At 46.6% G+C, this 144,179-nt stretch overlaps 3 protein-coding genes and 1 long non-coding RNA gene across 10 annotated transcripts in view; 1 reads left to right on the top strand and 3 right to left on the bottom strand.

Moving 5' to 3' along the window:
- Positions 1-478: 478 nt before the first annotated feature.
- LOC135916119 (transmembrane protein 135-like) lies at positions 479-72,120 on the bottom strand. Its single transcript, XM_065449363.1, has 11 exons — positions 71,644-72,120; positions 23,125-23,252; positions 21,872-21,964; positions 19,970-20,003; positions 19,133-19,198; positions 14,442-14,834; positions 13,662-13,829; positions 9,163-9,303; positions 6,643-6,741; positions 4,349-4,416; positions 479-3,069 (listed from the first exon to the last, which is right to left on the bottom strand). The coding sequence occupies exons 1-11, from the start codon at positions 71,803-71,805 to the stop codon at positions 2,928-2,930; spliced, it is 1,494 nt and encodes a 497-aa protein (XP_065305435.1). The 5' UTR covers positions 71,806-72,120; the 3' UTR covers positions 479-2,927.
- On the bottom strand, positions 59,081-60,597 carry LOC135916120 (uncharacterized). Its single transcript, XR_010568856.2, has 2 exons — positions 60,451-60,597; positions 59,081-60,386 (listed from the first exon to the last, which is right to left on the bottom strand). It is a non-coding gene; the product is annotated as an uncharacterized lncRNA (long non-coding RNA).
- Positions 72,121-72,394: 274 nt separating the features above from the next.
- Ate1 (arginyltransferase 1) lies at positions 72,395-89,633 on the top strand. Of its 3 annotated transcripts, XM_065449359.1 has the most exons (14): positions 72,395-72,737; positions 72,864-72,927; positions 73,021-73,083; positions 73,169-73,268; positions 73,338-73,464; positions 75,111-75,254; positions 77,536-77,651; positions 77,881-77,976; positions 79,756-79,917; positions 81,308-81,469; positions 82,412-82,584; positions 87,247-87,346; positions 88,401-88,521; positions 89,336-89,633. In XM_065449359.1, the coding sequence occupies exons 1-14, from the start codon at positions 72,644-72,646 to the stop codon at positions 89,512-89,514; spliced, it is 1,701 nt and encodes a 566-aa protein (XP_065305431.1). In that variant the 5' UTR covers positions 72,395-72,643; the 3' UTR covers positions 89,515-89,633. The 3 variants fall into 3 exon arrangements, with proteins under 3 accessions (XP_065305431.1, XP_065305432.1, XP_065305433.1); XM_065449360.1 differs by lacking the exon at positions 81,308-81,469; XM_065449361.1 differs by lacking the exon at positions 79,756-79,917.
- A 3,758-nt stretch (positions 89,634-93,391) lies between these two features.
- The window catches only part of LOC135916121 (membrane-associated guanylate kinase, WW and PDZ domain-containing protein 1-like), a 63,114-nt gene continuing 12,326 nt past the window's right edge, over positions 93,392-144,179 (bottom strand). Inside the window, exons 8-26 of one of the 5 annotated variants that reach the window (XM_065449366.1) lie at positions 143,611-143,898; positions 143,191-143,496; positions 139,324-139,533; positions 135,025-135,257; positions 134,121-134,408; positions 133,409-133,627; positions 131,442-131,520; positions 130,002-130,268; positions 127,936-128,158; positions 125,572-125,857; positions 124,926-125,108; positions 122,745-122,961; positions 120,324-120,452; positions 119,539-119,706; positions 111,255-111,289; positions 104,640-104,861; positions 103,428-103,569; positions 101,615-101,835; positions 93,392-98,773 (exon numbers count right to left, since the gene is read on the bottom strand). In XM_065449366.1, coding sequence (XP_065305438.1) covers positions 101,693-101,835; positions 103,428-103,569; positions 104,640-104,861; positions 111,255-111,289; positions 119,539-119,706; positions 120,324-120,452; positions 122,745-122,961; positions 124,926-125,108; positions 125,572-125,857; positions 127,936-128,158; positions 130,002-130,268; positions 131,442-131,520; positions 133,409-133,627; positions 134,121-134,408; positions 135,025-135,257; positions 139,324-139,533; positions 143,191-143,496; positions 143,611-143,898 — 3,638 coding nt within the window. In that variant the 3' untranslated portion in view covers positions 93,392-98,773; positions 101,615-101,692. Of the gene's footprint in view, positions 98,774-101,614; positions 101,836-103,427; positions 103,570-104,639; positions 104,862-109,242; positions 109,344-111,254; positions 111,290-119,538; positions 119,707-120,323; positions 120,453-122,744; positions 122,962-124,925; positions 125,109-125,571; positions 125,858-127,935; positions 128,159-130,001; positions 130,269-131,441; positions 131,521-133,408; positions 133,628-134,120; positions 134,409-135,024; positions 135,258-139,323; positions 139,534-143,190; positions 143,899-144,179 lie in introns of those variants that run through there. The other 4 variants (XM_065449364.1, XM_065449368.1, XM_065449365.1 and 1 more) reach the window with 4 other exon arrangements.

Here is a 144,179-nt window from a genome sequence, read left to right on the forward strand (position 1 = left end):
TATAAAGTTTTTCGTTTCTTCTTCGTCTACAGAACGAGTCCGTCTTTCGTCCTCCACCCCGAAGTCACAACACTACAGTGGCTAGCATGGCGACGGGACGTTTCCATTCCTCAGTGATATCTTTTTGAATAACGAACTAACCTGAAAAATTCTTGCGGTAAAGCGCTCCATAAATGGCGCTCTACAACTTCCAGTGCGTAACCAGAATTTTCGATAGGGTCTGGTCAGGGTTAATGTGCAACTTCATTGTTCAGGTTCAGTCTGACGGCGGCTGTACATACGTTGCGGAACCAGGATCAATTCCCTGATGGGGACAGAAAGTTCCTTTCCGGTGACGTCTTATGCCAAGGAAACGTGAAGACATTGATATCAGCAGGAGATATTACCAAATCTGGTCGCACTTGCCCTTCGACTTGTGAAGTAAATACGCATAAGAACCGCAATATAACATTCAGCAAGGCATTGAAACTCGCAGAAATGGGTTATGTACAATTTTATTTTCTTTCACGTATGTATATACAAAACGACATATTTTGCTCAGTGCATAAAATAATCTGAAAGCTGCGTTTATCGCCATGCAGAACGTAGTAAAATTCACAAACAAACAAACAAACAAAACTAAAATTGTGCTCACATTTCTACAGAGCGCTTCGTTAAATTGGCACCCTGTAAAACTACGCGCAGTTTGAAGCGCGGCCTTTACCCCGTGTCGCCGTTTGCTCACTGAAAGTGAGCAAAGCTGTGTAGTTGCATTTGCGTAGTCTGTGGATACACCTCTTTCTGCGCCAGGTTTATCTACAAAAGCACGAGGCAGATGCACGCGCAAATGAACTATCTGGTGCATATGCTGTCGCGTTTAATATATACGCCTTGTGGTAACAAACGCAGCAGTGGACCAATAGAAAGCCTGTGTGTACACGTGTTAGTACTATGAGAGCAGCACCGTTTACGGTATGCCGTGACGCGTGATACAAAAGCAGCACTGCTGGCGGCAGCAACATCTTGTGAACATCTTGAGCGGTATAGCAACATCCACTATACGTTATATGCAGCTTCCGACGAGATTATGGCAGCGGTTAAATGAACATAAAGTGATCACGACAACAGTTCTGTGGGCCCTGGTTTGAACTTAGCTTCACGAGGCTGTAGCTACTAAGACTTTGCTTACGACTAAACTACCCGCAATTTACACACTGGCCCCGCACTTTGCACACTGGCCAGCATTTATGGTCCACTCCAAGGCCTATAGTCCGGTATGATTCGAAACTTGGCACGATTCTTTTTTTTTTTTTGACCGTTTACAGTCGCTAGCGGCGCTGAAGCTGCGCCAAATCGTGGCCTCCGAGAGCTTGCGCGCAGCGTACGTGCGGGCGGCCACGATCTCGGAGGACATGACAGAACTTGGGGAGGCGGGGCTTCACACGCGCGTTCAAGCGCTGCCTGCGCATGATGCTAACCCAACCGAACAAAGGGGACGCTGCACACATGTACAGCCCTTGAGTGATGTACGTGGAACGCAGCAACGCAGATGCGTATGCGTAGGTACGTGTTGCAGTTTGGAAAATATACATAAGAAAAAAAGAAGTAGAAAAGAATGAACCACCGCGGTTTCCTACGAAACGAAATAAAAAACAGCAGCAGGCAACTTTTCTTTTTTATTTAGGCACGGGAAGTCTCGTAATCTGATTATTAAAGGAGCCCGCATACATATTCCACATCTTTTCTTTTCTGATGTGCAAAAAGTTTACTTGTGCGAAAAAACAACAAAAAGGACATTAATGTTAATTGTCACGCTCCACATAAAAATGTAGCTGGGTACTACGGTAGGTCTTGCGTCTGCGAGTAGGCCTATACGTAGCTGCGCTCTGAAAGTAAATCATTCCTTGCGACACCGCTTTCGCGCATTGCAGCTTCGAGTGGTAGGTTTTTGCGCAATACTTACTTCAAAATAGGGCTTCGTCATAAGTATATTGCCACATTCCTTAAACATTTCTTAAATCGTAACAATAGCCCAGCATCGTTATATCAGACCCGTTAGTCTTTCCTTTCTCTCGATAATGTTAGGTGACATGGGTAGTCGACATGCCTACATCAGATCGAAGGTGATCGAAGATTGCACGACGCCTGAAGATATCGGGTTGCATCGGATATATTGATTGGGGGGTTCGATGCACGAGAATAAAAGGAGCCCAGGGTGCAGAACAAGTTCGGTAAGCATGACTTAAGACAGAAGACCCTATGCTGTCCTTCTCGTTTAAAGCTATCCGCTTTTAAGCAACCCAGTTAATGCGTGGCTAATCGTCCAGACCTAGAACTTGTAGCAATGAACAACAGGTGCTGATATGGCAGCGTTTGACGAACAATGTCCAAGCTCCTATAAAACGAAGAAGAAAAAAAACGAGGAAGCGTATTTTCTTATAGGAACGTGCGTCTCTGAGGAAGCGGATCATTTCGAGAAGCTCGTGAAATAGCCTTTCCGAAATGCATCAGTGCACGATGTATGTACGAGCCAACATATTGTTAAAAAAATTTTTTTTTCAGTTGTATACAGCTTGTCAGTAGTTCTTGCTTTCGTTCATTACCCGTTCGTCATCTGCAACACAAAAGAACACTGCGAGCTGCTGCAGTTCAACGATGTTCAGGCCGCCATTTTTTGTGGAGAGGGTGGCATTGATACGTCACGGAAAAGTCAACAGAACAGTCCTCAAAAATGGTCCAGTGAGGAAAAAGTCTGTAAAACCTTTCACATACGCGGAAAGCGCGTTTTGCACTTCCAGGCACGGGAAGAGCTGCAACTTGCGGTGGAGGCTTAGCGCCTTGCTATGCGAAGAAAAGAACAAAAAAATAAACGGCTGAAAAAAAAGAACAGTTCCTGCCGTATCACACTTCTTTTTTTTTTCATCTCCGGCGCCACACTGTACTGGATGTCAGAAGGGCACCCAGACGAGGACCGACTCTTGGAACTTGCGCGTGGTGAACTTCAGGTCCAGCTTGGGCCAAAAGTCCTCGAACAGCTTGGACGAGTGCACACCGAACATGTCGTACACGTGACGGTTCAGCAGCGAAAACCTGAAATCAATCAGTCAATCAATCAATCAATCAATCAATCAACGCTTATTAGTGATAAAATATGAGTGGTACACAGTGGAGTGTGCGGAAGGCGGTCCCAAAGTTACAAAGCGCAGGCGGGACCTCCTATTTTAATACATTAAATGTTATAGCGAAAATATAAAAGCAAATTGAAGATTTCATAGACAAGCACATCAATAATTTCAGTTCTTGACACGGAAATCGCAATGAAACACGCCCAGCGCCAGTACGTCAGCGTGACGTCAGGGATTCCAAAGTATGTTTTCGCATTTGGGCCGTGTTGGATAAATAAAAGTTCCCAAAACTTGCCATGGTTAATATTTCGTTCCTTTAGAACACACTGTAGTCAATCGGTACCGCTATATATAATTAGTAGGCCCTAGAAGATACCATCAAAATCCAAGACGTCACAGCCCCCAGACGCGGGAACTTAAGTAGGCGTCGCCACCCGTATTTGGTTCTTGCGCTTTTTCTGGCTTACGAAACGTCTTATCGTGTTAAGAGTGGTGTTTTTGGTGTTGTCGAACGGTAATTTACTGATGCAGAAGAAATCATTTTTCACTTTAGTGTCCCTTTGACGCGCAATGCCGAGAGCTGGTGCAAAGAAATTTATAAAAAGGGGACGAGCATAGATCAGTCCCGGAGTCAGTGCCATATCAATCGAATCGCGGTGGCGTTGGTTGCTTAATTATGTTGCTTAAGAATGTTTTGCGCTGTTGCACATACTATACCGCTTCGCAATGCTTTAAAATGAGTTGTCATTGTTCGTGGTTTCCTTCTGTGTGTGTGTGTGCTTATTCCTGAGACCACCTCCTTATGGTCAGCAGTGGTCGAACAAGCAAATGTCGCTGGAGCCAACGTTTCCACAAGATGGACTTATCTCCGTCGGGAGCTAATACAAGTCCCATTTGTCGAAACGCTGGATCCAGCGACATTTCCTTGTTCGACCACCAGTTCCAGGCCTCCGCCTTCCTGCGGACGTCTTGTCTCGTTTGACTCTTTTGTAAGGCGCAGGAGACCAGTCCCGGAAGTCCGTGCAGATCGTATTACGCGCCGACTTGCATCGCGATCTTCCCATGAACGTCATCGACTAGTAACGTATTGGATCCGCCGATAGGAAGCGATAGAAATTCACAACAACATGGCGTGCAACTTAAAACACGCGTGTATAGATTGACAGATTCACTGGAAACGTCATGCGACGTCAGACGAACAACCTGAAACACAAAAAAGCTCCTTGCATTACGCGCGGACGTACCTGTCGGATGACAGCCTGTTGAGGAAAGCCCAATATGTCGGCCTGAGATTGTGTGGTTCGAAGACAGCCTGGGAAACAAGAAGTAAAAAATATAAACGTCTGTGAGGTGGTGAAACGTGCCGTTCTTGGACAATTCCTTCAGTGACTATGCGCCGCAACATCTGTGGCCATAATTGTCAACGAAACGAAACACCGACCAGTCTACATGACCAGGAAACAAAACACGCACAACACCGAAAATGTAGTGGCACGATTAGAGGATATGTTGGCGACTTGAAACGCCTCCGCCTATCCCGCGTCCCTCGAACAAAAAAAAAAGTGAAATAACAGCACATTTTGTGTTTCTATACTCAACTACACGCGATATTTTCCCGAAGGGTTGGATAAGTCACACAACGTGTGCAGAGGCAATTCTCATGCATGGCTACAATATACACAAACAACATAGAAGCGCACATATGAATCGTGGACAGAACACAGTCACACTTCCATCAGACACACACGTGATTTATATGTACGCATTGACTATATAGAGCTTTCCTCAAACAATGGCGGTTGAGAATGCACTGTCTGCAGATCGACGAAAAATGCCGCTCGCGCCTGATAAACAACTCATACTTGCGCTTCATGCTTTCTGATTATGAATAGGATTCCCTCGTAAACAGTCAGTAACGATTGACAAAGCCAGCACTAGCTTTATTTTTTAATTTCGCAGGAATTCCGTTGCGTGTTTATGGCAAAGAATGACCGCGCTGGCGCTAGAGGTATTCAGTTGGCGCCGAACATTCCCGCAGGGGGCGCGCGCGTAGGTGTGTAGTGGTCGGTTGTTTTAGAAGGATAGACAAGTAAGGAAATTACTGCTAACCACATTGCAACTGTCTAGCTACATCTGCTGACAACCTGAAATTCGGTCAGAGTGACATTACAGGCAGTGGCTAACGCAAGAGAGAGAGAGAGAGAAATAACAATTTGTAGCAAAGGAACTAAAGCCCCAGTGCAGGCCTCCTGGTGGGCTCATGCCTCCTCCTGGACTAGCACGTTCTTGAACTGCTGCACCAGAAGCGGTCAATATAGTTTTTTCATGAAAACAGAGCTGGGCGAGTTGGTGTGGTTCCATCTTGACGAAAAAGCGCGCGAAAAGAACGTAGACGAGAAAGAGGGAAACGACGAACACGGGCGCTTTGTTTGTTGTTTGTCTCTCTCTTTCTCGTGTACGTCTTTTTCGAGCCCTTTTTTGTTAAAGATTGTTTTTTTCAGACTTTCGAGGGGGAGTGGTGCGCTCCTCCCAGCTGCCGGGACTCTGGCTGTGTGGTAGTTTAGAAAGCATTGTCTTTCTAAAGGTGGTGTTGGCAGGGGACTCCCACAAGCTGTATTTATTCGACGGATAGGCCCCGCACTGTTTGCAACGGAGGAACCTGGGGCCCTGTTGATATGATGCGCATAGTGTGGTGTGAGTAACGTGTGTGTTTGTGCTTTTCGTATGCCCGAGGCGTCCTCTCTCGGATGTTTGTAGGTTGGTGTGTTGAGAAGTGTCGATGCCCCCGTGCGAGACAAAAAAAAAAAAGTAGCCTTTCGTTCCGCTGCATCTTCGGGTCTTTTTAACGCAAGAGGAACTAAGCTGGCACAGCAGGTCCTCGCCGAGGCGAGGGCCTCGATCGGCGGTGATCGAGGTGCGTGCTAGGCACACGTTGTAAAATAATTTACGCCCTTAAGGGTCAAAAGGGGTGTAAATGTGCCTAACTCAACCCTTAGGGTGTTATTCATGCAAGTGACACCTTAAGGGTGTGAGTTAGCGAATTAACACCCCCTTTCACTTTAAGGGTGTAAACTATTTTACAGTGCAGTGGAAGATGCGTTGAAAGATCGGGTCGTCGCAAAGAAACTAACGCTCAACATATTTCTATCCGCATTGCTTCAGCTGCACGACCATGACCACGGCACAAACTACTAAGCTATGCAAGGCAGAACCTTATGCAGCTACAAAGTGACTCCGCAAAAGAAAGTAGATGCTGTTAAACGTTTTACGGTATGTGTTTGCCGATATGGAAAAAATGATATTACCGTGCATCAAAGCTCAATGAAAAATAGAAATACTATTTTTTTCATATTCCTGCAAAGCCGGTTCTAACAAATGCGAGCTTTCGTGCATGATTTCACCGCGCGATTTTCTAATTTCTTTTTTATAATGACATACGCGAGCCGCAAAGCGTTCTTTGGCCGGGTGTTCTCAGCGAATTCTGAACTGTCATCACGTGCAGTTACCTTCACAAATGGGTATAACTCGCACAACTTACCGCGTAGAACAGCACCGCGCAAGAGACGGAGTAGAGAAGGACGGGCGAGTTGGGCACGCAAGGAAGAACGCCTTTGTCCATCCCTGCCATGTAGACGTTCTGCAACACACGGGAGACAGGAAAGGAAAAAAAAATGTATAAGTGGTTAGTTTTTAGGAACACTAAAGAAAGCAACAGATACAGTCGAACCCGAATATATAGAATTATTCTCTATATCGAACACGCGAAACTTACAGGTCGATACTTCTGTAAAAAGGGGCTCCCTCCTAACGAACTGAACGGTGAATACACCGAACTCGGGGCGTATACGATGCCAACGCCATAAAATGGCTTGAACTGCCGAGATCGCGGGGTTCAGGGATAGTGGGCTGGAGAAGGTGTGAACAATCCCATGCACCGAGAACACCGTTAGAGAGTTTTAGATTAGGGAGACGCAAGCGTTCGGGTCCATCCCTTAATCTAAAACTCTATTCTTAGTGACGCTGAGAAACAGTTCAAGGCACGGGCAAAGCTTACCGCCGTGCTACGAGTAGTTTTGAACAAATGGATTACTTCCTTGCTTGTGTTCTCCACTGGAGGTAACAAATTCCTGAATTTCGCATCACAATATGTCAGTTTAAGCTGATAGTTTGTGCATATCAGACTACTGGTATATCGAACTATTTTTAGCTCATAATCCTATTCGCTATAACCGGGTTCGACTGTATAAATCAGCTTATAAGGGTCGGCAAAATATACTCTCAAAAGAATAGTGTCATATACTTGGCGGAAACAAAATGTTTTGTTGCTCGAGAAAATGAAGGCCTCAGTAGTCATCTGAATTTCGCGCCGAAAGCTCAGCACCATTGTGACGTCAATGATTTTAAAGTATTTATACATGCTTTTCATTCTAGCATTTTTGCATACATCTCCATAATATTTTTTTTCTCTTCCTTAAAACTTCTCTATCTCCCTTGTACCGCTACCTATGCCTATAACGGATCCAGTCGTATCGATCCCTTCCCTGTTTTTTTTTTTCCATCAATGCACTAAACGTCTTTTGCTTATCATCATCATCAAACTGGTTATGCCTACTGCAGGGCAAAGGCCTCCCCCATACTTCAATTAACTGCCCCGGTCATATCGCTTATATCGCTCATATAGCTTTTGCTTATATCGACGGCTGACCGATTGATGCTTTTGTTGACTTTAAATCCAAGCACTTCTGGAAGGTGTGCGTTGCCTACAGGTCTCACTGGGTGAACTTCTTCGCATTCCATTGGGATGTGCTGAGTGGGCTTCGGAATTTTGGCTGCAGCATACGCATGCCTCACCTTGTTGAGAGTATTTGCTCCGGTATGTTTTTGTCCTTAGGCAACCAGTCTAAGCCTCAAGTAGCAAGGCATTTCCCTTCGTGTTATCGTACAGATTTTCTTTTCTAATTTCTTTCTTCCCGTTCCTGTAAATCTCCATGGCCTTTATTGATTCCATTATTTGCATTCAATTCACTGTGTTTCTCTCAGGTTTTTTTTTTGTTTTTGGTGACTCCTGGTTGTCTATTTGCACTTTCTATTACCCTGTACTTGGTTTCCAACTTTTCTTTTGCCTCTTCCTCTAATCTGCGTCCACGCTTTTAAGGTATACAGATACGTGTTCACTTTAACTTCCCATTTATTTTGATCCATGTCACTGAGTCTTTTTTTTCAAAACTAATTTCTCTCTGTGCTACCCAGTCTTCGAAAGAGGCGAAACCTATGTCACCCTGTACTACCTCAATTGTGGTTTTTATGTGGGCTCCCAAAGGCAACCACCTACCGATATTTGGTTAACTTTCAACCCCAACAAGACATATCCGATTTGAAGCAAAGCATTGCATTTGGGAACGTTAGCGCTGCCACTATTACTCCTTTCCAGATTTCATGCACCACTTCATATTTATTGCGGCCACAGAGAGCTGTGTTTCATTATTGCTGCATTCCGCTTCCTTCTTTTTTTTCCCAGTTTATCTTGGTCGGTGCTAGAGTCAGCTTTTTATCCGTTTATGTTTACGCCGAGGTATCTATATCGCTTGACTATGGTGAAGACTTGCTGTTTAATTGATGCCACGTAATTACTCGTCTGTTCATAAAAGATCACGCCACCCGGCGTCATGAATTTCTGCAGCCTCTGCTAATGGTTGCTTAACTGTTTACTGATAAACGATTATTACATTGCATTTTAAAGGAGCCGAATACTAACTCTAGCAAGGTTCGACAGGCGATACCGAGCCAAAATTGTCCGAAATACGCAAGAATATTTCGAAATCTGTGACGTTATACTGACGTGTTCACGCTGCGGTGTGGGCGCAAAATTAAAAGAAATAATGCTTGCCCTCTGTTTTCTCCGCTAACGATCAACCTCTTCCCGCAAAAAAAAAAAAGAAAGACTTCAGATCATTGGAAGTATGATTAAACGACAGTCATAGTAAGTGGGCAGCAGCTATGTGCGGCGAGGTGTCACAAAACACGGAGCAGCCTGGCATGCGTAGGAGCCATGCCTTACCTCGACGAGTTTCCAGACTAGGTAGAGTGCAATGCTGGGGCTGGGGTACCAGAACATGGAGAGTCCTGCCAGAAGACCAGCCGGCAGGGCGTGCCAGTCGCTGCGACCGTCGCCGCTCCACCGCAGCAGGCAGCTTACCAGCTGGAACACAAAGCACCGGGTTTTCACGTTCACTCTGCCTTGAAACAACTTGGCAACAAAGGAAATAACAGAATAGTGCGAACATACAGAAAAAATGGCATTTATTGCTTCTATGCAAGGGCACCAGACAACCGAAGTGTATGCAAGGAACGGTTCCACCTCGATGGAATACGTTGACAAATCAATGAAGTTCGACTCACCGCGGAAGGTCAAGTACCAAGCGAGTGGTTCACCCATGCCCGAAAACAACGCCTTCATTCATTCACAAAACTTTATTAGAGTCCTGAAGCCCGGTCTTTTCAGACCGAGGCGGACCGCGTCCACGTCGGCACCGCCAGGCCGAGCCTTATGGCGTCATCGTGGACCCTCTGGACAGCCCGTAGTCGATCTTGATAAGAAGAGCTTGATATCATCTTGTGCCAGTAAAGCCATTTTTCATCGGGGTCGGCGAGAGTCGCGGGACAGCCCGCCAGCATGGGCTCTATTCTGGACACGCATGGCGGCTGGACGGCCGCCATTATCCGCCATGTTTACTCTCTGATTGGCTGTCGAAAGGTCACGTGTTTTGAAATTTGTGCCGGGAAGCGGAAGTATAGCAAAATGCAATTTTGCGTTTTCATCAAGATGACGAAACGTGACGTGGAGCTGAAAATGTTATGGACTAATACATTTTTTGGGTCCTTGGCAGATATATTGTGATGTTAGCGCTTCAAAAAGAATGTGAGCGGTAGCGTGCAGAAGCCAGTGCAATGCATCTGCAATTGCGCGAATATGTGGTGGCGATTCAAGATATGCGCCATGCAAGCTTGCTGATTGGCTGAAGGAATATCTCATGAGGAGCGTCACAGGAAGGGCTGTTTCGTAAACGTCATTTTGATGATGCGTGACGTTGCGCTGGGCCGCCATTGCTGAGATTTTCCGCCATAATTGTTGCTGCGACGAGCCGCGCGAATTATGCTAATGGGCAGCCATATGCAATGGCAGCTGAGAGGAATGCGTATCGCCACATTTTCCCCGTCGTTTGGCACCACGAAAATCTTTTGTTCATAACGCGTGCTCATAGTATTTGCATCGCTCTCGGGTGGTGTTGGCATTTGTGTTTGGGGCCATCATTTTTTAAAAGAACGCGTTTATACGAAATAATATTGGTTGAACATAGCAAACTTTCGGCAATGTTGTCCACTTTTCACTGCTGCATTTGTATTGTAATCAAGATTAATGCCTTTTCGCACAATCAAAAGTTATGACAACGGCCTCTTTCTAATTTACAAAAAGAAATGTACGCAAGGCGGCGCCTTGAAGTTTCCACCGTCGGTGCGAGTAACTAGCGAAATGAACAAGAGATGGCAGCGCCGGCGCTTGTGTCGCTCTAGTGGATATCTCTGGCGCGCGCAACGCTATCGATGATATTCGGCCGTTTCTCAACCAGCCGAGTCGGGCTGAGTCACTTGCGTTTCACGAGATAGCGATAACGTCGCCTAGAACGTGCGCGCATCACCACTGGTAGGTCGCGTATGTTGTCTTAAGCAAGAAAACAAGCGCGTTGGCGCCAACATGCCATGACTCATTCCGTTTTCCGGGGACACGCATCCTAGCTATTGAAGCAGACGATGGCTTGTACGCAGCAGACGACGGAAGCGAGAAGCGGTTTCGACGGAATAATCATACGCTTTGAGATAGCTGCTTTATTTTTACTGCGGAGGAAAACTGTTTTGCTTTACCGATAACGCTATATTCAGTGCCTTCATTTCAGTTTCTTAGGCAAAACGTCAAGTTAGCGTCACGTTACGTAAGCAAAACTGGGCCACCAGCGCCATTTTGTTTGCGTCGCGCCTACGTCACGCACCGAAGAAAATGGCGGAATGTCTAGAATAGCGCCCCATGTGTCTGATGTCAATGATGCCATCGCACACGTTACATTCTTTCCTAATTTCTCTTTCAGGGTGAATTTTATTTATGAAATACGGAGTGGGGGTACGTCCCGGTTTGCAGTAAACGTAGCGTGACTGCCTGAGCTCTGTTCTGCCAAGAATTATGCGTATGCAATCATCAGTGTGTTTGACTGACTGTCGCGCTGGTGATTGCACACGCATAATTATTGAAGCTGCTGTGATAGCATGGGAAGGTAGCGTACGTGGTGACTGCGATCATGTGGCTTTGAAAGCAATACCTTTCTTTGCCGGTTTCGCCCGTTTTCGTGGTTGGTAAGCGAACGGTGAAAGATGGTCGGACTCGGCAAGAAAAGCGTTCGTTCGTTCGTTTGTAGGCACAAATACATATAGATGCAGTAAATGTATTTTAGATATGTGTCGTATTTCTCTGCGCCATACACACCTCTCAAACAATCTTTCCTGGAAAAGCGCCATACGTCGCCTTTGTCCTCGTAACACAGACTCCTCGTGTCACCCACGCTATAGCTTGCCGACTCAAACAAGCTCCGTGTCATTTAGATTCCAACATTACGTTACACTGGTGTTTGTTTTCTTTGTTTGCAGAAAAAGGAAGTCATATCTGTCGCGCGTAACAATCTCTACCGCCCATATATATTATGGCTCATGTCAGCCTATGTCTACTTCTGCGCGCAGCCACGTCGCGTCATCAAATCTCAGTGCGTATCTTACTTATAGTCGATTTAGTCCATTCGTTTGTCCCGTCTTTGCCCTGACTAGCAGTGTGTGTTTGCGTGGGGTATTCTGTAAGTGTCCATCTGGTGGACATTTCCATTTCGCCTGCAGCTGAAATGCTGATTGGCTGGGGGAGCCTGTCTTCTTATGAAGCATACCTCAGCCCAGCCAATCAGAACTTCAGCAGACGAAATGGACGTGTCCACCAGGTGGATCCACAGTTACCGAAAACCCCCTCCCACCACCACCACCACCTCTGTCTCTCGGATTGCCAATGCACCGAACTGTCTTCCACGTGCATCACTACGAGCAGGCGTGGGCAGCGTCGAAAACGAGGAAATTAAACACGACGCAGTGTGTACCTGTGCAGAGAGTCGTCGGTTGCGGAGTCCGGAAACGAGGTCACTGAGAAGCACTGGTGCAGAACCTTGGCTGCGTGCAGCTGCCAAGACAAATGTTTAGTGTACAAACACGCTTGCTCCTAGCGAAGAGCCAACGTTAGGCGCGAATGCCACGAAGTGACGAAATGTACACAAAGCAGATCCTTTGTGGGCAGGTCGATCATGTGATCGGTGGCCGCGCTTTCGCGAATTAAGCGCGCTCGAGCGCTATTTTTGTCCGGAGAGACAGGAACGTCACCATGCCGTTCGCGGCGCTTCACTAACTGCGCACGACGTATACATTCGGCCACAAAATTATACGGAACACGAAATCTGAAAAAAGAAAGGAAAATCTGATTATCAGCACAGCCTCACAATGGAGCCTAGTATTCGCATTTGCAGCTTCTACCAGTAAACCTGAAAAATGAACATTGTGATGTTCGGTTTTACTGATTACTGTTAAAGGCTGTTCGAAAATTGAAGGTTTTCTGAGATCCTGTAGTCCGTAAACGTTTTTTCTTTTTTGCTCACTCTGTGCGTGTTCGAGATCAATGGACGAGCACATATATATTGTGCACATTGTGATGTGAACCTGGCCGCTGTCAACTTTAACAGGGGTCCTCGTGCCACGAAATAACATTCATACACAATGCGCCCCCCCCCCCCCTTTCCTCCCTCCCGATAATCTGCCATTTTACCAGACTTTTTATTGAAGAAACCTTATAAAAATGAATTCAGACATTCGGTCGGCTGTACGTAGGCTTCTTGTAGGATATCTCACCTGCCACAAACTAGCCTTTTTGTCAATATCATATGATGACCGCTGACGAAAGTCCTTAATATGTGATTCCTCTGGTCTGTATGGAGATTCATCCGAATGAATTCATTGCGAAAGCCTGCAGACATTAGTGTAAAAAGTGTAAGGCCATAGGTTTACAGATCGTCTGTATATAGAAATAGCTTGTTGACCTACGGCCTTTCACTTTTTATGTATATGCACGCTTGGATGAGTTGCTTATAGTAGCTCCATTCAAGTGGAATGTTGCGGGCAAAGCTAGTCAAATGACGTGGAAGGACATACACTTAATTGCCAGCGCAAGCATTACTCCGGCGTTGTGCGCTACCATATACAGTAATATCTACAAACAACCTACAGATTTGACAGAAAAACTCTACAGAGAAAATAATATAGAGAAAATATAGAGAAAATCTCAATATTTATAATATATTAAAATCTAATATAGAGAAAAACTCTATATTAAAAAAATGCGTTTTTTTTGGGGGGGGGGGGGGAATAAGTGCGACTCTTCGCACATTCGCCTTCAACAGCTCCAAACTAGTCCCCCTCGATTACCCTGTAGATGCCAGCGAAGGAGCCAAGGAATGCGCCCAGCCAGAGGTTACTCCGCCGGAAGAGCACAGGGTAGATGCAGCTCGCGTCCTGCATCAGGCGACGCCTCGCGGCCACCAGCCGAAACAGCAGCCGCAAGCCACAGCCCAGCATGAAGGGGCGCAGGAAACCCTGCATTTGAGTAGACGCACAGTGTAAGCACGTCTATACCACACAACCCGACACGTATACAGTACCGAGAAAGTCAGTGATCGGTGCATCGCCTATAATCACGCATGGCGCGAGAACAGATTCTTACACTCTGAAAACAGTTGCACAGTTTGAGGTGTATATTTGGCACACAACAATAATCGTGATCTGTCTTGTCCGCATTTCCTTTCTTTCCCTTCTAGCCTGCCGACGAGCACGTATATAATCTGCGACCCACTCGTAAATGAGTGGAACAGCGGCAACCGAGGTTATCGTAAATGAGTGGAACAGCGGCAACCGAGGTTAATCTAACCTATAGCAAGCTATACATAAACTAAAGAAAAAACGTGGCTCGGTGCTTTCTCAGGTGGTTGCTAGGCAACGCGAGGCGGCGCACAACTGGGCTGAGTTTTCTGGTAACGCTCCACGGCGGAACTAAAAGCTTAAACAGCTCCGCTGTTGAAAGAACAATATATCCAAATGCCGTCGCGGTGCATAGCTCTGCAGCGTTCATAGCAACCTGCGCTCATAGCAAGGGCACGCGCCTTTAACAATCCCTGCCCTTCGCGCGAGCAACCAGAACACGTGGCCCACCTGAAAGACGTGCGCCACGCACCCGCGCTTGTGACCGCAGGACCAGTGCCTGGCGTTCAGGCCCAGCGCGGCGAGCCTCTTCTGCATGGCCGGCCCCTGGTCGTCGAGCAGCCGGGACGCGTAGTCGACGAGCTGCCTGGCCTTCTCCTCGGCCTCGCCTCGGCCGGCCAGGTCCCCGGGCGGGCTGTCCACCCCCGCGCGCAGGAGGGGAGGGGTGGGCGAGCCGCCCGACGAGCTGGGCGTGTGGGAGGAGCACGAACTGCCGCCGCCGGACGCCAGCACCTCCTCGCGACCCACGATGAACTGGAAGGCCCGGCTCACGGGGTCGTTGGAGAAGCCGCTGCGCCGGATCACGTACAGGAACAGCGCGGACGCGACGCTGAACAGGATGACCTGGGCGCGCGACGCGGTCGGCGAGATGCAATAGATATAATTTCGTAATAGTTTTCTTTTGTAAAAATTTTGTATAACTTTTGTGTACTTCAGTTGTTTTTTTCCGTAACGCGGAAAGCTCACATCTTTTTCATGTATCTGTACCCCCTATGTAATACCCCTTCGGGGGCCTTTTGGGGTATTATGAAATAAATAAATAAATAAATATGGACATGCGCAAGGGCCGCAAGAGTGCGTCTCTACGCAAAAGGATAGACAGTTGGGCGAGTTGGAACGGCAACATGATTTTGGCTTCTAGCGCGATGTGAAACACGGACACGGAAGCGCTCGTCCTGTCTGCTCCTTTCTGTGTCCGTGTTTCACTTCGAGCTAGAAGCCAAAATTGCGTCTCTCTACGCCTGGAAAGATCAGCCAAATAGACATGCCCCTCGCCCCCACACCCACCCATCCACCATGATTAGGTCACCTGTCTGTTTAAGAACACCGCAGGGACGAAGAGCTCTCCTAGCGATCTCTGCCCTGAGTCATCCGAAGCCCTCCTGTCTGCAATCTTCCTGATCTCATCATACCGCCTATTCCTCTGCTGCATAATTCCAGTGCGTTTCGTTGCCCTTGCTACCCTTTCTGTTGCTTTAAAGACAACACATTATCTGCTGTCATTCGTAAAAACAAAACATCGTTTATTGAAGGGCTCCTCTAAATAGCAACATCGCACATTGTGTCACAGGCTGACTTTTGACTATATATTTTCGTACTTCTCTGCCTGTGGCGTCGGTGTTAAATTTGGGGCAGCGATAGCCAGCGATCTGTACGAAAATGACCTAAGGTGAACTTGCGTCGCAGTGATCTTTCGACTTCGAAGGTTGGCAGCCGGGAAAAAAGGGAGTCGGGGTGGGTAACGTCTACTGGACGGCTCGGGCATGACGAACGAAAGCTTGATCAGGCTCGGCGCTGGCTACACTGCTGAATAAACACGACCTTCATTTAGGTTAAATATACGCGCAGATTACAAAACTGCACTTCCTTTTCTTGTTGCCCCCCCCCCCCTTCCTGTCTTCTGCAGCACACAACCTTCCGAAAGTTCCGATAACACCCCATAAGGCAGTGTTCATGAATAGTTATGCTGAACTAAAAAAAAAAAAAGAAGGATCCTGGTTTATCTATTCGAATTCGTGGGGTTCATTTGCCCGAAAAAAATTATTCTAAATGTAACACTTTTGATGTGCAGATTAAAGGCGCACGCAACAAAACCAAAGCGTCTTCCACGCAATGCAAATGAGGTTCTGGTGCAACAAACACGCACCGGAACGCCGGGAGCAAGAAAAAAAATGAAGAAAGAGCTCTTCCAATGGGTGATATATCGTTTCTAACGGACTGTAGCACGCCCCGATAGAAAACACTGTGTAATCCTGTCCAAAAGTAGCCACGCTTCTGGGCTCTTCAGTCCAGAAGAGCGCAACAACGTCGTAATGACGCGCCGCTAAGCTGCTTCCTCCGCTGCCTCCGTAGTGGTCGCCAGAAGGGAAGTTACGAAACGGTGCCGGCATCACGCGATCTTTTCCTCGCCATACCCTCTTATTTCTCTTTCCTATGTACCGACACATGTAAGAGGGCAACGAAAAAACCAGAAAGGCTGTTTTTTGTTGTTTTTTGTTACGATTGGCCTGCCCACAGTCGTGGATCGTTATACACGTAGGCTATATATGCCCATCGCTTCAATCTCGAGTGGGCATCGCACGTCGGGTAAGTGACCGGGAAAGCGCATGTGACGCAAGAAAACTGGTCGCCGACGCGATCAGTTTGAAAGAGGGAAAGGAAACCGCGGACAAACGTCGAAACAAAGCGAGATAAAAAAAAGATAGACACGTGTTCAATGCAATTCCTCATACACTTCGGTAGTTAAGAGAGAGAGAGTTGCGTTTCTTTCACCCTTGCTCACGAGTTCACCCAACGATCAGGTCGCATCACTGACGACATTCAGTCGTCTCGAGACGACTGAATGGTCATATAATGGATTTTGCTGGGCGGTGTTCGCGTGTTTTGACAGATATGCGCTCGTTGAGTGAAAACTTCGGAAAAGTGCGTCGCTCTTACGCACGCAAGTGAGGTCGACGTCGAATGATCAGCTAATGGTCTTAGCTAATGGGTTCACGTGCACAACAAGCATTTGCGAGGCGTGTGAACGGGCTTATATTTCCATACACCAAAGGTCGGACTCGACGCGAGATCGGGGCATTCGCAGCGAGGTGAGAAAGCGAACAGAAAGGCAACCGAGAGACAAAACGCAATGTTGAGTTTGAATCAAATGGACCCTGTAGCCCTGACCTAAGAGTTTCTTGAGCAAATTTTCATCTACGCCGTCCAGCCGTCGTGGATGTGTTCCAGCTATATATGCGTAAGAGAGGGATATGCTTGGACGTAACTTATGAAAGCGAGGGATTTCACTGACAGGTTCATAGGGTTTAACATCCCGAAGCCACACTAGGAGGGGCGCTTGTGGGGTTATGAGGAAAGGTACATAGGAGGTAGGGGAAAGGAGAGGAAGGAGTGCAACAGCGATAGCTTTTTAACGCGATAGCGTTAAGGAGCTCGTGTCGCAGAAAAGCCGGTGTCGGCGTCGGCGTTTGCGGCGTTGACCGTGAGCGATAAATCACGGCAGGCGCTTCATAAATAAAAAGCAACTTCCAAGATTGGCCCGGTGGGAATCGAACCAGGGTCTCCGGAGTGTGAGACGGAGACGCTACCACTCAGCCACGAGTTCGATGCTTCCAAGCGGTGCAAACGCGCCTCTAGTGAATGCGGTGTTGCCTTCGAAACGAGCCGTGGAAAGTTATACTGCGGTGTATATCGGTAATTATGAACATGTAACGTACAGAAGTCACAATTACACGAGTTGCGAAGTGCGTTTCCGCTGCATTTCTTCTGCGCTTTCCGCACACGCAGAGCCATCTTGCGGCAAACACAGAAGACCCCCTCCTCTCAATGTACGGCGCTGCCCCGACAGGAGGCGCGCCGCGCGCGCATTGGGACCGCTGCCAGGCGCGTCGCGGGACTCCCTCTCCCCTGACGACGCTTCGCCGTGCTCCCGGTTTAGATTACTATCTATCTCTCTGCCCGTGCCGATCACGCCGTTTGGCTGGCGTAGATCGTTTCCCCTCCGAGACACCGAGTTCTTTGGTTCGTTCCGTTCGCTCAGGCGCATGTTTCGTTGCCGCGCCGAACGCTGCGTTGCTCGACGCTCACCGCGTGATAGGTGGGCGCTAAGTCCGATGCGGGGCGCATCGTAAGTGATCGCTGTGCCGTAGCGCATTGTCTTATACCCCTTGGCGGGTCGACGGGAACGCTATCGCGTCCCACTCTTGAAGGCGAAGCTTAAGCGTCCTCCAATTTTTTCCCCATCGCTGACCGACGTAGATTCAAGGATGTACATTCAAAGGAAATTCTGCTAAACTTCCTCGACAATGTGGCCTTTGATGGTTCCATTATTCATCTCCATGTAACATACGGTTTCATTGTCATCCGCTTTTATACACATGGCACAAGGCTTAGGGGCGCCGCAATGACGCCACCCTGCGAGCTAACGCCGCTTGCGAACTCGCTCACTGCACACTGTGTGGCGTAGTATTGAACGGTGACACTGCGTAACACTAGGAACGCCTTCGCAGACTGCGTGACAGTGCCCAGACAAACAGTTCTGTATCGTGTGTATGTATGTATGTATGTATGCACGTGTATGTATGTATGTACGTGTATGTATGTATGTATGTATGTACGTGTACGTATGCATGTATGTACGTGTGTGTATGTATGTACTTGTATGTATGTATGTATGTATGTATGGCTTTTTTAAATTTTTTTTCTCTCGCACCTGTCGCATCCCTTTGCCCTTTCCCCAGTACAGCTAGGGTAGCCAACCGGAGATAATCTCTGGTTAACCCTTCCCTGTCTTTCCTGTGCCCCCCCCCTCTCTCTCTCTCTCTCTCTCTCTCTCTCTCAACAATAAGTGCTATACAGAAACACTACACGATAGCTTTCGCGCAGCCCTCCGAACGCCCCCGGCGGTATGCCCGCCGTTGACCCGCGTCGCTCCAAATCCGCGTCCATCGCAATCGCGCGTTGCCGCAAGGCGCCGAAATATTAAGCCTCCCTCATTTCCTCCTTCCTCGTGTTGCGCAACACACGTTTGTTGCCTAATCCGACCTCTCGAAAATTACGGTGACACATATACACACGTACACACAAACGCCAGCATGCGGAGGAAATAAAGAGGCCCGACGCAGGCGACGATTCACACTCACCTCGCCATGCTTGATCGGCCGGATCTCGTTGCGGGAGACCCTCATGCGGAAAATGGTCTCCGAGGCCTGCGTGTAACACCGGCAGAGGCGTGAGAACGGGTCGCTCTCTAAGCTTCAAGGAGGCACCACTGGCCTCCTTGAAGCCCTTGGGTTCAGAGGAAGCAGTGGTAAAGCAAACATGTCCGCAATAGACATTAGTAAGAGGCGACTGGAGGATTGGTGGAAGAAAAGTAGGGAAACGACAAAAGACGGAGACGTACAAAAGCACAGTTCGCAATAGGGGATCAGAAAATTTGGGCGTGGTAGTTCATAGCGTTTTGTTTTGTCTTTTTTCATTGTTTAACCTAGGTAGAATATTAGGCAGTAGAGTAGCAAGAGCTTGGTGGCGCAACCCACCGCCCCGTTCCAAAGGGGACGCTCATAACATCCATCCATCCTCTAAGCTCGCCGCAGCAAGAAACCTTGCATAGCCGTTGAGAAGGCTCCAGGAGCGGAATGTGCGAGATTTAACTGAATAATAACCATGCGCAAGTATAAGCGCCGGAAGCAGAATACTTCCAGTTGCGTGCCTCTATGGCATACACCGGTAAAAAAACAGATGGGAGAAGTATGCGCGTAAAAAACACACCCTGACGCACACAAGTGATGGTGGAATATGGAACTAGCGCTCAAACACGAAAACATTTAAGTAAAAAAAATATTTGAGGATGTTTGTTTAACTGACTGGCAAACAACCTTGCCGAAGTTATACGCATCTTTCTGTCGCAAAATAAATTTAGTTGAATAAAAGTGAATATAATCAAAAGAAGCTTGTTTCCAAGAAGCTGCTATACTCACGATGTTGCAGACGTATATTGCCAGCGCTTGCCTCCTGAAATGGAAAAGAGGAGAGAGTTTAGTTATTATTTTTTTTTGAAAGGCAATTAGGCCGTTCTGTGCTTGTGCATGATATAGCCTGCTACTCTACACTGGGGAAGAGAAGAGGGAAGGGGAAGATAAAGTAATGTGACGAATGAACATGAGGAGAAAGAACAGAGTGGATGTGTGTTAAAGTTACACAACGACCCTATTAATGTCTTGCTATATTTTAATTTCTGGTATTTTTTTCTTGCGCGCTAGAACACGAGAAGAAGACACGGAGCGCTTAACGCATGTGGCGTCGCCAGAATTTTTTTCCGGGAAAAAGGGGGGGGAGGGGAGTTAGGGTCTACTTGACCGCGGATTGAGAAGGGGAGAAAGGGGGATGGGGAAGGCCGCATACTAGCACACAAAGTTGGGGAGGGAGGGGCCGGGACACGTGACCTGTGTGCCACCCCGTGGCTACACCACTGCTTCACGTGTCTTGTACCCCTCTTTCACTTTGTCCGAGTCTTCTAGCCCAAAAGGCATTTCGCAATGCATAACCAACACGCCCAGATGACCACTTTGCCCGCTAAAGTCACTCATCCAATCCGGCGGCACGCAGGAACTCCAAAGTTTTCGTTGTTTTTAGTATTAGGCCGAGAACAGTACCATCGATCCAACGGTAGCTGCAGCTGCTGACGCTGGCCATGGGGAACTGTCCGGCCGCTGAAGAAGAAAAAGTAAACTGTGCCCTGGGGTCTATGTTGCTTAGAGCAGCGCGACCAGCTCGGACACTCGCGAGCCCTGATGGCCGCGTGTCAGTCGAAAAAGAAAGTTAACACAAATAAAGAACCCAGCCATACAGCGATAAACACTTCCATGCACAACATCGTATAATAAAGAAGTCGTTGAATTCGCAGTATACCTGTCCTTAATTAATGCTTCACACTGACCGTACGCGCCTGAGCTTGACGCCACAGACACCGGTAAAGAGAAGCACGAGCAGACGAAGAGAAAAATGCACCGACACACCTACTAAACGTATATGCATGACGACAGGCAGACAAAATGGCCGACGCGATACAGAAATACGTGCAAATGCGCAAAAAAAAAAAATCCGTATCAAAGTTGTGGACAGTGACGGTCATCGAAGCGGGCCGCTGTATTCCGGACTCTATATATACGCTGTTAGATATGGAGCTGTTTCCTGCGATTACTTCGAGTTCCCCAGACCACATCGGATTGCAGCACAGCTAATTGAGGAATGCAGAAGCAGGAAAGCGCATTCCAGAGGAGACACGTGCAAACAAGTTTGCGGCCACCACGTGCGCCGCCGGGATTAGCAGGTGGGCATCCGACAATGGAGCATGAGCAGCCCTCCCCTTCTCCTCGTTAGAAGTGCATTGCCAGTCTGCGAGGCAAGACCGCAGAAAGCCGCCAGGTGTGACACCGCGACACGGGCGGCTACCATTGGCTGAAAGTGGCGTCATCGGAGCGGACTCTCCCATTGGTCAAACATGACGTGACTTACAGTGCTCGAAGGGTTTATAAGAAGCCTTCCAGAGAGACCTGAGGATTCTGGGAGAGACCCTGATTCCCTGTTTCACCTCTCTCGAACTTCTTGCCGCGGGCCGCAGCGTCCGAGTTGCTGCCGGCCCGTAATGTCTGTACAACTGATACTTGACGCTCACCTCCTTGTACATAATGTAGAATAAATCCTCCCAAGTTTTGGGTTTTCATCCGCGAAGCCCGTCCTCCAACCCCTACAACGCCTAAGGGGCACGTCATCATACAAGCCCAGAAGTGTTTGAGCGTCGTATCACATACGTATAAGCCCTTTTTTTTTCACACAGCGTGGTGCTCAACTGTCGAGAAGTGCATACGCCCAAGTCTCACCTGCTCTTGCGCTCGAGCAGGATGGCCATGAGGCTCGCCAAGAAACCAGGCAGGTAGGACGCATTCAGGAAATTGAACCGGCCCACCAGCCTCCTGCGTTGGACAAGCGTGAAAACAACAAAGACAGACCACAATATGTATACATGAGGAGTCTCACAGGTGAACGCGCTGCCGCACTCAATATACAGTAACCGCAGCTTAGACACTGTGCTCGCATTTAGGCAAGAATCCGCGCAGAATGGAACAATGAGGATGATTCATTCATTCATTCATTCAAGCGTTCCAAACCAACAATGGGGCAATGTGAGGAAGCATCGTGGAGGGCTGCAGAATCATTTTAACGCTGTCTAAGTCTACTTAATTGACATGAACCCGAAGCTGCACTAGCCAGTTGATTCCTTGACTCACTTGATGCACTAGACCCGCTTACTGGGAAGTCCCATCGCGATTTCAGAAATGAGTTGATTGGTGAAGTAGTGCTAGGGGATGCGTCTCGAAAGGGGGCGGGGGTGGAGCATAAATAAGATAAGTTATGGGCGCATATTTTGACAGAGCATACATACAGGTGTGCATATGTTCTGTGAACTCAGTTGCGAAGGCGCGCCTGTGTTGGAGTTTGCGTTTGAGCACTATTCGTAAGCGTAAACGACATGACTTAAAAAAAGATAGCCGTAGTTGTTCTTTAAGACGTCGCTAAAAGTAGGTCGTTAAAGTAACCTGAGGGGGGTGGGGGGACCAAATTAACAGAGCTTCTTGTTCCGTCTGTTTGTCATCGGTCGCCCTAATCGGGAATAATTTGTTTAAAACGCCAAGATTCGCTGACAGTTGCTTTTCTGTGCTATATTGCTATTCTTTCTATAGTACAAACATAAAAGTATTTCACAGCTACCAGCTGAATATTCTCTCAACACACAAAGAAACCGATATTATTTCGCATTTTCGTTAAAAATCCTTACTTTGAATTTTTGCGTTAGTTTCCCTTAGTGGTTGAGTGCAATTGTATAAGGAACAGGCAAGCAAGCAAGAACAAAGTAGCGGAGTTCAGTGCATAGGAGAATGTCGCAGTGAATGCGTTCGGAACAGAACGAATTGCTCAAGTATGCCTCTTTCTCTCTTTCTTTTTCTGTATATGAGGGTCCCCAAAGCCTCCGGTAAAAGTAGCATGAGATCCACTGGCCCGATCGAGGATGGGCAGAAAGCGGGCGAGCATTTGTCTTTCGGGAGCTTCGCAGCCCCGATCCGCGTTCACACACCTGAGCGAGCAGAAGACGGCGATGAAGGCGAACGCGTTGAAGCTCAGGAAGAAGGAGGAGATGAGGACGGCCCGGAGAGTGCGTTTGATGGAGTCGCTATCGTAGCGCTTGCTGTACACAAGGGACGCCTGCAAGGACAGAGAGGGTACACGAAAATGTCAAAAAACAAATAAAGGAGGAAACAACGAGACACGTGAAAGACGTACGTCGATGCATCTATAGGCAGTCTCATTAAAAAAAAATTTAATGTGAGAGCATTACATGTCCCGTGAGGCAGAAAGCCGGCATTGTCCGTAACGAATGGCAGGAAAGATCATCATCAGCGTGGATTAAGGTGAACTAAAGTAAGTGGATTAAGGTTTGTACATATTAGAGCAAGGCGGATTAAGATGGATTAAGGTAGAGTTTGAATTTAAGGTGATAACTTGGAGAAGTCGTAATGCTCCCGCATTAAAATCACGTAAGGATACTCAAGTGACCCAATTTTTTTTTTCGGGAGGATTTGCCACGAGACGTCATATATCAAATGAGACTAAAAATAATCAAATGAGACTTTGTAACACCGTGGCGACTTGGCCTATAGTCGGTACATACTCTACAGGGGAACGGCGGGAAAAGACGAAGGGCAAGGGGAACACACACATACCAGCGCTGTTTTGTGTTCCCTTTCATGTCCTTCGTCTTTTCGCGCTGTTCCCCTGTAGAGACTAATTCTGCATCGTGCAAGAACTGCGGCGACCGAATTGAATTCTGGGGTTTTCTACGTGTCAAAACCACGATTTGATTAAGAGGTGCACGCCGTAGTGTGGTACACTCCGGATTAATTAACACGGGCGCTTTTGCACTTCGACCCCCATCGAAATGCGGCGGCCGCCGCGGCCACCGCATGTCTGGCCGACGCCGACGCAGAACTCTGGCCGACGCAGAACTTATGTAACTGAGATCAAATTTAGCATACATTCATTGGAGGAAAGGTAAGACCATGTTATTTACGGGAAATATTGTAAAATTTGCGTGAATTGCAATAATTTCTTAACGAGTGCTAGAAAGCGTTTTAAACTGAGTTGCCATGTATACGGAAACTTTTTTTTTAAAGTCTACTTTAATCACAGGCAACCGTTTCTTGTTGCAACTGCTCGGACGCTTGAATTTCCGTTGCGATTGTGCAAGGTCGCAAAAGTCTGCTGCCGCTCTTCAACACGTATAATTTCACCTTTACACAGCCCCCTGCGCTCAATAGCAGTGCTGAAAATTTAATTTCTAACTCGCAATAATCCACCCATTTCTTGGCCAATCCCCCATAGTGGGTATTGGAAAAAACAGAACCAAAGAAACAGTTGTCAGTCCACTAGCTCTATATTTAGAGTACAGGAACTATGAGAGAGGGCTCTGGATTAACTTGACAGCCTCTTCTTTTTTTTCTTTACTTACACCAAAGCACGGTATACTCGAGCGTTCTCGCGTTCCAAACCCGCCGGAATGCTGCCGTCGCGGCGAACACTCGCACCCGCGACCTTGTGTGCCGCAGCAGAACGGGACAGCCACTGAACCGCCAAAGTCGGTCAAGTTTAGTATACGGCCAACTATAGGATTCCTAATAAGGATTTTGCGAAATCTATGACTATAGAGACCCAGTTGTGAATTTCAGCGACAGTATAAAGCTAAATTTAGGGTTACGGAAGTACACGGGCGGGCTCCCGAATTGACAGGGAGTTCTAGCCCCCCCCCCCCCCTCCTATATTGTAGGTAAATCTCTCCGAATAATTAAGAGTACAAGTAACAGCAGGCGCAACATCTAAAGTTACACGAATTTTCGAAAACAGGCTGATCCCATATTTACACTATATGATTTCCTAATAGGGAGTTATATGCAATATCCACGTGTCTACTGCGTTTCCGAAGCTCGCACTCTGGATCTGCCGTTAGTAGCCAACAGGGAGCATCCCTGCTCCCTAATAAGGAGACAGTTTCTGTCCACACTATTACGACTCCCTAATAGTCCGCACAAACCGAAGTTCACAGTAATATGGAGGCTTAAAATGATGAGCAGAAGTCAAACAAGTATGTCGCTGAAGCAATTAACCGTTTCGACAAGGGGTCTTAAATTCCTTCGCCAGGGCAGCAGATGGTTTTCTTAGTAGCGTTTTTTTATGTACGCTTAGCTCACTGTTTCCCGCACCTTCAACGGGCACTTTTGAATACTTCCGTTTCAGTTACTCAACACTACGCACAGGCTTATTCTCTTCTCTTCCGGTGAGGGCGCACGGAGGGGTAGTGAGCTACGCCTACGTAATAACGCCGCTAAGAAAAGCGGTCGCCACCCTGACGAAGACGAGTCCCTTTGTCGAAACGATGGCTCCAGCGACATTCCTTGTTCGACTACTGCTCACAACTCCCCTAATAGGGAACTTCGGTAGTATCAAATCATGTTGCCCTTCACAAAAAGTCTCCAATGAGGAGTTTCGTTACTCCCCAATGAGGAGAATACGTCCTTATACTGATGTTACAACTCCTTAACAAGGAGCTTTAGTAATATTTAATCACGCTGTCCGTTAGAAAAGGAAAAAAAGGAAGGAACGAAAACGTATGAGGGAAGGAGGAAGAAGTAAAAAAAACCTGCAACCAAAGGTGTGATGTAGATCCGGGGAACAGTTCGAACGACTACCCTCTGGTGGTGGTGGTGGTGGTGGTGGAAAGCATTTATTAAGAAAGAGAGGTGCGGACTCGAGCAGGAGCCTTACATACTAGGTGGTTTCCCTAGTCCGGGACCCCATTGGTCGAAGCCGCCAGCCTGGCCCTCTTGACCAAGGCCTGTTGGGCCTGAAGGTCTGAGCAACCAAGCAGTGCCGCCTCCCAGTCCTCTCGGGTAGGGTTGGGGTGGGGGGTGAGAGCCGAATTTTGCTGGCAGGGCCACACCATGTGATAAGTGTCAGCCACCTCACCACAGTGTTGGCACCTGCCAGTGATCGCTGGATCAAAATGTTTCATTACTGCCGGGCACAGCATTGTGTTGGTGTATAAGCGAAGGAGAACGGACGCAGTGACAGCGCGCGCCTTGCGAAAGCGTCGTCGACCGTTCACTCAACGTGCAATGCAATTTTTAGCACGAGCGAAGCCCGGCTCCTTCGCTCGAGTGCGCGCGCGCGCGCGGCGAAGGTGTCTTCGTGCACGCCACACTTCCTCCTCGGACGCTTCCTCGCGGAAGGGGAAAGCAAAACAAGTAAAAGATAAGGCGAACGTAGGAAAAGGGGGCCTGCATCGTCGCTGTCGTCGCCAGCGGCCCGTGCAAATGTTCACGAGCAAGCCAGCATGAAAGGCGCTGGGGTGCGGCGCACATCGAGCTTCTTTGGCGTGATTCGTGCCGCGTTCTGGCTTCCGGGAGTCACCCCCTTCCTTTTTTTTTTTCCTTGAGCCGAGCTGATTGAAACGTTAGAAAGTAAGCGGCGACGGAAGGAAAAGGACACGCAAGACGAGATTTCGAGTAGTTTATATGCAGCTCGGCATAGGCCACTGCGGCGCGGGGATTAAGGCCATTTAACTCCCAAGTTATTTCGCAACGAATTGAGCGCGCAAAGCATCGTAGCTTGCTGGTGAAGCAGCGCACTGACACGGACACAGTGAAGACGCAAAGGACTACACTCGCTGCACTCGCAACAATGTTACTTCATAACACATACTCCATATTAATATACCTGCGCACCCTCAGACGTCAAAGATAATCAAGACAAGAATAAAGGCACTTCTAAAAAAAAAATCATTTGCCCGCGCATACTCCGGCGTCAAAGATATGGCACCTATCTATCATGGTGTGCAATCCTAACTTAATTGTTGCACCCATAACAAACATTTTTTTATTACAATTTTTTCTTCCTTTGGTGTTCTTCCAAAAAGGCTACCTCACCATGGCTTAGGTGTACAGATGGCTGACTGATACAACCCTCTCCTCTCTTGTGAATGTGAAAGGCTGAACGTTGTGTGAAATAATCTGAACTTGAGATGGCGTATTCTAACTCGTGTTCTGAGCTTGCTTCGGCGTGTTGTGGCCTTTTTAAGGCAAGAGCATGCTTTAATATTCTAGTGCTGAAACTTATTTTTCTCAGTCTTCACTGTAACCTTACATATTGCTGTGAGTCGTTGCCTTGTACCCTCAATACTTTAGATCCAATAATCAGGGTGCAGAACGCAGCATTGCGTGCAATTACATTATGAAATCATTTTCTAATTTTTCCCAACCGTCATGCACTTCCATTTCCATTAGTATTAGAAATGAAAGTGGCTGCTTAAGTTAATATCACATGGCGAAATCACTGATTACTTACAGATACGTCTATCACGAAAGGTAAAATTAATATAGATTTATTACGCCAACTCGTAACACCAGGACTGCAACTAACGAAACTTTGAATTTACCATTTATTATAAGCACTTATGGCAAGTGACTCATTCGTTTTTCTAGGACAAGAACTTTGAATACTGCTGGAAGTGAAGACGGCCAGAAACTGTTTTCCATTAAACGATATTAAAGGAGCGTATGTTTTGTTAATTACACACTGCTGTATTATGTTATTTCAATTTGTATTCGACAATCTTTTCTTGTACTCTATGCTGAAATCGCTTCTGCACACTTGTATTCTTCAGTGCAAATGAGATGGTTATAAATCCGTAGTAAAGCTTCTACGTGTGTTGTAAGGCTTATGCGAATGGGCATATTTCATTCAATGGCATCCACTATATAGTGCACGGAGCTTCTGCTATTGGCCCAACAGTCGTCGCGCAAAAAAACGTGTACGCCAACTCTGCAGCTCCGAAGAGGAGGCTTTTCCTCGGCACACACGACACATAGGTTAGCTCGATTATCTAAGCAGACGACGAAAGAAAAAAAAAATTACGACATTAAATTCTAGGGGGTTTTACGTGTCGAAACCACGATCTGAGCATGAGGCACGCCGCGTATCGGGGTGGCTCTGGATGAATTTTTGACCTCCTGAGGTTCTTTAAACGTGCATCTCCATTACTTACTCTCTTTCATGTTTCCTTATATATGATTTTAATGTGGTGCTCCTTGTCGCTTTAGAAAAAGCATATTTATAAATAACAGGATGTCCCGATACAGTCATTGGCTATGGGACCTCCTTCTGTATATTATTGTTTTTTTATAACCTGTAATCTATAATGAATAAATCAATTTCAATCAAATGACACGGTACACGGGCGTCTTCGCATTCCGTCTCCTTAGGAATCGAACCTTCGAGCTCAGCTACCTCAGCAGCGCAACCGCCATCACAGCCTTTGGGCTAACTGCTGAGGCGGGTTGACCAGACGATAACGACAGGAACATAAAACAGTGGCGAACATGTTCAAGTATACCGAAACTCGAATGCGCGGACTGGGTTGCGGCGAAAGCAGATAGCCTGCACCAAGCAAGACGCCCCCGCCCCGTAAGACCAGTGGTTCCCAACTTCTTGGTATCCGAACTCCTTAGACGCCTTAGTCTTAAGCAAGAAGGCACCCACGAGCACAGACATCAAGCACGCATATGGGTGTGTATAAGGAATCAAAACACGGGTAAGCCAGCGGTAAATTAACAAAGAAGGCACGGTGTGCAAGACAGCGGGGAAAGTGGACGGGGAAGGAAAACACGGATCGAGCGCTGACAACGAACTGTCAGGTTTATTGCGCCGCAACATACGTATACAGGAGAAAACACACACACACACACACACACACACACACACACACACACACACACACACACACACACACACACACACACACACACACACACACACACACAAAGAAAAAGAACAGGGAACTAACCTTACCGAGAACGGCAGCTGTCAATCCTGAAAGATGCGTCACTTTCCTTGTCATACAGCGCACGTGAGGGGCACCTCCCTCGCAAACGACATTTTGTGTGCGTAGCAAAGGCCTCACTAATCATCCGTTCTTGGAAAGAGGAAGCTTTAGCTCGGGCCCAACTCCAGATGCCGCCTATTCAAATACACGTAAAACGAAGAAATGTCTTTCTGGGATAATCTCTGGACCGGTTTTAAGACTTGATGTACTTGAGAGAGAAAGTGAAATTCTGGTGACTGCTAGAAGCGGTACTTTGATTGAACTGGCATACGACGTTTGTTTCGCATACCGCATCCAGCCTCGTCAGCAACTACGGAACTGGCAGCTATCGATGTTGCAAGCACGTATGCACTTCAGGGCAATTCATCTTGCAAGTGCAAGATGAGTTAACCACATCGAAGGTTGTCATCCATTCAGGGCCCCGCGCTGCTCCTATAGCAGACGACAGAGAAGTGAAGCTGACCGCCCAGTTGTGTGCTTCGTCGTCTGTCAGTAGAATCACAACTCGTGGAGCATCGCTCATTGGCATGTGGATACCTTCGCACGTATAAGTATACCGCCGGAAACGAAGAGGCCGACCGACTCGCTTCCTATGTGAGATCACAACGAATGTGAATGTTGGGAAATTTTGTTTATGGGCTTGACGATGCTCGTCTGTTGATTCAAGGTTGCCTGCTCAAGCAGCGCCCAGACTAGAGTGATATATACGAAAGGATCCTTTCCTCTCCGTGTTCGTGGTTTTCCTCGTTGCGCTAGAGCTCTATCGCTCATGTGAAGGGTTGGCTCTGTCCTTGTCCTAGTGTCTGAACGTTTATACCGGCAAGGACGTGTAGACAGTCTGCCGCGTGCTTGTTGCAGTTCCCGAGAGACGCTTGAGCGTGCACCTTATATTAGGGTGTCCCTGCTTTCCTTGCGCAGCGCACGTCGCTATACTAAGGGACTATAGCCTATTTCAATAGGTGAAACGCCAATAGTGACGGCACACAAGAAGGAATACAGACATGCGCTTCCCCTATTGAAAGATATGCACCAACTAGCCCCACAACGTGTTTTACTACTATGGCCTACTTGGCCTGCAGTGTACGACCTTTGATCATTGCCCATATCCGAGTGGTTGTGCTTCTCGACGCGACCAGGCTCCCATCGCGCTCTGCTTACATTAAAAAAAAAGGAAAAAAAAAACTTGCTTGGTTTCTCGTTTGTGAGTGAATTTGTGAGGGACGAAACTTTTTTTGCTCGTCTTGTTTTTTTTGTATGTTTTACGTTCTTCCTTAATTTGTACGACCCGCGTGTTTTCTTTTTCCCGCGCGTACGTTCCGTTCCTAACTTGCGTCCTCTATGCCTTGCTTTACTTTCGTCTTTGTGGCCTGTCATCTTGCTTATTTCTTTCTTCTTTACCTCCTTTCTTATCTTCGACTTCCCTCGACTTCCCTTTTTATCCCCTCCTTCCTAAAGAGTAGGAAGGCTTTCTGCCCCTCTCGGTGGCAATTGCCTGCCTGCCCCTTCCCTATTTCCCTAAGGATCTGTGCACTGTATGTGTTTTCATACCAAATAATAATAATAATAATAATAATAATAAATGTACAAACTGATTATTTGTAATAAAGATTATTATTATTATCGCTTACATTGACAATCATGGTCGATGGTACCTGCATTTTCCCCCCAATTAACAAGATTGGCAAGGTTTCGTCTCGAAGTCTTCTCACCGTGTTCTAACACTTCGCAGAGGCGACACGGCGCGACACGGCACTTGAGACAACTGCACTGCACGCAACTGCTGGTGCACAGCAGGTAAGCAGTGCCCAGGCAGGCGCGTCACAACACAGGCTAGGCTATGAGGAACGCGCAGACAGCGACCCGCATCGCTCTTCTGGTGGGCGAGGCGATCACACCGACGGGAAACCGTGTGATTTGCCAGCGCCCACTTAAAGGATTGCACGGATAGGTTCAGCTCGGAACACGTCGACCACATGTGACACCGAAGATGACACACACGGGGGAAACTGTTCGAACGACTCACATGCTCTCCGATGCGGAAACATGCGACACCCCGCGCCCAGCGAAGCGTGGTCGACCTTTCACTCGACACCATGTTCCATGCGGAACATGTTCCATGCGGAACATGTTCCATGCATGTTCCGTGCGGAACATGTTCCACCGCCGCGCTGAACGCAAGCACTGTACTCGCGATGCCGGTGCGACCCGAGACTGTCGAGCGCGTGGCCTGGCCCCGGCAGAGTTGATTGAGCCGGGCCAACACCACCTATAGATAGAACAAGGCCTTTTCACTCCGACCCATGACGTCATGTCACCTGGCCCGACTTCAATAGAAATCTAATGGAGATGCTCCCGAATAGGCAACAGTGATTTTGACGTCACCGCTTTCATCACGCCAGCCTTGTCAATGGAAATTTCGGGCCAGGTATCGTGACGTCACGGATCGGAGTGAACAGGCCGGGCGTGACGGCATGCATACGACGACGGTGCGTGAGGCGCTCGACTTCGTCGCTTTTGCAGCGAAACGCACAGTGCGTGAGCTACATACGCTGTGCGTCTGCTGAGCACAGCTTAAGGTATATTTTCGCCTTGCGTTCGTAGACGTTAGCTTAAAGGACACGAATGAAGCTTAAAGAATTTTAACTTCGGACAATTTTGTTGCGGTTACCCGCAATGGTAATTAGATATGCAGACGAAATCCGAAAGTTAACCAGAGCATTGATGGAGGCTTTTCAAGATAGCTATGTTAGCAGTACAGTCGTGCATTAGGCTCTAACCATCTCTAACATAGAGAAAGGAATATTGAATTGTATATTCCTTTCTCTATGGCTCTAATATCACTGGTGGTCCGTCGTTGCTTCTAGTGAATGGGATGTGTCTACAGTCGTCTCAATGTAATTGATGAACTACGCACGGGTTCGCAAGTTTCCTGGCCTTACGGCTACCACTCCATGCTCCGTTTCACACATCAGGTGCGACGTCGTGGATGCTAGAGACTTTTATGCGAAGCATACTAGCCGCACAACCACGCTCTTCCTTGATGCGCCGCGCACGGCCGCGTAGCTACCATATAACGTCATAACAGCTGCAAAAGCGGAGGCTCAACTCGTGCGCTCGCTTGCGGCCGCTAGCTACATAGCAGGGTCTCAGCTCGTGCGCTCGCCGGAAGGTGACCATCTGTCACGGTCACGCGCTCGCCGGCGCGTGACCGTGACGTCACACGCCGGCGCAGCGCCCCTAGCGGGAGGAGCGGGAGTCAGGTGGTGGCTGCGGCCGCGCGCGACCGCGCGAGTTGGGGCCCAGCTTTTCCTCCGGCTGTCGTGACGTCACGTCACGTGGTTAAATGGTGGCTGCCCGGCCGCGCCCAAAGGCTGAACTGAGTGATCGCAATATGCAACGCATAACAACTAAAATAAAGGCTAGTATGCTTCGCATCCTGGGCTTAACCTTAGCTAAGCCACAGCCATTTTTTTAAAGCGAAGCTTTCTTTACCTCTTCCTTCGACTTTCCCACTGCTGCTGCTGCTCTGGCTGCTGCTATCGCGCACACCGCATCGGAGAGGGAGGGGGAGTTTGACGGAGCTCTCGTCAAGAGAGAGAGAGAGAGCAAAAACTACTGAATTCAAATAAAATAAGGCACGATGGTTGGAGCCCCTATTCCAGGACCCCACTGGTACGAGCGGCTCACTGGGCTTGGTCCAGAAGTGCCAACTGGCTCGCCCGACCCTCGTCCGCAAGCCATGCCTCCCACTGCCTATTCCTCATTAGTGGATGTTGGTGTAATATGGGGCTGTCCATGTGCGGAGGCCTCCTGGGGCACTCCCATGTGATGTGCTTTTGTGTAGGTGTGTCTGTGCACCACGGGCACTCGTCAGTGAACCTCGTGGGGTGTATTCCGTGCAGGTGGTACAGGTTGGGGTATGTATTCGTGTGAATACGACGCCAGTCCCTCTCCTGTTAGCTGTTTAAACACCTGTAGGGTTGATATTAAGACGATTAAGAATGTAACGACCGTGTTCGGCGCGAGAAAGACGGTGTACCTGTGCAGTCTTGTGTGCCTCTATCAGCTCTGTGAGGGTGTTGTATACTCCAAGCTGAAGGAGACGCTGTGTGCTGGCGGACTGGGGCAGTCCCATTGCCGCCTTGTACGCCGAGCGGATGATGCTATTTACTGCCTCTTCGTCTTTGCGGCGGAGGTGGTAATAAGGGTATGTGTAGACAATCCTACTAATGAGGTAGGCTTGTGTGAGGCGGCAGAGGTCGGTCTCCCGCATTCCCCTGCGGCGAGTGGCAATGCGGCGGATTAGGCCGTTGATTTGGTGGGCTGTGGTTCGGAGGCGTTGTATGGCTTCCGAGTTCTGCGTGTTGTTCTGAACCAGCATGCCTAACACGCGGATGGTCTGTACGGGGTCTATGGGGTGGGTGGCAATGTGAAGCGTGATTGGCTCTTGAGGGTCGGGGACGGGTCGGCGAACACGTCTGTCTCGTATAACTAACAGTTCAGACTTGGTGGGCGAACAAACGAGACCGTTTGCCTGTACGTAAGTGTGGACGGTGTCGATTGCCTGTTGAAGTGAATCTTGTATCTCCCCGTCCGAGCCAGTGTTTGTCCAGAGGGTAATATCGTCGGCGTATATTGAGTGCTTAATGTGGGGTATGGTGTCGAGAAGTGTGGGAAGACCCCGCATAGTAATGTTGAATAGGAACGGGGACAAAACAGCTCCCTGTGGTGTTCCCCGGGTGCCCATGGTGACTTTGTCACTGCAGAGGTCTCCAATGTGGAGTTCAGCAGTGCGGTTGTAAAGAAAGTTGGCAATGTAGTTGTAGGTGCGAGTGCCTACATTCATCTGTGAGAGGTTGGTCAGTATAGAAGCGTGCGACACGTTGTCGAACGCTTTACTGACGTCGAGGCCGAGAATGGTGCGTGTCGCCCGGATGGGACCCGGGTCGAGTATGTCGTGTTGTATCTGCCACATGATGTCTTGGGCAGAGAGTCCAGCCCGGAACCCAAACATCGTGGGGGGGAGGAGATTCTCCTTGTCTGCGTGAGTGTGGAGTCTGTTCAGAACTACGTGCTCCATAACCTTCCCCAGGCAAGACGTGAGCGAGATGGGCCGCAGATTGCCCATATCGAGTCGTTTGCCTGGTTTGGGTATGAAGATTACCTTGGCATGCTTCCAGGAGTCTGGAAGGCGACCTTCATGCCAATGGTGGTTGAAAAGGTCCGCAAGTGCTGCGACCGACTGGTCGTCCAGGTTGCGGAGCATTTTGTTGGTAATATGGTCATCGCCGGCGGCCGCAGTGGTCTTGATGCGGTTGAGAGCGGCGCGGACTTCCGACGCCGTGATGTCTCTGTCCATGTCTGGGTTCTGGGAGCCTTTGTAATTTAAGGGGGTGGGAATGTCGGTGGAGGTGTTTATGTATTTGTCTTTCAAGGTAGCGAGGAGTTCCTGGTTCGTGCCTGGAAACGCGTGTATGACGCGGTTGAGATTCTTTTGTGATGCTGACTTGGTGTGGGTCGGATCAAGCAAGTGCTTGAGCAGAAACCATGTGTTCTTGCATCCCAACTGCCCATCGAGTCGGTCGCAAGTCTGATACCACTGTTCCTGACTAAGTTTGGTGGAGTAGGCTTCGATCTCTCGTTCTAGGCGAGCGAGGCGAAGCTTGAGAGGGCGGTTGTGTTTGCGTCGGAGCCAGCGAGCGTGGAGGCTGCGCTGGGCCTCCCACATATGCATGAGTTTAGCATCTGGGGTGGGGCCACCCTCCTCCTGCGTGACTGTGGAGGTGGCGTTGGCTGCGTCGCGGAGCAGAGTATCTGTCCATGTGTTGAGGTCGTCTATGGGGCTTTGCGGACGCTGAGTTCGTACGTACCGGAAAGCATCCCAGTTGGTGTGTTTGAATGTGCGGCGAGGGCCCTTGCTGTGTGTGGCTGTGAACGTAGTGCTGAGAACATAGTGATCGCTACCTATGTTCATACCGAGATTGTCCCAGCGCGCATCTGGGATGTTGCGGGCGAAAGTGAGGTCGGGGCAGCTGTCTTTCGTGATGCTGTTACCGATACGGGTGGGCCGTTCGGGGTCGAGGAGGAGCGTCAGAGCCAGTGTCTGGGCAGTGTCCCAAACCTTGGCTCCTTTACGACCGCAGGCTCTGCTGGGGTAGCCCCACTCGGCGTGTGGTGCGTTAAAGTCACCCACTATAAGTAGCATCTCGTTCCGCGCGATCGCACACGCCTTGCGGAGGAGAGTGGCTACATTAGTGCTCTTGTCACTTGGGGGGCTGTACACGTTTAAGATGTTGAGTGGGGATTCGGTTCGGCTGTTTGGAAGGACCTGCACGAAAGTGTGTGGGACTTCGGGGTAGTCAAGATCGAGTTGATTGGCGGTGAGGTTGCGGTGTACAAGGATGGCGGTGCTCGGGCGGAGATCCGGCGCCACCGATTGGTTGTAAGCAGTATAGCTGGCTAGTTTTGTGTCGGTGTATGTTTCCTGGAGGGCTATAATGTGGGGTGTAAATGGCTGGGCCTGCAGGGTATACTCCAAGGCTCTCCGCTTTGCCTTGAAGCCCCTGCAGTTCCACTGCCATACTGTGATGGGCGCGCTAGCCATCGCGTTTCCTGTAGGGTTCGGGACGCTGCGGAAACGCTACGTCGGTTTTGATAATACCGCCAGCAGACGCACGCGCGGCTGCACTCTCGGTAGAGGGAAGCGCACCAGGCGACTGAGTGGGCTTTGATGTCGTGAGGGCGTCAGTTTGCGGAGGGCCCGCGAGGTGGTCGAGGCGTGCGGTTAGGGTTTGAATATTGGTTGCCATTTTAGTGCAGCCTTCAATGAGCTGGTCGATAGTGGGGGTCAGCCGTTTTAGGACGTCCTCTATTTTAGATAAGCGGGCGTCAAAAGTTTCGAATTTTGCGTCAAGGTCAGAGGTAGAGGAGGGGGGAGGTGCCTTGCGCTTATTGCACTTGGGCTGGTCGGTGTCCATGTTGGGGTCATTGGTGGAGTCGGAGGTGGGAGCGCGAGCCACCTGCTGCGGCCGCGGTTGTTTAAATCGGAGTGAAGATATCCAAAACGTCTCCGCTCCTGCCTTTGCTGTAGGAGGATGTCACGAGAATTCGGTGGAAGGTCGTCGCTAGACCATGCCGTTGCTCGGACGTTTAATCCCCGAGCAATGCGGTCTGCCCTCGCGTTGCCTTCCAGTCGCTCGTGTGCCGGACACCTTACGATAGTGTGGTGCTCCTTTAGTTGAGTGCCTAAAATTTTGATTGATTTGGGTGCCGTTCCACGTAGAAAAGACGGAGCACATTGTAACACAAGCAGACGACACTTGCTGTGTGCCGGAAGTGCTTAAGTGTACTGAAAAATTGTTCTTGCGCATTCTCTTTATGTTACTTTCTTTTCATAAAAAAATTAACTAACATTCCAACTATTACGAACATCATTTGTTTACCATAATGTTGGAAAAATTATCGATCACGCGCCCTGGTCAGCCAATCGGATAGCTCGCCCCACTGCCGTCGTATGGGTGATTTACGTCATATGGGTAGGGGCTGCTTAATATTCCGCCGAGCTGTGCGCTACGATCGGCAGCGATATGTGCATTTTTAAAACCTTATAATAAATTACACGCTTTATGCCGACAACTTAGATTGACCAATTAATGATCAGAAGTACCTACTCTAACAACTCAGTACGTTTGTAGAAAATCGTCAAAATCGTTTCAGTTATGTAAACGCTAGCCGGTCGAGATGGACGAACGTCGAGTCGGGATGATAATAATAATACATGGGGTTTTACGTGCCAAAACCACTTTCTGATTATGAGGCACGCCGTAGTGGGGGACTCCGGAAATTTTGACCACCTGGGGTTCTTTAACGTGCACCTAAATCTAAGTACACGGGTGTTTTCGCATTTCGCCCCCATCGAAATGCGGCCGCCGTGGCCGGAATTCAATCCCGCGACCTCGTGCTCAGCAGCCTAACACCATAGCCACTGAGCAACCACGGCGGGTGCGAGTCGGGATGAGTCGACCTGACTACACGGGGTAGGTTGATCCAGCCCGACCGACTGCTACTAGTTCTTCTGCTAGTTCTTCTGCTAGTTCTGCTACTAGTTCTGCTACTAGTTCTGCTACTAGTTCTGCTACTAGTTCTGCTACTAGTTCTGCTACTAGTTCTGCTACTAGTTCTGCTACTAGTTCTGCTGTTAATTCTTCTGCTAGTTCTGCTACTAGTTCTGCTACTAGTTCTTCTGCTAATTCTTCTGCTAGTTCTGCTACTAGTTCTGCTACTAGTTCTGCTACTAGTTCTGCTACTAGTTCTGCTACTAGGGCGCCTTCTGCTAGTTCTAGGTGGTGTTGGCAAAACCCGCTTGCAGCGTGCATGCAAACGCTGTCAGGTCAGCCAACATTGAGACTCGTACGGAACCGCCGAAACGTCGTGATTCATGCGCCGGCAGCGGGAACGGTATCAGTACGAGGCGAAGACAAGCAGAGTGCAGTGGAACCTCATCGTAGCGATAATATACCCATGAGTTAGAGCTATAGAGCGTATTCTAGTTAGAGCTCTAGTTGGAGCTGTTGCAGACGCCAGCGGGAACCGGAAGCCCAGTTCGAACGCGCCGGTGTCTCGGCTCGACGCTTCGTGCCGTTGTTGTACAGACTCGTCGGAAGCGAGTCCACGTGCTAAATAAAGAAGAAACGGTCAGTTGGAGGCAGATCCAAACTGGCACGAGGGTTGCAATGTGGGCTTGTTGGTAATGCATCTTCAAGGGGAGTATGGTAGCGCGATTCAAAGACGGGACAAGAGAAGACACAAGAGACACAAGAGAAGGACAAGAGAAGCGCTGTGTGTGTCCCTTTGTGTCTTCTCTTGTACCGTCTTTGAATCGCGCTACCATGCTCCCCTTGAAGATGCATTACCAACAAGCCCACATTGCAACCCTCGTGAACTTTATTTCTAGTACATCGGGCTCTTTTATGCATGTGCTTCGAAAACCAGAAGAAACAGAAAATAGCGCTGTGTGTGTCCCTTTGTGTCTTCTTTTGTCCCGTCTTTGAATCGCGCTACCATACTCCCCTTGAAGATCCAAACTGGCAGGTATCCCAATTTGCACATGCTCGATAAAATACATCCTACGGCATACCCTCCTCGCTGCCCATGGTGCTCAGTTAAAGCCACCCTATACCATAACGCGTGGGCATGTCAGGCAATCACTACCGTACCCCCCATATACAACACCATACAGCGGAGCGATGGGAGGAGCTGCTGGCCAGCGAGAGCCTGGAAGATCAGCCGAGTCTGATTGACCGGACCCGCAGAGCAGCAGCCGCGAGCGGAGCCCTGGGCTGAGGGCCCCCGGCCCACCGGAAGCGAGGTACCTCCGACCACTCGGACTCTCCCCGCAGCAATTTCACTGCGAGTAAATAAGTTTTCACCACCACCACCACGTGAACGCGGTCACGTTGGGATCGATTATGCCGACCTCCGACTCGACTCACTCGCGTCGGGTTCGTGCAAACGCAGCCAATAGGAGCCCCGCCTCCCGGTCACGTGGGTGCGCAGTGTGCATTGCGCGAGTCGAGGTGATGGTCCCGCGTTCTACAGCGAAGCTGTTGCCTCCAGTTGGTCGGGATTTTTCGTGGCGCGCACGCACACGCACACACACACACGCACACACACACACGCGCGCGCGCGCGCACACACACAAACGGCTGCTGCAGCGGAGAAGGGGTTTGTTTCTGAGTTTCCTCCGCGTAACATATTGATGTTTTCACGTATATTCGAATAACAATCCGAAGCTATCACGTCTGCAACTCGTGTGTAAGCCGTACTTTACGCATTCTTCTGACGCAATTTACCTTTAAACATTAACTTAGTTCAATGAGGCTCTTGCGCTTGGCGGACGGCCTACGAGAATGCGGATGCATGCCGCACTTCCGCACACATGGGTGCGCGGGTGACGTAGTACGTCGCCTGTAGTGGCGGATACACGTTGACAACGAGTGAACGCGTCACTATGTATTCGAAACTTGCTTTCGACTTGCAGGACATACAAGACCATTCTCGTTCGGAAGACTCGGCGAGCACGAATTAAACTCGTCCAGCGCGGACTACATACGGTGCCCACGAATGGCACAGTATATTTAGTCACAGTTTAGGACTTGCGCAATCACGCATTTGCAACGGCCGCATCTGTCAGATTTCCCGCCATAGTGACGTATTTAGCCGAATGAAGAAGCTGCCAAGCGCAGTTCTCGTTCCTCTTCGCTCCCCTTGCTCATCGGAGGGTCTTGTTTGTCTGACAAGCGTGCAGTGTGATTAGCAGGCATGCACGTGAACTTGTCTGTTTTTTTTATTATTATTATTTTTTCCCTGTTGTCGCGCGGCAAATAATCAAGCTCCCAGCATCGCAATGAAGGAGTGCGCGGCCGACGGATGACACAAACGTCCTTCGGTGGTGGAGCCTATGAACACTGTGCTGTCGTTATACGTAATTACGCCTTCCCATTGTGCCTTACAACGATTTTGGACTGCCTCTGTCGCTAGATAACGCGGCCTTGTGTTTCCCGGCTGCCAAGGGTGCTGCCCGTAATACTTCTTCCAGCCTTTCTCCTGCTGGAGAGCGAAGCTCGCTGGCTGAAAGGGGAAAAAAAGAAAAAAAAAGCGAGATCGAGCTAATGATGTCATTCACTTATTATGATTATTGGTGAAAACAGGATCATTAGCTCGACCTCTCTTCTGCAGACAGCGAGACTTCTGTTAGAGAGCTTCAACGCTGCGGAGCAGGGTGTCTCTCTCTCTCCCTCGTGCGTATGTGTGTGCACATGTGCATGTGTTTGTGCTCACTTTGAGAGACAGTTCGCGCCAGTTTGGCAGGAGGAGATCGCCGGCTACGATGAGTGGATTCGACCGGCTGGAGGTCTATAGAGGACTGTAACGCGCCTTATATGACTCTCTGTAGGCTTTCGCCATTGAGTCGGGGTTACTTCACTGGATGTAGCTACATCATGGGCATGGTCGACCACTCTCTCCTGCCTTCGTCACATACCTACCACCCATGCAGATTGCGTCAAGTTACTCCTGTACTCTATCTCAGTAGTTCCTTGCAGCATTGTGGTAGCTACGCGAATTCTTATCCAGTAGGAATGCCGAATGCCAGTGGCGTAGCTAGGTCGTCTGGCACCCGGGGCCCATAGGTATTCTGTCATCCCCCCCCCCCCGGGTGTAGCCGGTGGAAAGAGGGGTGTCTTCAGACGTATATGACAACACCCCCCCTCACTGGCCCCTGCACCCGGGGCCCACGGCCCCCCGGCCCCCCCTGTTGCTACGCCACTGCCGAATGCCCCTCGATATGTGCTCATCCGCACAGCGTCGTCTGCTCGGCGCCTGCTTGCTATCATGTTGGTACATGCTCCATGGACGTTTGGTGGATTGACGCAAAACATGTTTTGACGCCGTAACCCTAAGTTGCGCTTACATGAATTGCGATAGCAGGCCTTCGCTTCACCTGTACGCTTTCCCTGCAGTTGCCTTTCAGCCTCCTTAGCAAGCAGTCAGGGCGAACTGAGTGTGACGCGTAAATGTTCATCTGCGCCACGACGTCTGCTCGGCGTCTACTTGGCGTTTGCTCGCTACCGTCGCCAGGTGCCATGCTAAAGCGTGGTAGTACATTAACGATCGATGCAGTGAACAAGTTGGCCTTTAGAGAGTTTCGCAACGTCAACGCGTCGTCAGTGCCAATGCTGCGGCGCCGTCTGCTAACTATGAACCAAATCAGTTTTACGGCTCGGCACCATGTCTGTACTATTAGCAGGGTGAAACCAAACAGCCAATCTCCATAATCACGAGAAAACAACCCTGATGCTTTGATTTCAGCCTGAGATGACGCTCAGCCATGACGTATTTTGCCGCTTCTTTCTTGCTGACAAGGCGGAGCGCCAGTAACAAGGGCGAATTCAGGTCGAAGTGTGTGGTAGGTGCTGTAGATGCGCTGCCATGTTGCTAGGTGATCACGGTTAAGGTGCCTATTAGGGTTACCGGCGGTAAGTGCCACAGTAATTCTCAATATACGACATGCATGTGCAAAGGCCCTAACATGTCACGTATCGCTGCACCGTATGATGTAGCGAGCAAAAATAAGCCTACAGTGATACCAATTATCAGTCGGTTACGACCGGAACTATATTCCGCTGCGCAAGGATATCGTGTATGTACGCCTCGTGTACCTACGGTAGCGCTGCAATGTACTTGGGCAGATGGGAGTACAGGTAAGGTACTCATCCCACTTATGCCCTCGCAAACCGTAAATCATTCATTCTGTTCACACGCACAGACGTTCAGCGGAAAGTCACGAATTCGCGTTCACGCGCAGGCTCGTCGTCGTTTTGAAAGCGTGTGACGATTTACATTCGGCGAGCACGGCTTGCGCAAAGCAGGCGTGCACGCGCGGAACTCATTTTTGATGCGGAAGACTTTCCTGAAGAGTTGCGAAGCGGCGGCGGCGCCGCCGCAGAAAGCAAAACCTCACTCACTCACGCGCGCGCGCAGAGGGAACGCAAGTTGGTTCTTTATTCTATGGGAACGCGGCGAGCGTAGGCAGCGGGGAAAGGCTTCGGCCGTGGAACGATACATTCCGTGCGCACCGGTGCGCGGAAATCGCGGCCGAGAGAGAGAGAGAGAAACGACTTTTGCACACGCCTCTGTCTCTTGCCTGCCTGCGTGCTCCACCACGGCCCTACACCATTACTAATGGTCCCTAGAATATAGGCCAATATTCTAGGGATAATATACCGTGGTCCTGCCCGGCAGTGCTGCAAACGACTGCAGCAATGCCGAAGGTACGAGGTGAACACAAGCAATATTTTGCTTTTTTTAATTATTATTGATATGATATAAGGAGATGTTGGCGCACAGTTTTGAGGCGCCGGTTACTCCTCATCTCTTGAGTGGTTCCGTCTTACATCGTACAGGGTTCAAGGTTACATATCAAATAGTCTTTTCACGCAAGCACCAGGACTTATCACGCAACGTTTCCGCAGGAAGACTGTGACGTAAGGACCACATGGTACATACAATATACAATGTAAATGTCTCCACACTTATGTAGATGAAAGTCTCAAAAGTACAAAAAATATTGTCGCCTAATAACACATTGTCTAGTCAGCGGGTGGTACATACATCGCGTAAATGCATTATCACATACAGTCACAACAGAACAGTCAACATAACATAATTCACAAACAGATGGATATATACCGTGACAATACAATGAAGGGAACAATGAAAGCGCTAATATTTTGCTTAAATGATATTGCGCGACATAAATAACGACACGGACGCGAGAGAAGACGACACACCAAGCGCATCCCTGCGCAACGGAATATGGTTATTGTGATTATGAATGTGATTATTAGCGGGACTAGCGTGTTTTATTTTTGCTTGGCACACGATACGTAACAGCGCTACGTGACGTGTTAGCATCTTTGCGCATGCGCGTCGCATACCGCGAATTGATGTCGCGGTTAGCAAACAGCGCGGCGCGGATGAACACATCTCAAGGGGCATTCAGCCTTTCTATTGGCTAAGGAGCCCTGCAGCTTCCACAGTGCTGGAAACGACTTGTGAGGTGGCCTATACATGTAGCAACCTTTTCTAGTCCATGGAGCAGGAACTTTAGACAGGACGGACAAGAGTCTCGGTTTAAAGTTTCTGCGCTAGGCACTAGAAAATATGTCCTAAGAACAAGGCCAAAAAAAATCAACCGTTGCAAAGTTACTATAGTAACGTCGGTGAAAGCTATGGGTATAGAGCTACCAAGAGAGCCAATCGAAAACAGAGCCGGAAAGCTCTCAGTGCGCGTAAGAACACAACGTGATTGGTTGGCGCAACGTGCATTGGCCAACCGTGACAGTGGGCGGTATACGGCGTGGCCGCTCGCTAATCACAAATCGTAGCCAGTCAGGAGCATATGCTTTAAGAACACGCATATTGTAAGGTTGGTGCACACCCTTTCTACGTTCTCATGAGTGCAAGAAATAGCGTATACCGAGTTTTATACCCCGTCTCCCAATGCGCTCTTTACATTTTGATGTTCACAAATATATCGGTAAGGTTTCACTGGCGAAAAACCAGCAACGAAAAAGGGACGTCATGCATCAGTCGGAGGCAGATGCCAGCGTCAAATGCCACACAATATGTTCCTTCGTTGCTTATATTTCCCGACGCACAAACATAGGCTCTAGTTCTACGTGCATATATACAATGCGAGCAGTCCAAACAAGGCACACGTTCCCAGGGCTTGGAAAGTGATCAATGAACAGTGGTCGGACAAGAGATGCTCCCAGCGAGGTCTCAGAGATCGCGGCGCCGATTAAATCTCGGAGGTCACGGCTCAAACTGCAGCCAACCTTTAAAGATAGGGACATATCTTCGTCAACACCACTTCGGTATGAAGGGCCCAAGGTGCTCGTAAGCATTTTCAAAAGCTGCTAAAATGCTGCAACCACACCGCTGCACCCTTAACGGTGTAAATTCACTCCACTTTCTGATACGTCAATTCTGTCTAACTGGTTTAGCTCGCGCAGCAATGCACTCTTCCTGGAGTCATCAGGCGCCGCGCGCAACTTTTTCTCTCCCTCCTTCCCTCCCTTGTCTCCACATAGCCTCCCCCATTCGCGCGCTCTCCTACACTCTACGCATTCGTCTTTTACGCCTTTGTACGCTCTGTTCTCTACCGCCTCTCACCAGCTTAACGTTCGTCGGAAAGAAACGGGGGGGATAAAGAAAAGAAAAAAATGGATAATGGGCAAAAGACGGTAACTGCCCGTGCACGAAGTTGCGCGCAAGTGAGCACGACGTTATCAGGGGTGTTTCGCACGCGTGTATATACGGCGCGCTTCTGCAAGTTCGCGTAATTCTGGTGGACGCGTCTTACAATCTTTTCATTCTCAGCTCATTTCTTGCTCAACCACGCCGCATAATTGAGGTGGCGGTTCTCAAACCTGCGCGGCATGTATGCGCCGTTTTCTTCCTGCGCCTTCCTTCCTCTTCCGGATTGTTTCCGCCATCCTCCTTTTGAACTGTTGGCTTTTATTCCTTGATCTTGAAGTTTCGTTTACGGAAGCCGTGGTTCTCTTAGTTTACGAAGATACTTTTTTTTCTTTCTTTCTCGCGTTCTTTCAGATGCGAATACTCGTCCTTGGTGTAATTTGCTCCTTTATCCCCAGAGAGCTACACAATCTTGACTGTATAGTGCCTCGCCCACGGTCAAGACAGGAAGACACACGCGCACGCTCTAATGCCTGCGCTTAAAACCAACCCCACGTGACACTCCGTTTATCGACAGACTGCCTTCTAACATGAGCGTGGACTATATGTCACTTCTCGTCTTTTTACGTCTATCAATCCTCCATCCTCGTCCACCGTGCATGGGGTAGTCAACGGGGCTTCTACAAAGGCGCACAAGTTCACATTTCATAGTTGTCTGTGCGGTACTGAGTGTTTGTTATTTGTTGTCTGTTTTAAGGACGGGGGTGGGGGGTCTTTTGATAGCCGCTACACCTCGTGGTTGACCTCGAATCGCCAACGGTGACAACGGAAGGAGGCTACCCCGACTCAAACTCGGTCGGTGGGGCGGCCGCGATGTCCCGTTCCTCCGTGACGTGCGCGCACTTCTCCGTGACGTCACTGCCCGGTCAAGGTTGCAATCAAGTGCAGCCTCCCGCACACAGTGATCGGTGCACGGATGGCGATGAGGTTCAGCGGAGCTGTCGCGTCCTCTCATTGGAGAGCTTTAGATTAGGGCTTGCGTACGCAAAAACTAGCGGCCACGGTACGGGTCACGCAAAAACTAGGGGCCACGGTACTGCGCATGCGCAGTACCGTGGCCTCTAGGATGGACGTTATGAGCGTCCCCTTTGGGACGGGGCGGTGGGTTGCGCCACCAAGCTGTTGATGCTGCCTAGTTCTTGCGTATATTCTTGCGTATATTCTTGCGTAAAAACTATAGGCTTTTCACGCGGTCCCAAATTTTGTTGCAGTTGACCTTCAAATGGAGAATTTCTCATCCAGTTGAAAACACGGGCGCGGTCCTCGAACGGGCACACGAAACGCAACATGAACGCTTGCAGCAATATCCTACCTAGTTCTTGCGTGTATTCTTGCGTAACTATAGGCTTTTCACGGTGGTCCGAAATTTTGTTGCAGTTCACCTTCAAATGGAGAATTTCTCATTCAGTTGAAAACACGGCCGTGGTCCACAAACGGGCACACGAAACGCAATATGAACGCTTGCATCATCAATATGGCGTCGTTGAATACACGAACCGCACGCACCCTTGAATCCAGCCCGACGACCCCAAAGTTTTGCCTCCGATATAACGAAAGAACAAAAGTACCTGCTTAGATTCGAGTAAGTACAGTAAGCGTTGTACGTTTGGACAATAGTTTCACAAGACATTTGATATGTCGTCACTAGATAACCGCACCGCTTTTACGCTTCCGAGAGGATCAAACGAGCCGAGGCATTGTCACGAATGACCTTGTTCAGATGCATTGACCCGACCCGACACCGCCCTCCATTTGACCCGACCTGCTACTCGCGCTGTTCACTCGACCTTGTCGTTTACTCAACCCTCTGGACTACAGTGACAAACAAAGTACGAAAGAAAGTCCGACCTGCTGGTGATATGATAAAGTGACCATGCTGTTTAGGGGTTACGTAGTTGCTTAAGTTCGACAGCTGAATTGCCGATCCGATAAAACGAATTTGACTTTGCCGAATAAGTATACAAAAGCGTGACGTACTCACTGCTGCTACTTACATATACGTTTTGCATGCCAGCGTAATACGTTGGAGTGCCGTTTATTTGCCTCTGTGCAAAAAAAGTGGGTTCGCGTTAGCCGCAATCCGAATATACAGCCAAGTGTAACTCCGACGCGCGACTTTTGCAACTCGACGTGACACTAACTAGAAAATCTTGAATTTATCCGGCCCGCTCTCCGATTCGACCACGTTGTAAAGTCCCGATAGCCTTCCTGTCCCTTCTCTCCATTATGCCCCTGTTACGTTGAATCCTTTTCAATGGTCGCGGAAGTCTTCAGCTGTCCATTCAAAAGTGAGGCTACGCCAAGACGACGGCCTTTTTCTTTCCGCTTTCTTCTTGTTTGGCATACCTATACTACTACTAATAGTAAATCGAACATCGAATGATGCAAAACAACTTCACGTCGGCGGAACCAACGGAACAATCTACAATCAGTGCACGCCTGCATTGGAGTACGTGCATCCTATTTTTATGCGTGCAAGTCTGAGCCAGTCGAGAAGCAGACGACGAACAGACGACGAACAGACGACGAAACCTAGTCGGCGATCGTCCTCTATCGATTTCGCCATCCTCCTCTATCGATTTCGCCATCCTTCCGCAGCCTCGGGCAAGAACCGCGGGCATTGCATGGCCCGAGAAAGTTGCCTCTCGGTCACCAGCGCTCGAGCGTGCTTACGCGATCTCGTCACTCACCGAGCGAGTCCCGTCAGCTCACGCTGGCTGGTGCCACGGCGCGCCGCTTAGCCCAGTTACGCTGGCAAAGCGTAGCTCTCTCTCTCTCTCTCTCTCGTTCTCAACGTAACATTGCGCCCCCCCCCCTCCTTCATTTGGTTCCGGTTCCAGAGCAAGCAGCTGTTCGGATGTGGACCACGCCGGTGCGAGGGGCCGCGACCGCCTTTCTTCCGAGGGGCCACAAGGGGGAGGAGGGAAAGGGGGGGGGGGCGCGCTCTCAACAATCGGAGTATACTAGTGACCCGCTTGCGAGGCGACGCCGGCCCAAACGGGCTCGGGGCGGCTATCCAGCAACGCAGCAGTGCCCGCTGCAGCTTCCGGGGGGCCCGCGGCGGCGGCAATCGGGTCGGGAAACGCGCGCGCGTGCGCGAATATTCCTCGTTTACGAATATATGTGTTCCATAGTATAGCGGTGCATACGGTAGCTCTTTCAAAAAGAAAAGAAATCCGCACTGTATGGCAATAGTGCGCGCGTGACCCTAGAAAACTTGCTGTCGCGCGCCCTAAGTCTGTCAAGAAGAAGAAGAAAAAAAAAAGTATTTCGTCCCGTATTTGAAGATATAGACGTATAAAATTAATTCTGCGGTCTCATGCCTGCCAAGCCACGATATGATTACGAGGCACGCCGTATATATAGTGGGGCAGTCGGGATTAGTTTTGACTGGAGTTCCTTTAACGCGCTCCTAAATCTAAGTATACGCACGAGCGTTTCTGAATTTTGTCCCCATCGCGGAACTGCGACGGAATCGAACCCGAGACCTCGAGCTCAGCAAGCTGAACGCCGCATGTCACTGGGCAGCTCCCGCGGCGGGTGTGAATACATATAGTTACCATCAGCATAAATTGAAACGCGGGTAGGAAGTGACTGATCAGAATTCCTGTCCCGCTACAATTGCATGGAAGTGCGACCTGTGTTTCCTCTGCAGCCATTCTCTGCAGACGAATAGAGTAGTCCCACGCGTGCGTTGTTTTGTTTTGTTTGTTTGAGGTCTGAATTTAATCACTGCTACAGATGCAGGTTAACCCGTAAAACGCAACGACGCATTGGAGTCGTTTCGGAATTCTTCGCGTGTGTATTTTGTCGATAATGCACGTTCTTGGCGTTGCCAAATTTGGGACAACGCACGACATGCGCCAAGCGCCCGTATGCAGCTTTTTGTTTGCGCGTGCATTCGGGAGTAAAGTCGATTTATGTTTTGACTGAGTATGCAAACTGGTGCCGTCTATAGATGGCCCTGTAGTTGGAGTGTATACCAGAATATAGTAGGTGTATACGTTAAGCCTCTTTGGTATGCGCTACTTCGAGAACTCTTGTTTAAACGTTCGCAACATACGTGGCAAGCGAGTTTATAACTCCCAACTACAACGACCTCTTTTTTTTTCTGTATGAGCGATTAAGTAAGGTCAATGCTGGACAGCGTGCCAATCACTGCACCAACTAGGTCAGTCTCACGGTCAGGTCATGGAGTCCAAGTTTGAGTAGTAAGCGAGTTCATTTGAACGGAAGTAAAAAGAGCGTGGTATACGAGTGGGTAGCTTGCAGAATAGTCAGCCAGTGCAAGGTTAAGGTACAAACAACGTGCAGGCGACGAGGAAGTGCCACACTCAAGTTTGAGGCTCTTCCCCCTCTTCTGCTCCCTCTCTTCCTCTTAACATCGGCTTAGAGCCGGCACTTCACTCGTGTCATAAAATAGCCTGAAACAAACAAACAAAGAAAGTATATTTGCTAAGCGCAGCATCTGACGACGTTTTGTCGAGTTTATCCTCGTATAGGGCGAGTGTTCTTTCTGAGGCGTGCCCGTGCGGCATGCAGTGGACGCGCGTTTGCATAGATGTCGACTGTGAAGCCATCTCAAGCCATTTCGTGCCAACATTCTTTCAGAATCAACCTCGCCTTGGATGACAGGGCCAAAGGCGGATAATTACTGATCGACGTCACTAGGCCGACCAAATGACGATGTGCGCATAGATATGGACGGTCTGCAATATCCGCGCGGAGAAACGCGAACGAAAGTAGAAGAGCAACGTTCCGAGGCCACGTGCGGTAAACGCCCGTAATAACGAAATCGCTTTATTCGACATGCCGCTTCATTCGAAGTTATACGAAGCCCCGACGGCAGCTTATGCATTCCGTACAGGAATGTCCGGAATGGAGTGGCGCTAGACACCTCTTAGTATACACAGTACGTAGCGAAAACACACACACACACACACACACACACACACACACACACACACACACACACACACACACACACACGAGGCAGCTCGGTGTGGCATGCACGGTGATATACTGCTTTTCTTCCTGTCAACCTAGACAGGCAAAAGGCGTTGGGAAAGCCATTCCGCCAGGTGGCGGCACATTCTCTGCATTAGGGCTGACAGACTGACGGGCATCACCATAGTCTCGCTTCTATAGTGTCACCCCTATCGAGCGCAGCTTTGTTTCAAAGTACTATACGTTTTACCACTCCCCGTACCTTTGGAACTTGAAATGCACTTACCGCGTTACAATTTTTTTTTCACAGCCTCCATACTTAAAAAAATACCGCTTTAAAAAAAACTATTTCCTGCCCCGATGATTTCTTTACAACGAGAGTTCGCTGTATATGGTAACGCTGGAACAATAATAGGACGCGTGCTTTGAACAAACGCAGTTTCTTCTTCATTTATGTTTTTTCCTATTCCGCGTGACAGGTACGAACGGTTCTCACTGCATTTGAAAAGCTGACAAATTATATACTTTTCTTTCTTTTTCTTGACAACTTCGACGAAAGACGCGTTGTGCACAAGAAGTCTCCACCTTTATATCTCGCCGTCGATGCCATGGAAACAATGCACCGCGCACGTATAGCTGTTCGGCACACTTTGTATCTATATACAGTGCGGTCCACTGTTAAAGATATCAGTAATATAGTTCTGATCACGCGCCGATTTGTCCCCTCCGGGGGGGGGGGGGGGACTGCAGAATCGCCACCCTTTTGCAGTATACGACTTGCGGTAGGAGGCACCGGCACCTTCCTACATAACTCTACAGTGCAACGACACATACTGCACATAACTGTACCTTTCGAGGTGACTCATTGACTACGGCGCCGCGCTGCCGAACGCGAGGTCGTGGGATCGACTCCCGGTCGTGGGGGCTGCTTTCCGATGGAAACGGAATGCAAAACTTAGGAAATAAATGGAATTCCATTCACTTACTCTTATTTCTTGAATTTTGCATTCCGTCTCCATCAGAATGCGGTTCTTCAATTTGAGCACAATGCGAAATCGTGTGAACGATTCTGCATTGTGCTCGAGTTGAAGAACCCCAGGTGGTAAAAAATAATCCGCAGCGCCCCCCCCCCCTACACACACACAATACGAACTGCATACGCAGTTTCGAGACGTTTAAACCCACAATTTTATTTAGCACGAATATTGACTATACTGAAATAAATGTGTGCATCCAGCCCCCTGCTGTAGTATAGCCCAACACAGGGCTGCCAGCATCAATAAATGAAATTTAGGTAAAAAAAATTTAAATTCTGGGGTGTTACACACCGAAACCGTGATCTGGGGTGTTACGCACCGAAACCGTGATCTAAGTAAGAGGCACGCCGAATAGTGGAGGAGACTCCGGACGGATTAAATTTTGACTACCGCGGGGTTGCTTTAACGTGCCCCCAATGCACATCAATAAATGAAACGAATAAGATTAAATGAAACACGAGCGTGGCTTTCGCGTCCCAGCTGCGAGCACAGCCGTTCCGTTTAGAGGTCGCGATCGAAATCGTACTTTGTTTATTATTACTTCGTTTGGCCGCGGCGTCATAGGTTTCTCTCCTCTAGAAGTACTTCGTCCAAGACATAAAACTACGCGAAGACAGAGAGAAAAAAGGGTGTGTTTGCTAAGCGCATCATCTGACGGCGTTTCGTCGGCTTTATCCTCGTACAAAGGGCGTCTGTTCTTTTAGAAGCGTGCGCGGCGTGGAGGTTGCTATCGTCAGGGAGAAAGAACAGAATAAAAAGGAAAACAAATTTCCAAAAAGGGTTCCTTGTGGTGCAAACGTACATCTATTTCCTCGTTGTGTTTCATAGCAACAACCACAGTACCGACGACCGCCCCCTCCCCCTCCCCGGAAAGAAAAGAACGGAAAACGAGAAATTCGAAGCAAATAACGCTTCCCAAGAAAAAAAGAAAAAGCTTCTCTACACAGCAATTTGATTTGATCAGCGAGGCATAAGAGGAAGCTTTAGCTCGAGTACTCCTGTCTAAATACATGTAGAAGGAGAATTTCGTGTTTCTCGGCAACCACTGCATCAAACTTTACAAGGTTTGTTGCATTTAAAAGAAAAAGTTAAAATGTAGCGACTGTTGGTTTCGAATTTTCGAGTTAGTCGTCAATTTTTTATTAAAAATTGGCAAAAATCGAAAACTTTAAAAGAACGAATCTATCAAGTTTACAACTCTAACTCAACAAAGAAAAATGATAATACAATTCGGTGACTTGCACCTAATAGTACATCTAAAGCGGACAAAATTGATATGTTACACATGAACATAAATTTAGTAATATGGAAATACAGTTTTTGCCGAACCCTTGTAACCAACGTAAATAATTCACCTAAGGTGTAAAATGACAGATTTTGTCCGCTTTGAATGATCTAATGGATGCCGTTTACAGAACCGCGATATCTGTTCTTGATGCAGAGCTACGAATTTGTAAACTGCGTGCTTCTATGTTTTCGAACGGTCGAATATTTGAAAATCTTTTTTTAACAAAATTTCGAGCCCTAAATCGAAATTCCGCTTCCAAGAGTCCCTAGAATTTAACTTTCTCTCTCAAATGCAACGAATTTCATTAAATTCGGTCAAGGGGTTACCTCAGAAAAACGTTTCTGCGTTTTACATGTATTTGAATAGGCCGCGTCGGAGTTATGCCCGAGCTAAAGCTTCCTCTTAAATGGAGCTTTAAACATACTTAAAGACGCTTTAGGGACACTTAAAGAAACTAAATCAGTTCGGATCGGTATAGAACATTCTTTCACAAATGCATCCGATGTTCTTTTGCGGGGAAAATGAACTAATATTATCAGCAGAGAAAAACGAAGAGAAGATCATTCTCAAATATCGCGCCTGGAGCCCCCGCATGCAACCGTGTGAATTCTTAATAGTTCACCGGTTATTTACCCTATGGGTAATATGGCCTGCCCATCTCCATTGTTTCCTCCGATAACGTCAACTATAGAATATCGGTCATCCCTGTTTGCCCTCGTTACCCCTAGCAGTTTTCGTTCCATCGCTCTTCGCACGGTTCTTGCTCTCGAACTCCATTGTTAATCTCCCAGTTTCTGCCTCATGAGTTAGCACAGGTAGAATGCTGTGATTGTACACTTTTTTTTTTTTTAAGCGACAGTGGTAAGCTACCAGTCGGGAATTTGTAATGCCTGCCGCATGCGAATTGTAATATATCGCGCAGTTATCGCGTAAAACGAATCGCGGATCAAAAACAATTGCAACTGAGAAACGACCGCGCAGCGAGACTTCTCTGACAGCACTGCTTCCGTAGCTGCCGCAGGGTTGAATGCTATGTATAAAACCGAGTATAGACACAAGAAATTTATTTACGCGCGTAGCGTATTCTTCATTAACTCTATACTTGCTTTTATTCGGCGGGAGAGAGCTGATTATTAGCAGAAAAAGTAAAGAAAGGTGTAACTTTTCCATTTGGTGATAAAAAGTAAAACAGTGCAGTTAATTTCCTTTCCCTCGTCCTCTTGTAGCTTCAATGCTAGTCAGGGAGGGAAGGTGTTGAAGGTCCGAAGTCGGCGCCCCTCGATGATTCGAGTGCACGGTGGCAGCGCGAAGGAAGAGCCGTTGTCCGACGAAGTGACGTTTTATTCAAACGCCGAAGCGTCTGTACGGGTCCAAGCCCGAAGCTCCCTCCCACCACACAACAAAACATGACTTTTTAAGCCCTCAGTTGTACAAAGGATTCGCAAACCAGCCAATCACACATGCGAGTTCACATCATTGTAACCAATAGCACAACCACTTTCGTGCCGCACACGGCATTGGTGGAAACAGTGGCACTCTTTGGAACACGCCAGGGGATAGGATTTCTCAAGGACACGTGCCACCTCCCTCTTCCCTACGTTGGGCTGCGAGTGTCGCCCCCTGATGTCTTCCCTCTTTTCACCTGCAACCGGCCGCCACACAAGCTGCCGAGAATGTTCCGTGAAATCGCGGATTATTAACTCCATATCCGCCGGACAGCGGGCTACTCTGCCAGTACTGAGAAATCTGTCTCCCGTGCAGCTGTGTGCCGGTTCGCTTGAAATACAAACACCATAACTGGGGCTTCAAAGTGTTGTTTACACTGGCTTTACTCAACAAAGTATAACAAAAACATAGACGTTTCGCCACCTATGCGGGTGGCATCGTCAGTACACAATGGCAACAAATGAGAAATACATCCTATTTATCTATGAAAGTGCCGTAAACATCCGGCAGGGGGCCACGGTTAGAGTTACATGAAGATTGATTACGACGGATGAACCATGATTCTACGAACCATGATTCTACCACTTTCATAGATAAATAGGATGTATTTCTCATTTGTCGCCATTGTGTACTGACGATGCCACCCGCATAGGTGGCGAAACGTCTATGTTTTTGTTATACTTTGTTGAGTAAAGCCAGTGTAAACAACACTTTGAAGCATGAGTTCCCCTGGCTTTTGGAACATTTTCTCACCATAACTGGGACCCGATGGCAATCGCACACAAAAGCATTCGCTCGGCCACAGCACGGCTAAGTGATAAAGCTACCGCCATTTTCACGGGAATCCTTAGCAGGCTCACGCGGATGGCAAACATCAAAGCGGCTGGGCAGCGTCGCGTCGCCCAAATTCCGTGACGGGACATTTGGGGAGCGCGTGGGCATTAGCTAAGGTGGCGGTGACCTCAAGCACCGCCCTTCTTTCATCTTCGCGCTCGTCTCCCCGAACGCTCCCCTTCAGCTCGGCCCTTCTACCCTTTTGTTCCGAGCGGGGGCGCCGTCCTAGTGCCTTTCCTACGGTGCAGCCACTAATCCGCTTTCTCTTCACGCGTGAGTGCTGCCCACGTCCCCTCTTCGCGGAACCCATATGCGTGCCTCATTTCTGGTTATTGGCCGTTACAGCAGGTGTGGGCTCGTCCTACGCTTTGCTGTAGTCGCCTAAACTGGGCCACACAATAACCGCGAGGTCAAGTCCCTAATCTCAAACTGACTAGTACAAAAAAAAAAACGAGACACGCAAGTAAGACAGTCCCGTTATGCGCGGTTTTCGTTCTTAACATCGTGGTGCCGGCTAGTCACGGCAAACTTCTTCCCCATTTGAATTTCGCGCATGATTCGTGTCACTCAACGTTAGCGTTACGTCACGAATTTCAACGTATTTCGCGCACCCGGGCCATTTTCATTGTGTGCCGCTACATCATCTGTCGCACTGAATGCCTGATATACTATATGGATGCGCGTAATTAGGCGTCGTTTGTTGCCTCCGTCCGCCTCCCTTTTCCACAACCCCCTTCGCTTTTTTTCCCCACGTGCATGTTTAAAAAAAAATTTTGATATGAGGTTTTACGGGACAAAACCACGATCTGATTATGAAGCACGCCGTAGTGGGGGACTCCGGAATAATTTGGACCAACTGAGGTTCTTTAACACGCACCTAAATCTAAGTACGTGGGTGTTTTCGCATGTCGCCGCAGTCTGTTCGAAATGCATTTATTAGTGCAATTTCAATAAAACACCTGAATTTATAGTCGGCATTGCGTCGGTCTTCTTTCTGTCGTGTTTTATTTTTCATCGCCCTACTTGCCTCAAGTATGGACTATACCTACTCTCTGGCCTAAACACCCTACCGATAGAATACCAGCCTAAACTAATTTAGTCTTGGTCTTTAGTGTTCCTTTTGTAGGAAAATTCACACCAGTGAGAGTTAATGTACCACTCGGTAAGTTCTTCATGACAAAAGTTATCGTTAAGAGCAAGTGTCGCGCCTTAATTATTGACACTCGACTGCGTAAAATCTTACTGACTTTAAGGCGAAGCTGCAGCGACGCAACTTACCTCCCTCCTCCCGAACCCCGAGTAAAATGCTTCAAGTAAGCTTCAAGTAAGTGCAAGCAAGCTAAAACCTTGAACCACCCGTACGCGGCCCGACGAGCTCCATTCACGCACAAGCAAGTCAGCTGACCGCGACGTTTAAAAGGAACATATCGTGAACGGTCGCGTAATACTCGGGCCCCGATTTACGCTCCAGCCACGCGCGTGCGGTCGTGCGAAAAAAATTGCACGCGCCGAGCACTGGTGCACGAATTTCGGTTTACACCTGAGTCCGCACATTCAGTGTAAGCCGAAATTACTGCACCAGTGTGCTCAGCACGTGCAATATTTCGCACGACCGCACGCGTGCGGCATGCGGGCGGTGCGGGCGCGGGCGACTCGAGCATCGGCCTGTGTGTGTATCCACGCTTCGCACGTACAATAAAAGGCGGGCGGGCGGGGGGCCCCTCGACCGGTCCCCTCTCGGCCTGGTGCCCTCGGAGAAGCGCGCGCGTCGCCATCACGCAGCTGCAAGAAGAAAACAAGAACCAAGAAGAAGGGGGCAAGGAGACGGCTGCCGTGCCGCGCCGGTGTCCCGGGTCAACCCCGACAACGCGCGGTGCAGCGTTCTACACGCATCCATGGAGGCGGCCGGTTCCAGCACGCTGGCGGCGCGGCTTCGGGCTGCGGCCGCTCGGAACGTTCAGCAGAGAGGCATCAACTCACGACCGCGGCAGCTTGGCAAAGCCAAACAAGAGAACCAGCGTGTCAACCGTCCCTTCAAGACGAGGTCGCGCCGCTCTTCTTCTACACACAACTCGAGGAATAGCGTGGTAGTAGTCGTCTGCGAGGGAAGCCAAGCAGAAGAACAAGCCAAGCAGACGAACACGCTAGCGGCCGTCTGCTTGTGCAGGGCACACAGGCGCATACTTGCGCGGCGTATACGCATGATTCACGCGTTTACTTCGCCTTTTATTTATTTATTTATTTATTTGCTTCACACGCAGGGGACACGTGTGTAGGACTGCTCGGCGTCGCGAAGGGGTGCGCTGTGAATATTCTGGAGGCAGGACTCGCGTTTATAAGCTCCGGAAATAGCAGCAACACTTGTTGGCATTATCGCATGCAGGAAAAGAGGCGATTGGTGGTTTATTTGTACTAGATCGTCTGTATGTCCTTAGTGGTTGTTTACAAGGTAAACAGCGCAGATTTTCTATGATGATACGTTTTTTTTTTTTAAGGAGAGGTTGGTGACTCAAGGCTGCAGCGACTACTCGTCGTCGCACGACAAGCAGAAAACGAAGCTGACAGCACTAACTATCTAACTGACCAGCAACAGTGAATACAATCGAAGAGCCCGAAGACAAGCAGAGTTTCTCGCACAAGTTTTGCAGACGTTCGCTTGTGGGTGCATAGATGGCGATGGGATTCGCGCTTTCCAGATACGCTAGCGCCGCCGCGCGGATTTTTTCGGAACCCGGGAGGGGGTGATGGATTTCCCGCCCACGCGGTTTCTGCAGCTGTGTTGGCGTTTTCGTACTCTTTGATATGGAAAAAAAAAACAGTCGACGAGCGAAGAGCAACCGCATGTGCAGTGTGCCACAATGCACAAATCGTGCAATATTGGGAAAAGTATTGGGAAAAGCACCACTTTCCAAAAAAAAAAAAAAGACAGGAAGTTGTGGGTGATCAAGCTCCGCATCGGGAAGCAAGTGAGCGAAGAAATAGTCATATGTAGCGAGAATTTCAACAAAAACTTCTTTTGGGGCCACCTAAGTGAGTGTACTTGACTGCTGCTCAACGATTTCATTTTATTTTTGTGGCGAGCTCTTACGAAAGCGGCTGAAGAGAAACGCTGTGCCTTCGCAAAAGATCCCGCTGCGGTCCCACGAAGCAAGACTGAGACCATGGTGTAACTGAGACCTAGCGTTGGCCGAAGAAGGCGCTCCACAGATTCCCAAAGTAAATTTAAGTACACAAGTGTCACCGTTTATTAAGTTTTCTGCCTGCACTCGCGCTGTTTCGGCAAATACTCTGCGACGGTGCCTGACGCTGCGTCGCGAGCATTGCAAACTAGAGAACCTATTCCGCAACTGTTCGTAGTCGTTTTGTGTGAGAACGAAACAGGCGGTCTACGCCCAAGGCGTTCGCTGATTTTTTTTTTTTCTTTTGCTGTATTCAAAGGTGTGTACTGATCGGGGGTCGAGCGCACGTGTTTCTGATTTTGTAGTTTTGTTTTCTCTTAAAGTATCTCTTCTATAACAATGTTGCAAGAAACAAGGGCCAGGACTACGTACCTGAAGCGGTCATTGATGAAGAATGCGCATGCGAGCTTCCCTACAGCACGCGAAAACATTAATCGTGCTGTAAAACGGGGCGCGCTGGCACACGTCATAGTGTCACTCATATATTGTAAATCGGCACTACTGAAATGTTTTAACGTATTATCTGGCATCATTAACAAGCATTCCGTATATAAGCCGGTGCGTCGAGCCATTTATCTCATCGTGAATGCACCCAACGTTTACCTTATGCAGCGGCATAAAGCGCATACTGCGCTTTGTTTACATCTGAGCGCTACCCATTAACTGCTTGGTGTCAATTCTTGTACATCGCGTATAGATTACGAAATGTAAGGATACATAGTGACCTTTACGGCGCCGGTTACACTGCAGACTCGAACTTTTATAGTATGCGGCGGGCCTCTCACGGCGCTTGTCTGCAGGCAGAGTTACTCGACCTGAACAGCCGCGCTTGTCGTCTTTCGTATTTCACACCATATTATATGGCCAGCGTTAAACGTAGCCTCTCCCTCTACAACGCATCTCTGCGTTTCCTTAGCAATGTTAAGGATCGCGCTTAGAGATACCAGAGGCCCGTCCAGATACGAAAGCGTCCGCAGATGCGCACGCTTTCGTATCGCCTCCATCACCTCTATCCCCGCCATATTGGAACGTTCTCCGCGCCACCTATAGGCGCTGGAAAGTGCGAATAGAAGCATGGGGAGGTTTCGGAGTTCTTGAGGCCGTCATTCGCTCGCGTAGATGTTTTAAACGAAATCGAAAAGGGCACGTCTGGCGTGGCGTTCGGCGCGATGAATTGGCGTGCCCCACGGTTACCGAGGAAGGCAAAACACTGACAAAAAACACTGACGCGACTGACAAAAAACGTACATGTTCACGAAAGGGGCACAAAATATGAAGAATGAAATTAGTCTCTATCGGTAAATTACGCGTACTCAATAGCCAGACGGCCACTCCTATAGCTACAACGGCCCAAATACGAAAAAAAGAAATTGCTTTGAAATCCGCGACGTGACATGGCGTCACACTGACTTGTGCCGGCGCAGACGTTTTGCCGCGTGATTCAAGGGATGGAATTTCGACCTTCCTTTTCTGTTCCGATAGCCAACCGCGAAATTAACGAGAATGGAGCTTTGAAAGAGTGCTCCATCAGTATAAAATGATTTAGTTGTTTCTCCTTGGTGTCCCTTCAATAGCCGAGCTTATCCACCACACCCAGGTATACACAGCCCTACATAAGCGTTATTATGACGTAAGCAGAACTATAGTGAACAGAACTTCCCGAAACACCCTTCTCGAGCGTGTCGGCCGGTGACCTGGTGACTCAGTATGTGCCGGACATCGAGGCCCAGATTCGAAGCATGATGCAGCACGCTGACAGCAGCGCAACTATGAGACGTTAGAAGGTGCAGGTGGGTGGGGGGAGGGGGGGGGGGGGGGCGATTCGTTTCCGCGTTCTGAACAGACGTGCAAGGCACGACCCCATCTGATTTGGGCGAACAGGGGGGAAGAGCCTTTTTCGGAAACGCTACAACAGACGTCTGCAGCCGTCGTCTGGCCAGCAGCACGGGCGTTACGCACGCCCCGTGCACGAAGACCCGTGTTCCGCTTTAGATTACTGACAGGCAGCTCGTGCAATGCGTCGGGGAACCGTTTATACACGTATACCGTGCGCAGAACAGGTTTCGTGCCCGCTGCATGTATGTGGGAAGAAAAGTAGAATGACGAAATTGGCGTCCCAAGTAACCACGGATATCCGGGCGACGTCCGACGGACGTCCTTTCTGGATATTCGGGATGTCCGTGGGATATCCATGAATGTCCGACGTACGTCCGAGGGACGTCCCTGGGAAATCCAAAGGTAATTGCTTTGGCATCCGTAGTACGTCCGACGCGGACATCCAGCATGGACATTCAGGGGACGTTCAGGATATATATATATATGTATATATAAATATATATATTCATATATATATATTTATTCATATATATGTGTGTGTGTGTGTGTGTGCGTGTGTGTGTCTTCCCGGGGATATTCCAGATATACACATGCCTTGAAGCGACAATAGTGGCCGGGACACATTCAAGCACCGGACCATTATATATATTACATTGGTCTAATGCTTGAATGCATTCTTGTTTTAAATAAACGAGAAATGAACTTACACCAACTTCCAAATACAATTAAACGTTTATTGTCACCTTATACATATACATAAAAAGACCAATAAGCAGATATATGCGTACTGTTCAAAGAACAAATAAATACACGGATAAAGAAGAAAACTTGCAATTTCAATAGCCCAACAACAAGGTAGAGAACAGCAGAACAAAAATACTTATTGCCCACCCTGCTTTGACATTTGAGTTTGCAGCATGGAATAAAAAGAAAGAGCAAAAACACATCAATTAGCATTATTAAGCAGCGAAAGCAACAGAAATGACATGAAGGAATTAATCTTGACTACATCACTTCACTAGCACTCTGCGACACGGGCACAAAAAATGACATTAACTGGCTAATGCCTTAAACTTGTCATTCGCGGGGTGCCACACGGACATGCTTAATGGTATTGCAGCTTAAATGTTATTCGCGACGTAGTGCGTTCTCGTAAGTCAACTTGCCGTCAAATGCGTACTCTCGTTCCCAATGTCTCCACATTCTGACGTGGCTAAACGAACTATTACTGAAGAACAATCAATATATTCTTCACTTTCTTTAAACAATAGCTCTTTCTCGTGGCGTAGTGCGTTCTTACAATTATTAAAACTCACTTGGCCATTGAATGCGTACTCTCGTTTACAATGTCCCCGCCGTGGCCGTAGTGACCATATTCTCACGATATTAAACAAACTCGTAGATAAAAACAACTAATATATTCTTCACTTTTTTAAAAGGAGCTTTTTATTTTCGTAGAGATCAGCAGGCGATCTTGCCGCTACTGACGGCTACAGCTCTGATCATGAGCGCATTAGCCAGGAGAAGCTGTTTGCCAGGAGAATCAAAGGGCGCCGATGATGAGTCCGCGGTAGCTAAAGCAAACGTAGACTCCGGGGTCCTGCTTACCAGAAAACCCGCATTGACTTGTGCGTACACCTCTCCTAAGGGATCCTGTTCCGTTCTCACAGCGAAGTGAACCATCCGAAGCGTCACGTAGAGTATATCCATCAGGGAAGCAAGGCACATTGTCCTTAGTGCGCGTAGTGTCACAACCACCGTCCTGAACTTCCGATGTCGCCTCGGTGCAGCGACCAGCATCACAAGGCGTGCAAATGTTTGCAGGGACAGCCCGAACGCACATGTTAATGCATGCGTGCGGGGTATGCGCGCCACTGCACAGTTCTAGAGTTGCGAATTCTCGAGCTGTTGACTGCTGGCTGCCGGTGCGAGATCCGAAGTCCTAGAATATCGTCTTTGTTTCCAGCGACGCTCTTTTTCGCGCGTGCGGCTTCTCCCGCAGTCTAGGCATCCTGGCACCTGTGAAGAAAACACATTTCAATACCCAAACGAATTAAAAAAGAAATCGATGTAGCTGTCATACCTTGGTAGCTGAGTAGGAGACTTCGGCAGGCACGGAAGGTGACAAACGCTGCTCCGCTGCCCTTAAAACGATCGCAGAATGAAAAATGGCGTGGCGACGATGGCTAGAGCTTGGATTGGATTGGATGACTGCAGCGTTCTGCTTTGCCAAGGTTGTAACACTTCCACGTGCGTCTACGCAAACATAAATAGGTTTTTAAAATATTCTATTACTACACAGTGAAATATTTACTTATTCTGGGAATATTTGGTATCTGATTTTCGAGTTTTTAGTTTCTGCTAAAGCTGTCGGCGCCAGAAAAACATAGCCTTTGAGATTACTGTCAATGGATGGCGGCTCTGACGCATTATAGCTTTCGTAATCGCTTTCAACGCACGCAGCCACCAAAAGCGTAGCCTTTGAGATTTGTTTTTGTTACCTATAATGATATTATTGTATGCACAATTGAACACTGCAGACAACTTCCTGTTTTAAGAAACCAGCCAAAAACAGGCGCACACAGGAAACATACGAGAAGACAGGAAAGAGGCTGGAAGAGTCCTGTCTTGTGTATGTTTCCTGTGTCCGTCTTTTTTTTTGCTGTTTTTTTTCTTAATACAATGCACCAACTAGCCCAACAACGTGTTTTACTTCCTGTTTCAATGATAAACCTGAACCTACATGTTCGGAGGTCAGGACCAAAACTCTATGATCAGGAACTTTTCATAATGAGGGATAACTTGAGTGCTTGGCTCTAGGTCGAATAAGTGGCTTCAAATGGGCGCTTATATATTCTGCTAGTCATCCACAAGCATTTTTTTTAAAGCAAACTACAAATTGTTTGTATGACCCACCGATAGAAAAAAAAAATCGTATTTTAATACTGCGATGTTAAAGTGGGCAGAATTGATATCAAGTTGGAAATATATTTATATTGCTTTGAAAAAAGAATGAACTGTGTCCGATAGAGAACAAAAATAAACAAATATAATATGAACAAACTAAAATTTCCGGCAATATATTTATGCTAGTTTATATATAACTCACTAGTGTATATCCTGGGCATGCCTATTTATGGACAGCCAGCGGACGTTCAAAATGGGATGTCCCATGGACATCCCGGTGGGATGTCCTTCGGAGATCCAAACAGGATATGGACTTCTCCTGTACGTCCCACGGACGTCCGTGTTGGATATCCGGATGGATGGACGTTGGGACTTATGGTGGACGTCCCACGGATATCCGTGGTTACTTGGGGTCAGAGTGCAGAGCCGTCTGTTCCCAGCGCGAGATCCTTTTGATGCGTGTTACTTGCGACGCGGCGTCGTAGCAACGTCTGCGCATGACTCCTAGGCGCCGTCTGCAGTTGTTTCTTTCCCTGCTTGCAGTTGCGTCGTCGCTTGTCGTGTGGCTTGAAAGAGTTTGTCCAAGTTTGTCTTCGAAAGATGCTCTCGTCGGCGTCTCTAGTCTGCCTTGATTACCGTGAAACCGTGCGTTTAATACGAACCCGAGTCCACGTAATACGAGGAACGTTTCGGGTTTATACGTGGCGCTTAAAGAGACCAAAAGTAGCGCGCGCAGGGAGCTAAGAACTGCGTTTATGTAACGTGACTTCGAGCTCTGCACCAGAACGCCACTGAACAAACGCTATAGGGGGAGGGGGTACTTAAATAAATAAATAAATAAGGATGCTTATTATAACGCCCAGGAACCGCTACGGAGCCTTTGTACTGGTGCACTCAGCAAATAATACGCAAGACACAATGCACGAAAATACAGATGTGTTACACAAAACAATTTGAGGGACAGAAACAAATAGGGTGGAAAAAAGAAAGGCTGAGCGGGCGTAGAAGAGTTAACCACACAACATGATTATCTACGCATGTACAGAACACAGGGAGTGAACGCTGAAATATACCAATACAGGCAGAATACATATTAAATATTTTTGAACTCGAGCCGTAGGACAGTGACTATTGCAACAGGGCCATGCATAAAACACGGAATGGGTCAAGAAGCTTTGGCCAAGGTATATAGTGTAGTGTCGTGAACCACCTCAAAACAAACCGAAGGTCAGAGTTAGTATCAGAGCGCGCTTCTCACATTACGAGTGATTTCTTTTTTGTAGAAGTATTGTTGAATTTACTAACACAGCTCAACTTATTTTTTTCTTTAAAAGAAAGATTAAAACTTTTTTTCTTTTTTTTTTAAGGATGTTTTATTGACGAGCTTGAATTGCTATAAGGTGGCACATTGACCTCGGCTTTCCCGAAGCTCACTGACCTCGTGATACCGACTGGTCGGGTGCGGTGGCCGCAGCGGCACGGTGAGATGCGTTCTGCTTTCGTGACGGTCACTAACTTGCACGTTGTACGAAAACTCTGTATAATCCTTTTACACCGTGCTAACATGTCCCTTTCAGGGGATTCCTTCTCCCAAGAAAACGGACTTTGTCGAGTCGAGACTGCGCGAAGCGCCGGAAGGGGGGGGGGGGGGGGCGTTCCGAGAAGGGCTCGCCGAACATTACCTCTCCGCTCCCCCGTGCTTTTTTTTTTTTAAGCAGGGGCTGTCAGTCAAGTTTCTCAGCAAGCGGTCATCGCTCCATAATGCTCTATACTAGCTCACGTCAGGATGAAGCAACAAAGAGCCCCTCGGATCCCCTTCTCGTTGCGTTGGAAGCTTTCCATTACATAATTGACGGTTTGCAAAATAGTGAGCGCCATCTGGCGCACAACAGGCAAAGCTGCAGTGCTCTGCGTGCGAGAGTATGTGGTTAGAGAGCGAGTTTCGTTTTTCGGCTGCTGCCTGGCCTCTGCCGCGGCAACCCCGTGTGTTCATGGCGCCAAAAAATAATTGAAGACGCCGTCACTCCGTTCCAGTTCCCGTACATGTCATAGACCTCCGACTTCTCCAAGCGTACCACTTAAACTGATCGCGTGTGGCAATATCTGCTTTATATATAACTGCCACTACTCGCTGCAGGTTCATTGAGGCTCGGCACTGAAGGAAGATCACGTTAAAAATATCGTATATTTGGGGCTGCTGAAGCCAGCACAGGACTGATGCGAGCGAAATACACTCCTTCAACAAAGAGCAGAGTGCGCGTCGTCGAAACACGCTGTTGATGTGTCGCCGAGTGTCCGCCCTTGGTTTCGCTGAGTGGCCGCGCGCAGCGACCACCGTGCGAGGCGGCTAGCCTTAAAGTTGCTCTTTGCTGCCGACAGAGTACAGAGAGAACCAGCCCTGCGTTCATTTAACCGCGACGTAATCGCCCAGACGCTAAAATACTCACGAAAATAAATACTTTATAGCCCGCTCCGTTTCCATTACAAGCGCCGTCGGCTGCTGCTGTTTCGACAACCGGCAGCTAGGCCTGCCGGCTCGAGCGATCGGCGGCTGCCGACAAAGTCAGCGCGCCGAGCGTGATGTTCCGCTTAGGAGAGTTTATCCTACTAATATGGCCCATCTGGAACAAAGCAAAGCTTCACGGAGCTGTTTGACTTGTTACGACGGTCCTTTTTTCGCGCGCGGCAAATACGGGAGTGTCTCAAGCGACGCGCCTAATTGCCATCGATGAAGACGGTAGGCCTCGCTCGCTGGCCGTGTGTGTCGCCGGTTACGAAGAAGCTTCTGCTAGGAAGTGAACGCATAGTTTTTTTCTAGCTCTTTAACTCATGCATCAATATTAAAAGGCTAAATGAGAAATACATTTGGCTATCTGTACACCGTCGGCAGAAAAGAGCAAACCAGCCGAACTCCGTCGCCCGCTGGTCGCTCCGCACCGCCCATCGGTCGCACCAACTGCCCTCGAATGGTGTGTTTCGATCACTTTAGTGGCGTAGTACTAGGCTCTGATTGTCATATGAGGCGCACTTTCGACATCACTTTACAATATTTAGTATAATAACATGTTAGCGACAACTGAGTGACACCACGGCGCGTTCGCAAGCGCTGTCCGTCCTCGTTTATCTTGAACTTTCCCTATTCCGGCAACATGCTGCTGCGTTTAAGGGTGTCTCGAAGCTTGCAGGCCGATATAACCTCGTAGCACTGGCATGTGACAATTCAGCAGCAGCAAATAGCGCGATGACAACCGGCTCTGCGAGGAGCGAGCAAGTTGTGTACTGTGGTGGCATCTCCGGCCGTCGCTTATCCATGCTGCTTTCCTCGCCGGATAGCTCTTCTCGGATGGAAACCGAAATAAACTCGTGCTCCGTTTGCTAGTGAAACACTTTGTGCACAATGCGCAACACAACGAGCCGTCCTTTTCACGAAAATACCGCGATCAAAACCACCACGAACCGTCGTCTCAAGGCGCGCTATAGCTGCGTTGGTTGTTCGTCTGCTCCTCGTACCTCACGGCTGTGTACAGGTGAGACAATGGTGGTTTGTGTAATGATGTAAGTAGGCTGGACTCCCCGCTTCTAAATCTCAACTACACGAAATTATCCGCGAGGCAGACTACATAATACCTCGAACCTGGTCGGTAGACGGAACCGGCTTAAAAAGAAAAAAAAAAATACAACAGCCATCGAAATAACTCTGACGTAAAATTCTACTTACGTCATTAGCTAACGCCATGAGCGCACGAGGTGGCGTGATCACGAAGAACGCCAGACTTACAATTATCTCATCTTCATAAGATTCAGGGGAGAAAACGGATTTTTCCTTTTTTTTTTACCTCATGAAGAGGATAGAATCCACCTCGTGCGTAGAAGCATAGATAAGTAAACCAGTGCCTGGAGCACTGCATAACTTTCTGCTTTCTTTCAATTCCACGTGTATAATCATACGCGGAACCGACCTACCGTTGCTTGAATAATAGATTAAGAAATGGCGAAGGCGTGCGTGAGGAATGACCCAGCGGCAGTATAATTCAGGTATTAAACTGCCGCGGCATGCTATTCGGTTTTTCGCAAACTAAGTACTTTACTGCTTTAATCCCTTTACTGTAGTAAGAATGGCTCATCGGCCTGGTCATTTGAAAGGTGAGAAAGAGGGGGAAAAAGTCAAGATTATGTGGCTGTATTTACACACACACACACACACACACACACACACACACACACACACACATAATTGGCATCTTTAATTCTAACGTCAAGGTGTTCCCCGGAAATTGTATCAGATTACCCGTGCGTTCGAGAAAAAGTACATCTGTTAAATATTTAAAAGGTTATTGCAGTTATTACGTAGTTAAATGTTCCCCGCGGACCAGTGCGATACATGAAAAGCAGCAGCACCCAAAACGACGACGTCTTTCTGTGCGTCAACTGCACGTGCTTAAATGTACAAACGCCGTGGTGCATAAAAATTTAATGCTATGGCATTCTGCCGAGGAGCGCGAGGTAGGCCTTGGGCGCGACGACGGGAGCGGCATGAAAAAAAAAGAGCGCTCATTATATATATATATATATATATATATATATATATATGCGTCCACACCGATACAAGTGTCAGCGTTGGTTATATACTTTGGGGCTACCACTCGGAGGTCTGTGCGAATAGCCCGACATGACAGAAGAATCTCACAGGAAGATTGATTGATTGAATGATTGATTGATTGATTGATTGATTCGCGGGTTTACCGTCCCAAGGCAACGCTCCCTAGTTAAATTTGACCTCTTCGGTTTCAACGCGCAGATGTACAGGTATACATCTTGGTGCACGAGCTCACTTGCGTTTTGCCTCCATCGAAAACACGGCCCCCACGGAAGATTGCGCACGTGTTTGAAGACCCACCGACCGCTTCCAAGACTCCCCACAGTCGTCTTCGGCCCTCCAACTATACAGCCCCCTTCTATATAGTTCACTGTACTTCAGCCCACACGTTTTATGGATGCCCCAAGACGTCGCGCAAAAGAAACCGGCTCCTTCCTCACTCCTTCCCCCCACGCGACTTTTTGCGCGTCAAAGCGGTGTGCCCGAGGGCGGTTCATTCCGACGGACCAGGGAACGGGAGAGATGCGAGAAGAGGTCAGAGGACAGAACGCCGGACGGATCACCGTCCGACAGACACAGTCCTGCGGCGAGCTCAGTTCATTTGCGTCTTCGCTTTGTTTTTTTTTTTTTTTTGCCAGTGCGTCCCTCGGTTCTCCGAGGGATAAGAATAAACTCGCGCATCTTGTAGCTCTACAGCCACGCGAAGCTTCTTTTTTTCGTCCAAAACAAGTGCTCCACCGACATCGTACTTCCAGAGCACCCCCTCGCGTTCCGAAATAGTAGAACGAATTAGGTTCGCATTCAGAGACGGGGCAGTCTCGACACGAAAGCAGACACCTGCCCGCCCCCCCCCCACCCCCCCTCCCCCCCGAAAAAAAAACACCCACGCGACGCAGTGGCCAGGATTGCGTCGTCGAGAGGCTACTACCTCTCCGTGTACAGGCGGGCATGTAGAGACCGCGTTCCTGACAAAAAAAAAAAAAAAAAAAAAGGGGGGGGGGGGGGACAACCGCAACGCTGCGATCATATAATAGAGAGGTTTAGTTTAGGGGACGCAAGCGGCGACCACTATATTGCTTTCCAAGAAACCGAAATCCTTCAAACGGAGACGAACTCGCGAAAAAGATTACTACTGGAGTCACGGCACCTTCCGAATACGGGGGAGAAGGGGTGGGGGGTTAACAAACCGCGTGAAGGGAGACCTTACCCTCGGTGTATATCCGTGGCCTTGGCGACATGACGAAAAGAAGAAAAGGACGCCCAGCCGGGTAGATTCCCGCTCGAGGTCACCAACGCCAAAACGTCAGCGCTCCCCCGTGCCAACCCACCCCCCTTCCACCTCCCTTCAACGGCACTCTCACGGGTCAAGCTCCCCCAGCACCGGTCATCCCAACCGACCAGCACCACTGCAGCCATTTCACCCTTTCGTCCCCCCCCTCCCCCGTTTACTGTCTGAAGTGTCTCCCCACCTTCCGTACTCTCCCCTCCTGTTTTTTTTTTTTTGTTTTACAAAAGATCTTTTAAGAGCTGCACACCTCTACCCCTGAAGAATAACCCCTGAAGAAGGAGCCCAACAGGCTCGGAAACGTAGGGCCAATAAAAGTCATCTATTTGGTCGGAGTCAGTCTGAAAGTCCTAATCAGTTTCCCTAACCAGACGGGCAATTCTGTCTGAATGTTTACCTTCTATCCCATGGCGTATACGTATACAAAGCGCATGCCGTGCACGCCGAAACCGCGCAGAATCCCTCCCCAAGCGCGGAACGTTTTTACATAAACGAAAGCGCACCGGGAACGTGACCAACGCAGTCGACGTGGGAGCGAGTATAATGCGATTACACCACTTTCAGTGGCGAGAGATACGCGCACCCTGCGAATGCATTACGCAATAACCGCCGAAACACCCTCGGCCACCGCCTCGCAGGTCTTCGAGAGATTACAATTTCAGATGTACACTGTAAACGCACACTCACGCGCGGCCCGTATACCGCCGGCTCTTCGAGAGCGAGAGTGCCTGGATCGCGATAAGGCAGGCATTACGAAAGAGATTGCGCTCATATATAAGGAGGGCACAGGAACACTGTGCCGGGTCACGAGGGGGTCGCGGCAGTGAACGTCAGAATTACGTCAGAACGACCTCTTTATACGTGGCCGATGACGGCCAGGGTCACCAGTTTCGCTCGTTACATTATAAGAGGGCGGTGTGGCAATGGCTCCTTTCCGTTCCCCCCCCCCCTCCCTCCCTTTGTCGCTGAACACTTGTTTAAGTAACGCGTGCGATGCTCGAGCTGGAAGCAACCACGCATGGCGCACGGAAATCAAGTCATTGCATTTGCGAGCTTAAAAAAGTCAAGCGGCGTAATGTTAAAAAAAAACTTCGCACAGAGACTGTAGTGGATCGAGTTGGTCTAAGTATGCGTAAGCATGGTGCCACTTGAGCATCTCCACTCAACGCGGTGTTATTATCAACCTTATCAAAGTCGATCCGACCAATATGCAAGGCATTTGAAATTCAATTTATTGCAAAGAATAGTCCCGGGGAATACAAGCAACAACAAAAAAGAAACGTTGAAGGAAAAGAAAAGGTGAGTAATATCATGGCTAGCTTCGCAGACAGAAGTCAGACAGCCGTGCAAGCGAGAGAGAGGAGAGAGAGAGAGGGTCGAAAGGCAGCGCTAGTCAACACGAGGCGGAAACAAAACAGCTGAGGCTCGCTCGAAGATCGAGGCTTTAAGTATAATGAACAATGGTACCGCAAGGAAATAAATGTCTTTGGAGCTGACGTTTCGATAAGCGGATTTCATCGACAGGGCGGCAAAATGCATTTCCTTAGCTGCGTTATACGTACGCGTGGCCCACTCTTCCGCCGGAGGAGGAGGATAACTCCTTGAGAGCAAGGGAAAGTGAGCTGCGCGTGCACAAAACAGTTGCCACCGCGACGAAGACCAAAAGTGATCAAGTTGAAGACTATATGAAGGATGGATTACGGTCAACACATTTTATAAGTTACTGTTGCAGTATTTCTACGAAACGGGCCTGCATGCTTGCTCCATTACGACGTTACGCCGCGCTGCAGCCCAAGCGAAAAAAAAAAAAAAAAAGAAGAGAAAAGGGTCCCCTTGTCGAAGCTTTGGCTCCATCGGCATTCCTCGTTCGACCCCTGTTGGTCCTCGTACGGGGCGCTAAGGAGATTAAAAGATTTGCGTTCCTGACTCGCTCGTCAGACGTTTCATGCTTTTCAGAAGTAAGCCTGTGCTTGCTATGGACAGTGTGCTGTCCTGGCACAGAGCTGCCCTGCATGGGAAGGGCGAGAAATCGGGAGGAGGCAGAAAGTGCGTGGTTCAACAAGTAGCACGTGGCCCAGCACGTGACCCCACTCGGAGGCGGTCGCACAATGGAAGAACCGCAGCCATAACACGCGAATCGTGGAGGCGCTCACGTGCCTTTCCACATTAAAAGAAGAAAAAAAAATTGCTTTCGCAAGTTTTTTTTTTTTTCGCTTATAGCTCCAGCCTAAGTGGAACGAGGTAACAACTGTATATTCGTGCGGCAGAGTAGGCAGGCGTGTTATATAAGGCAAGGGCAAATAATAAAAATGACATCCCCGTTTGAATGTGCGGAGCACCTCAGCCGCCAGGCACGCGCCCGTGTGCAGGTACGCGTTACAAAAGTTTTCGCAACAAGCTTTGCAAAGAGCGAGAGGTCTGCCGCTTCGTACTTTCGCCGCCTATAAGAAGTCGCATAGGCAAACTTCGCTGTATATACACACTTATGAATTCCTAACAACATGCCCACGTGCAAGTATATTTGCATATCGCGTTTCACGAGTGTCGTAAACTCGTGTGAGTGGTAGCCTACGCGGTAAGTCGATGAATGCGTATTGAAGTCGTAGCGGGGCCAACAATAGCGCTTTCGAGAGAGAGCAACCATTCCACGCACGTTACACGACGCCGTTAGAAATGAAGCTGGTCACTGACCATGGTCGAAACAAAATGAAGATCAGTGTACGGATACCTTGTCCACGTAGCAATGATTCAATAAATTACAGCAACGAATCCTGACAATAGTTTTGCTTGAACACACTATTTACGGTACGTTCTGTCCAACTCTGGACCTCGACTGGACACTACACACGGAGGCTGTAAATTAAATGTTCAGTTTTCAGAAATGCATTTAAATAAGCCCCCTTCCCTCATACACACCTTTTTTTCTTTTTTTTGCATGCGTTTATTGTAGGGAACGTACACTAATCTAGCCTACCATGCCCATTCATATACGGTTAATGAACAACAATAACAACAGAAGCATCCACTTCACTACCTCACCCTAGAGACAACAAAAAAGCATTAAACTTCAGTGTTCATCTTAATTCGCTAACGTATACTTCAAATGATCAGGCATAGGACGTACGCGGTAATCGCGATTTCAAGGCAGTCCCGTGTTTTCCACGGGGGTGACACCACAATGAGTTATTTAAGCGGTTCTGTCAAGAGGAAGGTATGACGTCGATGCTCGCCCGGGCGTTTCAATTGGTAAATAAGTGGGAGAACAGTTTCCTTTTAAACGGGGGGAAACTTCAAGGAAGCAACGTCCCCTAGGGACACAATGGAAGCACGTGGTGCGTACGATTATTTCGTAAGGGCCATGAGCACGGATGCTTGCTTTTATTTGCACGCGTACACTTTTTTATACGAGAGAGAGCATAACCTTGAGGCGCTGTGCGCATTGTGGTGCGCATTGTCAGCTCAAAATTAGTGACAACGCGCCGGCCACGTCCTCCTTTCTCTCTCTCCCCCTTTCACTGTGCAGATGATTAGGCGTCGGAACGTCCAGGCTTCTCGCTATCCTTGTTTCTTCTTTTTTTTACGCAGTGGAATGCAAAGCCGTACTGCGAGCGCGTCTATTTCTAGTGAACGTAAAAACTTCTCGATGCTTAAAACACATCTCGATGCTTAAGATTGTAGAGTATCAGCCGAAGGCACCGGATCAAATATCGGGCGAAACGGCGACATTTCGGTGGGAACAACACGAGAGAAAAAAAAAAAAGAAAGACGCCAGTGTACTGTGCATCTGGTGCACGTTCACGTGAAAGAACCCCAGCTGGTCAAAATTGACGTGGAGTCCCCCACTACGGCGTGTGCCTGATTAACCACATCGCGGTTTTGGCACGTAAAACATCAGAATGTAAACCCTTTTTTTTTTCAATTATCGGTCGATTGTTATAATAGTTAAAGTCCACTAAGAGCCCGAAATATCGCTCGTTGAAAAATGAAGAGAAATGCTGAAAGGTGGCAATGAAACGAACGCAGGCGCACGTGTTATCGAACTGGCCCTTTGTGTCGAACCGACGAGGGCTATTAGCCGCGGAGATCGTAATGAAGATAACGCGCTTATAATAAGACAGCGCGCGCGAGTTCTTTGACCAGATACAGTGTTGCAGCCCGGAAAGCTTTCTCTCTCTCAATCTTTCTTCATCGAAAGAGGGGCGTGATTTATACATGCATACACTGCGCATCTTCTGCGGTGCAGCTGTAACGTCAGCTCGTTCCATATTTCAACGGCACGCCGCCTACAGATGGGGATGAGGGAGGGTCACACTCTCAATCACGAGCACACTCACCGCCCCGCATAAAAAACGCATCGAGACGCTAGCCGCGCGCGCGCAAATGCGGCGATGGGGTCAAGCGCAATCGAGATCCGCCGGCAGGCCGACCGACCAAATATCGGCCCCGGAAAAGGGCGCGCCGGTCTTTTTCCCGGGTCAACGACTCACCGCATACAGTGGAAGGTAGATCTTGAGCGACTCCTTGAACGCGTGCAGGCCGACGTAAACGGATGCCTCGGCGCAGTACGGAGTCCACGTGTGGCCGATCTCGTAGCAGTTGTACGGGAGGTGGTAGTCCAGCAGCTGAGCGTACTTGCTGAACACAGCCATGCTTTGACGATGAACGCGCGCACACGCGCGCGCTATACCCTGTTTCCGAGTCAAAAGAGCCGCGGCACCATTTGGGGGAGTGCCCACGCCGCCACGTTCGAGAGCGGAATGTAAAAGGTTACGCTAGAGTGGTGCACCTTCGCCGCCGAGCTCCGGAGTGCGGCGGGGCTGCTGCTGCAGCCGGGGAGAGATGTGTGCCGCCTTTGAAACGTGCGGACAAGAAAGCGGTAGCGGAGCGGGCGGCGTCGTCCGCTGGAGTTCCGCTTCTCGCCGGGAGCGCGCGCCGGCGTGCGTGACAGAAGCGGAAAGCCGGATCTGATTGGGCAGTGCCTGCCCCAAGAAATGACGTTCGCGATGACATCACCGTTGTTGTTTTTTTGCGATTGTGGACGTATGACTGACCATAACAAAGCAGAGTCTGAAGTAAATAGTAGACAGCGCCATCTTGTGCATTGCGTGTAAAACAGTTTATGCGTGGTCGCAATTTTTTAAATAACTTTAAAATTATTATTATTTTTACTTTGCTAACGCTTCAAGAAGTAATCACTTTCCAAAAGCATGAACACCGCCGTCACAAACCGTGAATTACGTCACGTGACACAACTCAGCATGGCAGCGTCCTGTTGTTTTGCTGCTCTTTCGTAAAAGGAAACAAGCGGCTTCTTTCGCCGCTATCACGCAATCAGCTGTTGCCATTGGCATCGCAGATGTACCGACGCAGTCTCGATCTCTTCGCTAGCCAGGTCGTTACAGGATAACCCGTACTGTCGAGGCGTTTTCTTTTCATCCACCTCGAAGAGCATATATATTTAACCAACGCCCGGTCGGCCCGGTTACGATGGATGACGACTACGGGATCGTGGAATATTTCTACGAGCACAATAGTCATAGGTGTGGCTATTGCAAGTCGGAATCGTCCAGCCTTAGTTGCGGTACGTGCGTCTGCTGGTGTCGCTGTTTGTCTTATCGGTTACCGGTGATTGTGGTGTTAACCTCTGCGTTGCCAAAATGGGTCTTGCTTTTTGATCCCTTTTCGGGGCGATCGCTTTTTCTTCTAGGCATGTGGGCACACAGACTAACAGCAGGAATTTATGACGACCTCCTTAATCGAGGTTGGAGGAGGTTAGTGAACAACTTTCGTTTGCTTAAATCTTTTCCGCTACTCTGCTCAATGGAGTGGTCATCTGAGCGTCCGCCGCTGTTTGTTTCACGAAGGTCAGGCGAGTACTGCTACAAACCAGTGATGAAGAAAACCTGCTGCCGCCAGTACCCCATAAAGTAAGGTTCAACGGTCCGATGGATTTTTGAGGCAAGAAGTAAAGAGAAAAGAACGCGGTCATCTCTCATTTGTCTTGGTGTGCAGGCTTGATGTCGCCGAATTCAAACTGACCAAGTCGCAGAAGAAGCTCCTGAAACGGATACACAAGTTCTTGGCTACCGGCAAAAGAAATGAGAACGGAAAGGTAACTTCTGTTCCAACGCGCATTGCATCCATGCCACCAGATGCACTGAACCATGTTTCTTTCGCCCAGCCGGATGAGAAAGGCGATCACTGCTCCGAAGCAATGGGCGACAGAGTCATAGAAATGCCCGACTTCTCAGACAAAAAGTCGAACGTGCAACTTGACTTGGAAACCTACAATCTAAAGCCCGCTGGCGGTTAGTTTCTTGTTGTTGTTGTTGTTGTTGTTGTTGTTGCTGTTGTTGTTGCTGCTGCTGCCATGGAGGAAGTCTTCCTTCTTGCTTGGTGGTTGCTGCTGCTACTGTTTTTCCTTCATTTCTCTATCGCATCTGTAGAGCCCCCAGCGTGCTTGTCTAGAGTGCTGGAATGATGCACTTAAGATTGCGTTTTCGCCGTCTGTTGTGGGCACCTCGTTAAAGAGACAGCTTAGTTTCGCGTTGACAGCGGACGTTACACGTGCGGTCTGCATCATACTGTTGCTGTGCTTTGGGAAAGTGTGTTGGGAGCTGTAACTTGTCAAGTTAGCCTAGCAGGCCTGATTTATAGTAGGAAACACATTGTCTCACGTGTGTGTAGAGGGTAGTCGTAGCTGATCGCATTACAGCTGTTGAAGTTACCACGTTCTTGATTCATAATGTCGGCATTAGTGCTTGTATTTCATAAAGAAATTGTGGCATTAAGGTTAGTCCCCACAACTCGACTCTCGCTCAGTTTCTTTTGCAGTGGTCGTTCCAGTGGAACTTTACCTTAGTTTGTGCCACGGACCAATGTGCAATCCAGACATTACCTTATTGGGGCTTCAAGAAACAAATGAACTGGCACCGACTGAGAAATTAATGACAGCAGCACGACCGCTTAAGTCAAGGAAATTTTCACATTGTACTTTTATAGTCTAATTGAAGGAACTAAATGTAGCGAGCACAAAGCAGACAGAAGAAATTCGACAGAACCCATCACCTTCCTTTTGTCTTGTCTTGTTCATTTTTTATTATTATTCAAGCATGAACGTATTAGTTTGAGATCAAATAATGCCAATGCAATCTATTCTTTTGTAAAAGGACAACTAGCGCTTCTGTGCACATAAGCTTCGCAAAATGTATGTCTAGGGTGTATAATGTATATATATGTTGCAGAAGTCCTGTTAAATTGGCGTTGAGCAAAAGCCTATTCTTTGCATAAAATCTGTAACATCCACGTGCAGATTTGTTGTATAGATGCACAAATGTTTTCCTGTTGTGCTGATTAATAAGTGTGTAAATATAGAAACATTACTGAAGCCACGGATGCTGCTCATATTTGCACGACGCATAGTTACATTGTCACACTTTGCTTCATTTTGCCGTGCAAGGCGCATTCTGACCTTAACAGTTTTGCTTTGTGCAATTTTAGGCAGCTTCCTATATTTTATTGTCAGCCTGTGTGAACTTCAGTTACATTATAGGGACAGTCACTGCAGTATTCCCATTGTAAAAGACACTACACTGCTTACCTGCTGAGTATTTTAGTTTCAAGTGCGTGATTGCTATGCTTCTGTGATTTAACATGAATATTTCCCCATGTTTGTATAAAGTAACGGCTTTTACTAACCACTGAAAGTGTTTGCGCAACCGTCTTGGTGCTTACAAACCAACACAATACTGTACCTTAGTCATTACACTTCGGAAATGCCAGTGCCAACAACCACCTAGGACAACACTCCAGACGTTACTTGAAGTCATCTGTCAAGTGTGGTTAGCATTAGACACTGAATGCAGCCTGCAAAGCTGCATTGTTGCTTTTGCTTGACTTGCAAGATTCAAAATACTTTTGTTCAATGTCTCTGAAAATTTGCTTTTGACTCTAGAAGACGCAGTTACAACTGAAAGCACTGGAAGTGAAGGAACTATGATTTCTGAATCAATGGACCAACAGTTAGAGAAATCACCAGAGTGTTCCAAAGAAGAAACGGTGTCCAAAACTGAGACGACAGCTCATGTGCCAAAGAAAGGTACGCATTTTCATAAAAAATTCAGGCTTTGGCAAGAATCTTTCAGCAGCTTTTGCAGGATGATAGTGTGTGCTTTTATTGAGGCATGCACTATGCGATTTCCTTCAAGGCACTGGAACATTGAATAAGGAAATGAATTCTGCTGAAATATACCGAGTGTTTAGCAATAATAATAATATTTGGGGTTTTACGTGCCAAAACCACTTTCTGATTATGAGGCACGCCGTAGTGGAGGACTCCGGAAATTTTGACCACCTGGGGTTCTTTAACGTGCACCTAAATCTAAGCACACTGGTGTTTTCGCATTTCGCCCCCATCGAAATGCGGCCACCGTGGCCGGGATTCGATCCCGCGACCTCGTGCTCAGCAGCCCAACACCATAGCCACTGAGCAACCACGGCGGGTGAGTGTTTAGCAAGTAGGAGCACCAGCTATATGTGACTCTTCTAGCTACACAGCTGGCTCATTCATGCTCTTATTTTGCTTAGAGGTAGCATTCTTCAAGTCTGTTTAGTTTAGTGCCACGTTTGCATTCGTCACTTGCCTAATTCGTTCACAGTAAATCTGAAGTGCCTGTAAGGGCCCTAAATAAACAAGTTTCAAGGTGACTCCATCCTTTGATCTAGCCGCAGCCCTCCTCATCCTCGTGCACTCCTGCCTTTGCCCGTCTGTGATGGTCTTCGTGCTGTCAGGTGGCATTTCACATGCCTGCACTGATCATCAGTTGCCCCAAAAGGTTCCGAAGTTTTGTCACGTAGCATAGGTTATGCCAACATATACATGAATAAAAATTTGCTGCACAGAATAGTTTCAACACAAGTATTGATAATATGTATATGTAGTATGACACAAACAAAAAATTTAGGAGCCATTTCACTTTGTGAAGGTAGGTGACCAGTAAAATTGCAGCATGTCACAAAGGTTTAATGTATTTATTTTCATCATTTGGTAGTGGCAGTCACAATAGCTGTGCGATTACTGTGATATATGCTCATTGGTTCGATTACAACCTTAGAATCTTGGTGAAAGTTAAATTTATACAGGACCGTTGAGTAATTGAGTGACTTGATTTGTGTGGCACTTCCAACCAAACTTTTCCAGCACAAACCGAGTGAACCATTTCTTGTCTGGTTTCGAAATGTCCACATTAAGTCTCCAACGATGATCACAGAGGTAGTGTCATCACGGCTAACTTATGCAAAGTGCGTGGCCATGAACTTCTCAATATCACCCTTGAGTGTGTCTGGAGATATATGCAGAGTGGATATCACAATTCTGTCTTTCATTTGTATGGCACAGACATTCATCCCCACAGTCGATGGCATTGCCCTCTTGCAAGAGGACAAATGTACATACATTTTGTCCTTTGCGCATATGGCAACGCCTCGTGCTTGTAAGTCCATGTGCTGTTCACAAGCAACTTGAACCTTACGGGGCTATGAGCCATTACATTTTTTGCTTGCTTCCGGGTGTATGAGCCATTGATGATGAGAGTTATCAGCATGCTGTTATCTATGTTGTATCATGGTTAGAACGAATGTGAGCCCTGTTTGATTCACTTTGTTGAGTGCTTGTAGCCTTTGCCTTATGGGCCATTGCATTATGAGCCATTGCATTTTTTTGCTTGCTTACGAGGGTATGAGTGCTTACGGGGGTATGAGCCATTGATGACGATAGTTTTTGTTGATGAACACAAAAAATACATGGAACCCTAGCCATATACAGCTTTGCTGTAAATGCTGTTTGTTTTTGCACACAGGTTAAGAGCTTTGGAACCTTTAGGGGTGCTAGTGGTGCTCCATGTAGGTGCAGAATTAGAGAAGGAGGGGAGCGAGAAAGGGAGAAAGGTGCTGCCTTGAAATGTAGTGTCTTTAAGTGTGCGATGTCTACGATGATGCCTCTAAGAAAATGGCGATTTTGCTGCAACAGAATAGAAGGCGCCCTCTGTCACCACTACGGCAAAACACAGTGCACACGGTACGAGGTGGTGCACTGTAGTTACTTTTAGTGCCCCTTCATTAAGCATTTTTTCGCCCAGTTTAGTATTCCTCATGCAGCAAAGTGTGTTGTTCCTTCACAGTTTAGTCCAAATGGCCTGTTGTCTTCTTGGAATATGTCAACTTTTTGCAAAATGTTTTGTGCCAAAGAGAAGCAGGGGTACATGCAAGTCTACAGCGCGAAATTCATATGTGACTTCAACGTACACAGCCCTGTTATATCACATTAGAACTCCTTATAATTTAGGATTGTATTTCATTGTCTTCTTTTTTGTTCTTGGCAGGTTTGGGTGCTGACCCAAACAAGCCAAAGTGTCGTAAGGCTCGTGACATCCGTCGAGAAAGGAAGCTTTTGAAACTGAGCAACTCGGGCAACGACCTCAGCCTTGGTGGTGACAAGGTAGTGGATGTATCCTACATTAAGATTTTTCGTTTCGCAGCATCATAACCTCATGTTGTATTGTACTGTTGATGTGCAATGCCATAAATCTTTAACACCGGGATATTTTATACAGAATTGCCTCGCTTGTAGCCACACGGTATTCTACTCTACTGGCTTGTGGCACAAGAGAGAGCTCATGTAACTGAAATAGTGGCAAGTGTGCAACTTTCTTCTTCTTCTTTTCTAGGCTCCACTGTCCTCAAAGAAACCTAAGAATGAGCCAAAATCATTAGAGGACTTCTTGTTCGAACAGCTCCCCCCAAATGCTGCACACAAGCTAGAAGTAAGTAAGCAGACAGTTACTCCAGTTTGAGAACATTTCTTTACCGTGACAGCATTACATGGATCATCCAACACTGAAAGCGTGTCTTTTCTGGGGCACAGTCATGCTGTAGTAGCATTGTACGCAACGAGTGGCGTCACTGGAATGTATAGTATCTTCCCTCACTGATAACAAAGTCACGTTTGACACAATATACCTCTGTTATATCCAGTATTGTAAGCATATATTTGCTACATGCCGATATCGGCAAGAGACGCTTTAGGCTTAAATTCGTTATATCCAGTAATTCTTTGTATGTATGTTAGTTATAGTGAGATTTGACAGCATAGAGCAGGGGTACGGCTAGGCCGGCACGCTTGTTCTCATTTGGAGTAGGATGGCACCTGCTGACAAAATTTCATCTTTTGAAAAGGTTGCAATGTGCAGGCAGCCAAAGGTTGCTACTGAGCATGGGTGTAGGGCTAAGATGTGTATTTACTGAATGTTCCAACACACCACAGCTAAGCAGGTATGTCCTGCTGGCGCCATGATAGCAGATGGTAAGCTCATTGCACCACTGGTGAACATGAACATGAAATGGGAGCATTAGAGAAAGCCCATGAGTGCTGAGCCACGGTGGCACATGAACAACTTGAGTAGCAGCGTAATGGGCGGATGGATGAATCATATACTGCTGTCACAGTATGTGTCCTTACGTACCGATGCACTCATAATGAAAACATGCATGAAGCTGTGAGTTTCTGTGCTTACGTTTCTGTCACTTGCGGTTAACGAAGCTTAGCTACTTGAGTGCTGCTTCCCAGGCAGGCCTTTGAAAACTTGTGTAGACCATGCTGAGTTGGTTGAAAATGTTGACACAGTATTTCCTTTATTCCCTCAGTTCGCTCGCTTTATGGCACTCGTAATGCATTTCATGGGCTAACGTGAAGCTGTGTACACATACAATATGTTAATGAGATCAGAGTAACAGCTGGGTGTGTTGTTTAACATACATATACAGACCAAAAATAAGCGTTACAGCCCCCATTTGAAAAAGTGCTTCCATGTTTCTATTAAAGAAGAAAGGGTCATTTTTAAAATTTGTTTTGGGCGAGCATGTGTTTTACACTTGACAATGGTTACACTTGACTTCTGGGTAATGTTTGATCAGTCTCTTGACTGCATTGTAAATTTGACTCTGGCAAAACCTTTAGCTAACATGTAACGCCTTAATGTTAACTGCATTCTACAGTACAGGAAGGTAGATGGTATCTAATTAGAAACGGGATACTCTAAAAACATATTATGTCAGGGATAAAGTGGCACTGTAATAGTTTCCAAAATTTGCATCTATATGGGCACATTCAGAAAATATTTGAATAAATGATCTTGGCCCAGAGACAAACATAAAATATGTAAATAACTAAAATTTCATAAGTATTTTATGTGTGACGAGGAACAACAAAACGTATTCATGCAGGCCTTTTCTAGAGGATGTACAGTGAGTGGCCAAACTTTTGGGGCCATGAAATCATCCAGCCAGTCGCAATGCCACATCATGTGCATCAGAAAAGTTGCATTCACTTTTAGAGCCCTCTGCATTTTTCTGTGTTCTTCATTATAATGCGGGGGGGGGGGGGGGGGCTTCAGAATGAAAGTATAAATTCTTGAAAATTGTGCCTTGACCATTTATTGAATTGTGTGTCTGTCATACTATTTTTTAGAAACAGTTTAATTTCATTGTCACATTAAGTATTTGCAGAACTGCACACAGCCTTCCATGCCTGTCTGTGCATGTAGGTTCGCCTGGTGTGGAATAGCCCCGACTGTCCTGAGTTTGCAAACTCCTTCGATTCCGCTTTAGCCGTCTACTTCCAATACCAGGAGAAAATTCACAAGGACCCTCCCGAAAACCTAACAGAGCGGCGCTATCGGCGCTTCCTAGTCAATAGCCCAATCCAGGTAGTGGCCAGTTCCTTGTTTGTTTGTTCAGCCATTGCCGTTCTAAATGTGAAGAGAGAGAGAGAGAGCACTGCTGGTAGTACGTCTCGCCAGTTTACAATTGTAGCATGTCTCCATTCAGCTGCTCCTTGTGCTACCTGTTTATTTTTTCCTGTAGCCTTGCAACATATCTTGTAATATTTCCAGTAAACTTGCAGATGGGTCACTTCAAAACGCTATCTTTATTTATGTCTTTTTCTTACTACTTTTCATTCTCACATCTCAAAACATGCTCACAAATTGGTGTGCACTCCAGTCTCAAGAATGCTCACAGATTGGTGCCTACCACAATGAATGCTAAGCCGACGTGCGAATAAGTGACTGCTGGACCAAATAGGTTTCCCTCCAATAGGAGTTGGAAAGTTCAACCTTCAGTGCAGGCACAAATATTGTTGTAGGACTGCCCATGAAGCTGAATGCACAAAGCCAGGATGACGGGAAATAATTTTCTAAAAGCACTGTAAGAAATGACCCATGCTCCTCTGTTTCAATATGCATCCCCTGTAGCTGCTACGAGCACTTTCTTATTCGATAAAAAAAAAAAATTAGACAAGGCTTTGGCAGGATCCAAGGATGTTTGCATGGGCAGTTGGACAGAAATACGTACCGGTAAGTGATGTTCCAAGTACAAGGCGCTTGTACCGTTTGTAACATCACTAAGTGGGCTTGCCGGGTATTTGTAGCACATGCCAACTGGGAAAACACAACTGTTGAAACAAAGTGGGAAAATAGTAAAAGTGCAGGGACAACTTCGCTTGTGAGGACCGTGTTTGTGTATTTGCAGCTTGGGTTGTACTGCACTGTAGAGCAGCCTAATGCAGACTTTGGACATGTCTGTTTACTTGATGTTATTGGTGTGGGCACCCATGGAGACAAGCCACTGCTGTAACTGATGATGTTCGAGGAAGGCTAAATTAGCCAACTACCACATACTACACCTTTCTATATGTACCTTTCTCGATTTTGTTGTCGTCTGTACTGCAGAGATGACTTTCACAGCCCATACATCGTCCTTGAGCACATATTGCAGTTTTATATTAGGAATGCATGAATGGGTTAATGATGGTCAGCACCTTTTACAGATGAAGCACAGAAAACATTGTGTTCTCGCTTTCATTTCGAAGCACTGGGAGCCGTTCACGCTTCCAACCCAACACACGTGCGAGCATTTCGTCCCATCACTGTAGATTTGCAGGAACAAAGTTGCGGTACACACATTGAACCCGAGGTTGGAGCATGGTTGCGCATGGAGGTAACAACATTGGATTTGACACATGGGACGTGTGGGATTGTGTTGTAGACGTGTGTTCATGCTCGCATTTCAACAAATCCCGTGTTGTTACACGACAAGGTGCGGACGGTTGTGTCGAACCGCGGGTCACCCGAGTTTGAGGCGACCTTCGAGGCATCATGGAAGCTTTACGAGTGCTACCAGATGCGAGTGCACGAGGAACCGCCCAGCCAGTGTGACAGAGAATCCTATTGCCAGTTTCTGGTGAACTCTCCGTTACAGGTAAAGGATTGAAGGAGCTGTGAACACCCGTATAGCACTGCTCTCTCTCTCTCTCTCTTATTGGGTGAAGTGTGCTGCATGTCTTTCTGAAGGGTATACAGCGATAAATCCAACATACCGAGCATGGATGTTAAGGACTGAGAGATAGTGGTGACGGCGACGTGTAACATGTATTCCGTATGTACAGTGCGCTCCACTGTTAAAGTGAACATATGAATGTCGAGCACGTGCAAGGTTTTTACCACTGACAAGTGTACAATCGCTCAGCTTTGCAGCAGGTGACTTGCAGTTGGCAGTGCTGGCACCTTTCTTCTCATCTGAGCAATGCGTTGACACAGCTTCAGCGGTCACTTGCAGCTAGACTGCCAGCAAAGTGAGAACCACACGTTAGAATGGCTCCTTTAACAGTGAACCGCAGTGTACATTTATTAACGTTAATGTTATCTTGATGTTTTTCCGCTCCTTCTGTAGCCATGATATAGTGCTGCAGTATGTATAAATATATAAATAAATACTACATAAACGTAGCAGTAGCTACAATGTAGTTATTTTGTAATGAGAGATGGCTGTAGTGAAGGGCTCTCTCTACTAAATCTTAGATCCGCAGTGTTCAAAACCAGCTCAAGTGCAGTGATGTATTTTAACTGTTGTTTTGATAGTTGTACTTTTCAGTTTTGATGTTATAAGTGATGTGATAAGTGAGTTAATTTTAAATTATTATTAGATTTCTTGTTCATATACAGACGATACAGCCACACTTGAGCTTGTTCATGCCGACTACCAGGCACTTCATCATGAGATATTGTTGCTTGAATCACATCAGTGTGACTAAACTGTTCATTTCAGTTAGATTCATGTGACTTATGTATTCGAGAATGCACTGTATCTGATGTTGGCTGGGCTGGCCAGTGATTTCAAATTCGCTTGTTGTGTCCACTGCAGTACGATCACAAGGGCCCCTATAGTTTGGGTTCATTTCACCAGCAGTACTGGCTCGATGGAAATCTGATTGCTGTCGGGGTCATTGACATATTGCCAACGTGCCTCTCTTCAGTGTATCTCTACTACAATCCAGACTACAGCTTCCTGTCTCTAGGGACATATGCATCACTCAGGTAAGTTTTCCCATATTGCGAACATGCTAGTAGAACATGCTAGTAGAACATGCTTATTGCGAACATGCTAGTGGATAGCATACGATACTGTTAACGTCTCAGCCAGATTTTGCGGTCGTGCGCGGTGCAGGGAGCTCACAAGTGAAGTGCAAAGTCACCTTTTTCCCAAACACTATCTTCTCAACAGAAGCCTTCTCCTCACTTTCTTTGGGGCTGCCATATTTTGTCATATAGCAGGTCAATACAACGTGCCTGCTATTGGCCAATAGCTGACATCAATCAAGAAGGGTGTTTGGATCAGTGCACTTCTTCCTACTTTTCCTACTTTTGGTTTTTCGTAGACAGCATTGTAGAAACGGTCAGTTACATTTAGGAAAACAGAACAGCATATCAGACCTTGTGCATACACTAATTATGGCAAAAGAACACATATATTATGCAGGTCAGAAATTTTTAAATCAACTTGCTGAAGGTTGACATAATAAAGAAGCAAATGGTGAAAGAAATTAGAAGATGGTGCATTATGGTCCTCTTTAGTGCTTAATCTTGCTTATCTACTGTGTTTCTGATGCAAAACATATTTGAAATGATGTTTAGAAACAATCTGGTAGTAGTATTATTATGTGCTTAGTGGTGTTTAAAGTTTACACAATGTTCTTGATTGTTATTGCCTGTATCTTGATGTAATATTTTTTGCCTCGAAGAGATGTCTTGGAGCAATTTGTTATTATTGTTATTATTATTATTATTATTATTATTGTTGTTGTTGTTGTTGTGTAATGTTTGCACAATGTAGTAGTATAATGCAAAAGACTTCTGTATTGATACAAGCTATTCTGTGGTTGTGCTACAATAGCTGCCTGGCTAATAGACGAGCACCATTCGTTGAGGTTGGCCAGCAGTTTCCACTTGTGTAAATATGCTGATAATATGAATGTTTTGATGTGAAATGATAGATCAGCATACCTATAGGTGGTCTATCACAGCATGGCCTGCATTGTATTACACTAACGATGCATTTTCGATAATTCCGTTTCAGTTGTGCTTCGTTTTAACCTTAAAGGGGTCCTGAAACCATCCCATGAGTTTGGTGAATAAAACACAGTCTGTGGATAGCATACGATGCTGTTAACATCTCGGCCAGATTTTGCGGTCGTGCGCAGTGCAGGGAGCTCACAAGTGAAGTGCAAAGTCACCTTTTTCTCAAACACTATCTTCTCAACAGAAGCCTTCTCCTCCCTTTCTTTGGGGCTGCCATATTTTGTCATATAGCAGGTCAATACAACGTGGCTGCTATTGGCCAATAGCTGACATCAATCAAGAAGGGTGTTTGGATCAGTGCACTTCTTCCTACTTTTGCTGTGTATATTTATTGATGCAATTAAATGAACAGGCTGAAGAAAATCAGTTTAGAAAGTTGATAAGAATTACCTACTTCAGAAAGTATGACTATCGTACCATGGCCGACGATAGTGTTCTAACATTTGGCTACGCCCGCCTGCCATAGGAATAAAACTTTGCCCACACAGCTCATCGGTGTCGTATCCGTTCGGTCTCGCTAATTTTGATTAATCTTCAACACTCAATTAGCCTCAAACCACGAGAAACTTAAGGTCAGATAACATGTATGCTTGCCAGCCCATGTTCACTCCTTGCCGCTTCTGGCTATACGCCTTGGCAGACCTCACTTCGTATTCAGCTATTGCACAAACTGCGCAATTTGAACGTGGCTACCATCCGTCGGTGAAGCTGGTGCAGGACAGAGCCCGTCCGCACCACGTAGCACAGCCAGACTGAAGCACATGATTGCAAGAGCACATTCCTGCCTTGTCGTCCACTTAGTTAACCACTACGGTTGCATGTAGCCGTAATGAGGCTGCTCGTTGAGCTCGATTTGGCTCCCTGAGGACAACTGCTTGTGCCGTTAGGTATTTGTGGGTAACATGACTCAAGGCCTGAGCACCAACATTTGACGAACCGGTCGTCTGCTTCGCGAGTTGCACACCTTTTGAGGTGTGTCACCATCATGTTAGAAGCTCATTAGGTCAGGAATACTTCCAACACGAGTCCGGAGTGTGGCATTTATCGCTTAACCAATGTGTGTGCTGCCAACATACTCACACAAGCGAACATGAAGTTTATTTGACCCTTGGAAATTGTGTGATTGCTGTAGAAATAGGTGCGAAAGGAAATGTGCTACTCATGTCACTTGGTGCAAGAACAGCTGTGCATAGATATGTAGTACACTGTAGCAGAACAAAAGGATAAAATACCGTGAACTTAACCATAAGCCGAGGGATAGCCTCAGAGCTTGGCGCGTTGTAGGCACCAAAATCGAGTTCGAACTGTGTGCCATGGCGATGTTCAGTAGGTAGAGTATTGCGGGCACCACCCCGCTCTGCTGTAGGATTTGCAGTGCGAGGCATTGAAGAAGGACTGGGAGCACCGCTAAAAGGATCAAACGTGATCTTCGATTATCAATAAATCTGCTTCTGCTCAACACATTAAAGTACTTTCTGCTGCAAAGTATTTCTGAAATAGCGTTTTTTAACGTCAAATGCTTTTCTCGCCTTAAATAAAATGTGGCTCAGGACCCCTTCAAGGTTGGATCATATAGCCGTGTTGTATAGCGTTGCTTCAATTTATACATAGGACATTTCTAGGTAACAGAGGCTTGCACATGTATAAGTTTTTTTAAAGGAGTGTCACTTCTTTGGTGGGTCAGATTCATTTCATCTTGAATTTAGTAAGGTCAGGGGAAAAACAAGGAAACAGGAAGTGTGACGGTACAATACTTGTTCTGTTCTTCCTACACATAGTTTGTGTTTTGAAATACATTCTGAATGGCATTAGCACAGGGGTGATGCTTCGACTGCTATGGGTGCTGACCAGTAGTTCAGTATTAATGATGCATTTGATATGTTCCACATACTGTTTAATTTATACGATACATTGAAGCATTAAACAGCCTTCCGAAATGCTTGCTGTAGCTCCACAACTTTCTCAGTAAATGATGAATCAGTGCCACAGTATCGGTTGCCATAATCTAAGACTTCTATTGCAACCTTTTCTTAAACATCTGCTAACAGTACTCTCCGAATCGGCAACTTTCATTTCACATCTGTAACTAGGACTTTCGCAATCATATTGTTTTAGAATCTGTCAAAAACGGTATTGTTTTTCTGATACTGATTGATTGGTTGAAGTATTGATCAATCCCTCAACTGTCAGAGATCTAAGTGAACACATAGAAGCGTTGCAGTTCCATTCCAAAGCGCTAGGATAGTTGATACAGGGGCCTTCCACCTGCATTCAGAACATAGGCTGTTGTTGTACTGAGCTCTTTAATAATGTTTGTCACTTCGGCATGCCAGCAAAAAAATAAGATGTTCACAAAATTGGCAGCAAGAAGGCATCTCAGCCTTCTTTTGAAACCTGAGACCTACACTTATTAATTCCCAAAACTGATGCATCGGCTGCTTGTGCTGCCAGAACATCGACAAGTGCGTAATAAAATCCCAAAGGGGTGGATGTTAGGGCTAGTTGGTACATAATTAAAGAGATTAAACTAGCGCGAAACACATGGGACAGGAAGAAAGACACGGACAACACAAGCACTAACTCACAACTGAAATTACAAGGGGGGCGGAGGACTTCCATGTAATTTCAGTCATAACTTAGCACTCATAACGTCCATCTCTTTCTTTCCGTCCTGTGTGTTTTGCTGTAGTTTATCTATTTAATGGCATCATAAAACAATACATCACTACATTAAACCTGTACACATAATGTGGGGTCATAGGTATCTCTAAAGCACACTGTCCTCTTTACGGAACAGCCCATAATATTCATTGGCTTCACTGATTGTCTTAATTTTCTTAAATTTGTGCTACTCCATTCTTGGGCCATTGGCTATGTCCACCTAAGTATGTGTCCTATCTTGGCCAATCCTCCAGAATAGGCATGTGCCACTACGAGACAATGTACCATACACCTTTCACCATTTCCCCCTTGACAATGCCTTCGTCCTCGTGATATTGGTGTGTCGACCTCTCAGTGTACACCTTGCCGGTTTGGTATTCGCATCTCAGCATAACTTGTGTAGTGCCTAAACATCAACATTGCATGGGATTAAAGTTGACTTGCATGGTGCATCAACAATCATTCCATAAGTAAATACCAATGTACGCATTGCATTTAGTTGCATAGCATAGCATCTGTATATTCTTTCTTCTTTTTCAAGAAACAGAATTGTGATCTGCGTTATCCGTTTGTGGTAAATAGTAAGGTAAATATCTGCAGTCATACGAATGAATTTATATTTCATTGCTAAGCCCGTATGGCTCCGTGTCCTCGTCTTTCGCTGGTGTTGTGAACTTGTTCCTATTATATCTGGTGTTGTTTCAAAGCTGACTGCACAGTTTCTGCAGATTTTGGTGCAGTTCGCATTCATTTTCTAGTGCATAATTCATTTCAGAAGCAGAAGCTGGAAAAACAAGTACACATGGACACAAGCACCAAATCGCAACTCATCCTTTTTTTTTTTTCGCTTTGTCGATTGTTTGTGCTTAAATCTTCTAGAAAATGTACTGAGTTGCCCAAGTTTCAGTTCTACTTGAGTTTGCATTGATAAGGCACTTCTCTTTCTCTCACGTTGTCTAGGGAGATAGCTTACGCAAGAGAGCTGCGTAAAATGTGCCCGAGCATCAAGGACTACTGCATGGGTTTTTACATCCACACTTGTCCCAAGATGAGGTACAAGGTATGCATTAACAGAGGCCAGCTTGTAAATGCCCCCAAAGGCTGTCGTCTGGCACCCAGCGTTAGCCATGTGCACAGGAAATTGTACCTAGTTTGTTTTCATCTTTGCCATGGGATAAAAACAGGGACCTTTGTGGGTAGCAGACCTTCGAGTTCTTGGAATTCACGAAAAATTGTCACTGGTTATTTTAATTACCAGAGAGAGCAACAGATGCAAATATACTTAAGTGGTACTAATGGGGAAAGTCAGTTCATCAGAGTTTTCCGAGGCTGGTTTCGGAGCAAACCTGCCAATTTGAAACGTGGCTGCAGCATTTCATTTGGAATTTCTGATACTGCAGTTGCATGTCTTGAAAACAATTGCTGTCACAAAACAGTGCATTTGCAGCATGCTACTTTGCTTGCTTTTGCTTGCTTTATCTGCGAAAACCATCTTCATGCCTCATTTTCATGAACGTAAGTAAGCTTACTTTTTCTCTGGACAGAGGAGACCAAAAAAAGAAATGTAACTTAACGTAGTGTAATTTAATGCAAGAATCCTTGTATTCCAGTTCCAGCTGTTGATGGTTGAGCTACTGTTGTGGTCAAGTGTGGCATCACAAACAACTAGCCAGTCATCGAGTTGAGGGACCCCTATTGATCCCTTATCTGGAGGACACTAAGCTAGATGCTCAAACTGGAACACATGTTTACCGCAATCTAATTACCATAATATTAAGAAAGTTGGTGAGGCTAATATAAGTAAAAATACACCTTGCAAATGAGCACAAGCACACATCCAAATAATTATTACAAGTCTTTCAGTTGCAGTACTATATGTAGAGAGTCTAGAGACAGGTAGGAGAACCTTTAGCTGGACTAGCTGAAACATTCATTTTGCTGCTAGATCATTAGCATAAGAGCACGAAAAACGCATAGATGCACTCGCACGATTGTCTAAGGCAGCACTTGTGTACAAGGGCGCCTTTCTTGAGAAGGCGCACACCGGTCCTCTGTTCTAGATATGCACTTTATTTTATTGCCAGGAAATGCCTAGACATATTTTTTGTTTCCAGGGGAACTTCTCACCATCTAGACTGCTCTGTCCGGAAACCTACACATGGCATCCCATAGAGAAATGCAAGCCCCTTCTGGATGCCAACAAATATTGCCGCTTTGAACAGGACCCGACTAAAGGTAGCGTTTTTTGCCACTGCTCATGGAATTGGCTAAAAAAGCCTTCACTAGTCAGTACCACCATGCTTCTAAAGGAGCCTGAACTGCATGTTCCCCTTCTCCTAGCATATTGAAATCGGTGTAGAGGAAATCAACATAAGGGCATCAGTAAAACTTTAAAGCTTGAGTGTGTGATTTGCAAGAGAAATGGTCGTATTGCTACGATTGTTTTGATGAGTTTGCATTTCTCCACCAAAAATGATGAGAGTACAAACTCCGAGTTTTGGCTTTATTATTCTGCGTGTTTACAAATGACCAACATTTGTTTAGCTTAAAAGTAATCGACAAAAGCTTTCCATATTTATTCTGGGTGTGTCCAACATTATGATGTTAGTTGGTCAGCTTCAAAACTCAATCTTTGAAGCATGACTCCTTTCAATTTCCCACCGTACTCGCCTCATAACATACATGTTTTCCGCCACATGTCAGAAGGACGGCACATGTGGCATGGCCTCCGAGATTGGCATGCGCCACTCAAACATCATGGCTGCCAGTGCGCAGCAGGCAATAGAGAGCAATCACATGTGCCATGGCCTTCGATACTGGGACTGCATCTGCAGTCTCGGAGGCCATGTTAGGTGCTCCCAAACTCCGTCATCTGCTACATGTCAGTTCACACTACAGACTTTGCCGAGTGGACACAAAAGGCAAAAAAATTATCACAAGCAGCTCAGCAGCTAGGGAACTTGACAGTAATCTGCAAGTTCAATGTGACAGTTGTGTTACTTGCCCAATTCAGTAGGCCGTAACTCAATTTATGTTCCCTGGTGAACAGGTGATGAAAACGCCGTGCAAGACCTGGACGAAGTGTTGATTCTGTACAACAGGACGGTCATCACGTACAAGAAGTACTGCAGGCTCAAAGGAAACGCCGACAAGGCCGAAGTGAAAGAGTACGCAAATCTCATTGGCAAGAACTGCATCAAGCGGCTCTTCCTGTACCGCAAATCCTGAGTGGCATTGACGCAGCTGCTGTGGTGCTCTTTCATCTCTTGTGATAAGTATAACATGGACTGTTGTTTCAACTTGCTGCTAAGTCGACAGCAAATAAAGATAGGATAATACCACTTGCATTATGGCTTCCCCTTCTTTGCATGTCCGTTCTGAAAGTTCACTAAACCATCAACACATTGTTTGAAATTGAAGCACTACATTGCTCTTTCTGAGCTCTCTTTGCTTTTGTGAAAAAGAAATGGCTTCATCATCACCAACCTAATTAAATACACAGCAAGCTAACATCCTCTGCCAGAGGTCATCTTTTGTCACCATCTTTCTGTGAACTGAATCTACCCTATACTACTATACCCGCACGTTTCTTGATATGTCAGCTCATCTTATTTTCTTTTATTCCCAGCTGGGTTTCCCTTGTCACCTATCCTGCTGCTGTATGGCACATTCTACACATTATACGACCTGCCCAATTCCACTTTTTATCGACTAGGGTTAGCTGATGACATGCATCACATCATATTCTGTAGAGGTAATAAAAAGGAGTCATGCACACAGTAAATATGGTTTGCAGGACCTAACTAAATGCAAAGAATGGCCATTGGCCACCAACCATTAAGAACCACTGCCACAAAAAAATAACGAACAGAAAATTAAATCATGCACCAGTATCCCTTGTTCAGGCAGCTCATACATATTCTTGTCGTAAAAGTCTACTTGTCTTTGTCATTCTGCCTCTTACATGCAAAAGCAAAATGCTGTTTTTCAAGAAAGCAATGCACTCAACAGCAACTACTAATCTAATTATGTTTAGCATGAGACTGCCCATCAGATATAAATGCTAGTATAACCTAATTATTAAGAGTGTTCAAATAGTACAAATATTTGAGAAATATGACTTTTGAATATCAAATTGGCAACCGAGTATTGCCAATTTATAAACAATGTGTTTCCGTGGCGTCTGTCTGGTAGCAAAAGGCTCGTCGGGAGTGGAAATACTGCACCAATTTTGCCATCTTGAAACTCGAGCAGATTGCTGTGCCAAATTGCGCCAAAAGAAGAAAAATGACCGAAATTGCACGAAGCTGCACCAGAACAACTTTGGCAGCTTACATTTTCGCGGGCAACAGCGAAAGATTGCCGGTGTGGTGTAGGCTGCTGTGTCGTTGGTTTCAAACCGCTTGTAAAAATACATAAAGTTTCTCACTATATTACCTAGAGGGAAATCTGGCGCTGCTGAACTGTGGTATGCAAGGGAATGCCGGTATGATGTCACTTTGGATCGGCATCATTCTCGGAAAGCCATGATGCCTTGAGGACATGCCTGGCTAACACCATTCCGTCCGTCACAATGATTCATTTCCTACTGAAACAGCCCGTAAAAAGCTGCTTGAGCTTTATTGTCACACAAAAACATGTTTTGCTTAATTATGAGGACTTGTTATTGAATGTACAATTATATGAAACATAAAAAATATCAGCAGGCTGCTAAAGTTGGAGGACAGATGAGATTTGCGCTCACTTTGGAACAACTTGTCGTTTGGTTTTGCTTTTCTTCACTTAATTATGCATTGTAGGCGAGTAAACTTTATTGAGAGATGTAATACGGGTGAATGAAAACCTTTTATGCAGATGTCATTCTGAGAATGCATTATTTGTGGAGCCACATGCTCGTTTTAGATGAAGCCTCGTACGACACCGGCCAACACAAGCCTCGCACATCCATATACCCGCACTCTCTAGAAAACTCTCACAGATGGTGGTGCCAGATTTCCCTAAGGTAATACAGTAAGAAACTCCATGTACAAGTAACTAATTAAGCCCCATCAATAAAACATGTAGATGTCACGTGCATGTGTTTAGGTGATTGCAGTTGCAGAAACACCAAGTAAACACAAAATAAACACAGATCTACAACTTGAATGTGTATCAGAAACGTTATGCGGTTGAGAAGAGGCGGCGTCTTCCGACGCTATGTGACGAGCGAGTCCAACTCTCCTTCCACTGCCTAAACTTGCCAAGCTGCCGTCAGAGATGCCGGCTGTAGTTACAGGCACTGCACGCATTCGGCACAAACGCGGGGAAGCGCAGACGGCGTCGGCGGTAGTTTCGTCCCATCTTTCGGTGTGTTGCCTCATTAATGCTGCCACAAACTAAAGGTAGTGGCATTCTTTTACCTTGCCGCCCAAGATAGCAAGGTAAGGCTAGCGAGGGAGGTTTAGAGGTCATCCGTGACTCACAGTTGGTGGAGCGGAGTCGTATATGGTTGTGCTGGTACCGTTTCTGCGAAAGCGTGTGCGAACGTCCGTGTGCTGCTAGCTGTTTCTTTAGTTCTTTAGTAGTTTGTTTCGACTTGCACCGGTGCCACGACAGTCTCTCTTGATCGTGGTGTCGTGATCGCGAATCCTGATATTGCATAGATCGCATTGCTACACAGCGCATTCGCCGCAGCCAAAAAGTGTGACCCGAGAGGGCGGGTGGCAGGGAAGGCACATGCATTGAGGGGACTCTGAAAAGAAGAGGGGAAGAGAGGAGGAGTAGTGCTCCCTTCAGCTTATTCAGGGGGGGCTTACACCCAATCACTCCATGAGAACTCAAGATGTCTAGGTGCTTCAAGCGAGTGGCAAGGCAAAGTCGGTCACGTGCAGAATATTGGTTTAAGCTAGTTAGCGCGGTCACATTACCTAGAAATGCCTTTGAATAAACCATTGTGGCGTTCATGAACTCCAACCTCACTTCTATTGGAAAACGCCTCATCATTTCACCAGCAAATTAGTATGAGAAATGCCTTTATGCTGCTGTTCAACACTTCTCTTGCATTATGCAAGGCTTTGTCACTCCACTTAATTATAACAATGCTCTGAATTAAAATTTGTACGCTCCAGACTTCTACCGTAATAAGATATATGTGCTACGGACTGCTTTGAAATTTGAACTTGTCTGCTGCAGAATCAAATTCCGTCTGCTCTAAAAATTGCTTCAAAATTACTTTGGGCATTCCCACTCATGTTCATTTATGTGATATGATACATCTAGTGCTGTTACGAACTGGATCTCAGGTCAACTAGGAAGCTTGAAATAAAAAACAAATAAAAAGTGATTATGCCTAGTGAACTATGATGACCAAAAAAAAAAAAAATATGGGGTTTTACATGCCAAAACCACTTTCTGATTATGAAGCACGCCGTAGTGGAGGACTCCGGAAATTTCGACTGCCTGGGGTTCTTTAACGTGCACCTAAATCCAAGTACACGGGTGGAAATGCGGCCGCCGTGGCCGGGATTCGATCCCGCGACCTTGTGCTCAGCAGCCTAACACCATAGCCACTGAGCAACCACGGCTAATGAAAAAAAAAAAAAAGTAACAGCATATCACTAGGCACACGTAATAGAGTACAGTAGTTTGTTGAGAGACCTAACTGCAATACTGCAGCAGCGCACGTGGGTTTTAAGTAATCCAGACACCGAGATTGTACAAATATAATGTGCCTAGACTTAACTGAGAAATGAAATTTGCAGGCTCCCTAAACAGAGACAAGCTTATTTAGTAATGAGAAAACACTGGGAAGAGGTGATCCCCTCCAGACATTCCTTCAAGAACTCGTTTGTCTGCTTAAAAACTACAATTCCGTTCCAGCAGAACCATTCAGTATGGCCTCCACATGCATAGATCTTTCTCAATGTAGACTGCAACAACTGTTGTCCTTTACATTATTTGAATGGAAAGAATATTCGACAACTTTGAATCATGAATTCTCAAATCGAACAACAAAAGACTATTGTCAGATTAACGTTCAACATTTTGAACGTTGGCACACACCTAGTTATAAAAGCATAATAAGCCTAGAAATGGCTGTAAATAGAAAGCGAACAATGACGCAAGGTCTCTGCAGATAAAATTTATTTCCAGACTTGTCATAGATGGCACACTGTCAAACGGAGAAGAGCCGCACCAACCGAAAAAAAAAAGTCTGCGGCCAATCTCTCTAACCCTTCTCGTGCGCCAAAAAATGCTCACTGCACAAAAACACCAATCTCCTTTTCATTTTACACTTCTAATAGTTCTTTTCTTGCCTACAATAGACGGCGATAATAACACTTTTTGTATTTACTAGCTAAATTTACACAGTTCTCTCTCAGACACACTAAAGGCTTGTACAAAAAGGTACACGAGAACAAGAGAAAGAGAGAGAGAGGTGCGAAAAATCCCAAAGAACAAATACCAGTTCGGGATCCTTGTAGCACCGATAATACAGCGATAAAACTTGGCAAAAAGAGAAAAAAAAATGCGTGTAGATTCTTCAGGAACAACAAGATCAGGTGGGGGGAAAAATATATGCTTGAGAACATTCACCCGAAAGCTTGCTTTATATTTTAATCCTTTCTTGGCTGCTTTCCTTATATTACATCTAGGACAAACAAGCTGCTAATTTTGGCAGAAACATGGTTTCTGTGCAGGAATGCACAGGAGGCACTTGTCAAAAACATTTTTCTATCTCAGTCACTACTGCGCTTTTCAAGCAGAAAGCAGTAGCTAATGCCATGCTACTCTAACCAGCAATGGAAGATTCTGTAAACCTTAGGGAGGGGGTGAGGGAGGGGGTGGGGGAGGTGCTTGTATTATGTAAAGATCTGGTTTCATTCAAAGCTCCCAAGCTCTTCTGGCAGTAAAGCCACGAATACTGCACCCCTTCAGTTACCATCTCCTTCGTTAATATAATGCTCAAAGCCAACGGCACAGGTTCATTTTGGCATCCACACCACACCATAAGCTTTAAGATCACCGCACAATAACACCTATAACATTGTGCTCGTGCTACACGAATGGAAAATTAAAATTTCAGTCAAAGAGACTTGAGAAAATGGCATACAGAAAAAAAATATAATTAATAAAAGGGTAAATGATTTAATGGCTTACTGCCTAAACTGGAGCAGTACTTTCAACTGATCCCTTTCCTTCCGACGTGCCGCTTTTTAGGAGACGGGGCGAGGAATGGTTGTAGGGTGCAGCGGGGAATCCCCTGCCAAGGATCTCGTAGTTGGCTCTCTCACTTGAACGATCTTTCCTTGAACCTTATAGCTGCCTGTCTGAAGACAAACACTTGAAACATCTTTCTTAGAGAGGTAATGCAACAAAGTGGTGTTCTGCTGTCCGTGATACGCTGTCTGTTCAAATGTGAACAGAATGTTCATTTTTAAGGAATTTAGTAGCGGTACGTTATATCCTCACATAAAAGTGAAAGAATCGCCGAAGTGACCAATTGAGAGCACAGCCCCTATACCAAAGCTGCAAGGGAAGATGATTGTTTGAGCACTGCTTAATTGAAAACCTTAAAAGCTGCTCCGTTAAGACTTGTCAAAGGTTGGAATGTGCTTGTTGCATTTTGTATGTTTTACTTGCACACATCCTATATATATCTTATCTTACCCTTCAGATTAGTTTTTACACCATAACAGAGACCACTTTTTTTAAATGTATGAGAGCAAAAGTATCTTTTAATACAACAATAGAAGATGGGACAGATCACACCTATATCTACTCGGCCCAGAGCCAATGTAAAATGTCACATATATGTACATGGGCCTTGCCTCATCTGCTCAACACATTTAATTAATGCAAAAAGATGTGAACAGTGGCAATGGTGAACAATTTATAAGCAATATCTGCTTTTTCTGGAGAAGGGGACATTGCACTAGCGCGTAAAGACGGACAGGAACATGAACATGACGGTGTGTCTTTTTTCATGTTTCTTCATGTCCTTTTTTGGAAAAGCAATGAAGAAAGAAATAATGACAAGATTGGAATGGTTCATAGAGCAACCCTGACAAGTTTTCACAAGCACGATCTCAAGAAGAGTGCTGTTTAACTGAATGAGATTTGATTGATGAATTCACACGCTACCACTTGATGTGAGAAGCTAAAATAAAGATTGTGCGAAGTAAAGCGGGTGTGAAAATAATGGCAAGTTCTTATAAATAAGCAAGGAAAATTTCTAAACAAGACATGAAAGATGTTTTGTTCCTCTTCCATTATGGTGGATAAATACATGAGAGTTAAAAACAGGTGTGTGTTAAAATCTGCAATTCCAGTCCAGGTAGACAATAGCTTTGTCGATTTTACATGAACAACAGAAACAGTCCTCTGCCTTGTAAAACAACCTCATGTTAAAGGTCAGTGTGGGTGTACTACAGCAAACTAGGCATGGTTAAGCACCATGAGGATATGTAGAAGGTGCAAAGCCAGGGCTACCCGTGCTTTTAAAGAGGCACTAAATATAAATTCTGATAAGCTAAAGCTTGCATTCATACAATTCTAGAGTGCAAAATACATGAGTGGAGTCGTCGTAAGCCGATGCAAGTTTGCGATTTCTGCTCTAATCCATTGTGCTGTAATAGATTTTCCAAGTATGTAATTATGGCCAGTTAATTTTATTATAGAATAAGCAATCTCACATTGAATTAAAAGGTAAGCAAAGGTTAAATATGGCAACTACTATAGGAAACATTCAGTGCACATATTCAGCTAAAATACTACATGAAAATACTGTAGTATTTGTGACATTTCACTGACCTTACCTGTACATAATCTAGAAAAAATCAGAAGTATGTATGGCCATAGCTTTCACTACTCCAAATTTATCTTTGTCCTGAAAATAAAAATAAGTAAAAGGAATCCGTTCAAGTGTGTACGAGGTGCCTACTATGAGCACAAATTCAAATGCAAATAATTCTGAAACTGCTCCATCACGTTGTTCCGTTTCCAGTTTCACTCGCATCTATAACAATGGCTCAATTTGGACTCCCAAAACGCACCCTTGGCACTAACTGATGCTCAGAAACCGGCTGCAGAGTGATTACACGTTGGACTTCCACGTAATGATGTGCAACAGCCATTGTTATCAGCTATTTCGTGTTTCAATTTATGCTGATGGCAAAAACTTGTCAAACTGACGTCGCCATCATGCCATCTAAATCAACTCGAAGGCAATCTCCACATAGTGCAGTGCGTGCAAGCCTCTGTACGCAATCGTGATCAAAGCTGCAACGATCAGAGTGACAAGAACAAACTATGCACAGACTCTACAATTGTGTGCACAGTGCAACAGCCACTTTCGTATGTGCACGACTTAACATTTTCACAGCGAATTGACACACTGACACTTCTGCCATGCAAGGGTTGAACTCTTGCATTACATGCAGGCACAACTGGCGTTTTGCTCCGAATCACGCAATACCTCAATTTCTGTCAAAGACAGATCGGTTCATTTTCTAGGACACATCTTGTACCGATCGCTTAATGTGGTATTGCTCTGTGGAACATTCCGCAAAATCAAGCAAAGCGACAGTGCAGGTAGTGTCAAAACTCATTAACTAGCACATGTTATTTGATTCAATAACTGTTCTTCCTTACCGTCCTTTCACACTAAGCCACTCAATGTGATTCTGAACCAAGCGAATGCTTCTCTTGGAGGGAAAAGTTCGGCAATGAAGCCGAAATGGCAAACGAGGACCCATCAAGAATGCTAACTAACTGTGGAGGCACAAATTGCACCTAAACGAAAACACATCCAGTAGCTACCTGTTGGCTAAAGCACCTTTCTTCTAAAAGCACCTAACGATCGCAAATGCCATTTACAAAAAGTAAGATGAAAGTTAGGCATGTCAATGCCGCAACAATAGAAATAGTTAATGCAAACTTGTGTTCAACTTAATGCTTCGCAACGTCTTCAATGAAGCTAACAACAATTTCAAGCACTCTGCCCACGTTTGCTACCTACAAAACAAGTGCCCAGAATTCCAAGCCGTGAATGTGCAAAGCTTTCTACTCATGCTCTATTCTTATCAGAATCTGTTCGTCGTCTGCTGTTGGCTCGAGTACCACTGGGTCGTTCTTATCATCGGTATTGGGCGGCCACAGTGGCGATGATTAAAGAAAAATAAGATCAAATTAAATGCATTTCTATCGGCCACAATTGGAAACATCAATTGCCATGACTTGACTCCACCCAGCTGCAGCAGCAAGTGAGCCTTCGCTTTCACTATCATGGCCAGAACATTACAAGACTAGCACATGACAGCAAAACAAGGGCTCGTTCTGACAAAACACAAAAATGCCATTATGAAGGATGACGAATTTGATTGAACAGTATGCCACTGTGGCTTTTAGGGGTACTACAGCCATCTTCAGCAGCTTGCCCTGTTCCACCAGCCCTGCACATTAGTACCACCTGTGCCAAGAAGTTGTGAGGTTATAAATACTAAAATGCAATCAATATTACAGCCAAAATGGTAGTGATTACTAAAACACTCCCTAAAGGCAAACCTTGAAAATTAAAAACCGACAGTGCATTTACTAACAGTAGTCTTGGCCAACCCCTTCGGCAATAGGAGTGCGCCAGTACACGGACAGCCCTCCCCAGTCATATCTGATATATTTGTGAATAAGTGTAACAATAGTTTTTTTTTTTTCTTTTGAAGAAAATGCAGAGAGGTCAGGTTGAGCAAGCGAGCTCCAGCCGTAACCGTTACCCTGCAAGAGGAGGAAGGGAGTGTAGTCATTTAAGAGAAAGTTACAAAGGACATTCTTAGTCAACAACAGGTGCGAGTTTGATGCATTAAACTGGTTTATGTACAATCATAGTTACGACAAACGGGTGCAGATGACGGGCGTGCAACAATATAAATGACGAAGAGCCAACGCGGAACAAAGAATGCAAGCACACTTTATAACTTGTGCACTTGCATTCAACTTGCGTTAGGTTACTCGATGCAACAGCATAAAAAAATGGCGGGGAAAGGGAGGAAGCAGAGGCTGCATTTGTTGAATTTCACTCCGAACGTTGGCGATGCTGCTGAGCTCGTGTGTGTGCACCAGATGCTGAACCCACGTGCAGCGTTGAAGCCTGTTGCAGAAGTGCCATGTTCAACATGACTGTGCATGCACATTCAAACTGCAGGGTGGATGTGGTACTCTGTGTGGCTTGGCATACACACACACACACAAACACACACAAACGCACACAATGCAGAGAGTCTAGCCAAAAAAATGGCGCTCTGCTCGGTGCACAATACACAGAAGAAAAACAGTCCTCCTGAGAACACAGCTCAGTCCACTTGTGCTGCCCTTCCAGCTGTCGTCACCTCCCGAGAGCTGCCTATGCTAAAAAATAATCTACACTATTTGAAAGAGTGGACAGCAAATGTGAAGAAAGACATCCAGAAAAAAATTGTCATAGCTTATTGACTCTTTACACAGTGGCAGGCATCTGAAAAAGAAAAAGAAGAAGGAGGAAGGCGTTACATGCAGCTCCAAGTGCAACAACCCATAGAGGCACAAAACTGCGCACTAGTGTTTTGAATGCAGCTAAACCTAGATGTAACAAATGTCAGTATAACGGAATTCCGATATAACGAAGTATTTGACTTTTCATAGCCTCTTGTCCACAGAACGCTATGTATTTAGAACCTCAATATAACGAAGTATGTTTGTATCTGATTTCAATATAACGAAATTTCGCTTCGGCAGCAGAGGAATGCCCAGACAATAAATGGAAACTTCCACGGACACAGATGGTCTAACGATTGAGTTACAAGCCACTGCGCACCTCTCAAATGGCCAGCGGTGCTACAAGAGCGACCCCCAAAGTGAAGCCGCATCATGTTCCATATAAAGTCCGAGTGCAACAAGATCCTATCGGGTCCTGCGCACTTTGTGCTTTAGGTGCAAGTGAAATTGTGCAAGGATGAGAAAGAAAATACTGACTTTATGAGTGCCGCCTCCCATCACGAGCAAAGGGAAAGAGGGGGAAGGGAGGGAGCTCGTGGTAACGCAATCAAGCCCGGCCAGCATGGGGGGGGGGGGGGGGGGGGGTAAGTTGGGGCGTGTTTGGCCCCAAATGGCACGATTTCTGTGTATTCTGTGGTAGCACAATTTCTGGCGCATATCTGGGCTGTGGCTGCACATGGCTGTATGCTCGGCTGAGCACATACGCAGATGCGCAACTAGCCTTAGAGGTAATCGGCCACGTGGGCAAAGAGTCGGTGTGCCTAGACAGCGTGACATCATGTAAGGCGTCTTCCCACACATTTTGTATTGAGGATTGCTTAATATCGAGTTTCGGGGACCCGTTGGAGCGAGAGCTGCCAGCGCTTTTCATGATGGCATCGTCCCAGTGTGACCGACACTATCTGCCACAGGGGCAGAGAGCATGCGACAGTGTGGCTGGCCTTACTTAATTCATACTGAGGATGTGAAAGTATCGTCGACATGGCATGAAACCATATCTTTTGTCACCGACTCCGAAGTTCATCAAAATGAATTGTGTCATTCAAATTTGCTTTTAAAAGCGATAGCGTTAGGGGCCCTATGTAGCAGAAAATCCAGCGTCGGCATCGCGCGTCGCTGTCCAGCATCGGACGTCGTTTCGGCAAAAAGAACTTGAAACCACGCATACCCAGGCCCTCCATATAGCACAAGGAAGCTACTGAACTAATTTAATTTCTCAAGCTAAAATGCGTTGTAAAATCGTTAAGTATGACTTACACACAACTTACACACTGATAGCATCGGACTGTAATTTGACTATATGAGAAAACGTAATTCTGTTACGCAAAAACTCAAAGAAACCCCTTTTCCAGCGTTCCTACCATTCACAGACTGGCCACGGCATCCACCATTTAGGCGTGCCGGCACGCGAATATCTTGGAGGCCACGGAGCGGCGCGCCCAGTTTTTTTTAACACATCAAGATGGCGCTCGCCTCTGCCGCATCACGGCTCACGCAAGAATCCGCATTTCTACCAGAAAGCCTGCCTTTGTGCATAGTGTTCGCTGCCAGCTTTTGTTTCCCGGTAAACGTTACGGTTACATATGCTACAGTTGACGGGAAGCGTGAGAAGCAGTCTGGGATGGTTGAATGCTACTGGCGCTCCACTCTTAGATGCGAAGCTTAAGCATCCCCCAAATTTTTTCCGATTGCCCAATAAGTCCGAAAATTCTGCAGCCCCTTTCCGTGTAATAAAAATTGACCAGTGACTGTGCTTACTTGCATAAAAGGACGAATTTCAACAGAACAAAATTTCGATATAACAAAGCAAATTGCCAATTTTACCAACTTCATTATATCACAGTTTAACTGTATAAGGCTCGTGCATGTTCTACGAACTGCTATACATACGAACATTTTGCATCGTGTGACTCAACAAACATGTCTCCACAATAATAGGATAAACTTCAGTATAATGAACTTCAATATAACTAAATTCTCAATATAATGAAGTACTTAGATTTTTATGACTTCTTGTACATAGAACACTTTGTATCTTGAACTTCAATATGACATAGTTTGTTTATACATGATTTCAATATAATGAAATTTCACTGACACCACGAAGAAATACAGAGACAATAAACTTCGGCGGATGCACATGGTAAACTTGTTGACTGACATGTGGCTGCTTGCGAACCCACCTTTCAAATCATGCGCTACAAAACCGAGAGCGACCACTGAAGCAGAGCAACATCATGTTCTGTAACACGACCGTGCTATAAGAAGGGAAGAGAATTTCATTTCCACTGGTCCATTCAGACAACTTGCTGTGCGGTGGATCACTTCCTTTCACCCTGCATGAATTCAGCCAGAGGTTCTAGATTGTGTTGCAATTTGTCCACTAACTAGCTGTGTGTCATAATTTCTGGTGTGATCCGGCGTGGAGCATTATGTTTTCCTCTGTTAAATTTGAATTTACAGAATCCGAGCACAGTCACAGCATTCGCCCAAGAAGATTTTGCTCCCTCAAAACAAGTGGACTTCACCACAAGCCACTACGCAGAACATTGAAGTGCACAGAGCGTTGTGGTCAGAACAATGTGAAAGGCATTGTCTCGAACTTCAAAAGCCACAGCATAATGTGCTATGTTACCCAACTTGATTGTCTCTGATTCAACTCTGCGGGGGGCGTACACTTTTCAATGCAAATGGTATCTTTCTTTCTTTCTTTCCTTCCTTCAAAACGCAAAGCTGAAAAAGCGTTACGAGGCCAGGCTCAAGCATGGCCCAAGTTCAGCGTGGTGCTAAATGAAGCAAGAATGCCAAATGCGTGGCTCACCCAGGCCAACCGTGGCGGCCCGAGGGCCGCCGTGAACCCTGCACGCATGGGGAGGCAGGCTCCCCTGGTCCCCCTTGATCACGTGTCCATGTTCCAGTTGTACCAGTCCTTCTGCTGGGGAGGCGAGTTCACCTGGCTTGAACTCCGAGGTGAGCTCTGGCTCAGGGGGCCGTTCAGGAGGCCAGACATACCAGGGTGTAGCAGGGATGGTGGGCTCTCCACTAGAAGCACATGACGCGAAACACCAAGCATTGCTATAAAGGCTGACGATAAGTAAGAACACAATTCAGTAAAAGTGACCACGCACTGCATGGGCTGCGTGCAGTCAGACTGCATTTGTACTCTCAACAGTTCTAGACTTCAGGGTCCAACCAGAAACACCACACCGCAGACGAAAGTGACACATTCAGGCTTTTTGCGAGTGAGTTTGACGAATCGAAGCCCCCGTTTGTACAGTTGCTTTGAATCGATCACACGGCTGTCTAAATTACGAGAGAGAGAAGGGAGAAGGATGGTGTTGCTGCCTGATTTGTTTAACAACCGTGCCACACGGGCGGAGAAAATGACTTTAACTAGCTAATGCCCTAAATTTGAATGCCTTTTGTGTGATGACACATGACAAACCTAATGTAATTCATTACCTAATGCATTCGTCAGAACTAAATCGACTGAGAAATGCGTACTTTCAACGCCATAGCTAGCACGGTGCAAAGTTGAAGTTTTTGAAACAGTTTCTGTCATGCAAAAAGTGGTTTATGAATAACTTGCAACTACAACGCTCTTGTCGGGAGTTCTACTTGGTGAACTTCCTCAGGTTGCCACTGGAAGCGGCTTTGACCGGGAAGGTGCCATTTTACTTTCAAGCTTCGGGTTTGACATGCAATGGCTGAAGTTGCTATAATCGGTTGTAACGCGGTAAAATACAGCAGCAAACTCAAGCTAACAGCACCATAGTATGCTCGTTACATTTCACGATTCACAAAGAGTTAAACTTGTGAGCGCAGTTATTTTTGATTTAGCACCTTAATATTGCTTACTTTAGAAGATGCTGCCATCAACATCCATTGTCTCAAATGTAACTAAATTTAGACGTGTGGCAGCTCTGTCCAAAAAATTTCATTAGAGATCTTAAGGCATTCATGGGTGAATGTCATTGTTTGCGCCTGTGTGGAACAGGTGTAAGAGCCTTCAATCTCTCTGAAAGCCCTCGAGGCCCTCAACCCACCATGGCCTCTGCAAAACTGGAAACGCAGGTTCATGCAACATCAGGAGGTTTACGGACCAGAACAGTAATTTGGCCCATTGTGTGGATCCAGCCTTAAACAGAAAATACGGATGGTCAAGGCCTAGTGAAAGAAATGCAGCATGAACGCACTCCAAGACTATCGCCTCTGTGGGAGCAATAGAAACGCATGGCGTGACGTCTCCAAACAAGAGTTCAAATGGCTCTAAGCCGATGTAGCTTCGTCAACACTCGCGTGGCTAATGTAATGTTGTCCTCTCAACACTCTAAGTTCATCTAGTTCAAAGTCAACACAATGACACAAACAATGCAAACATGATGACAAAGAAGGACAATGCCACACTTCTGCCATTGCTTTCCAGTGCTCCTTAAAGTGCATCGGCAGCTGAGAGCTGGCACAATTTTGCGCACATGTCAATCTGCAATTAACTTCCTCCTGCCAACAGCCAAGTTAACAAACAGCAGACCCTTAAGCTTATGGCCAATTGACAGGCCAGTGTTCTGAAACACAGGGTACCATTGCACAGTTTAAGCACTTTGCTTTCCTGCCAAGCACTTTACAGCACTCACCAACAAGTGGCGACGGCACCTTGCGTGTCCGCTTGACCAGGAGCCGTACAGTGTTGCCCCCTTGTCGGATGATGTTGATGGCATCGGCATGCGTCATGTTTTTCGTGTTGATGCCGTTCACTTCCAGGATCTGGTCCCCAACCTGGTCACAGGGAATGGCTGGATTTATTCTCACATCCTTCATCAGCAGCATGTTTTAACTGGAAAGCACTCTATGAATGGGGCTCCCAAACTCACGGGCGCAGAGAACTTCTCCGGCCTTCAAAGGAAAATGCCAGAGAACCACTATCAAACTTCTTAGCAAGGAAACAAAGAACAAGACAGAGGAGAAATCAGATACAAAAGCGCTGAACTCCATGTGCTCGGCTTCTCAATGAGAAGGCAACAAGAAGTTCAGGGCCTGTATTTGCAAAATCCCTCTTACATAAGAGCCATCTATAAGTGGCTGTCACCATGTAAATCATCTTGTTATCACGCCAACGGCTATTACGAGTAGCAGGCATCTGAATGCCACCCTATCAGTAAATGTACGTACATAAAAGAAATTCCACAAATGTGGGCCCTGCACAGCCTATAATAAATAGTGCTTGCAGCAGTAAAAGTAAAACAGTAACACTACACTTAATTTCATACTTGGCAAGCAACATTATGGAAACTAGCAAGCGGTGTGGTCATAATCTTGCTCCGTGCATTTCGCAGTGCACCTGTGTTTGACCTGTGATGCTTTCTGCTGAATAACTACTTCACATGTCACAACTACAGCTTGTGGTTGTAAGGTCATGTCAAATTGCATATTATTTGTGCATCTTTGTGCTGTGCACAGGTTTAGTCATGTGTTGTGTTTTAGTAATGAGCACAAGAGGGGTGCAGTTGCCACTGGTCGCAGAAAGATGCCACTCCACCCGTTTGGTGGTAAATAGATTCAGATCTGCGAAGCATTTCACGTAATAAATATGTCATATTTTAATGTAAAAGCACAAAACAACGCATATCATTGCCCCCTCTATCATACAAGATGCACTATTCTTTAATTGTGAGCATTACAGTAATTACTGTAATTACATTACAGTAATTACAGTAATTGTGAGCGCTAACAGTGATAAAAATCTTTCAATCCTTTGTAGCGTTCCCTGCTAAGTATAAAACGGAGTACATATAGTACTCGGGCCAAAATTCTCCGCAATGTCCCACAGAGTGGCTGGTGGCCCTTACCTGCAGCTTTCCTGAGAGCTGGGCCGGGCCCTGGTCGGCGATCCTCAGCACGAAAAGGGGCATGCTGTGAAACTCCCGGCCCCCCCTGATGCTGAATCCAAAGCCCCGCACCCCCCGCTGCAGCTCCACGCTGTGGTACTCCCCCCCAGCGCCGTCGATGGGAGCCCCGCCGCCGCTGCCCCCAGGGGGCTCTGGACCACGGGTGCCCCCCACCTCCTCGCCCTACGAACACACACGAGCAAAGCGAATGGGACATTGCCTCACCATTCACCAAGTGCTACTTCAGACCAATAACCTCACAACAGTATTCACTAACATGCATTCACTTTCTTCTTTTTTTTTCCCTCCATCACTGAGAAAGAAGCAGGTCATTTAACATAGTCGAAACAAAATAACATTTTGTTATTAATAAAATAACTCTTTGTTCACAATGGTAAGCCAGCTAAGCAGAATACTTTTTTTTAAGATGTCTAAACTAATTGTTTGTGGTATGTTACAATTGACTGATCCACATTAATCCTGATGCTGCTTTCTCGCAAATAAAAGGTTACTGTATTCTTCTCCATTCCTTCTTTCTTTCTTCTGCCTAATTTTCCACAATGCATGCGTACCTCTCATTAAAATGTTTGAACATATGTTTCTGTTATTCCTTTTTGATTGTTTGTCTGTCCTCCGCTGAGTTAAATTTGCTTGCCTGTAGTCAACAAATGCAGTACCAATAGGAAATGCCCTTCACAATTGTGTCGTCCTTCTGTAACTTGCATACCAATACACTTCTCTATCTTAAATGCTGTGTTAAAGGGCTTCAAGTTCCAGCACAGCATACCAGTAGAAGGTTTTCCTCAACATCACCTCGAAGAGGCCAGCCACTTGCTGACCGTGGGCTAATGAGTGAATGCACTTCAATAATGCTGATCGGTGATTTGGTGAGCTATAACTTGGTAAAACAGGTATTCACAGCACCTACTTGAAGACGCTCTAGTGAATGGACATTCACTCAACCAACTCGTTACTGCAAGAGTCGGCAAAAAGCACCACTGAAGGTCAACGAAGGGCTTCAAGTGGATATAATATCAGAAGAGGGGTGCTAACATCTATAACGATGAGTTTCAAATTTCACGAAAGTACACTGGGGCTAGGAAGGGTACTGCCGTGGTCGACCATGAATTACTTTACTGTGACGTCCGGATTTTGACAGTGTCTCCTCCCGTTTATGATAAAGGCACACATTGTATCCTAAGTGAACCAAGGGCTCAACCTAGGAACTTATGTGAGCTTCTTCCGTACTAAAATGGAACGAATTATAGAAAAAAAGCTTAATATCTACGGCATCGCCGTAGATCACCAGTGCTGTGGCTTCAAGAAAGAGACTTCGGGATTTATTTCTTGAGCTAGCAATCAAACATATTTTACAGTGACGGAAAGACAGAAAATACAGAGTTTTTAAATAATATTCTATCAGTGGAAATGAATTTGTTTTCTCTGCAATGTCTCTTTTGGCAAACTTCAGCTACATGAAGTATAATCGGATACACTATTGCATATTGTGTTGCGAAAGTTCGTGCAGCACGTCACAAAAGTAGAAAGGATGCTGCACTCACTGCTGGAGCACACTTTCTTAGTACAATACAGTTTCCCACTACGTTGCAAATATAATGCAATGTTTTGTCAAAAATTGTGCTGTTTGCAAAGTCACAAAGTCATTTGAAACTAGAAGGACGAAGCCCAGACACATCCATGCCCCAACCACCATTGCCACGCTAGCTGAACTGCCGCGCTTGCCGCTTTCATAGACACCAGCGTCAGAGCTCGCTCGAATAAATTTTGTAGAAGACACTATGGTTACAAGCATGCAGTGAGAGTGTAGTGTTGCTGTAAAGACCAGAAACGGCAGCTCCAGTGTAACCTGGCAAACTACGGCCAAGTTAAATTAAATTCTGAGGTTTAACATCCCAAACCTGCGCAGTGGCTTATGAGAGGCTCCGTAGTTTTGAACATCTGGCGTTCTTTTAATGCCACACCCACTGCACAGTAACACAAATATTCTTTCATTCCACCTCCATTTAAGTGGCTGGGATTCGAACCCGCAACCTTGTGCTCGGTAGCAGAATGTTTTAGCCATTAAGCCACAGAGGCTGCCTGTGCACTCTAAGGATGAGAGCAATGACCTTCACAATTTCGAAAGATTCATGTATGAACAAATACAAAACGTTATAGCCAAGCAAACCAAGGTACAGTAAAATCTGGTTAATTCAAATTGCAAGGGCACCGGAAATTTATCAGAGTAAAACGGAGTATGAACTAAGGAGTGCCCCTTAAAATATAGTGTCCAATCAGTGTGGTACCATGGGCAACACCAAAACCATAACTGGGCTCACATTGAAAAAGCCTTTACTTTGCCTATTAGCATGTGACGACATGTGCTGGAAGAAGCCTAGGTTTTGTATGAAGTCCAAGTGGATAAGATTGCGCCTCGTGCACCACTTGCTGAGGGCGCAAGGGAAAACATGCGAGGGTAAGCTGAGAAGGATGGTGGCTTGGTGCATGCCGTCCTTCAGCGTGCCCAGTACTGGAGATAATGTGATCGAGCGTGAGCTAGGAGGGGCGTAGGTGAGCTCGCCCCTCCTAGCTCAGGTAACGTGATCAAACGCGCACTAGGAGGGAGGAGAGCAGGGGAGGTGGGCGTGCGTTAACGTAATCAAGCATGCGCTGGGGGCTCCCTCCTGCTCCTTTTAAGGGGAATTTTGAGTCTTAGAGACCCCCCCAAAAAAAAGAGATTTTTTTTTTTAAATTTGTATTTGGATAGCTTAGGCAGATTGATTATATCCCTGGTGGCTGCAGCTGTCTAGCAATGTAAACATTTAAACATTTTTTTTGTATTATTCAATTAAAATTTAGCTTAGTTACTTTTCTTGCATTTTCACAAAGCACAAATTTTGGGCTTTGAGCAATTTTTCAGGAGTGACGTCTCGGCCATCGGCGCACTTGAAATCAAAATTTTTATTCCCGCACGTAGCCAAGTGCATAATGCACACAGGAACAGATTTTAAAATTATGGTTCTAAGCTTTAGTTGCTTTTTCTTGGTTGAACATGAAACGATGATAGCTACATTTTGAACACAAGAAGTGCCATATAATTGTTAATACTTGTTACACCAAAAAAAAAAAAAGTATTCCCACCATTGTGAACCTTATGCTTCCTAGTATCGAGTTATGTGCATAAAGCAATATACTGATGAGCAGTCCTTCCTCCAGTGCTCCTCGAAACAACAATTTATTTCTAATTAACTTTGGAATTAATTCACCTATTATAAAAATGATTGCATATTTTCGATCACCACAAGAAACTGAACAATATTGTGAGTTTCACTAAATTTGGTAAAGGAGGCTTTAAACAAGGTTTCTAAGATCCCCCTGACAAGAAAGGAGGGCTCGCTTCACCCCTTCGGCTTCCTGCACCTCTTCCCTCATCATAATTACGGTGGCAACATTACACTAGCTAGCAGCACATCGAACCTTTGTCGCTGGCTCAGGTTTGTCCGAAAAGCGGTCTGTGGGAATGCTTCTCGTAATAACCATTCATAATAACCGTTGTACAATTTTTTGCGTTCAAATTCAAATGAGTATTTTTCTCTATTCAAATACACAGGACACTTCCGGGACAAACAGAGCCGTTCTAATTGTTGGTCAATTAAAATTAAGAGATTTCAAATTATCGGGACTTCACTGTAGCAACTCAACACACCTGAAATAAATGTGAAAAAAAACTGTATTTAGATGCTCAGGAAATACAGGCATGTCTCGCCAAAGCTGTGCGATAATTAAAAAAAGAGGGAGGAACAGAGACAGACAGAGAGAAAAGCAGAATTGGCTACGAATAATGCTCAGCAGACCCTTCTCATAATTCACAAGTGCGCTTCCCCACATGGCACATTAGCCCACCGTAACAATGGCACCTGTTACGGTTAAAAAATGAAGACAAAGTGCTAACTGCACAAGCTGAGGCTTGTCTCTCAGAAGTGGTTTCACAGCGAGAGCCATGTTTACATTTACGCTGGTCAGTTACCCTGGTTAGGCCAGCATGACGTTACACTGGGACAACAGAAGGTAAACAAGAACACCACTGTCCTCTCTATGTAATGTTACGCTGCCCAAACCAGTCATTTCGCACCAACCAGCCCCACAAATTATTGTGTTAACCAAATTTTCCATGTCGAAAGGCCAGCAAACTGTGCTTGCACGCACCAACTGCGAAAAATGACTGCACCGCCATCCAGAGGGTTTACAGGAAGGCGGAGACTTGAAAGGCATCAACAGTGATCAACAAGAAATGTCACTGTAGCCAATATTCCGACATGGGGTCTTGTCTTCGTCGCCTTGTCAAAATTATGACTGCAGAGATATCTCTTGGTCGGCCGCTGCTAATACACTGGCATTAGCTTGGCAAGCTGGCTCTCAGGAAAAGCTGGCTTTACAGTTATGAAAAGGGTCCACTTAAGAAAACAACCTTTTACGCAGAGGCAAAAGAGATGAAAATATTTCCAGCAGGTGCTAGCAAAAAAAAAAAGGAAAGCGAAAAGTGAGAGACAGTGTGGCAGCAGACCTTGCCATAGCATGGTCCACACCGGGAAGAGGAGGAGGAAGCGTCTGGTACCAGAAAGGCGTGGCTGCTGCCGGCAAGTTGGGCACAGAGACGCACGAACTCTGCAGAAGTGACAGCAGCAGCAGCAGTGAAGATTACAGGATGAAAGCGTGTCGAGGAAGGCGTCAAAGGCAGGCAAGGAATAAAGAAAAAGCTTGATACACGCAGAAGCCAGTTTCAAACAGAGTACAGGTGGCGACTAATAATATACTGTACCAGACTGGCACACAACACGAAGATGTTGGGAAGAGACACAGACAAAGCGTTGAACTTCCGACAAGTATGTACTTCAAATGTGACACGTTTTACGTTGAACATGTAACTGAAGCTTGCACAAGTTCCATGAGCACCTACTACTACCGGAATTCAGTTGTGACACAAATGGGCTTGCACCTGTCACTGGAGCATGTATCATTAATTTTGACGATCATTACTTTAATGTTAAGTAACCTTCATTAATTTGGACAATCCTTGAGGTTAATGATGAGATTACCCTAAGTTTACATTATCGAGATTCGAATGTATGCAAGCAATCTGTGTGGAGTGCTACAACTCGGCACAGTATTCCTGTCATAGTCTATAACGCTGCTCCTGTGCTGGCTTGTTACATATATTTAAAGGGCTTGAATTGGTTACTTTAAATTTAAGAAAATCTAATTAAAATTATGGGGTTTAACATGCCAAAACCACTTTCTCATTATGAGGCATGCCGTAGTGGAGGCCTCTATAAATTTTGACCACCTGAGGTTCTTTGACATGCACCTAAATCTAAGTACACGGGTGTTTTCGCATTTCACCCCCACCGAAATGCGGCCGCCGTGACCAGTATTCAATCCCGCGACCTCGTGCTCAGCAGCCAAACACCATAGCCACTGAGCAACCATAGCGGGTAATATATATATATATATATATATATATATATATATATATATATATATATATATATATATATATATATATATATATATATATATATACATATAATTGAAAAGTGGGAAAAGAAAAAGATGCTGATAGAAAACACATACTTGCTATCACAATCAACGAAAATTAAAACCTCTATTTTTGTTATACATATATTTTTTAATGTTGGCAAGTGATAACTCACTTTCAATACAGTAGTAACTAGTGGTTAATCATACTGGAAACAGAATTTTACCATTTCTCATAAGTGTCATCGCAGTCTAGCATAGAAAAGTCCTAGAGAACGAGGAAACTGAATCTGGACCAGCCTTAAATCGTAACTTAGGGTCATTCTTACAAAGACTACTACATAGTCTGCTCAAAAACTATCTGGTAACGAAAAATAAGCTCGCATTAGCCACAAATATGCACATTAACCAGTTTTCATGATCCAATTACATAAGTATCTTAAGAATTGCAGCATTTGCAAGTAGTACACAATAACTGCACACCACCAACTCCAATTCCAAAAATTACTACTTGAAGAAAATGAAAAGTACACTTTTCAGCCTTATCACTCTGGAGCACACTACTATTTCCACTAAAGGTGCAGAAAGCTCACATGTTTCAATCGGAACTAAAAAGCTTTCCTTTTAGCTACATCAAGCCAATTTCAACCTTCTGTACCATTCTATTCCACTTTTATTTTGCGATACATTTAATTCATTGCATCTTTATTTTCTTCCCCCTTCTTGAATTTTTGTGTTGATGTTCTTTCAGTTATCGAAATATTGTGCCTTTGGAGTTTTTCACTCCTAACGATTTATTCGCTATCATAGATTGTATTTTAATCATTTGTTACTATAATGTTTAATACAATTTTACAGTTACAAGTTTCGTGTAGTGTCATTGTCGTTTCATTAAAATTATTCTTGTCATGAGGCACAGGCAGTTCCGATTCACTTTCTGACTACAGGACCTTCTTTTGTGTATGTACAACTCTTTCAACTCCTATTTCGGTATCACACGAATAAACTTATTCTGTTTCCGAGTGGCTGAGAGAAACTTACCCTTTGTGAGACAGATGCATTGCTTGAAGTGTCATCTGTGAAACGAAAAAGATTGAAAATATGTAAAACGTCAGAATGACAGAAAGGAGCAGGAAGCACTACACAAATCAGAGCTAATCACAGAAGAAAGCAATTATTTACGCAAATTTTTGCTTACTTTTGGAATGCCATACTTCTCTGCCTTAGTGTATTCCAGTCAACATCCATTTAGTGATAGGTTTCAATGTGTGCCCAGGTTAACAAGGACCAAGGTATGATGGTTAATCACCAACTAGGCCAACTTTCCACATTACAGGACTAAAGAAGTTTAGTGTACAGAAGGGGGCGGGGAGGGGGCTGCGTCCTTTTGATGTACCCAGCCAATCAGTGCTCCAGCAAAGGACGAAATGGACACGTCCACTAGGTGAACACATAAGGAGTACACCCCCCAGACCTCTTCAGTCCACAGTCCTGTTCTTACAGAACAAGAATTGAATTACACATTATCTGCCATTATTAGCCTGAAACATTAAGGGAGGAACAATGTTTTCAATTAACCAGTTATTCCGCATATCCTTCAGCACTGTACTACCAATACTCAAATTAAGAATAAGCAGGGTAAGCGTGCAAGATTCGTTGCAACTTATCTTAATGATTTGAACATAATGCTCAAGGGACTATGTAGTACTCAAGCCCATTATGCTTCAGTGAACGAAATTGAATTTGCTAATAACCCGCCAACAGCTAGTGCCTTGCACCACTGAAGCTCTGTACTTGCTGTTTTAGGTGCGCAAGACACTGCTGACAAGGAATATTTCTTACAGATACAGCATTACGTATTATCTAGAATATTTGCTCTACAGCTCTTAAGGGGAGATGTGGGTCTTAAAACCAACTTTGTTAATTTTAGTGTGAACGGGATGATATTTAACAGTATTGTTCGGCTTTTTCTGCTGATTGCAAATATCTAATTAGATTTTGTATATCTTCATTAGAACAAATGATGCAAAGTTTTTAATACAGAAATTTAATCAATTTCTTACGGGACTTTTCAAAAACTCAACTTTGTCGAGAGGAAAAACAAAGTATATGGCAAGAACGCCAGAGAGTAGCTCTAGCCGGTGATGCTATTTTTATTGTTCTCAGTGCAATTATAATGCAAAAATACCAGATGTAAACATAATTTCAATATCTTTGCTAATTTTCATTTGTATTTAGTGGCAGTTAAAATTTAGCCGGCAACTTTAGAAATAAATAAATAGCATCACCGGCTAGATCGATTCGACACAAATATATTGATACTAAACTTTTTGCTGGTACTTAGAAAGAACATATGAAGATACCCCGTAAGGCAGTGTGCGGTGTTTAAAAAAATGAAGCTGAGAAAAACGAGTTTGAACTTTTAGTTCACTATAACTTTTAATGGACTAACAATATGGCAATATAAATTGCACCACCATGTAGCCCTGTCTTTCAGCAACAAGTTCATGACATATATATGGCCATTTTGCAAAAATAACATTGAGATATTGGTTGCAAAATCATGCATAGTCACTGAAAGCAATGCCAGAAAGCTAGCACCACGAGCTTCACATTCCTATTTTAGTTCCTTGTTGTACAGAAGGCACACAAATGACATCCCTATGCAAATAAGGCTGCGCAGAGTTCATGGCCACAACAAAATATGTCCTTTCCACAAAGTTTATGGCTACAACAAAAAATTTGAATCAAATCCCAGTGGTGGTCGCCATATTTCAATGGAGCTGAAATGCAAAAAAGTTCCTGTGCTTGTGTTGTAGCGCTTCCCAAGTGGTCAAAATTGGTCCAGGATCATATCACGGTTTTGGAACGTAAAATTCCAGAACTCAAATTTAAAAAAAAAATTACGTCTTGCACACTCTCACAATTGTGCATTCAGCAAAAGGTCACACCTATACCTATAAAAGCTCAGGACTGTAGGCAGAGTCTGTTGGTGGCTTGTGCCTCTTTGCAAGCTTGTTTTTCAAAGCATTTCTGTTTGTGTGATCCTTGTTGGACATGTGAAGCCTCCGACGATCCTTTCGCGCATGCCACACGTGGAGCACTCCAGCACAAGCTTGGCACAGAGCCCGTACTCCTTGGCGGGGTCCTTCGAAGCATCAGCGTTTTCTTGGCCCACACGGGACACGGCATAAGTCCAAAAAAGTCTTGCGCCACGGATAAATCCACGACGGCAAGTTCCGTTCCGCTGTCGCTGACGTCCTCTTTCGTGTCAACACCCAGCAGCTCAAACTTTCGCTCCGTTGCAGACTGCGACGCCAGGCGCCTTATCGGCGATCGCTGCGCGCTTGCTTCTTTCTTCGGTCGTGAAGAAAACAGTATCTACACGGTCTGCGCCAACATGCGAGGCGTGGGTGGACGAAGTGTTGATGCTAGACGTACTGGGTTGCAGCTCGGAACTCGATCCGGCAGAATCTTCAGGCAGACCAGCAGCCGGCAACTCCGGGTACACGACAGGCTTATCCGTCTTCTGTCGTGCATTCCACGGCCGCCTTCGCGCCTTGCCGAACGCTTGACGCGTAGTAGTCTTCATACGACGGTGTCCTCCAGCCATTCGGGCACCGAAAAAGACACTTTATCGAACGTTGTCGAGAAGCGAGCTGCCGAACGTTCACAGCGGCGCGATGAAACCACACAAACACGCAGCGCGCACGAGAGCGACCGGCCTGTCGGGAACGCGGGAATCGGCACTCAAACGGCGCCAGACCAATAGGAGCGAGGCGCGCGGGGGGCGTGCGCGCTTTGGCCAATCAGCGGCACGGGCGCATCCTTCAGAAATGACGCGATAGCGTCGGTTCCTCCTCACCTACGCCATATTGAACCGGCGCAAAATACGCACAAAGAAAGCAGCTTCCAAACAAGCTCAAAATGGCGCCCGCCGGCCAACGCGTTCGCAAATGACGACGGCGCGAAGTTCGAACATTTTTGGCGATTTTTTGCTAATTCCGCGGCCACCCTGGCCTGTATAGGTGTTCTTTTTTATTATTTTCCGATTAAATTTAGGTTCTAGATTTCGCGGAGGGATTCTTGAATGTATAAACATAGCGAAAACGCACTTTTTCAAAAATCGACTTTTTTGCGATTTTTTGACATTTCAAGACCCACGTCTCCCCTTAATGGATCTCAACCAGAGAACTATCAGCATTTGCTCCACCTTACCACCACATGCCCAAGATGAATAACCTTAATTATGGCTAGCCAAACTAGTGTCTACAAGAGCAAGAATGTAGAATGTCATCTGCAGTGTTGCAACATCAGCCAACCAATTGCAAGGACCCACGCTATTTATGCAACCCATATGTCCCGTGTCCGCGGTGACTGCTCCCACAGTAACCTTCGTTCGTCCTCCCCACACGACTTTCTTGTCCCTTGATATGTGGATTTCATGCGTGATGCACACACGACGGCGGGAGAGGGCGGCGTAGTTAGGCAGCCATGATGAGAGACAGCGTGGGAGTTCCCACAATTGTGCTGCCTCATGGCATGGATAGTTTGGGTGCAAGAAGAAGGGGTCTCCCCTCCAGCTGTGGGATGGCAGTAAGCACGGAACAACCACGCACTTACTGGCGTGCTTCGTGGGATGATCCCGTGAAAAGGCTTCCCATTCTGGTTTGGAGCATGGCACTGGCACAGACAAACACAGCTGCTTGGACACTCTTCGGGACTTAGACATTGGTGTCAGGCAATGGGGAAACAGTTGTTCGGTATTCTTGCGTGATGAGTCAAACTTACTTGATTCCTTGGTTTGTCTCATTGAGGAACTACCCTGAGTGCATATGACAGCACTGGCTAGATGTCATTACTGTACTCAAGGAGCGATAAATACACTTTACGCAAGTGTGTGCTCCTCTGTGTGTCGTGCTGCCAGGAGCCTTTGAACCCCAGAAGCTATATGTCGCACAACACAAGCACACTGGCATACCTAACACTAAGCAAACAAACAAACAAATAATAATAACAATACAGTGGAATCTCGTTGATACGATTCTCACGGGCACCGAAAATAAAAACGTATTATCCAAAAATCGTATTATCCAATACGGACTCCAAAAGATCGCGAATAATACATACTTGGCACAGAACTTGCTTTTATTAAGGGGGGAGGCTACCCTGGAGACCGAACTTTCTTATTTTTTAAGATATCCAGATGAAACTTTCAGGATATGTTCACACCACCGAACTATAAGGAACTGCAAAGTTTCATGAAGATATGTTTATTAGTTCCAGAGTTATTGAGGTTTAACTAGGTGATTCATGTATATCCCTTTCCGACCCAGAGACCACTACACTGGACATAACAAAAAAAGGGATAAAAAAAGCGAACGAAGCCACAATCGAAACCGAAACCATTTCCACGGCTTCCTGAAAAGACGACGAATATCTAGATCGAGATAGTTCCTCTTTCGGCCGCATCTTCTCAGGAGGGCAGCACCGAGTAATGGCGTCCTCCACGAGCAAACAGCCGCGCGCAACGTGCTCAAGTAAGTAATTTTTTTTTACATTTTCTCCTCACTTAATTCAAATAAATAAATTCGTGCGAGCTAAATAAGCTCTATTTGAAACAATGTGGTTAAAAGTTTTCCCTAGTTATTAGTGGTTTTTTCGCAATGCGGCAATGTTTTTTTGTCCAGTGTACTGGTCACTGGGATTCAACTGGCGCGTTTTGTTGATGTCCCCGTGCAATCAGGTTGCGTTTGGATTTCATTTTTTCTGGTGGTAAAATTGCATGACGCCTAGTGTCGTGGTAGGAATACATTGATGGGGATTTTTCATACAAGTATCAGAATTTTTAGCACTATTTGGTTGTTTTGTTTGCAGAAAAGACGCTCACCAATGAAGAAATTCAAGAGCTTTTGTTTGGGGACCAGTCCGACCTAGACGTCGATTCGGACTCGGGCGATGAAGCGGAGAAATTCCAGCCGGAATCCCTACTGGACGAAAGCAGCGACGATTCTTCGAGTGGAGATGAAAGTGGTCAAAACGAAAAGTCTGAGAAAGTATCCCGACCACAACGTTCCCGCCAAAAAGTCGCACAGTCGTGGACGGCACAGGCATTTTCAGCACCGATTGACATAGAAAGAACTGCACCCGCGCAACACTGTCAAGAGCCCCAGACGCCTTTGACATATTTTAAAGAATATTTTGAAGACGACTTTTGGGAGTTCGCAGCAACCAGAACGAACTTGTACTGGATTCAAACGAATGGGACCACCCTAGGTATGACAGCCAAAGAAGCCAAAGCTCTTTTTGGAATGCACATTGTAATGGGCAACCTGAAGTTCCCTCAGGCCCGCATGTATTGGGCAGCAGCAACTCGAGTATCAATAATTGCGGATGCCATGCCTAGAGATCGCTTTTTCCGTCTCAGAAACGCGTTGCACGTCTGCAACAACGACACTGACTATGATGAAAGCAACCGATGCTGGAAGGTTCAGGCCCTCCTAGACCGTGTGAGGAAAGCCTGTCTGAAAATTCCCAGGTCTAATGCAGCCTGTGTAGACGAACAGATGATTCCGTTTACAGGCAGAACAGAACTGCGTCAGTATGTTCGGGGGAAGCCAAACCCGACCGGACTCAAGAACTTTGTACTTGCTGACTCTCTCGGTAGGGTATTGGACTTTGAAATCTACCAGGGTGCCACAACACCAATTCCCACTGAGCACAAAGATCTCGGAATCGGCGGGGGAATTGTCATGCGACTTGCAGACTCAATGCCTCGAGGAAATGACTGCGTCTTGTGCTTTGACAGATTTTTCACGTCCGTACCGCTAATTGAGCGCCTTCTTGAGAAGGAAATGTTCGGTCATGGCACAGTGATGACAAATAGAGTCAAGACAGCTCTCAAATCCGATAAAGAGCTACTTGCTGAAGGACGCGGATCGAGTCATGAGAAGGTGAGCGCTGACAAAAAATTGGTGGTGGTGAAATGGATGGATACGCGGTCAGTTACGCTGCTGTCTTCATGTTGTGGAGCTGAGTCAGTTGACTCTACTAGGCGCTACGACAAGAAACAGAAAAAATACGTTGAAGTCAAAAGGCCTGCAAGCGTCCGATTCTACAACACTCACAAGGGAGGAGTTGACCTGAACGACTTTCTCATCAGTCTGTATCGCATAAAAATGAAAACTAAGAAATGGTCTGTAAAAGTCATTTTCCACTTCACCGATCTCGCCTTGGTTAACAGCTGGCTGAGTTACAAAGAAGACGCCAAAGAGGCAGGCTACACGAAGAGTCAAGTGCTTCACCTGCTAGACTTCAGGATGCAGGTGGCAGAAACTCTTATCAGGGCCTCCCAAGAAAGAAAACGGCGTGGTAGGCCATCTATAGATGCTACTGTTCAACACGAGCACCACCACAGGGCTGCCGTACAAATACCAGGCCCTGACCTGCGTTTTGATCAAGAAGGCCATTGGCCAGATCCGCAAGTGATGACAAATTCCGCTGGGTGTCGACTGCCAGAATGCAAGGCAAAGTCGCAAGTTCAGTGCACAAAATGCAAAGTCTTTCTTTGCTTGAAGGCAAGCAAAAACTGTTTTCGCGATTTCCACAGCAAGTAAGCGCCAGAGTTGACATTAAGTTTTAATGTTTCATCGAGCACAAAGAGGATAATGCAAGACCCTGTCCCTCCAAGTGCAAGTTCCTACTTTTTCTTAAGTCATTCACTACTGTGTTTGTGATTCTAAGAACTGCTGTGCTCTTGAGATGACAGACGTACAGCATTGTCGCATCAATGAGCAAAGCAGATTATGTGCAACAAATAAATCCCAGTGTCCACTATACTGGACATGCTTCTCCATTGAAAACCAGTGTACTTATTGTCTTCATAATTTTTTACACACTCTGTAATAGCTTCTTAACAGCAAAAAACCATCAGCAATTTTTTTTCTCGCCCGCAAAAAAATTCGGGATTCAAAGGGATATGCCTGAGGAAAAGCCTGGAGAAATGCCAGGACATCGTAGGAAGCTGAAATTCACTGTGATGATTCCTTGATAGATATCCCAGGGGGCTAAAGAGCCCTTTTCTTTAATTTCCCCTCCAAAAAATTTTAAGACAACTTTGAATTTGATGTAGCCAGTAATGACCACATTCATCAAAAATTAATTGCTTATTATAAATTAACTGCACCAACTTTCAAAAAAAGAAGCCTGTTACCCCCTGGCAAAGTCACTCAGGAACAGAATAAAAAAACGGCATACAAATCTGAAAAGCGGTTCTTGAGATATCGCCTTCCCTAGCACCACTACTAGCGAAAAAATACATTCCGAGAAAACAGGCCTTAAAGTTGAACACGTGTTTTTTTTTTATTAGAAAGCTCCTGCGGAGCTTCTAATTAGCTCTTGCGGCTCCAGGCACACTCAGTGTGTCGGATTTTCGACTGGCGACAGCCGAAAGCACAGTTTCGCCGCTGAAAAGCGTCTACGCAGTCGGCACTCGCTGCGGAAGATAGGAAGTTCGATGTTCGTACAAGACGCATATCGCGCTCCCGTGCACCGAACATCTGCACTGTCTTGGGCTTTGCCGGCATCGCATGCAGCGAAGAACTAGCGAAAAAAAGAGAAAGCTGAGCAAATAATCTAAAAGATAGCGCTAGGCGATGAACAGCTCGAAAGCAGGCGAGCAAGGGACGCGAGCGCGCCATCACAGGGAGGAGCCGCCGCCGCCCGGGCAGCAGCCAATGGCAGGCGCGCTTTAGCCCGCGGGATTTGAGCAGCCGCCGCCGCCGGCGCAGCAGCCAATGGTAGGCGCGCTTTACCCCGCGGGATTTGAACGCGCTGCTCCGGCCAATCAGCGCTCCGCATCACATCGCGGAAAAACGCCAATAGCGCCTCAACCGCGCCGACGATGCGGTGCGTTTGGTGTGCGAGCTTGCGAAAATTGCTCCCAGAGGCCGCCACACTGCTGCAGGCGCTGTGCAGAAGCACGGCCGGACTCTAGCTGAGCCGAGCCAGGCCAAACCTCGAGCATACAAAGCGCGCGTCGCCGCGTCTTTAGTCCGCCGTGCCTGTTGTTTCGCTCGATGTTAATTTCAGTAGCTCTGCCCACCCGCTTCAAAGGACTGGCTCTGATGTTATCATCATACAGAAGACGTTTCCGGGATCGTATTATCCAAACCGACGTGGAAATACGATCGTATTAGCCGTACAAAAATGCATTTACCTCTATAGGGCATCGGCCGGGAACGAAAAAAAAACGTATTATGCCGAAAAACGTATTTAGCCGAATCGTATCAACGAGATTTCACTGTACTAAAGAAGCGATGCATACCTAAGGGTGGTCCTATGGTGAGGACGACAGTCAGCCCAGACACTTTGATGAGGTTGACAATTTCGCCATGGTGCATGTCTAGGATGCTGACCCCATTGACAGCCAAGATTCGATCGCCCACGTGCAGCTGACCACAGCGTTCCGCGGGGCTGTTCTCAATGATGCGGCCTGGAAAGAAGGCAGTTGACTCGAAAGGATACTCGTTGACACTACATTTTTCCACAGTGCCGATGAGCCTTCGCTGCAACATCAATACATTTCATCCCAGAATTTGAGGACGTATTTCTCAAACCTGGCGTTAAGTACAGGATCTCTGTTAAATAAATGCTTCATTACTGTTCAACTTCAAATTCAATAAAATTTTTTTTCAAATTCAAATTAACAAGAGATATATACATAACAAATATGGGTGCACAAACATACAGAACATACAATTGCATAATTGCAACATGTGCCCTGAAGTGAGTAATTAAAAGTTAATACTTGTTAATTAGCTAATGCCACAGTGCAATGTTGTGCGAACAATGTCCACCACTTCAAGTAACCTGGCTGATACGACATAACTGCGTTGTGCCGCGGGATTTCTGGTAAGTCTATATGTGCTAAAATAAGGGATACCTTGATTAAACACTTGAACTTGCATAATCATCATTCAGTTTCGGTTTTAAAAGTGCAGACTTTGGTTTGCATTATTGAACTACCAAACAAAATATTATTATTTAGCACAGAATGTAAACTTGTTTAACTGAACGAATCACAAAAGAAAAGTATAACAAGACACCAACCTATTGTGGATCCCGCCTTCCCAACTGATGAGATGATGACAAAGCCAAAGCCTTCGTTCTCATGACGCATTACAGTCACGTTGTAGGGATACGTGACTTCGCAGTTGTTTAACCGATGAGGAGAGTCCACTGGAAAAATACAAAACAGTCCCATTATTCAGAGAGGTGCCAATTACATAGCATAGTCACCTTATGATAGAATTTTGATAAAGTCACACATCAATGCATACCAGCTTAAACTAATGTGTTGGATCTATCACTGAATGTCTGATTCAGTTATCATTGAATGTTCAACAAGTTCAGCACAGAGGCTATCATAAAAAGATCAAGGGCATGAACAATGAACTATTCTTAGCTTTTGTAAAATGATAAAGGACTTTGTGAGACTGCTTGCAATACACATCACCCTGAAGGAACGTCGTCATCCCTATGAACTATAAAGGGGCTCTTGTATTCACTTATGAAAAACTTAGCAAACAGTTGCATACAGGGTGTCAGAACGAAATGTTTTTCATTGTTTTAGTTTCATTCTAAAGCAAAAAATTCAGTTCCAATTTCGCTCCGAAAAAAATAAAAAGAAACGAGATCCGTAAGGGTTCATAACAGTATTAGTTTCCATGCAAAAATTTGCGAAGCAAAGTAACAATAAAAACATAATATTTAATTTTCTCAATAAGTAAATTATGAATTCTGAGATCATGTCTGGAGTATGGCAGCCCCCTCCTCTGAGCTCCTCCGAGCTGGAGAGCAAGGCCTCCCATACCACTTGCATTGTGATTTCATTAATGTTTTCTTGAGGTGCCTGCGGCCCATTCCCACGTGATGTGGTCCTGCCAAAGCGTGAACTGAAGAGCTCACGCCAGCTGAGCCCTAGAATAGGGGCACCGGCCAGCTTGAAGACCGCCCGTGATATTTTCTACAATAAAAGTTTTATACTACTACTACTGAGATCATGCCCAGTTCCTTGAGTCACTGAGCATGATCACAGAAGCAGCACGTCATCGAGCCAAAAAGCGAGACCGCTGTTCCGATAAAACAAACTTAAATGAACATAAACAAACAATAAAGCTTGGGTAACAAAGGGTTGTACCCGTAGAAAACGAAACGATAAGCTCTTCAGTGAGCAAGCCCTAGGTTTTGCTACGATGCCAATCTGCTAGTGCACCGAACGGTAGGCTTAGATAGTGGAGCGCTCGACTGGCTATCGCTTGCACTATCTCTGCCTGACATATGTGCTTTATGCTGACATTGCCTGACATCAATTGTTGCAGATTGCGGACTTTCTCCTTGAACCAAGAACCAATGAAAAAATATTTCGGTTTCACTCTGAAACAAAATAATAAATAATAATTTAGTTACGTTTTTGTTCCCGTCAAAAATATCCCCTCCCCCATTCCGTTCCGACACACTGCTTGCATACAAAGGTTTTGCTCATGAGGTCTATATAAACAAAATGCTACTGCGAAAAAAAAAACAACAAAAGTGTGCATCCGATTTAGATTAGAATGCTACTGACTTGGTATGTTAGCCATGATACAATACCAGTCCTAGGGGACAGAAGTGAAGAGACAAAGGGGCTGTGTTGTGTCACATTCACCTGACAGCAGCTTTGATGCAAAAGCATAAAATGGTTCACTGAGCGAAAAGGCCAGCGTCCAGTGTCTGTAGCAGCCTAAATTCCCATTGGCTGTGATGCCATGGCACGAGCGCGCCTCAACGGAGCAGAGCAGGCAAAACGGAACACCAGCATGCCAAGTCTTGCATGAGGAAAGAGGGCATCAACGCAACACTACGTCACCCTCGCTCTCGCTCTCACCTGCGTTCTAATTGCATCCTGGTGAAGTCGGATTGAAGCACACCAAGTGCGTCAACACACTCGCTTGCCCGCAAGAAGTTTGTAACACAAACGACCACTCAGCAGCTTTCAATTGGACATTAATGGTTTTGCACTTACAACTCATAAGAAGTGCTTAGGTCTCATAACATATTTTTTAAACACAATGCACGACAAGGAAAGGTTTGGCCGATGCACAAGAGCAATACACACGCCTTGTCACATACCGTTACTCCCGTTCATTAACTACCCCATTAGCGCTGCCCTTTTTAGCATCTCTGGCTATGATACTCTGCTGTGGAGCACAAGGTGGCGGGTTATATTACCGGCAGTCACATTCCAATGGGGAAACACGCAAGCACACCAGTGCACTTAGTTTTAGATGCACGTTAACGCACAGATGCACAGCTGGTCAAAATTAATCCGGACCCCTCCACTACAGTGTCACTCAAAACCCCCGTGCAGTTTCAGGAAGCTAAGCCCCATAATTTTGTTTAATGTCCAGCATCACTGTCGCTGTTGCAGAAGTACAAACCAGCATTTATCACTCTGAATCCAAGCCAACGAGAAAGCAGTGTCCTCCTCACCCAATGAGCGCGCTTTCCGCCTGAGGCCCAGCGTGACGCATCCATTCAGAGAAGCGGCCCCCATGAGCTGGACCACGTGGTGGTGAGACGCATGCAGGACGTTCTGGCCGTCCACAAAGACTATCTCGTCGCCCGTCATCAGCCGTCCGTCCAGGTCAGCAGCTCCACCAGGCACTATGTGACCAATGGAGACCTGCGCACGCAGCAAGCGCACAGGCTAGGCTTGTTTCATTTGCAGTTCCACTTTTGCAGTCAGTTGCGAAATTCCAAGCGCACCGAAATTTCACTTTGGCAAAATTGATCATAAATTAGTAGTACATACACAGACCACGGACTTCTTATAATGCAAGAGGCCCGAGTTGCAAATATCCGTGCTATAAGCGGTACGTCAATATAACTGAAACAATTTTCAAAGCCTGCGCACATGCTGCAGCTGACAGTGGTCTGCTCCGGACTGCCTTCAGTTGCACTTCACTCTTCGAAAAGGCAGGACGTGTGAGCTCCGGCACAACACTTTGCAATGTGGTGAGCTCTGCTTAAATCATGGATCTGGGACCTCCAATAGATGCGATGTAATGACCCCCTCACACATTTTTCTCTCATTTACCGCTCAATCGCCACTGAATTTTTAATTTTTTTTCTGCTCCTTTTTCACTGGCTACACACATACCGTATTTACTCGCATAATGATCGCACTTTTTTTGTCAGAAAAATTGACGCAAATTCAGGGGTGCGATCATTACGCCGGTTAAATTTCCCGCGAAAAAAAAAATTTTTTTTTCGTACCGCGTTTGCTGCGAGATGTGAGATTGCGGGTGCGGGACACCAAAACAAAAATGGCGGCTGGCGGAGCAAGCCGAACGCGCCGAACGCGATGTTTTTTTCTTCTCGTGAGTACATTACGTGCATTGAAACACTTTCTTCCGTATCAGTGATGAATAATATCGTTAATATCGGCAAGTTTGCGGCAATAACGTAGCCATGTCCATTTTGAGGGGACAGAAACAGGTGGGCGCGCTTAGCAGCCAGTGACATATAAACACATGACGGGCCTGCTGCGGAAACTGCGGCATCTGTCTTCACTACTATGCTAATACGGCACGTTTCCGCTAAGGGTGGGCGAATATCTTAGCTGTGTTACAAGCGTCGGCGTATGAATAGGGTACACTTTTAACGTATCAGAGTAAACGTGGCTAATATCATTGCCGCGCGCGATTTGTTGCGTGCTCACGAGTGCAAAAGCAGATGAAAAGAATCGAAATGGGCCTTTATTGTTTTTGTTGACATCAGCCATTATAAAGCCAACCCACAATAAAGGCAAGTTTGGTTGTACCTCATTTTGTCATAGAAGTGCGGAAAGTGATGAAAGTAATGAAATGAGGCATCTACTTAAGAATGTTTAGTGCGTGCAGGCCGCTTGGCTTGTCTTAAAGAGTCGTTCGCGTAGCATTCGACAGGTGGTAAGCACGATCATTATTCGCTAGACTTAGCACACGACATATCGCTGCGACAAGTTCGGGGCGCGATCATTACGCGGGAAATCAAAAAAATCGAATTTTGACGACAAAATTTAGGGGTGCGATCATTACGCGAGTGCGATCATTATGCGAGTAAATACGGTACTCTACCCCACCGCCCTCTGCTCCATTGCCTATGCATCGCTTAACCGCAGGATTTTCTGGCAGCCACATTATAATAAAACATTTCGTCTCACGCGGCTGCACGGTGAACAGTATGTGTATACATTGAGTTCTATAGCAGGGTAAACAGGAGTAAAAAAAAACAAAAACAGTGTTATATACGGTCCTGCACTATAAGCTGTAACAAGTGGCCTCACTTGTACTACTGAAGCTATTCTGACAAAGCTGCAGGGCTGGTAATCATAAAGTTTTCTTTATTACCAGCATTGAAATAGCACCACAGCAAACGACACAGGCAACAGCAGACATGATGCAAATCTGAGATCATGGTCTCCGAAATCTTCAGCTTGCCGTAGGTGCCACCCGATCTCAGAGGTCAGATGTGCCCTAAGCACAATTCATGGCTCTCAATTTGGGTGGTTTGCACCATGACTAGTCAGAAGCATAATTTGTCCCAGCAACATTGAAATGCCACTACAAAGTAGCTCTCTTTCAAGGTTGCACTTGGAAACAACATGAACGGCGGGGAAGCCAAACTCACCTGAGAACCCTCCTCTGTGCCTCCCACAATGCGGAAGCCAAACCCGCTTTCCTGCCGATGAAGCGTCACCACCAGGTCTACTGCGTCAGACGCATGGGTGTCGGCTCCCAGACGCATCGTTGCTGACGTTACAGGCTGCTCGTGCTCGAAGGAGGTCGAGTGCTTGCGGCCCGACAGACCATCCTGTGAAGTAGGCGGGATGCGAGGAGGAACAGGTACTTTGCTCAATTCTCTAAGCAATGAGGCAATCAAAATCAGCTGAACCAAAAAAAAAAAAGGCTTGGCCAAGAGCCAGTGTTTCGACAAAGAGACTTGTTAAAACGCTGGCTCCCAGCAAAGGCTGTTCTTGCTCTCTATATTCCTGTGACTTTCTGTACCTTAGCTGGTCACTCTCTCACAATGGTGCCACTGTGGACATGACTACTATGTATGGTATACAGTATTTATAAACAAGAGAAAAACAACAAGTGCTTTTGCTGTCCTTCATTCACAATCCGCAAGATCTGTACAGCACACATAATCATGTCCAACCAACTAGCCTGCCAAAATATGCCAAAAAGCCAATGAGGCCATTTCGCTTTCTGCTTCATAACACCACAATAAAATCTGCCTGCCGCTCAGTTCCCAAATGCAAGAGTCGGCGTACCTGTGCAAAGCTTGGCGATTCCAGTGCCGAAGAACCATAGAGGCCGTAGTAGGGGCTGCCGCCGCTCACGTGACTGTTGTTCAGCTGCTGCGTAAGCGAGGACAGTGGAGACCGCAGCCCCGGCGACTGGTGGCTGGGCAATCTCGTGTAGCCATAGTCGGGAGAGCTGTAGCTCCAACCCCTGCCTTGCGGGAGGCCGTCTGTAGCCGGCAGGCCCGGCCAGTCCTTCTGTGTCGGCGTCAACAGTGCCGGTCGCTCCTCGACGATTGGACTACTCAGCTGCGACCTGGTGGTGGCAACATACAGAAAGCACAAGCTATGGCTGTGCAAACATTGGTGGAAGAGACAACGGAGAGTTTAAGCTTGTCTGTAATAGTATCAGAGTTTGCGGAACACTCTAGTGCTGGAGCTATGTCCAGCAGCATGGATGGCGCCATCTTTTGACGCAAATGTCCACTACACTCCAAGAAAAGTCTGCATCCTTTGAAGCTTATCTTGTCTCTAAACAATAATCGTCATCTATCTTGCGGGCACTTCCTTTTTTTGATACTGCCCTCCCAGTACACTAAGTGACAAATGGCATGCGTGTATCAGTGTGACATAGCATTCCTAATATGAAAGCTTCCGCCACGAACGGTAAAAAGGAGTGTGTGAGCAGGATATATGACAATTATTGCTTGTCGACAAGATGAGCTTCAAAGGGTGTAAACCTTTTCTAGAATTGTAGAAAGCACAGAACTATAACTAAAGATCACATCCTACCTATCTGCTGGAGCAGACATATTGGCACCAACAATCAAAATAGTGAAACATTAATGTAATGAACAAGGCTATAACAAATTATCAGATATAACAAAATAAACCTACAAATTTTGGTTGACAAGTTTCATTTCAATGAGTAATCCACTGCTATAATGGGACTGAGAACGCAAGACTTAAGATGCTATAGGTTACAGCAAAGTGAATAGATCTTCGCTCACAAATCAAAACATGGATTTTGATAGCAAAAAATGTCAAACACTCATCAGGAGCAACTTCAAATAGCCCTTACTGAACACGCAGGCATGTTGTGGACAATGGCTTGGCTTGGCTGGCCCACAGCCGACAAGCCAAAATGCCAATTCCACGTGATCACGCGAATAACACCGCTGCGCATTAATGATGCAAACTGCATTTATAGTTTAACTTTGTTCACATACCATGCATCGGCACTGCAAGCCCCCAAGAGGCATTATGTATGCTTGCATTTCTTTTGCAAAGACGTGGCAATGAATTTTTTTTTTCTCGGCCGACACCAATGTGAACACCTATACAAATGTATTTTCGTGTTGGATACAGCTTCGTCACAACAAGATTTGATTGTAGTATTCAAGGGACACATTAAGAAAAGGAAACGCCCTCCCCTTGGCCAAGAAGAAGTGTATAGTGAGTACCGTATTTACTCGCGTAATGATCGCACTTTTTTCGCCAGAAAAATTGACACAAATTCAGGGGTGCGATCATTACGCGGGTTAAATTTCCCACGAAAAAAAAAAATTTTTTTTTCGTCCCGCGTTTGCTGCGGGATGCGGGTGCGGGACACCAAAACAAACATGGCGGCCGGCGGAGCAAGCCGAACGCGCCGAACACGCCGAACGCGATTTTTTTTTCTTCTCGTGAGTACATTACGTGCATTGAAACAGTTTCTTCCGTATCAGTGATGAATAATATCGTTAACATCGGCAAGTTTGCGGCAATAACGTAGCTATGTCCACTTTGAGGGGACAGAAACAGATGGGCGCACTTAGCTGCCAGTGACAGAAACACATGGCCGGTGTGCTGTGGAAACTGCGGCACCGGTTTCCCTACTGTCCTAACACGGCACGTTTCCGCTAAGGGTGGGCGAATATCTTAGCTGTGTTACAAGCGTCGGCGTATGAATAGGGTACACTTTTAACGTATCCATGTAAACGTGGCTACTATCATTGCCGCGCGCGATTTGTTGTGTGCTCACGAGTGCAGATGAAAAGAATCGAGACGCGCCTCTTTTGTTTTTGTTGACCACAACTATTATAAAGCCTACCCATAATAAAGACAAGTTTGGTAGTACCTCTTTTTGTCATGGAATTGCGGAAAGTGATGAAAGTAATGGAATGAGGCATCCACTTAAGAATGTTTGGTGCGTGCAGGCGAGTCGTTCGCGTAGCATTCGACAGATGGCAAGCGCGATCATTGTTAGCTAGACTTGGAACACCACATATCGCTGCGGCAAGTTCGGGTGCGATCATTACACGGGAAATAAAAAAAATCGAATTTTGACGACAAAATTCAGGGGTGCGATCATTACGCGAGTGCGATCATTATGCGAGTAAATACGGTACTCACGCAGGACTGTTTGCCTTGGCACCATAGACAGACGTGGTGCCATAGTCAGCTTGTGCAGAAGAGTACCACCGGGGCGACTGCTGCTGCTGCTGCTGTTGCTGGGACAGTGCCTGCGGCTGCTGCTGGCTCGGATTTCCAGGCCGGATCGTTGTGTCCCGGAAGTTCTGACCGGCCCACTCCGGCTGGCGGGATGCTGGTTCAAAGTACCAGGCCCCATACTGGCCTAAAACGCAAGCAAGTAAAGCGAAATTTGTATGCCAACTACTTCAGAAAATGATCTGCACCTGTAAAATGACTGAGACGCAGAGTTGGACAGATAATGTAATGCACAGGACAGGACAGACAGCCAGTGGCCTATTATTGTGTCGAAGGAACATAGATGCAATCTTGGAATGAGGAGGTTTACATGGTCTGATTAGGTTAGGCAATGGGCAGCACACTTGTAGACACATGTAGAGGCACAGAACCAGACAAACACAAGCGCTCAGCTGCAACTAAAGATTTATTGAGAATACAGCTTCCGTGTTTGCACGCTTGCATAAAAGTGCCATGCTACAACAGCAATGGCCAACTGGCCCACCAATATCTCCTCAGTGAGATTAGAAAAATTTGCAGGCAATGAATGGGCCCAGCTGACAAAAAACAGGGGCAACAGGCTATCTTTCACAGAGGCCTCAATCCTGCAGCAGACTTAACGTGTTCACTGCAGTAGCACTTTTTATGAGGGTCCAATTTCACATGCTTAAAAGGACACTAAAGGCAAATACTAACTCGATGTGGACCGTTAAAATGGCATGCCAGAAACCTTGCAGCGCCAATTTCGTGCCAAGAAAAGACCGTTTACAAGAAAATGACGATGATGATGATGCTAATGAATGCTGCCACAAGCAGGATCCCCACCATTTCTGACAGCACCATAACTGGTGTTTAATATGCACCAAAATCTCAATGAGACAGTAATTTCAGAATTTGCTGTAACTGCGTGTCGAGCACAGTACTCCCCCCCCCCCCCCCCCTTCAGGAGACAAACCAATACCCCCACTAAATTACAGTGAACACCTCAGTTCTTGCTTACCAACCAATAAATCGCAACAATGCTGAACAGCAAAGCAGCAGAGCAGAAAGCTTTTCCGAAGTATGGCCAAAGGAAATTAAAGGAGTCCTTAAACACTCTTCTAACTAATCATACAATGAGATCGCTTTAAATTACTTCGCTTAATGAATCTCCTGCAGCAAACATTTTTCCACTCCTTCGAACACAAGCGAAGTTAGACATAGTTATGGGACCAATGAGCTGGTTTCTTTCTCCTTTCATTTCCACTAGCACGCTGGAAGCTACACAGGGGAAAAGGCAAGGTAAAGGGAGACGGTAAGGGAGCAATGTCTCGCTGGCCCTGCCCAAAGGTTGAACACCTTGGAGGCGGCCACGTACAGCAGACGCAGCAATGCGCAATTGTTGTGCGTTCATCGGCAGCGCAGAGATCAAATGGTTTTTCTGCCTTTTTGAGATCGCAGGCATACATATTTTTCATTTGTTTAACTCAAATGAGCAATACCATATATACTTGTGCATAAGCTGCACTTCTTTTTTTTTTTTTTGTATAGCGCTCGGGCGTGGGTCAACGCCAGTCGCATGTCATGGATCCAGGGTCTAGCCTTGAGTGGGAACAGAAAATTTTTATGGAGACTCCTGCAAAGGAATCATGATGATGACAAACATAATGATGTTACTTGTGACGGATGCCATGTGTCCTTAGCAGCTATAGCTGCAGAACTTCTTTTTTTCTTCCTTAAATTGCATGGCTTGCTACATCACAGAAACGCATGAAGAAGCTGTGTAAGTAGCCTGTGGAACTTATCGTTCGCAATTAACCGTTTGCAGTTTGCTGGTTGGTCTGTCCGTATCCCTGCACCTCTCAGCACTTTCTCTCTTGTGGCCCTTGTCTCTAGCCACAGCAGATGGCACGCATCCGTGGGGCCAGATCACCTTGGGTGCTTCCAAGCGTGTTTGTAGGAAGTACATTATTGCCAGAGTAACGCCCAATTCGACCCTACCCAGGTCTTACCTGTCCTGGGTGGTTTGGCCGGACTAGAGCTGCCTGACGATGCACCGGCCACCGGTGTGTCGTCCATACTTGGAGCAGACGTCTGCTGTTCCAGCCTGGCGCTAGTGTTGCCCGAGGTGTCAGTGGACGGCGACGTCCAATGCCGGGTGTCCACCAATGGGGTCTTGGGACGGCTCACCACCACGGTTTCCTTCTCGCGTGTGCTGTACAGCTCGGCAGTTGGCGTTTTGCTCCGGTATGGGCCTTGGAATGCTGGTACATAACCGTCTGGGAAGAGTACACGAGGACAAGACTTAACCTAAGCAACAAGATGCCAAAACAAGGATACCATCAATTTGTTCATCAGCAAAGGAGAGGCAATGCTTGAATGTTACACGTGGAAGCCATATGAATCAGGCAGCAGTATCAGGTTGTTTTTCTTGTTCTGTTTAGTTTAGATACCTGTACAGTATGATCTCGGCATAACAAACATAGACAAAACAATAATTCAACTACAGTTAAACCTCAACATAACAAACTTTAATACAACGAAATCCTCAACGTAATGTAGGATTGAACTTTTTCTAGCTTCTTGTTCATAGAACACAGTATATCTTGAACCTCAATATAATGAAGTGTATTTCTGCATGTTTCCAATACAACAAAATCTCACTGCCACTGCAAAGGAATACCAAGACAACAATGGAAGCCTTCAACACAGATGGTCAAATGGTTGAATTGCATGCGACTCCTTGCGAACACATCTCTCAAAATACGCAGCGTGCTGTGTCGTCACTTCGAAAACTGCATGTGGGTTGTGCTTGGCTGTCGGCGTGGCTGAGTGCGTACGCAGCTCGCGCATCCTGTTTTGGAGGTGCCACAAGTGCAAAGACTTGGTAAGCCGAGATGGTGCACCATTATGCACTGTCTTCCCGCACGTTTGCTGCTGCAGGTTGTGTCATCTTGAGTTCCCGAGGCACATTGAAGCAAGGGCCAGACGATGCATTTGCCCCCCACCCCTGCTGCCAGCACGTTTCATGATAGCGTCGTTCCACTGCGGGCGACACTATCAGCCGCAGGGGCACCAAGACCTGTACAAATAATAAATCGGCCACCAAGCCTACAAAACGAGTGCTAAACTGCAAATGAAGCTAAGACGCAAAGCCACCAGCTCAAAACTTGAGCATGTCACACACAACCTTCTGCCTTCAACTGCATTAAAACATTGCCAAACAGAGCGAGGTTTTTTCACGTAATGAAGAACAACGCTGAGTATGTGATGGTGGTGCAGATGTGGCTGAGAATTTGGTGTTTGCTTCCAGCCTCAGCCGACACACTGTTTTGACCAAGGCACTTTAGCGATTACTAACCACAGCTCTAGCTGCACACAAACAGCATTACAATTGCATCAAGGCTAGGTATCGTGTTTTCACACCATGGAAAGGAGTTCTTGGTTCTCACCTGAGTGGTAACTTTTGAGGGCGAAATGTGAGAAGGTCGAGTTGGATCCTTTCGAGAGGAAGTCCTCCGAGGGACGAACCTAAGGTAAGAAGAAAAATTAATACATCTCGCTCTAAGTCACATCAGATAAAGCCAACAGACAATGAAGCCAAGGAAAGCATCTGAGAAATTACCTGTAGTTCAATATGAAATGTAGAAAATAATGAAGAAAAGGGAAATGAAAGAGGATGAAAAGGTAACTTGTCCCTGGTGGGAGCCGAACCCACAACCTCTGCATTATTTCTGTTGCACTAGCAATTGCGTTACAGTGACAGCTACCAATTTGTCCACTAACTTGGGTATTTATGTTTACTAGACCTAGCCCTAGGAGTGTTAGCCAGTGCCACTCAGAGCCACTCCCCTAAGATTGAGCGTAACATGGCGCCATCGAGCAAAAAAAAAAAAAAACCTAGGGCTACACCTAGTAAACATAAATATACAAGTTAGCGGACGGATTGAGAGCTGTCGCCGTAGCTCAATTGGTAGTGCAACACACACACAATGCAGAGGTTGTAGGTTTGGCTCCCATGGGCAACAAGTTATCTTTTCGTCTACTTTCATTTCCCTTTTTAACGCGACACCGTTAAGGAGCTCGTGCCGCAGAAAAGCCGGTGTCGTCGGCGTCGGTGGCGTTGGCCGTGAGCGATAAATCCCAGCAGGCACTTCATGAATAAAAAAACAACTTGCAAGATGGACTGGTGGGAATCGAACCAGGGTCTCCGGAGTGTGAGACGGAGACGCTACCACTAAGCCACGAGTTCGATGCTTCAAAGCGGTACAAAAGCGCCTCTAGTGAATGCGGTGTTGCCTTAGAAACGAGCTGTTTCTAAGGCTCAGGCATGCGTCGCTTGCTCAAGCGCACATTTCGTTGCCGCGCCGAACGCTGCGTTGCTCGACGCTCACCGCGTCCGATGCAGGGCGCGTAGTCGCTGCGCCGTAGCCCATTGTCTTACACCCCTTGGTGGGTCGACAGGAACGCTGTCGCGTTCCACTCTTGAAGGCGAAGCTTAAGCGTCCTCCAATTTTTTTGCATTATTTTCTACATTTCAATTTGAACTACAGCTAACTTCTCCTACGCTTTCCTTGGCTTCATTGTCTGTTGGCTTTATGCGGTCATGATTAACAAAATCGAGCCCTTTAATCCCCCTTCTTTTCTCATTAGGCCACATCAAGAAATATAAAATGTATTGGAAGAAACTGCACAGTTAAAGGGACACTAAAGTGAAAAATGATTTCTTCTGCATCAGTAAATTGCCTTTCTACAACACCAAAAACACCACTCTTACAACGATAAGACGTCTGGCAAGCCAGAAAAAGCGCAAGAACGAAATACGGGTGGCGACGCCTACTCAAGTTACCGCACCTGGTGGCTGTGATGTCGTGCATTTTTGATGGCATTTTCTAGGGCCTACTAAATATATATAGCGGTACAGATTGACTACATTGTGTTATAAAGGAACCAAATATTAAACATGGCAAGTTTCGGGAACCTTTACTCAGCCAACACGGCCCAAATGCAAAAACATACTTTAGAATCCCTGACGTCACGCTGACGTACCGGAGCTGAGGTTTCGGCACGAAATCCAAATACTGCTACTTGGACCTTCATTTTCTCATCTAATAATCAAAATATTTTTTTTAAAATGACTGCCTGCAGGCTTCTCAAACAATCCTTCATTAGTCTAAACTGATTTATTGTTTCGCTTTAGTATCTCTTTAAGCCGAGAAGCACTGCTTCTGTACAGCCTGGTCTGTGCACTGCCTAGTCAACCAAACTCACACCTTCTTCGTAAGCGTAAAACACATTCAGGACATACCAGCTACTTCACTTTACTGCTGAATGGCACAGAGTACGGGTGGCACAGCACAAAACTATGTTTTTCAACTGCTTACGAAACCTAGGAAAGCCTGACAAAACACCCACGCACCTTGGCAGCACGAGCCTTGACTTTAGCCGGCGAGGAAGGCGCTGGCCGCAAGCCGCCTCGGTGCAGAGTGATGCGTGCCGCCTGCCCGACGGGGCAGTCCTTGAGCGCCTGCACCACCTCCGTGTGGGGGCGGCCTCGCACATCCCGACCCTCAATCTCCACCAGCAGGTCCCCTTCCTGCAAGCCCCGGCAGCGCGGCTCGTCCAGAATCTTCTTCACCTGCACGAGGTCGGACACGCGGGCTCAAGACACGGAGCAAGGTATGTAATTGAAGCAGCATGCACGCTTGGGCTAGTTAGCATGTTGTAGCTACAACAGTACAAGACTAAAGTAAAAAAAATTAATTCCGAGGTATGACGTGCCAAAACCACGATCCCATCATCATGCATGCCGTTCATTAACTTTGACCACCTGGTCAAAGTTAATAAGTACGAAATAATAAGAAATTTAACTATAGGATCATGTTAGCATTTCGCCAGTCGAAATGTGGCCACCATGGCCGGGATTGAACCTGCGACCTTGAACTGCACAACCATTCAGCCACTAAGCTACCACGGTGGGGCGCACGCACGCACACACACACACACACACACACACGCGCGCACACACGCACACACACACACAATCATAAGGTTTTCACTCACGAGACTGAAGCCCCCGGAACTAGTCTTACAAGGATCATTTGCACAAAAACTAGCTTGTAGTCACACACCTTCTGGCCATAGGCACTGTCTGCAATTGTGAAGCCAAAGCCCGAAGTTCCCTTGACGATCTCCACAGTCAGTGTCTGCGGCTTGGCGCCCACTGTGCCGGGGGAAGCGGGCCCAGAGAAATCGAGGATGTCCGGGGCCCCTCCACCGCTGACACTGAGCAGGTCGGCACTGTTGTGCCTTTGTGGTCGTGGCCTGTCCGGACCACTCAGGTCTGGCATAGACTTTGCAGGCCGCGTCCGCGTCTCCGTGCTGTCCAGGTCCTCCAAGCTCTTGCTTGAGTAGATGTCCTGGCGAGCCGGTAAAAGAAACCAGGTGAGTGCGAGGCAAGCTCCCTCAATGACATGAGCATCAGTGTGATAGTTTCAGAGACAGAAAAATAATTACGGCGTTGCGACTTGGCACTCTTGCACAGTGTGCCCAGCCTTCTGTTAATAAACAATGTAAGAGGACATTAGATGCTCAAACAAACATTTGAGAGCTTTTAATATTTACATGTAAGTCTACAAGTTCATAAAGACAAATTGTCATGCCATGCGATGAAGACACAAACATTTAAAAAAGTCATATGCCATCCCTATGATAACAAATCGACATGTTTCACAAAGCACACAAGATAAATGCACCTACTGCGTTGCAGCTATGTTCCGCACTGCTGCTGTTTCCTTTTTTTCCAGCCCCAAAGTAGGAAGTCTAGAAGTCCTACAGACGAGCAAAGCTAATGCTAATCATGAAAGTCTGCTAGTCCTGCCTGTTTCACAAGAATCCTGCATTTCTCTGAGAGCTAATGTTGTCCTTTAGTTTGTGCTGTGTTGCACTCATAAAAATTTCCAGGCAATTTTGATTCATCCTCGCGGCTAACACACACAGGCAAGGAATGCACACAAGTACACACAACAAACGTACCTGGTAGTCATCAGGGCGGGGTCGGTGGTGTGCCATGGGGTCGTCGGGAGACATGACCGCCATGGTGGTGACAATCTCGGTGTTCGGGTCGTCGGGGTCGAAAGGCAGGGCATAGCCTCTGCACACCTGCAGGTGCACCATCTCGCCCGGTGGTATGGACTGGAACAGGCTCACCACACCTTGGTGGGTGTAGCCCAGGACGCAGATGCTGTTGACGTACACCAGCACGTCACCTGCATCGAGGGTGAACGAAGGAGGGAGTGATGCTGATGATAACGACAATACAAATGTTGCCCCCTGCACAGCAGGCAATCACACCGGTGGCCCCCCACTCCAGTGTTGCCATAGGTCATAAAAAAATTACTAGTAGTACACTTTTGCATGAAAAACCAGTAGAAATCAGTAGCGTTTTCTTTTCTTTTCTTATGCTGGCAAAAGAGGTAATTTAAACAGAGATTTTGCTGGCATGGATCAATGCTTATTCTTAGTTTTACAATGTTCCATTGACAATGCAGGAGAGCAATATATGGTGCAGAGTTAATCTCAAACAACATGTAGCTATTTAAAAATATGCCTTGTTTCAAACTTCAAACCAGTTCTGGAAGGTCTTAAAATGACATTTGGTACATGGAGCCTGATATGTTCAGTCGGTTTTGGGCTACAGTAGAACGCCATTTATACGTATTGAAAAAAAAAAAAACGAGAAAATAAAGTACCAACCGGGAAAACATACAATCCGAAGTCACAAAAAGATTGCCAGACTCAATTCTAGTTGACAACTACGTAATGCGAACCGTTGAACGAATCATTGCAGCACAAGATGCCGATGCGCGTCCAGCTAGTGGGGCCGAACAGCAAGACATGCGCATTGTCATTTTCGCGGCTTCGGTAAGCTTACATTTGCACTCCTCAATTTCAGCCTGGGCTAGCAGTGCCCACTCGGTGCGAAAGGTTGCCACACAAAACACCGCCGACGCGATGCACGTTGAGCTGGTGGAGCCCAAGCGACCCCAAATGAACGTTGTCGTTTCCCTATTGCATAGTGTTTCAAGACAAGACAGTGATGAGAAACCAAAAGAAAATTCGAGCTGGTGGCCGACACCGAAACACAATGCCGCCTGAGTAAAACATGACACACACTTCAAGCTGCTTGCAGCAGGAAACGGCGGTGTGTTTGGGTTATCACCTATTAAATGCGCACAGTATGCTTCCAACCGCATTACACCCCACGCACTGCAAGACAGATAAGTGAAGGTGCTTATCGCAATAGGGTTGGCGCCTATAGCTGTGAATCTGGCGTGCGACCGCATGGGAGGAGGTTTTCTGTTACCAGAATAGGAAACAGAGTATGTGCTGCCAATTTCACATGAGGCAGGTGGGTGATCATGTTGTGGCGAAGCTGCTGCTGCGGGTGGCTGCTGTTTTCGATTGTGCACCCCTATCGCCACTTGTTTACATGAGACCTAGCAGTCGGAAAACATATCGTATTATCACCGTTTATCAATGTACTGAACGTTGGTGCCAAAAGATTGTGTTTTCCTGGAACATACACATGAACCAGTAAAAAAGATGCATAACTGTATTGGATCATATTTTGTGTTCTCAATCAAGAACACTGGTGTTGGAAAATCATATGTAACAGAATCATATGAACGAGGTTCTACTGTATACGCCTAAGCCTAAAAAAGATAAAAAAGGGCACATACAGCTTGCCTCTCATGCAAAATACAAGTTGATCATGTTTTAGCATATATCTATTTAAAAAGTAGTATATTACATAGAAAGTATTAGAAAATTTAAGGAATTTTTCTAAATGTAGTATAATTCACTACAGCCTTTCTTCCATACCAAAATTCAGTATATTTCAACGCTTTCTCAATGAATCACTAAAAAATTGAAAAAGCAGTAGACCTACTGAGTAATCAGTAACTGTGGCAACACTGCCTCACTCTTTAACACCGAAGGTTTTTCATAACTTGTTTTCGTAAAACCCAAGGACCTTACAAGCCGTCAATTAAGTGCTTGCTCCAACCATCCCACAACTGATGAATTTGATATACAGTCGAACCCGGCTATATCGAACTCGCAAAAAAACGCCTATCAGTTCGATACAGAGCATAATTCGATATAAGCCTGCTAAATAATTGGATGTCATAAATGCACATACCATTTATAAAATCACTTTATTGATGAAACTAGCTTCGTTTCGCACGAAACAGTCCTGCATTTTCTTCTGCTTGGGCAATTTCGCTGCATGCGAGGCACGCACTTCCCCACATTGTCTAAGGAGTCGGAGCAGCTGAGGCCGCAACATTCCGCTTTCGCACAGAAGCACCGGACTAGTGCGAGCGCACTTCGGAGGATGTGGGCCAAAGATGGTCGTTGCTTTCCTCGTTGTGCCCATTTTCAGTTGTGCTCGGCACGATGTCGGCAATGTAGTCTTCGTTTCCGGGCTCTACCGTGGTCGCGACACCATCATTTGCGCTCACTAACTCACGCACCGTTGATTCGTCAACAGCTTCCGGAAATTCTGACAGCTGGCTCCAAACCTCGGCAACAACGACAACGGCTTCGTCGCATTAATCAGAATTTACAGTCATCACCGAGCACGCGGAAGTCGGTACGGCTGAAGCTATTTTGGATGAACCACTCGTACACGGCCGCGCATACGCGTCGGGCGCCACGGGCACTACGGGCACCGGGTCGCGAGTTAGGCCGCTTTAGCCCTAATTTCCCCCTTCAAGATCGTGCCGAGAGTGCACCTCGGAATCTTGTACGTTGCAGAGACATCCGACTTGTCACCGCATTCGACCCGGTTTATGATTTCGAGCTTCACGACGAAAGGCTAATTCTGACGCTTCATCACGGCAACACTGCGGGAGAAGGCGCACACAATGAATCAGATAAGCAGCGAGACAACTCGCACTTTCGCCAACTTGCATGACGAGGGCACAAGAGCCTCTGATTGGCTGTCTGGGCAAGCGCTGCAGGCGGGCGGGCCAGGATCATTTTTTGTAGGGAGGTGTCGGCGGCTCCGAGGTAGCGCGGTCGCATAGGGGGAGCGGTTGGATGGAGCCGCGCCGCCGGGTTTTCCCTTCACCGCGAGGGAAAGCCAACTTCCGGGGGCACTTTCCGCCGCTTGACGTTCGATATATCGGGAGTCGCTATTAGTTTTGTTCGATGTATGCATAATTTTTGCTATATATACTCATTGTAACTATACCGTGTCCATAAATTGTTTGATATAAGGAATAATTCGATGTAAACGGGTTCGATATAGTCGGGTTCGACTGTACTAATGGCAAAGCTTATTCAATATTTTTTTTTCTTTGCCCCAACTCATCACTACCAGTAATGCCACAGTCGGCTAGTACCACAACAGAACAATAAAACAAACACTTGCCTCATTGCATCCTAAACCAAGGAACTACTTTCTAAGTTTCTAACTACTTTCTAAGTTTCTAAGTGTAGCAACGAAAGCTGGTAAATGGTAGGGGGGAAAAAAGAACTCACTGCCCTTCCGCTCTGTGAAGAAGGATGACCAGTGAAGCTGTGTATGTGGGCCCCCTTAATGGCAAACTGCACTTCAGCCGCGAGTCGGCCTGGTATTGCACTACCTTTGAGATGGGCCGACGTACGGGGAGTGCTTCAAGCCTGCTTTCCCTCCGTCACGGACCGGCCCAGTATTGTACTATCTTCAGGATGGGCCCCAGTATGGGGAGTGCATAATGCCTGCTTCACCTTTGCCACGGGTCAGCCCTGCGTTGCACTATCTTCGGGATTTTTTTCTACATGCGGGCACGACAGTGGGGAAAGTATCCCTCAACAGCTTCGCTGTAGGATGAAGGACAAGCAAAGCTGACAGCTTCAATTAGTTTTGTTTACGAGGAGATCATGTGTATCATTACAATTGCTCAAACTTGTGAATGGGAGGCAAGTGGAGGATAAACTGGCAAGAAGCCATGGATACACAACACAGACCAGTTATCACAGCCTCTCTGCAGCCACATCATAGCGCAGAGGGCAGGAAGATGGTCGCTGAATCGACAGCCATACTTAGACATTGATGCTACCTCATTGCTTGATACAACACTGCCTGTGGTAAACGCAGTATGCCGCAGTATGTCCTGTCTGTATTTCTTCTTGTGTGCCGTCACTTTTGGCGCTTCAGCTATTGAAAGCTATGCACCAACTAGCCCCACAATGTGTTTTACTGCCGGTTCTATCATTCTAGTTAGAATCAATATATGTGTTTATAGTCCTCTAAACAGTAGCAGGAGTGCTGGTACGAGTTCTCACCAGTGCGCAGCTTCCCATCGGCCCAAGCAGGACCGTTGGGAACAATGCTCTTGATCTGAAGAAACTCCTCGGAGTCGTTTTCGTCGGCACCCACGATGGTGAAGCCAAAGCCTCGGGCACTCTTCACGAGTGACGTATGGATGATGTCACCCTGAAGCTCTGCTGGATTCCGCGTAAACAGGTAAGGCAGGCGACCGTGTGAGCCATGGTCTGTAGGCGGACAAGAGCAGTAGTGTCACGCCATGCATTCATAAGACAGTGAAGCAGTCAACATACAGAACACATCGCTGTTAATGACGTGTGTTGTTTTCAAAAGCTGTGAGCATTGTTTGCTCCATATTTAACTCTGCTGCCTATGAACAATTCCCCACCTAGGGAACAAGATGATGGCTGAAAATAGAGAGAACCTCTCTAAGACTATAATAACTGTGAACAACAGTTTGTGAGTGCACTGCTCTTAGGAGCACTTGAGCTCTGTATTCATGCAACCAAACACTTCTTGCATAACAATTTTATTGCAATAGCAATTACATGGACACTCCTGACGAGTTTCACCCATCGCCGTTGCCGCGATACGCAGTATAAAGTGCAAATGTGATAAGATCCCGACTGCGCGCCATATTCTGTGGGCACAAGTGAATGTGTGCAAGGATGAGCTGAGAAGAATAATGGCTTGAGCTCGTGCGCACACAGGAGGAAGGCGGGGAGGAAGCACACTACCTTCCATTGCACGTAGAGCAGCAGGTAAATGGGGAAGCGGAGTTATATACTCCGGCCATAGCTACATATGGCGCAGCTGAGGATAGCCTTGCAGGCTTACTTTGAAAGTAATCTAATTTGGTACAAGGTCTAGGCCTGCCAAGGACTGATGGCTTCATGCGCAGTGTTCTCGCCGCTTAGTTCACGCTAAAGCAAGGAACAGTGCGAAGGCCAATTTGCTTGCTGCTGCTGCCCTTCTTCCTCACACCAGCATTCTGACAGCGAGTGTCCACAATCATTCAGTGAGATGTGCTCATGTTTGCCTGTGCTCATGCGACACCACGCTAGTTAGTGGCATCGTACTAACTAGTAAGCTAATGTTTGCTAGTTTACATAGCTGATAAAACTACTAACATCACTTTGTATAGCTGTCTGAAAATTTGCTATTGCAATTTATGCTTCACCTTTCAGGTAGAACTGCGCCATTTATCACAAATATCCCTTTGTCCCTTGAGGACTTCAGATAAAATGTTTCAATATTAAACATTTTTTTAAAAAAGATTCGAAATCCTTAAGCTGTCACTTCACTTCATTCTCACTTACAAACAGCAACCAAGATCACAACCATGCTCACTCGAGTATTTTCTTGAAACACAACACTGCACAAAGAAACAAAAATTATGCAATCCACACACACTCCAACGCATTCCCGTAACCGTATGAGCATGAAACATCTCGCAGCATGCTTTAATAAAACGTTGACATCAATCATGCACCTGCTTTCAGTGCAACTGTCCAAGTATGCCACACATCCCCTTCAGTCACGAATAATGACGCACTGTCAGTAAATGTGTCAAAGATACATAATTTTATTCTAAAGTGCTAAAGACATCACTGAAAAGAAAGTCAAGGCGGTAGGATGATGCTATGTGAATATCCTAGTGAGTCCTCATAATTACAGAGCATTTAAATCTGAATTTAGAGGAAAGTTAGTCCTCTAAGTGACTCTAAGTTAAGTGACTTTGCAAACTCAAAAACCCAAGTTCCTTAGTACACTTTCCGCATTCTTGTGAACACCTGGCCAACAGTGTCTCCTAACTTTTGGTCTCCTACTTCTGAAGATCCCTGTTATATCACTAGTTCAATACACATGAGTTAAAGATTTACTGATGGCATTACAGTAGCTTTATGTTAATTCAACTTTGGTCAATTTTATTTTTTATTTAATTCGATTCCAACCAAAAGTCTCAGCCAGTACACATGCATTTCAATGGCCCAAACTTTCATTATTTCGATCCCAAAATTGGCCTTCACCACATAATTTGAACTTTACCAGTCAGCACGCATGCACCTAACGCCCTATGTGACCCTAATATCGATTGTTCGAGTGGCAGCATGTTTCAGAGGAGCTTAGAAAATAGTGAGTGCATTGAACATAAGTCATATCTCGCCAAAAATGCGCATTTTTGGCCTGCCCTAGGAAGAGTTTCAAGCAATAATGCTAGCTCACCGTGTCTGATTGCAATACTTACCATTCTGACGCCGTGGGTCTTTTCTTTTCCCCCCGAGAAAATTGAGTAAAAATTTGCTCTAGAAACCAAAGCCGTGTGAACGGCATTCAGATGCTTTACCACATAACACGGTTCAGTAGCGGCGAAGCTGACTTCGAGAAAAACCATTCAGCGAAGCTGGTGTGAGGAAACCGATCGCTATTGTACAACACATACTAGACCCTTACCAATTTTTCTTGCTAAAAACTACAGGTACATTAGATTTCTACTTTGTTCAGAATCTTCAATGTCAGTTTTACATTTTCTTGCACTTTGGACACATAAAAAGTGGCCACAAGTTTGATTCAGGGGCATGTTAGAATCCAGCAAATACTGTGAAATGAATCGGCGGTGTTTTTATTTACATTTTTTCTTTCATCTTGTTAAATTCAGCCAGCCAGATAATTTTATCAATTTTGCCAGTCCCGTCAGGGTCAGACTAACGGAGTGGACTGTATCAGAAATGAAAAGCACTCATTTCGCCATTGCTGACGGAACATAGCAAACCTCTTATCAAAAATGTTAGTGCTTTGAACATAGTAGTTGTGTATATCAGCAAGACTCAAACTGAAGTGGAGCCACATTGAACATGCAGGAGGTTCCATCTATGCTATCATCTATAAACGCAGGCAGCGCAACTGAAGGGATGTAGGCAATTCATGCACATTTTGTCTCCGGTAGCAAGTGTGCGTCATGCTGCATGCAGCAGAAAGCTGTGCGACAAGTGCTCCTCTCAACGGGTCATCACCACGAAGGATCAAGAGATAGCAGGAGAAAAATCCTCGACACCAGTACATGTGGGCAACAGGGTGGGAGCCACAAAAATATTAAAAGGCCGTGAAAACCATCTCAGACATTTTTGAACGCATCTTGAATGAACACATGAATCGCATGCAGAATGTCGTGACAATCACCTTCCATGAACATGACAGCATGACACGGGGCAGCGAAGCAGGAAATGTCGCAAATGCTCAAAGCGTCAGAATGATGAAGACTATTTCTGACATCATCCAATTTGAATTGCGGTGGCAAGAAATCACCACGCAGCCTGTGTGACACTTACATGCTACCATATCGTAATAAAGCCCTCTACCCATCTGCTTTAGCTCGCAACGTTACCTACGTCAGTGACGATCCTGCCTTGTCTTTTCTCTGCTTTTTTTTTTTGGCCCTGTTGCTCTAAACATCTTTTGCTTATTTCAAACACTGAATAACCAACTTTCCCATCATCTTTGAACACCAGCACTTCTGGAAGGTAGACGTTCCCCAAGGTGCTGGCCGGATGAACATCTTGGAATTCCATTACAATGTACTGAGTCACCTTTTGTCACCTTGCTTCACCCTGTAGTGAACTGCAACCACAGCATGCCGACACCATCTGGTGCTGATGGTGCCTGTACTGTGCTAGGTCATTGCTGCACCCAAAGCCCTTCTATGTGAAACGATGACACCAGCCTATGCTCCCCCTTTCATACATCCTCTCAGCAATTTTTCCTCTGTGTGACACATCACCCGGCAGCCCACATGCACCAGTCAATAAGTGGAGGCCCTTCCTCCAGCCCATCCTTGCGGCAGTGTCAAGATATAAAGCCAGTCAGCCAGCAGTGGCGCGGCCCACCTGAGGCCGGGAGGGCCGCCACCGCGCAAGGAGACGGACTGTCCTGTGCGGTGGTGGGGGTGGCGGGGGGTGGCCGGTGGTGCGTGCGCAGTGCAGCGGCAGCGGCCGCGGCCGAGGTGGGGGTGGTCGTGATGGTGCCGGCAGGCCGGTGGTTGGCGGAGGGTTGCGGCTGCTGGGGGCTGCCTCCCAGCTGCATCAGCAACCCTCCTCCTCCCTGGCGGTGGTCGGCCGAGGGACCGGCTGGTGGCGGCAGCACCCTCTCGGAGCCAGGCGGCGGCGCAGCTGTCGTCGGGGGCGTGGCCCCTTCTTCAGAGGACGAGGGCGAGGAGGTGTTAGTCTGGGACTGGTCTCGCAGGCAGGGCAGGCAGGGGAACAGCGGGGAGTGCCGCGAGGGGGGCGTGCGTGGTCGACGGCACTCACGGTTATTGTTCACAGCGGAGGAAGACGTGGAGGCGCCACCGCTTGTCGGGGAGTGCTGCCGCTGGTGGTGGTGATGGTGGTGGGAGGGGCTGGCCGACGACGCACCCGGGATGGGGCTGGCCTCTCGGGGCTGAGATGCACTGCTGTTGCCCAGCAACTGCTGTTGGGATGACTGGGAGCCTTGCGGGCTGGCCGCCGCCAGCTGGCCGCTGCCCGGAGAGATGCAGCCGCCACCCCCGCCGACGCTGCCGTTACCTTGCACTGCACTCGCACCGGAGCCTGGTGAACCTGTAGATGTGGGAGAAGTGAGGAAACGGCTTGTATTGTGTATCGTCACATGAGTGCCACGCATGATAAACATTTGATAAACAAGGCAGAAGAACGTAACCTAGCATAGCATCCAGCATTTGTGACTACCTAGGTTGAGTTAGCAAGATGAGAAAACAACTCTACGGTAAAAGTGCAAAAGCATACTCGCAGTACTCATATGTGCATATGGATGCAAGGTGTAGTCACACACAATCTCACACAGTCACTATTTAATGCTAATGTATAAGAGAATCAAACAA

The sequence above is a fragment of the Dermacentor albipictus genome, chromosome 5 (assembly GCF_038994185.2).
Source record: "Dermacentor albipictus isolate Rhodes 1998 colony chromosome 5, USDA_Dalb.pri_finalv2, whole genome shotgun sequence".
Lineage (NCBI taxonomy): Eukaryota > Metazoa > Arthropoda > Arachnida > Ixodida > Ixodidae > Dermacentor > Dermacentor albipictus.

Bases quoted from the DNA above. Each gene is read 5' to 3' on its own strand.
- Ate1 (XM_065449359.1), top strand. From the start codon at position 72,644: ATGGATGACGACTACGGGATCGTGGAATATTTCTACGAGCACAATAGT. The intron at 72,738-72,863 runs GTACGTGCGTCT...TTTTTCTTCTAG, and splicing joins ATCGTCCAGCCTTAGTTGCG to GCATGTGGGCACACAGACTA. The intron at 81,470-82,411 runs GTAAAGGATTGA...TGTCCACTGCAG, and splicing joins TGGTGAACTCTCCGTTACAG to TACGATCACAAGGGCCCCTA.
- LOC135916119 (XM_065449363.1), bottom strand. From the start codon at position 71,805: ATGGCTGTGTTCAGCAAGTACGCTCAGCTGCTGGACTACCACCTCCCG. The intron at 19,199-19,969 runs GTGAGTATAGCA...TGTTACACGCAG, and splicing joins CAATATACGTCTGCAACATC to GCCTCGGAGACCATTTTCCG. The intron at 14,835-19,132 runs GTGAGTGTGAAT...TCGCGCGCCCAG, and splicing joins GGCCGATCAAGCATGGCGAG to GTCATCCTGTTCAGCGTCGC.